General features: G+C 38.2%; 1 protein-coding gene across 2 annotated transcripts; it reads left to right on the top strand.

Annotated features, from left to right (window-relative positions):
• The first annotated feature begins 10,467 nt into the window (after nucleotides 1-10,467).
• Nucleotides 10,468-113,368, top strand: negr1 (neuronal growth regulator 1). 2 transcript variants are annotated; one of them, XR_013786948.1, is made up of 8 exons: nucleotides 10,468-10,839; nucleotides 28,665-28,903; nucleotides 46,946-47,071; nucleotides 54,255-54,386; nucleotides 67,955-68,075; nucleotides 72,102-72,250; nucleotides 108,687-109,638; nucleotides 109,700-113,368. XR_013786948.1 is itself a non-coding variant. In XM_079460932.1 (7 exons), the coding sequence occupies exons 1-7, from the start codon at nucleotides 10,670-10,672 to the stop codon at nucleotides 108,785-108,787; spliced, it is 1,038 nt and encodes a 345-aa protein (XP_079317058.1). In that variant the 5' UTR covers nucleotides 10,480-10,669; the 3' UTR covers nucleotides 108,788-110,463. The 2 variants fall into 2 exon arrangements, 1 of the variants encoding a protein (XP_079317058.1); XM_079460932.1 differs by having other exon boundaries at nucleotides 10,480-10,839; nucleotides 108,687-110,463.
• The last annotated feature ends 13,459 nt before the right edge of the window (nucleotides 113,369-126,827 follow it).

The raw sequence follows: 126,827 nt of genomic DNA, 5'->3' as shown, positions 1-126,827 counted from the left end.
GACGATGGAGACGATGGAGACGATGGAGACGATGGAGACGTAGATCAGGTAAGTGATGCGGTGGAGTCCTTAGGGCTTGTGCAATACAAACGAGATCGGACGGTGACTGGATGTTAGTGTGGGGTTTAAATGCTGATGGTGATGAGGTGATGATGATTTGCAGGTGTGGGTGATTAGTATTCAGGTGACGTTGCGCGTGGTGCTTGTGATTGGATGGAGTCTGGCGTGCTCGTGACACCACCAGTGTTGGGTGTCACAATGTAATAAGTTACTGTAATTTAATTACTTTTCCCTTGAAAAATAAAGTAAGGGATTACTTTTAGTTTTACTGTAATTGAATTACAGTTACTTTTGATGTAACTGAACTACAGTAAATACTATTTGTGTTCATGAACACGAAACAATAGATTCCAAATTTTGTGTAACGAACTGCCTTGAGATTGGGTTGAAACAAAACATGTTATTGTCAACGGAAACATTTAAATAGTCTAAATTTGAGTCTGCGTATTCAACTTCCCTCAGAAATCGGAAATGAATCTTGCATAATAATCAACCATTAAAACAGATTTTTCCATTTTCTATATTTCTGTATTGGGGATAACTAAATAGTGTTTATTTAAATAAAGTATAAATAACGAAAATTGAAATGCATTATTTGTTTTCTAAGTAAATTTGAAAATGAATAAATAACAATAATTATAATTTAGCGCTAGAACTACTTCCGTGACAAAGGTAATCGATCGCTATAGTTTAAGTTACGTGAAGCATCACACCAGATATCATTTAAACAAACCAATCCAAGAAGCCTTTCCTTTACACTGAAAACAATACTAATAACCTACAGTGACCCTGTACTGTCGCGGGGGATGAAAGGGAGAGAGAAAACGGGGAGAAAGAAATGAAGAAGATGGATTAATTACCACCGTGACTTTACACTGTCTGTCCAGGGGAATCTCTATAGGAATGTGGGTCCACCCAGACCCCTGCTGCTCTCTCCATCTGTTCTGCACAGCTCACTCCCTCAACAGTAGGCATATCAAAAGGTGCTTCGTTTCTGATGTTCCTTAATTTCTGGGAGAGTGTCAAGGATATAGAGAGGTTGTCTTCTGGCTGCAAGATCAATCTTTCACTGCATCAGATGCTTTACTGTCGTTCTTCCATAGTATTTTCATTTAATGTTAATTGTTATAGCATATACACATTTTTAAAGCAGTTAGTAAATTGATTGTCACCTTGACATCAGGAGATGGTGTCTTGACATATAATGGCTTCACATTTATTTTCGGACTACTCTGTGATCTGTACCAGCGAGCCCCGTAACGTGGTGTGAATTTGCTTTATAAAACCGCCTAAAAAATTTCAAAAGTAATTTTCAAGCATTTGCCGAATGTAATTTTAGATGAAAACGTGTAGGGACACCATGTTACAAATCTGCAGAATCTGAAAATGAGACATTAGAACTGCAGGTGGCCTCCAAAGATGACTGAATGTGGTGACACTACAAGGTGACATATTTCCAGGTCATTGCTTTGATGAAGTGGAAGGAGAAAATGAGAGTCTTGATCATAACTTCACCCAAAAAATGTCTGTTTTATGACTGGAAAGTTGTCTTCTGAGAGCATGCATGCGTAAAGGCAGAGATTTGCAAACTGGAGCAGGGAGACAAATGCAAGTCACATTCACAAATATGTGCGTGATTTACAGCTCTAAATCTAATACTCAATGATGTGTTTCACATCCGCGTTCCTATACAAATTATGTTATGGGCGCGTCGCTATTCATCTGCACTTGAAACGTAATGCTAGCTTGCCTAAAATAATTCAATGTGAATAAACTATTTGCAGTTCACCCTTGTAAATCCTCCGTGCTGGTTTTTTTCAGTATGTACATGATTGATGGAATGCTGTGTGCCAGTTGAACGAGAACTTTTGATCGTTTGAAACAGAAATAGGAACATTTGCAAACTTGAATGATCAAACCAAAGGGAGACCTCTTTCCTCCCAACATACGTACATCGAGACTGAAATGTTTTTCTACATCAATTTTACTTATATCAGAATGAGTTTTACAATTCACTGCCTTTCTCCTCAAGTTCTTAATACTTCCTATAAACACATGCTATCATTGACTGCCAAGACCCTAGAGTTTGAGTAATTGTTATAGGATAAGAATATAGTATGAACCAAGATTTATAGCATACAGCATCTAGCATTTTAATATTCATGACATTCACGACAACATTTTAAAATATTGATAATGTTTTGAATATCATCAGTATTCAAAGTAAGTCAGCTGGGCTCTAATTTAAATCGCAGTAATCACCTGGCTGAGAGGTTTAGGTTATGACTTTATGATAACAGAATGGGTTATTTCGCAGTTCTCTGTAAATCCCTACGGTCTTTATATGCTAAAAGGAGTCCCAACCGGAGGTGATTTGGGCTTGGCATGAACGTTTTTGAAAGAATGAATGTCATTGGAGAAGACATAAGCTGCTTGAAAGATAAATGATTTGATTCTGTCATAATAGGATACTGGAGAATTTGTTGTCTTGAAAGCAGAAAGTGGCCCGGGTTACACGGCACCTTTGTTGTGCGTTGTTATCTGCGACCGTATGAAAGAAAATGAATGGGATTACGCGGATTCACAGAGGAGAATGGTATTGTAAAAATGACATCACACCAGTCAATTCAATGGAGCGCTTGCTATCTATTGTGTGACAGTAGGGCCTTTATACACACACACCCTTTCTGGTGTAGCAAATATAGTTTGAGGATGAGAGTACTATATCCCATGTGTAAGTTCAACAGAGCTTGTTTTTCTAAAGAGCAAGGTGGTATCACAGGAACCATGTTGAATATGAAACATCCAAACCACCGCTCAGAGACCGTCCCACAGGGTACACGACTGTCTATGTCATATCCGCGGGAATCACAAAGGTAAGACGCTGCGGTTCCTCTGCGGAGGGAATCAAAACGTGGTAGAAATGCATCCGCCGCATGCAAATGAGGAAGTAAACTAAATTTACCACACAGAAACACTTTTCTTGAGATATATTCAAACTGCAGTAAATTTTGTGCTTCGCCTGAACTGCTTCGTAATAGATGAAAAGGACTCCTGCAGTTCCCTCAACTATACCGCTGTTTACTTAGTGTGTCCGCAGATATTGGACCCTTCCTACAAAGGCCCCGCTGGAATTGAATAGCATTTCTTCACACACAAACATGTTCACCACCACTGCTTCTGCTCCACAGTGACTTGCCGAAATTGTCAGACACTACAAATAAAAACCTGTGCTTATGTGGCGAGAGAAGCGACAAAAACAACATGCGTGGATAAAGAGTTTCTCCGAAAGTGAGGTGCGAATCTCAAAAGCGGCCACCTTTAAACGGCGTTCAGCATGCCTTGAGGCCTTTTCTCCGGCCTGTCTGCCTTGCCCCATCACTTCTCATTATCTTCTGCTGAATATCACAATCTAACCAATTCCAGGCTGAATAAGTTGTTTCCTGGCTTCTCCTAGGGTTTATTTGCCGTGCCGAAAAACGAGAACGGAGGAGACTGGATATGGACGGTCATTTCTTGAACTCCTCAAAGCTCTCAGATGCATTTTATTTCCGCTTTTAATGAGTCCCACGACAGCAACGCTTGCGGTGTGAGCTCTGGCTTGGTCACTGGCTAACGCTATTCACAGAGACAAGAGAGCTACTAATCAAGGATAAGACTTTGCCAAGACATCTTACTCATGTTTTATACAACAAAGTCAAATAAACGTATTATGCATGCATCAGTCTTGTATAATCACGCACATTATAGCATTATAGTTCACATTGAAACTTTTCTGGACACAAAAACCCCCAGAAAGTGAGAGTCTAAGTGACCAACAACAGTTTGTTTTGTTATGGTGGGAGGTTTGTCTATAACACTGAATTCTATTTCACCTTCGTATTATGTTCATGTTTTTATTACTCAAACAATAGTATAAACCTTCAAATTACGCAAATTGAAATTGCGCATTAAAAAATACTTCAATGGAAACACGCCAATTAAGCAAACTAGCAGACGTTTTTAGACATACACAAGGTGTTTATTTAGGCCCACAGACCCTCACACCATACAGGAGATAACATTTTGTGTGGAAGTCTCTACAAGTAATTACAAAAATAAAGATTAGGCTGAGCCTTTAAAGGGGACTATCCATCTCAAAGATGTTTTCTGAAATGATCAGACTATACCAAAGACGTCCTGAAGTATTTCTTTGAATCTGAGAAGGTCACCAGATCCATATGACTATTAATCTTTGCAAAACTTGTTTTTTGACAGGGCTTTCCACTGATTGAATACCAAAGTTGACAGAAACATTTGATTCTCTTTCTAGGAAATTCTAGGGCATGTAAACTAAAACCTTAAATTGTCTTGTTCTCAACAAAAATAAATGACGTATTGTTTCAGTAATATGGACATCCGGCTCAAGGGAATCCATTTAAATTGCATTTAGGGTGAGCCGTGATAAAGCTGTTCTGGGTCTAGGAGCACGGTGGGTTGTCTACCTCTCCATGCGAGAGGGTCAGTCAGATTAAAACCTGCTTTGAAAATCCCAGTCTTCCGCTGCACTATCTGCAGGGGAAACTCAGCCTCTCTGATCACTGGTTTTAAATGAGATGTACAATTAACTTCCAGTCTGGCGTATGAAGGTCAGTCTCTTGAAGAGGTGCTTTCAGTGAAACACTGTCTATTTTCATTGGAAAGATACCCCTGGGCATGTGTTGTAATTTAGAGCGGCGAACCTGATGCTGTAGCTTTTTTGCTCATATCGGTGCTTTTTGTTGTATTCAAAAAGGCTGAACAACATTCCTCTGGCTTTCAAAGAGTCAAAAGAGTTGCAAGTTAAATCTTTAGACACTAAGTACTGGGAGGATGCAATATATTGTACTAAAATCAAAGAAGGCATCCACTTTGTCACTGTCCTAGATGATGCCAACTGAGCATAATGTAGGATCTTTTAAGTCATTTTGTCACAACAAAAATTGTGATGGATGTTGCGAGGCATGAATAAATTAATCCCATTATCTTTATGTAGACTTTCACTGTTTAGAGAAGACCAGCGAAACGTCTTGAACATATTCTTAAAGGTACACACAGTATTTTTGTGCTTAGGTTGCATTAGGGCAACAGATTTATCGTCCTAGATATACACTATCCCAACACAGCATGACACATGAGTAATTCATGAAATATTCATTTGAAATATTTTATCTACTCATTTAAAACAAATACAAACCTTCTGTGAGGCAAAGTGTTTCCTATTATGTACAAATAAAAACACAACTTTTAGATGGCACAGTCAAACATGCAATTTGGTGAAATCATTTCTAATATAATTTTAGATTTGTTCTTTTGTTTTTCTATTTAGTTATTTTATGTATTTGATTTCAATGTATGCATTTCTCAGTTTTTTTAAATGCTTTGTTTATTGAAATGAAACTGTGCACGCGTTTCCATTAACAGTAAAGTTTGACATCATAATCATCAGATCAAGAGCAGGGTACTGGGTGAGGTGATGGCCTTTAGGCTATACGATAACCTTTCTGTGATTTAAGATCGCGTATTATATATCTCATATTAAAGGGGTCATATGGTGCAAATACATGTTTTCTGTCTAGTATTCACAGAAGAGATTTTTTGAAGGTTGTGAGAGATGTGGTTGACTGGACCGAGTTAGGAAGAATGTTCCACCAGGAAGGAGTTGGGAAGGAGAATGAGCGAGAAAGGGATTTACTGCCCTTATGAAAAGCAAAACAAGACACCGCTCTTTTGCAGAACGCAGGTTCTTGATGGTGTGTAGGAGGGTGTCAAAGTATGGCGGTGCAGATCCAGTGATAGTCCTGTAGGCAAGTATTAGCGACTTGAATCTGATCCGGGCTTCAACCAGACAGATGAAAAGGGGTGTCACATGAGCCATTTTGGTTTGATAGCCTTTGCAGGAAGACCAGCAAGGAGAGCATTGCAGTAGTCCAACTTTGAGGTTACCAGGGCCTGGACAAGGAGTTGTGCCGCATGCTCCGTGAGATAGGGTTTAACCTTTCGAATGTTGAATGAGGCATATCGGCATGATCGCGTTGTCTTTGTAATGTGATCACTGAAGGACAGCTGTTTATCAAACATGACTCTGAGGTTCCTGGCTCCTTTGGAAGGAGTGATTGTGGTAATGCCAAGTTGGATGGTGAGATCGTGTTGCACCATAACACAAGTTGTGCCATAACACGAGTAGTTCTGTTTTGGCCGGGTTTAGCTGGAGGTGATGCTCTTTCATCCAAGCTGAGATGTCTTCTAGGCTGGGTGTTACGCGAGCAGCTACAGTGGTATCGTCTGGGTGAAACGAGATGTAGATCTGGGTGTCATCAGCATTACAGTGCTACGAGAAGCCCGTATGATGGGTCCCAAGGATGTTGTGTATATGGAAAAAAGCAGCGGTCCAAGCACTGATCCCATAAAGGGGAACCCAGTGATCAGGAGGTGAGCAGTGGACAGCAAGCCTCTCCATGACACCCTGAAGGTTTTGCCGGAGAGGTAGGATTTGAACAAGCAGAGAGGGGAGCCTGAGACTCCAAGAGATGACAGGGTTGCTAGCAGTATCTGGTGATTGACAGCGTCAAACGCTGCAGATAGGTCTAGCAGAATCAGGACAGAGGATTTAGATTCCGCCTCTGTGACCGATAGCAGTGCTGTCTTAGTGGAGTGGTTTGTTTTGAAGCCAGACCAGTAAAATTGCTCTGGAACCTGATGTTCCAAATATGGTAATATGGTTACATTTCCGTCACACGTTTGTAGTATTTGACTACATTATTTGCTCTGGTTAACTGGCCAATCAAAGCACACCTGGCTTTTCAGAGCAATGAGCTTTGTAAAAAAATTCGCGTTTCAGAGAGACACGAGCTGCTAGAGGTGGGACTAATGGGGAGAGTGGGAGGGAACTACAGCACGAGCAAGCAACATATAATCACATTAACCCCTTTGTGATTTGCACATTATGCACATACACGCCGAACAAAAACTGCAACAAAACCGATCTTTAAACTTGGCGAAGTAATATGGAACTGTAATGCGCATGGCATACCTGGAACACATTTATAGGAGTACATTTACCGAAAGTTAATGCATACACATAGAACGCTAGTCAACCAATCAGATTGAAGCATCTGACAACCCTGTGGTATAATAACATATTTAGCTGTTCATGTGACCTCAATATATCGATAACACTTTACAATAAGGTGCTATGAGTTAACATTATGAAATGCATTAGCTAACAATGGACAATTTAGTTTTTCAGCATTTATTAATCCTTGTTAGTGTTAGTTACTGTCAATACAGTTGTTCATGTGGGTTCATGGTGCATTAACTAATTTTAACAGTCACAACGTTTGATTTTAATAATGTATTAGTAAATGCTGAAATTAACATAAATATTATTAATAAATGCTGAAGAAGTTTTGTTAATTGTTATTTCCTGTTAGCTAATGCATTAACTAATTGTTAATAATAAGAATAAAAAGCACCTCATTGTAAAGTGTTACCACTATATCTACTCGCATGATATTTAAATGAATGCAGCTTTAATGAACATACTGATCTGACTAATCTTTGACTAAGGTTACATGATTAAAAAATATATTTCTCGAATGTACTGTTTATTTTAAACACGTTAATGAGCTAAATTACTGAGTGCACATTCGGAACACATCTTAAACTTTTCTCGTAAAACATTACATGTAACTTACCTGCCCCCTGCTCCAGAACTACAAAAATGAAAATGTCATCAAAATACCACCATGGCAACACATACTAATCCATAATAACAATATTTCCTGTGAAGAATTAATTTCTCAGGTGTTTAATCAGTAGAAATCATTCCATCATTTTTATAATTTACTGTGGGTGGAATCCTTATGTATGTGAAACCTAATATCATTTGATATCACTAGTTTAAGTTTGGTTGTGACTGTTTGCGTTTGCCCTAACAGCATGTTTTAAGAAACCTCTCTGGAAGGTATTTTACCACCACATCAACCCTGTCAACATGCAATGTCTAAAAGAAGGTTATCTCTAATGACCCCATTTGTCACTGTTTGATGCATCTTAAAGGTCACTATTGAATCTTAAGATTAATTGAAGATATAAATCAAGTACTTCAAGGCTAGCATGACTTGATTTTCATCATGCACAATATATATTCATTGTTTTAACAAATATTTTTTTTTTGAATAAATTCGACAGCGTTAGAGGTTCTCAGTTACATTGAACACATTAATGCATTATAGCAATTACGCGGCAAGTTTAACATGTTGTGAAAGACATTGCAATTCAATGCCACAAATTAGATCTCCGTGCACACTTTAAGGAGGCAGCAACAATGGTTATTTGCAATACAATGCATGTCGTCTGAATATGCATTTCTTGTTGCTCTCCCTGACCCGTTGAGTTACTTCAGGGTATGCACATCATTCTCCAACCGCTCGTGTCAGGCATATAACCGATGTCAAGTTTGAGGAAAAATATTTCTGTGATATCAGCCTACAGCCAGACTTATTTTCGAGTGGCTAGCACATGAAAAGATCCTGACCGAGACTGCATTTTATTCTTTTAAAATTTAAATCACCAGAGCCAAAAACATTCTAGGGACACTTGCTTGTTTTATACCTAGGTGTTACATAGAAATAATGAGAAAATGTATCGACTGTAAACGTGCTTCTTCCTCATAAAGACTTTGGTGAGATTGAACAAAACAAAAGACACTGCCATTGTGGTGGAATCATTTTTCTTTTGCACATTATTTCAGGGGCTGCATTGTGTAAACGTGTGAAAAGCCCCCCTTTTCCCATCACATCTTCACAGAACAGTGTCGTGGATGGAGAGAAATAATAATCATAGCTTTCATGCATGAGCAGGTAGACTCAGTCCCGTGCGCATCAGAGGATTTCAAAAGTCCTTCCAGTTAATAAATGAAAGTTGTTCTGTTCTTTTTTTGTCTTGGGGTACTTTTGTACCAGTAAATGGACGTGTTTAAAACCTGTGGCCTTAGTACATTTGCAAACATTTTAGAATTAAATGTGCACTTTTTTAACCTCTGACTTTCTAATCCTCTCAAATTAACATCTTCTGCATCAAGAATTATCTATTAATTTTTAAGAAAAGCAATGCATTCTCGCCTTATACAAGCAGTCAAATTACCTAGTAATGAGTGTTTGGCTTTTGGCTGAGTAAATGATTAGCAAAGACCAACTATGCCGGTCCAATTTAGATACAGAATGGAATGAAGGGACTTTGGTTGCCATTAACTCTAATGAAATTCAGGCAATTATATCCAAACCACGTCTTTCCCAATTAAAAGAAAAATACTCAACAGGAGCAGCTTGGAAATGCTTATATCAGAGCCATTACACAAATAGGCCGACCGTGTCAGCGAGTCAACAGTAAATATATTTCTTATTAGACAAGTCCATTACATTGCACACTGCGTGATGTACAATCTACAGAACAGAAGCAAATGCAAAATGGCAGACCTGTGGCGAGCCTTACCTCAGATCCCCTTCTAAAATAAATGGCTCTTGATTGGAATCGTCATCGTGAGAGGACCGAAACGAAAACATTCACATGAAAACGATGACCACAATAAAGAACCAGCAGATCTGTGCACCAGATTCTTTACTATTAAAGGGAAATGTAAGAAACCAAAAAACATCATGCAGGGTTTTAAATTGCACAAAATAAAAGAAATGGTAGTACTTGCATGTTCTACAAACTTATTAGTCAAAATGCTCATCTGGTCCTCACTGAATGAAATGTTAAACTAATATCTACTTATTTGTAAAAGTATTTCTCGCTTGAGTATACCGGTTTTATCTCAAAGATGCCTTGAGCATCTTAAGGGCAAATAAATTGTGCATTATGAAATATTTTGGTGTATCGCTTGTGCTATAGTGGGGCGTATAACCCATTCTATGAATTATTTCCCACTTCCTTTGTTCTAAACAGTGCCATGAAATATTTGGGGCCACGAGTCTAAAATTGGATGGTGGTGACCAACTGTGAGGAAATGTGGCATTCTGTAACTTCTGAGAAATACAGTATTTGTTTGTTTCTCTGGGCTGCAGGGTCCACCGATGACCAAACAAGTTGTGACCCGTGTCATTTTTAATCGTACCTTAATACTGACTCATGTTTGAAACGTCACATGGAATAACAGACATGCTGTGAACGTTCGCATGAGAAAGTCTCGAGGTTCCGGGGTGGTAGAACCTCGGGTGGTACAAACTCACCGGGCGACGACATTTAAATAGTGTTGCTGTATCAAGAATACTCACCCGCTTAACTGCTCCATCACGAACTACAGGGAACGGGTTGCCTGGGAAACGGCCGCATGGCAACAGGATCAGAGCCGGGGGGTTGTCTGCTGCTAGCTCTGCTCCCGTTTCCCATTTCCTCACTAGATGGTGTGCGAGCCACTGGAGAGTCGTCTTCCTCCCGCGGTCGGGTTCCGATCAAAACAAATCTGGGAAACTACACGGAACGCCATTTCTCGGGCTTTTCGCGGAGGAAGAGTGGGGATTAATATATTTTCGTCCAGATATTTGTTTTTTTGATAACGGCGCGGATCATACTCCTTTCGGCGGCGATGGACATCATGATTGCGGTGCAGGATGCGTGCGTCTCCGGTCAGTGGCTCACCGCTATAATTCTCAGTCTTTGCTGCTTTTTACCATCGTGTTTGCCCGCCGGACAGACCGTGGACTATGCGTCCAGCGAGAATGTGGTCAGCAGACAGGGAGATACCGCGCTGCTCAGGTAGGAGACTCAAGTGTGTAACTGTTCAAACTAAACTTGGCTGGCAACTGCATCTCCCCTCGCATCGGTTTTGTAAACAACGCTCGGGCAGATTCCCCCAGTGTCGCTCCATCACTTTTATTTGGGTCAAAAATAGCCTGCCGTGTTAAACAACTAAAACCCGTTTTTTCTTTCGGAGATGTTTTGATTGCGATTGTACAATAACCGCTTATCAGCGTAGGGTTGCATAAGGAGCTGGGAAAGGGGGTCGATTTTGTAAACCCCGCCAAGCGGAACACTTTGTACAGTTACAATGAAGTCATTCATGCTTCCCGTCTGATAGATCGGCTCACGGATGTTTGCGTCCTGAAAAAGAGCGAAGTTGCACACGCGTAAGGGGATAAGCAGGGACGGTGCCAGAATCGGTGGTCGCATGATTTGAGTTAGAAGTTATGAGCTGTTCGTGTTAAACGTGTCGTAATAAAATGACCATTCCCCGGGCGCCTTTTAGTTTCAATCAGCTGGGTTAATTGAACTGTTTCATGGGTGTGTCTGAGGATTATGGGTATCAAGTTTTGTAATTTTATGTTTCACAAATCTTGCCATTTGCTGCTTGTTTTACAAACAGAAGGGCGTCACAATACAAGACATTGACTGATTTCCGAATTCAAAAGTCTATTTGTTTGCCTTAGGGTGGTTCATGAATGTGCTTCATAGGCTAGGCTATATTGGTTTTTGTGAAGGACGACTGACAAAACGAGATAAAACATTGTTTATGTGGCAGTTGAAGGTAAATATGATGCACTCAAATGTGTCAAAACCATTTTAGGAACGGTTATTTAAACCCTTTCATACATTCATACATTCATTCATTCATTCTAAACATCTCAGTTATTGAGTAAATCTGTTGTATGCAGGTTGTACTCCCTATCCCTTTCTTTTCATGCTATTGGGGTCTCCTGGTTGTGCTGTGGCATAAATAAAAAGGGGCCGTCAGCTCTCAAGTGTTCTCTCACCCAACGCCACAAAAAGTGTTTGCTTGGCTTAACTGAAGGGCAATCTACCATTGATTATGTTTAGCAGACTATTCAAACATCAATTTTGCTCTCGCTGAGTTTTTTTAAGAAGCGAGCCTTGATTGTTACCTTCGATTTTTCTCATTTTCCCTTTTTGACTAAAAGTAGCCTAGAATGATTCTTATATTGCCATTATTTTGAGAAGCCTTTGCCGAGTGATTTCGAAGTGGCTATTGTGTATTCTCAAATCCTGTCATGACTGTCCCACATGTCCAGAGAATGTCAGTTGGCGGTCTGTGAATGCTGAGTGCCTGAACTTTAAACATTTGCCTCAACGGAGTCGGCGCATCATCAAGACGTGGGTGGTAACCTGCTCCTTTTCTCCTCAGGCCACACCTCTTCCTGTCAGTGCTGATTAATCGAGGGAATGTTACTGTGAGCTTCTCGCCTCGCAGGGACAGTGCGATCCAAATGCCACTCCTCTGTTTTAACGTTAACTTAAACGGCAACACTGTAACAGATGTACTCTATAAGATTTCTTATATCAAACAGGATTTTTTTTTAATAAATCAAGCATGTGGTAGAATCATTTTGTAATCTTCTGATGCTGATGGATGCCTTTATATAAAGGTACAGGTTTGTTTTTGTACATTGCGGGGACATTCCATTTTTATTCTGTACAAACCGTATATCGTATCCCTTACGATAGCTATCATTATCTAGGTTTCATTAAAAAAGAAAAAAAAGAAATATATAAAGCGCATTATCCATACCTATTGCAATGTCTTGTGATTTTTTATGTTTAATTAATTCACTTTGCTTGCATCGGTGCTGTGCCTAAACTTCAGATATATCAACTTATATATAAAATGGATAGATTAACAATCACTGGTAATTTTCTATCAATTAGCTCCTCCAGTATGCCTCATTTTTAACATAGAAAAAGAATCGACACTTCAGATTTTTGTGTGCAAAACCTTGAACCAACAGCATGTGCTTTTAAAGAGGATTTCACATTTAAAATGTAAATGAGCGGACTTCTTAGAGTGTATCTAATCTGCCTTTATCCTCAGATGCAGCATCCATTACAGCAAATACACTGATCGCCATTAAACACAGTTCTACTGTCAAATATGCCAACATAATCATTTCAAATTGGCTGCAGTATTTATATATTTTTGAAGATAAGATGGCACAGCTTAACAACCTTACGTCCATTTTTTGCGAAGGAATGAGACACGATCAGGTTCCAAGTTCTAGCATTTGATGCATCACCAATGCATCAATCTAAGTTCTGGCTATAGTGTTGCGTAGTCCAGGAAATATAAAGATAGCTGTAGATATCAAAAGTGACACAGAAAGCTATTAGAGGAACATGAATTAACCAGCAACACTCACCAGCAGCAAAAACACATGGGAAAGATGAGATGTAGTGGTTTTACTTTTCATGTTGAAGCGGCTGTGGAAACATATTCACATTTTTCACATCAAATATGAATGTGCAATAGTTGTGTTTACCTTGCGACTGAGTAAAAGGTCAAAAATCCCACTCTTTTAGCTTACATTTTTATTTAGAGTGTTAATTTAGTCACCCACACAACAAAACAATAATACATTTACTTAAATTTAATATTTACATCAATCAATGTTAATAAAGTCTAGTCAGAAGACTTCCTCTATGGTTAGAACTGTTAGTTGTCAATAATTTAGCATTGGTCCCGCTTCCGACTGACTTCATTGAAACTGCAATACTTTAATGGAAGCTTCCCGAAGCAGCCCCCTTTTCCCAGTTCTAGGGAAGGCCATGAGTCCCAAGATAAAATATGGAGAAAAATAATCACGGCCAGCAGATAATGGTTATCTTCAAAGCAGTTATACCTGAAGCGCTTCTGAAAAAATAGTCGTGCCTTTCAAGTAGATTTAACATCCTTCTCCTCGACCGGTCACTGATTTTTAAGGCTTTTGATGAAGCAGGCTCACTAGATACCAGATAAGCTTCTTTGTCCCCCAGGTGCTAGAACCCACTCCATACACTCAAACTGGAGAGCATGGGAGCCTGTGCCTGTGTGCCATTTACACGTTCAATGTTAATATTGAAGACTCATTTGTCATTGGCACGTACAACATGGCTGAGTATTGAGCTTCAGTCCTCTCTGACAATATTAGAAGCATTTAGGCCATTTGTCAATATGCATATGAAGATAAAGTCAAAAAGCTTTGCAATAGCCTATTAGTTTATTGTTGATAAAGCTTTCCGGTGTAAGGAAAGGCTGTCTCAATTCATTTCTGCGTAGTGCATTGCCATGGCTGCAGGTTTTTAAATGGAGTCATGTAAGCAAGCCTTAAATTAGTCCCTGTCATTTGCATAATGAATCAATGTGTGTTGATTGCACGTGGCTGTAAATGTTAAGTAGAGCCGAGTAATTCGACCGAATGCATTGGTAATTATAAGCAAATGGAATACAAAGTAGAGAAGCAGATCAATAGCAGTTGGGCTTTTGTTTACCTTTTGAAACAGTGTCATAGTGTTGGCCCACAAAGAAATCAAGAATTGTCTGAAGTATGTCAATACTGATTGCCGTTTCACTCGGAAAAATGTGATATTCTGGAAGATTGGTCACTTTTAGGAGTATTGTTGATCAACTTCAAAATAGCGCTTTACATCTTTAATAACTGTCAACAGCTTCAATAGCCGTCCAATTTCAGAAATATATGAAAAGGCACTTTATTTACACGGCACTCCCTTCACGTGCACTCTGAACTCATCGGTTGAGAGAGATACTTGCGCTTATTCTGAAATTACAGTCTGAAAGACAAACATACTTATATGATCTACCTGTTTCTTAAGATGATATAGAGGTAATTGCTGCTGCTTCATGTGTGGACATTTGCCTACTGTAGATATTACGCTTTTTGTGCATCCTAAAATTGCACTGTGCAGAACCTACAGTAAGTCTGCACGACCGCCGACGCGCAGCCTCAGAAGGAACACTGCCTTCCATCAATTTGCAATCGCGTTCCTCCGTGCATTCGCGATCGAGGTCCAAAGGTCAGGGTTTCAGTGAAATGTTGCGCCCCCACTTGCAGTACCTCTGAATGGTCCTGTTTGGTCGTACAAACAGTATGGGACATTGACAACTAACGGTTAAGCTATTGAATATTTTCAAGTATTTACTTCGGATTTGGCAGAAAAAGGTCCCTGTTGTAGATTTCGCAAGAATTACATTAAAATGTTTTTTTTTCTAGGCAGATTTTATCTAATGGCGCTTTTCCACAGCATAGTACTGCACGGTATGGAACGGGAGAGTTCACTTTTGGGGGGGTTTCCACTGGGTACAGTACCGGAGTACCACCTCGGTTGAGATTCTAAGCGTTCTGTACCGGTACCAAAACATGACGTGTTTAAACACAGATCACTGATTGGGCAGAGATAAACATGCAGCGTCAATGGATTTGAAAAACATCAATATGCATTTTAATAAGTAATATTGGCATTTCGTTATATGCATCGTGAAAGTAAAATAGAGATTGAGACCCTTAACGCAATGCTAAATGCTGCATTAGCTTACCCTTGTGTGCCGTCGAACAAACCAAATGATCATGTCTGCTCTTTGCTGTAAGATTTCCCAATCTCTCTGGTATTTTTAGCAGCATTTTGTTCGAAGTAAAGTACACAATCTGTTTGTGTGTAGTTGAAGGACTCAAGTCATATATGTGTGCAATTTCTGAAAGAACATTCTTTTTGGCTTGGTCTCTCTGCTAAGAATGTTGGCAGTGTTTCACAGCGCTGGGTCTGGTAGTTCTCAAAATGTTCAATGGCCATTGACCACATTGAGGTTGCGTAACAGACCTAGATTTCCGGCTGGATGGTGATAACAATTTCACTGCCACTCTCTGTGCAAAGAACAGGGCAGATTAACAGTAAGATAAATACATAAAAACAGATAAACAGCAAGATGGATTTGGCTCAAACCAATCAAACAAGCAAAAGTAGATCATGTGATGCCCCATTTATGGCCGCTGCATGATTTTGTCACTCGGGACTTTGAGATTGTTTTGTACAAAAACAGTCGGCTGCATCTATTTTCACAGTTTCAAGCAAAGCTCTGCCTACCTAGACTTTAAATGAACTGTCAACCACAAGTTTAATCAAAACATCAAAATGGAAAACTAATGAGAAATACATGTCTGGAAAGTTCTACGCCTGACAGGTTTATTCAATAGCATCTACTGCCTGAGCGACACCTCGCTGGCGTGACAGCTCCGGACGTTCATAAATTGAACCAATTCTGGGCAGTTATCAGTGGCTAATTTAGTGGACCACAGTCTCAGAGAAGGAATTTGCAAGGTTGTCCAATTAGTGGTGAAAAGTGTTGGGTTGTGAGTGCATGTCAGCAGGGAAGAGAGGGCCAGTGGAGGCGTGTCATCAATCATCTCAACAGCTTTGCTTCTGCGTTCCTGGCAGAGTGAAGGCCTTGCTCATACGGGGAATGCCACAGCATCATCACAGACTGTCAGCTGTTAAGATGCCCATCATTTCTTTGAAACGTTTTCATGCTAATCCATGCTGGTTAGCACGTTACTTGGGTAATATATTGCATAAGATTGCATTTGTCAGAAGGAGAGAGGATTGACATTGATTTGACATAATATTGCAAACAGGTGAGGTGCTTTATAGCACATCTGGGAGACGTCTATTTCTTGATGTCTGCATTTACATCTGTAAGACGTTTGTTTATTGTTTGTTATCTGCAAAACGTCTCTGAGATGTTTCTTGTCAGATGTAACAGACATCTACAATATGATTGGAATATGTTTAGAATTTAGAATGTTTGTAAAACTGCTTAACGCAAAGGAAGATATTTGGAAGAATGTCAGTAACCTAACAGTTCTCATCCCCCATTTACTACCATTGTAGGGAAAATGGGAGTCAACGACAGAATTTAAATTCTTTGGTGCGCTCTCCCTTTAAATTGTGGAAAAGTTGTGAGATACCCAAATACCAATTATTTTAGCGCTATAGTAAGGTGAGAAATATGTTTTAGTCTTAAGAGCAGTCACACTCTTGCCATGGTTGGCACATTGTGTACAGTGGCAAATAGCTTGCGATATTGTGCCAGTTGGACAGCTTTTGGGCGCATGGCTATTACACGAATGCCTCTGTTAATATGTTGTTATGTAAAAACCCACCAAGGTGTTTGAGTCTTAGACAGCAGAGGCTATCTAGTGCATGTCCATAGGGTGTGTTGCCATGGTTACCTTAGTAGGGTGTCATTTTCTGTATCGGGAAAACAAGAGCCACGAAGAAAGCTCTGAGAGTTTCTTTAATATACATCATGTTCGCTTTCTTAAGGATGTCTTGACAAGTACATATTTTAAACACATCTTTAGCTAATTCATCCTTCCTACTCCGTAGCATTTCAATTTCCCCCTACCGCCACATCGCAGCACCTTTCATAGTTCCTTTAAAGAAAATAGGCCCCCCTGATGACTCTCATCTAGTATTGAAATGCTCTGCAATTGTTTCTCTATTTGACTACCAGCATGGTGGAACATATTCGGTGCTCGTCTTTGGCACAGTGCTTCTGCAGCGTAGCTGGTTTGTTGTTCAAACGCTTTTGTATGTGAATGCATTAATGTTTTAATCGCACTGATTACATTTTAGTGTTACTAATCCCTTCGCTCTGTAGACGCATCTGATTAAAGCATTCTCAAATGCACTAGTTACTCGCTGAATGTAAGTGCGCTTTCAAATCTCTGTTATGAATCAAAGACCTTTGTGGGACAGACGTTAAGCTGGGCGTAATCTCTGCCAAATGGTCTCAGAGAAAGCTTTCCCAATGAGCTTCTGTCCTCGCCAGAAATGGGAGAGTTTGTAAAGAAGAATCGGTTGTTAAATTCCTGTATTCATCCACCTTACGCATTCAAGTTTCTTAACTCACTCATTTCTGCTCCATATTTTCTTTATAACTGTAAACCTAGTTCATATTGGTTTGCCTTTTTTATATCGTAATCCAGCAGTGAGTTGATTTTAAGCGCTTTCAATACCGGCACAAAACCATAGTGAACGAGTTTGAAGCGGCGACGTGATATCTCTGCAAAGAACACAGCTGGGGTGAATTGTAGAGCATTCTCTATAGCCTAGTTCTTCCACTACATTAGATGGCAAAGGATGTGTTGGCTTATGAGAAATATGTCACTTAAGGAAGGCAGTGAGCAGAATTAGGTCATGCAAAATATGACAGGGTCCCACCGGAACCCCACAGACATAATTTATCCTGTATTTGTAGTAGGAATTAGCATTATAGTTGTTAGACACTTGCCTGTCTCTGTTGATTTATGCATGTACCTTCCACTTCGATGAGTATTTGAAGAATAGTTTCGTAGCCTTCAAATATCAGTAGGCTTAAGTTAGATCAAATTTATGAAAGACAGATACAGCTGTACGACTATTTCCGAAAACATACGGTGGGGGGGGAGAATAAAGCATGGGCATGCTTTTTCTGGAGAATTTCAAATAAGGGACTAAGAAAAGTTGTTTCGAAATGGATTTTCATGTTTGAAAAAAGTTTCCGAAACCTATTCGAACGTTGGGGAAGTGTTTCGAGCACAGAAATACAATTTCATACGTCCAACTCGTTTCTTAACAAGTTGACCATGTCCCCGCGGTCGCATTTTTTTACCTTTAGTTAGTGTGTTAATGTTGCTGTTAGAGCATAAACAATACCTGCAAAATTATAAAGCTCAAAGTTCAGTGCCAAGCTGATATTGTCTTTAACAGAATTGGCTTTTCAAGGACTACATAGAATGGCTGGAATCGGACTACAGCCCTCTACTTCCTGGGTACATGATGTCACTATTCCGAGTGCTTTTAATAATCTACCCCAAAGGAATACACCAAAAAAAGGGGCGAGGCCTTCCTTGGAGAAGAGGAAGAGCTAGTGGAGTAGTGTTTGGTTATCGGAGATTTTAAACATTTGACCTATAGCCGGTAATAAGAATTCAGATACACACATTCGAATAACAAATAGTCAAATAACAGATTCCATGACTTAAACATCGGCTGTGAAAGCTGTTCTGTGTATTACACTGATATTTGTGTGTATGTGTGTACATACCTCTAAACCACTTCTACAAAACGTCTTTTGAAGTCCTGCTTCCATATGTTTGCTGGTCAATCTGCTTGTTTTATTATCCAACTTAGGTCCAATATAAAAAGGCAAAGTGTTAATATATATAACCGGTCTGACACCATTTAGTCAGGCGTCATTTCCCTCACCATAGTAGGAAAAAATGTGCTATCTCTAACAAAGATTGACGTTTGCACTAGCACACCTCCGTTTCACTTCGATAGATGTTTTTAACTGATGAAGTGAAGTTGACGCCATTGTTACTGTTTATTGCTAAAAGCCAAACTTAATGAATGCACATGTACTGAGAGGGGGACCGACCAATCACAACAGCCTGAGAAGCAGAAGCTCGCTGATATGGATTGGGTGGGTCATCTTCAGACACACGCTCTAAGCGGGGAACCAATCACGACAGACTGGGTCAGCGTTACCAATCAGAGTGTTTCGGAAGGAGGAACTTTAAATAGACCGGAAGAAATCCAGTCGTTAAGTTAGAAAAGGCACAGCGGTGAACAATAGACTTGGAAATTCTGTCTTTATTTACTCACCCTCCTGTCATTGACTTACACTGCTTTTGTGTCCATGCAATAGAAGTAAATGGGCACCGCTGTTGTTTGGTTACTAACATTCTTCAAAATATCTTCTTTTGTGTTCTACAGAAGAACGAAAGTCTCACAGGTTTGAAATGACGAGGGTAAGTTAATGATGACAGAATTTTCATCTTTCATCCCATTATTGCTAAGTGGAAAAGTTTGCACATGCGGTTTCAATTCAATTCAATATTACTTGTGTATTGCACTTTGCATTACAATCTTTCTTAAGCGTCTTTAAAGAAAATGTAACTTCTCCGTATTTCATTGAAAAAATGAGGTGTTAATGTTGAGCACGTCAAAGCTGACAAGACAAGAATACTTGAACATATGATTATTGTAAAGATAGCTTTTATAACTGCACCTTATTATAATTATTTGTAAAGGTCAACACTCTAAAGCCGGATAAATGGAAGAGAATCTGGCATCTCTTTCATTCTGGCTGTATGGTGTTCCGCCAGCTCTAACCTGATATCTCCGAGATTGTCAAAAAACCTTAGATTACGGAAAAGCTGCACCATCTAGAAGCAGAAAATGCTGCCGCACTCAGCAATAACTGAATAGGCCTCTATCCGAGAATTGAGAATGGAAGGTACATCAAAATGACACAGAAAGCTAAACAGAGATGTTCACGCACACCAGTAGCTGGAAGATAAAGTGTGTGCAGTACAGAGAGATAGATTGAATCTCTTTATTTAGTGTGCAGATCATATAGATGACTGTTGTACTGTAAATAATGCAGGCGTGTCAGGCCTGTAGCATTATGGGATAGCAACACAGTTGACAGTGTCTGGCAGGACATGCTTTATGTAGTATAAGCACAATATTTTTCCGTTTTTTTTCCGTTTAGAGGAATGATTGTTTTCCTCACAGAGCATTTGTAGAACATAGTAAAAAACTCAGTCAGGTAAAAGTCAATTTCATGCTTTTAAGAGTCCTCTAAAATGATCTGCTACTGTCAGAACACCCATTGTATTACAGTAAAATAAAAAATTGGTTGAAAATGCTTTTTGTCCACTATAATGGTGTTCTTATTACGTCCACCAGCAAGTACCCAAAACTTCAACCCATTTAAACTAGCACTAAAATATAATATTCACTACTTATCTTGGCTTTCCTGCATTACATTAAACCTTTATTATTACACTTTTTTCTATGTGCGTGAAAGAGAGATAGAAAATTGCACCTCACCATGAAATTAGAAATAATTGGAAAGATAAATTTGTCGAACTAAAACTGTATTCAGTCTAAATGCCCACAGGCAAATAGCAACAACCATGATTTGTTGAGAAACTGCGACATATATAATTGATAATTGATGATAAATGATTTCTGCCAATTTTAGATTTAATGAAAATATGGCACACCATAATTTCCCCTCCATGACTGACGTGTAGAAACGAATGAAACAGAGTATACAACAAATCAAGGCATACTGTACAGCAAGACACATGCTTAAAAGAGTATTGTTACCATCCTAGAGAAGTGTCTTGGTGTAAATCAAAATGAAAACTTTGAATTTGTCCTTTGAGAGGTAACACTGTAATAACCATAACTATTTGCTGTCTGATGGTTCGGACTTGGAGCACAGATGGCTAGGGGAGGCTGAGATCCCCGGTGTATTATTTGATGTATTTTTGCTGGTTTGAATGGGTAATTGTGACACAGGAGATACAGTGTTCATTTGAAATAGCAGATGTTAAGATAATATTGTGCGTGAGATTTTGAGGTAAATGGTACTTAGCCGCTAAATTTGGTTAGGAGTTTTTAATAAATGAATTGAAAATGCATATTATATTGCGAAAAACTCTTTCAGAAAGCATATCGGAGCTTACGCGCTGTAAGGCAGAACATTTTAAAAGCTTTTCCTCGTTCAGTAATCTTTATTAGTTTTAGGCTATTGCTTGGTGTTTGGCAGCCACTGGCCTCAGTTTCCGTGTCCATGTATGTCCAGATGTAATTATCATCATTTCTCATCGCTAAGGACACTTATGGGAATATCGGCAGTTGGTATTCAGCACATTAGAGAGTCCACTTTATAGCATGGTTTTCTTATTTAATCTGTTGTTGAGAACTTGTGGCGCATTGTTAGACAAGATTTTGTTGGCCGGGATCATCTTTATCTTATTTTAATCCGAGGGTTTTACAAAAGAGTACCTATTTCACATTAGCGTTCTAGCAGCGTCAACAAACTGACCATTTCATGCATTCAGCATAAAACACGTGTGTCATGATGAAAGGAAAAGGGACTAAACAAAAAGACACAATATGAAGAATTCTATATGGAATTAGGCAGAGGTGGGTATTAACGCGCTATATTTACTTTGTTACATTTACTTGAGTAACATTTTGGAAAATATGTTCTTTAAAAGTAAAATTATAAGTGGATACTTTTACTGACTTGAATGTACTTTTACTTTGTTACATTGCATGACGTTCCTTCGTTCCATTATAAAATGCATTGTTTATTTCAAGGTTGTCATCTCTTTTTACGGCATTCTCGAGTGTTTGAGTCGATTCTTTTGTAAGCATTAATTGAACAATGGGGAAAACCGTCTGAACAGGTTCACGAATCAGTTCAAATGATTTGTTCAGTTCGCAGCACGATCTGAATCATCTGAAGTGGCGGATTACTCATTCCTCGTGGCACTTAAGAACATGCAGAACACAAAGAGCGGATATGAAGTGGATAAGAATCCATATCTATCCAATCATAACTGCAAATGTGTCATATTGTTTGCCAGCATTGATAAATGCCCGCCATATGCAAGTGATTCAGATCTGTTCATCAGACACATCAACATGCGCGCGACCGACACTTGCAGTAATATACATTTTGAAGAACAGAAGGAAGAAAACTTGCTGATGGTCGTGTGGTTCACGATTTACTGTATCTTTACAAGTAAGAGCTTTTCACAACACATGTGACACAACATGTGAAAACATTAATTTAGTCTAAAATCAGTTTGTATTTCATATAAGAGAGCAAATGCAGATGTTTTAGATCATCTCAGGAAATGCTCTGAGTTTAGTTAAATGCATTGTAAACGCAAAAGGTTCACTTTAGTTTGACATGGTCTGTTATTCTAAATAAGTGGTAGTTGTGTAGGCTACATTGATATTCGGACTATATTCCATTTGCAGAAATGCTTGTCTCTTCTGTGTTTGTCTATTCTTTAGTCTTTTTTAAAATATAATATTTTTTAAATATAATATTAAATGTTGGCGTTATTATTGATTTTTTATACAGTATAATCAGATACAACGTAACTAGCTACTTGGGTAGTTTTTTCATTGCATACTTTCTTACATTATTTTTAAAATCATGACTTTTACTTGAGTTACAATTTCTCTTGTTACTTGTACTTGTCCTGAAGTAAATATTTTGGCTACTCTACCCACCTCTGGAATTAGGTATTTGGATGTCCTCATTTCCAATGATTTCTTTGTGATGATGGCTTTAGATGTCAGAATACAGTTTAAGTTTGTGATTGAACTTACAGTGTGTGATGGGAGCTGCCATGAGCCTGCTCAGGTAGTAGCGTGAGTAGAATTCGTCACGTTAAAGTGATAGTTCACCCAAAAATGAAAATTCTGTCACCATTTACTTACCCTCAGATTGTTCCAAACCTGTATACATTTATTTTTTCTGCTGAACACAAAGGAAGATATTTTGAAGATCGTCAGTAACCGAGCAGATCTCATCCCCCATTGACTCCCATAGTATTTATTTTCGGTACCATGGCAGAAAATGGGGGACGAGATCTGCTTGGTTAAATCTTCCAAATATCTTTCTTTGTGTTAAGCAGAACAAAGAAATGTATACAGTACATTTGTACCGTAAACATCCAAAGAATCACAATAGGTTCTTTGTAGTGAAAAAAGGGTTCTTTAGATTATAAAAAATAGAAAATTTCTTAGAAAAACCTTTGAGTAAATGATTCTGTTTCCTGGTCTTATTATGAGTAAATTATCTGTGCACGCTGTTCCATAGAAATATTGTTTGCCCTTTTAATATCTATTTGATCATAATAATAATAATGGGAATAACATGCTCCCTCTCTAAAACAAGTTTACATTTCTGCTGACCATGACAGAACGGACAGGGAAAATAACTAAACATATTTCAACCATCTGCTTGCACTCTGCCACTAGAAACAAGCGCAGCAAACGCAGAGACTTCAAGGAGATGTGTTTTCAGCGATTTTCTTACTAAAACTCTGTTTTATCCTTCAAGTACCTTTGTTATGGGCCTGCTGGCTTGAATTTCTTGGACTTTGAAGAGAGATGAATATCGAAGAAGTTGTGGTTATGTTTGCTTGAAAGCTTAAAAAATTTGAGGTGGCACAAAAAGGAGCTTGTTGGCCGTTTTTGTGTTTTAAAATGTTTTTAGGTACTTTATATACTACAGCATTCTGCATTACTAGTGTGTTACATTTGTTGGTTCATATAAATAATACAATTTCATGCAAATATTTATTCATAGTGGGTTAATGATTTTTGTTATAGTGTACTTACAAGACAATTCTAGAATATAGTAAAAATGTGCTTTATTGCCCATGCAGCCCTAATAGACACGTAGTCAGATATTCTGCATGTATACGCAATTATGTGATCCAGTCTGTGAATAACAGATTAAAGTCTCAAAATCAATAATGAGAACGCACATCAAAGATTTCAACTATTCATTTGACCATTTATTTTTTTACTTGACTATGATAAGGTCTTTGACATGACCTTACTCAGTCAATATAAAAGATATCAAGGGGATTTAGCTTAGAAATATGTTAAAATATGAAGTGAAAATGGATTCAGAATGGCGTTAATATTCTTGCTGTATTAGAAAAAGCAGGAAATATGAGATATTCAAGACTGTATTGGTATGTTGAGCTCCTTTCACAAACACATAGCATTTCACCATCTCAATAGCCTTGCCAGTAAACGGTTACCTTTAAGTGAATCATTCATCTGTAAAGAGTGATCAAAAGACTAACGGAAATCTGGGTCAATGCAAAATGAAAAGAAACAACAGTTTAGATTACAGAATCAACATGTACATCTGGAGAAAATCAGGTATAATTGGCGAAGCTAACTGTGGTCGGCATTTTAAAGGATGTACAGGTTCAGTGTGTTTGACCTCCCTTGATCCCTCGAAAGTGAAATCAACGTGCTTATATATGAAGCCAAAACAAGTCAAAGGCCTCATGAATCTGCTTGAATCAGAAATCATGTTTTGAATCGGAAAACAGCGGATGAAGACCTAATCAGTGTTTCACATTTGGAAAGCCTCTGTGGTTTCGAAAAAGACCACGAGATGAAAAATCCCACCAAGGGTATGAAGAGGTTTGCCCTCATGAGCTTTACAGAGCAGTGCTTTGAAGTGATGAATAAAGATGATTAAGGGAAATTTCAGGGAAAGAGGAAGAACAAACATGACTTGATTACGGTCTCTTCTCTCGGCTGTTTCGAGACTTGGAGAGCAGATGCTTATTTAAATTGCTAACAAAGCGCAATGGTTGGGAAACACACATTTCGATGCAGAATGCATAGGGCTGTGGCGGTTTTGCGGTAGCATTATTTTACAGAGAGAAGTTATGGTCAGCATATGGTAATGTCACAAATATGATATAAAACATTTTGATGCGTGTTTATGTGTTGAATCAACACAGCTGAGAGTCTATTATGAGCAAATTAAATTGACCTTTCCACTATTCAGTTTATGGGAAAAGTGACACACATTAGTTGAATTGAATCCATTTGAATTCATGCCAAACTATTGTAAACTGATATCAAAATTCAATAGGCACAAATTGCATGCCAGACATAAGGGTATGATTATATATTTTATCCCTTGTGTTATTCAAACCTGACTCTTTCTTCTATGACTGTATTTTGAGAAATGTCTCAGTGGCGTTTTTGTGTAATTACAATGGAGGTCAATGGGGTACTATATTCTTTGGTTTCCAACGTTCTTGAAATTATATTTTGTGTTCTACAAAAGAAAGTAAGTCATACACGTTTGGAACGACAAGAGAGTGAGTAAATGATGAATGAATTTTGCATTTTGGGCGAACTATCCCTTTAATTGCAAAAGATACAAAGGAAACATTGCAACACTCTTTTATCTATTCTAAAGTAACACAGCAGCACAGTAAAGTTTTAAAGGGAGACATCTGTATTGCCTCTCCCGAGCCTAGCCCCTTGCTTAATAATAGTTCAGCTAACCCTAGGATTCTTTTCTGCGTCTTGAGCGAAGGTGAGCAAGCGTTTTCATTCAATCCTATGAATGTCGAGAGTCACGCCCTCTAAGTGGATTGTTGTATTGACAGCAGTCCGGAGAGAAAGTGTTGACGGTGGCCCAGGGTGCCAAAATTTAAAAAGGAACCTAAAAATGCTGGACTACAGCCAATCGCTAAAAGGTTTAGACAAGCCCGATTGTGACGTATGTTCCCTGCAGCGCAAGATTGACTTTAGGTTTCCACTGGCGCTCTGGCTCTCCAGTTGTGAGAGGCATTGAGAAATGAATGTGGCTTGAAAGTATGGAGGGATACACAGACACAGAGATTGATTTGACAGGCTAGTACAACAGAACATAACAAAAGTTAAAGTAAGGATTCATTTAAAAAGACTTTATGCACTGAAGGGTGTCAAACGATTAACCGTGATTAATTCCATTCAGAATAGTGTTGTTAAACGATTAATCACGATTAATTGCATCCAGAATAAAAGTTTGGATTTACATATATATAATAACATTTGTGTTCTTAGTACTGTACATGCTAATTTTGAATTTATAAAATCATACACATGCATGCATATATTTAAGAAAGATATAAAATACAAATGAATAAACATACAAATTATTGGTGAATATAAATAAATACATGTAAATATTTTCCAAATATGTAAACATGTATGTGTATGTGCCTATAAATACAAAATAAATATGCACAGTACACAGACAAATATGATGTAAACACAAACCTTTAATCTGGATGCAATTAATCGGTTGACAGCCCTAATCCAGAATAATAAGTCTAGGTACTGTGCACATTCATTTTGTATTTATAAACACAAGCTTAGTAATTTATTTATATTTACCTATAATTTAAATTGTATATAAATGTTTATTGTTTATATGTTTTCTTAAATACTATATATGCATGTATGTGTATGTTTTTTAAACAATATACTGTACGTCTGTGTACTGTGTATATTTATGTAAACACAAACTTTTATTCTGGAATCTGGATGCGATTAATCGTTTACCCCGCTAATATAGCTATTTAAAATATTTTTTTATACAGTTTCCTCCAAAACTTCCAGACAAACATAAGTCAGTAGTCCTAGAAAGTGCATGAGGTCAGCCTAACACTTTTTCTCACCTGTTCCTACCAGGTGCACACAAAGGAATTATTACACGCGTAGAGATCCAAACTCTTTCCTACACCCTAGAAGTAACCGCTTAGGCTTTGTAAAGTGTATCCGAGAAAATGTCTGAGGTGCTCTGGCACCAGCCGCCCTGCTGTTTTAGAGGTCACGGCTGAAGATGAAACCTTCAATATCAAAAATCTCACATGTAAAGCAGTCTGTCTGCTGAGCTGCCAAAAGTCCATCTACGAGATACTGTACTGGAGCATCAAAAGATGTTTTTTCCCCAAATTATTATAAATGTGTGTATTTGTGAAATACTAGCCATCTGTTCAGGGTGTTGGCGGATGTTTTTAAAAGGAATTTATTAGTAGTCTACAGTATTATTATAGCATTATGTAAATAAATCAATAGGTTTGTCCTTGTTCTCTATCAAAAGCATTTTTAAATATTTTCTTTACTTGCCAAAGATTTCAATATTTGCTTACATTTATTATTATAAATGCAATATGTAGCCATGATAATAAAAATGATAAAGCAATATTAATAGGGTAATGATTTAGCCGCTGGGGCAGGTTCAGATTTTAATAGTTAACATTATGTTAATTAAAACAGCCTGAATACATTTTAATGGTATGAATGTCTAAGATGATCATATAAAACATAAATTAATATTCTAATGGTTAATATTGTATGATTTACATTATTGTAAGCAGTGTGCAATTTGAGATTATGAAATCTATTTTGTAATTTAGGATGTTGTTTTCTTAATGCAGAGATAATTTTTTAATAACATCTGTTCTGAATCACGTCATTCTCCAGTGGGTTTTTTCCCATGCATAACCGTTAAACTTTTTACAAACACAAATAGTACTTTCTGCTGGCCACCCCTACAGAAATGTTTCCTCAACTGTACCATCATCTTCAATCTTGTCTCATAATTGTGTCTTTATTCTACTGTTATATAAATGATAAAATCCTGCATTGTAACATCAAATGCTTTCCCGTTTTTAGAGCGGCATAAGAACACGATGAAGTATTTTATGAAATCCAATAGACTGTGAGGAACCATGCCAAGACCTGCAAGTTACTGACTGATACGCTGACCTCAGGTTCACCTGTAACCTCAGGAGCATCCTGTGTAAATAACCCTCAGCATAGAGCTCACGCCACTTCTGACACGTAACAAATAGATGGTAGACGTGGCACCAGACAGAACTTCCCAAGTCGTCTTTTTTGTTTGTTTGATTTACTTTGGCTTCTGTATTTCAAAGTCTTAGTTTTGACAGCAGAATTGCCAAAGATCATGCGTGAGTCAAATTGAAAGCCTTGTGTCGAGACAGAAGATCTAGAAGAAAGGACGACCTTGAAACAAAATCAAAGGGGTGCGGAGTGAGGAGATGCTTTAAATTGTATTGTTTTTGACAGTATCTTGTGTGCACAGACACAGTGGAGTGACGTGGATTGTATGATGCCTGATATATTGGAGGAGTTGTAAAAACAATGTCAGTACAGCTGTCCCTTACATCTGACATAAAATGTAGATCCAAACAATTTTTTTCTTTATTCCCCAAAGACATATTTTTCTGAAAGGGGATGAATGCAGGCTTTTTCCATTGCACACTGCTAAAAGATGGCATTTTTGATGATCCGATTGCAAACTGAAATAAAACATCACAACACCAATGATTCTAAAATTGACTGAAGTCTTACACTGTTATCTTGTGGCTTGATTTCAGATGCTACCTGTTGGATGGAATCTCAAAAGGAGCATGGTTGAACCGTTCCAGTATCATTTATGCAGGAAACGACAAGTGGTCGGGAGACCCTCGCGTGTCCATTGTATCAAATGTGGGGGATAAACATGAATACAGCTTACAGATACAGAAAGTGGATGTAACGGACGAAGGCTTGTATACCTGCTCGATACAGAGCGAACGCAACCCACGCCCAAAACTCATTCAGTTAATTGTGAAAGGTAAGTGCTACTGCATTACAGTTACAATGGTCATATTGTAGACAGTGTATGTGAGAATATTGGTTAGGTAAGTGAACTAGAGTTTGTGGAGGCAGAAAATTGATGCTCAATTGTATATGTTGAAGTGTGCTAGATTGCAATTCATTTATATACAAATATTTTCTTCTAATCCACTCTGTTATGTAGACAAAATTCAGTTGTCGGATAATTTTCCCTAAAACCTATCATTAGAAATAAAAAAGCATATAAAAATTGTATTCTGTTTATTTTAACATCTGACATAATGTACTCTGTTACTAGTGTAACCTCGGTTCCCTGAGATACGGGAACTCGTACTGCGTTGCATGATGCTATAGGAAAACAACATTTTCTCCGATGACTGAAGCTATTTTCAATAGCGCAATGAAAGCTGCACGGCCATTGGTTTGTGAAAAGTAAACTTTAAACCAATGGCAGCAAGGCTGCACGGACCTATGGCAATTGCACCCGCCAAAAGGGGCGGAGCTTATGGCTATATAAGCAGACACATCGCCGTAGGGTCCTCAGGTTACTTCGACTGATGCGACGACCATATGTCAGCTTGTAAGCACGGCCAGGAACTCAGTACTCGTATCTCAGGGAACCGAGGTTACGTAAGTAACCGAGTACGTTCCCTATTGATACTTCACTCGTACTGCGTAGCAGGACGCTTTGGGCAACCAGTATAATCCCTCCGTGCTACTAGTAGAACGAAAAACACCACTTAGTCCTGGAGCCGCCACTATGGAGACACCGCTAGACGATGCCCAGGAAGAGGCAACAACTCTGGTAGAATGGGCTCTGATTGCAATGGCTCGAAGGAAGAACTCTTCAGAGCTCACAGGACCGTGGGCAGATCCCATGTGGGAAAGGTAAGGAGGCGAGGAGGGCGTAGCCGCCTGGAGCCATTCAAAAAACGAACGATCAAGTCATTCTTGCCCACTCCTTGGCCCGCAAAGGCCCGCATGTAAAGCTGAAATGGCTGCTACATAGGCCTTGAGCGTGGAAGGGGAATGGCCCTTATCCAGCAACTCTTGAAGTAGGACAGTATTAACGATATATCACAGGACCGTGCCGTGTGCTGTACACCATTTACATTTCCATTTCTTCATTTGGCAGACGCTTTTATCCAAAGCGACTTACAAGTAGTTTTTTTTTTACAGTGACACATTACTGCAGAGCAATCAGGGGTAAGGTGCCTTGCTCAAGGGCACTTCAGTCATGACCTGCTGGCACTGAGATTTGAACCAGAAACCTTCTGATCACAAGCCCAACGCTCTAACCCCCAGGCCACAACTGACCCCAGGTGGAGAAGATGGACCACTTGCCTGAGATATCGTGTTCAGCACACCCTCGGTGAGGACCGTAGGATCCCACCGAGAGGCCAAAGACTACAGTGCTGGCTGGGGTGCCAGTTTGTGTTGCCTGCCTCAGAGAGGAGGTCCCGTCTCAGGGGAATAGGCCACGGGGCTGCTACAAGCAGCTAAGACAGTTCCGAGACCCAAGGCTGGTTCTGCCACAGTGGGGCTACGTACAACACCTTGTGCGCGTGTTCTCTGATCCTCCTGATCGTCTACTGTATGAGAGTGATCGGGGGAAAAGCATAGAGGAGCCGGTTGGGCCAATTGTGGGCCAAGGCGTCCCTGCCCTTTGAAAAATAAGTTGGGCAATGAGTATTGTCTTCTGAAGCAAAAAGGTTGACATCTGCCTTGCCGAAGAATTCCCAGATTTGCTGAACCGACCTGGGGTGGAACGTCCATTCCTCTGAAGGGACATTGCTCCGAGATAACATATCAGCTCCCTGGTTCAGTCTGCCTGGAGCATGAGTTGCCCTCAGTGAGCGCAGATTGGACTGGGCCCATTCCAAGAGGCGTAGTACCAGGGAAAAAGGCGTCTTGAGGAGAAGACGTGGCGCTCCCATAAGACCGACAGGAAGTAGCGAAGGACCAGCCATACTGCCCGCATCTCCAGGCAGTTGATGTGCAGGCTTCTTTCCTGAATTGATCAGTGGCCAAGGCCGGCTCCCCATCGCACATAGCCCCCCAACCTGTGTTGGAGGCGTCTGTCGTGACCACCTTTTTCGCTCCATAGCTCTCTGACGGGCTCGAGGTCAGTACCGGACTCGTCCATTCCTTGGAGGAGTTTAGCCTGGAACACCTGCAACACTGCCATGGAGTGTAACGTGTTTTGTGCGAGCGGCGAGGTGGTTCTGCATGGCTTAGAGGGATGAGCCGCCTTCGCAGTCCATCCGATTGACGTGGGCGGACACAAGTTTGCGGCCACCGACTCATCTAGGGGAGGCAGCTTCTCGTAGCCTTTGTCATCAGCGCCGTCAACCGAGGTGAGAGCGGAGGAAGATGAGGGTCATAGACGGGCATAGTAAGGGGTGTGCCATGACCTCGTGAGTAGCGAAGATAGAGTCGTCGCTGAAGGAGATGGTACGCTGAAGATCTGAGGACCCTATGGTGATATAGCCTTAAGCCCCGCCCCTTTTGGCGGGTGCCATAGGTCCGTGCAGCTTCGCTGCCATTGGTTTAAAAGTTTTACTTTTCACAAACCAATGGCCGTGCAGTTTTCACTGCGCTATTGAAAAAAGCTTCAGTCATCTGAGAAAAAGGAGTTTTCCCATACGAGTGAAGTATCAATACGGAACATAGCAACTCTTGCTTCACCAATGGCGTGAATTTAGAGCGGAACTAGCTGTTTGTCCAACCAACAATACAGGGTGTTAAGGAAACCAGTTTAATACAAAATATTATTTTGGAATTCTGGTGGCACTACTAAATTTGTCATTTAATTCATTTTATGATTTCACAAATCCACAGCTGGAATAAAAAAAATATTTTTAAATGGTTTGTCTGTTAAAAAATTATTAGTAAGCATAAACATTTTTTATTGCATAAAACTGGAATATGCACATGATTTTATGTAGTTATTTTCTGATATAAATTCATACTGACATCCCTATTCGTGAAGCTGTATTTCGACTTCAAAGGCACCGACCACGCTGTCGAGATGTTTAGAATCTAAAGGGCTAGAATAGGCTTTCAAATGTATAGATGTCTGCAGTCTTCTTAAGAAGATGAAATCAATGTGTTACTAATGATTAAAATCATCAAACATCTAGTCATGTGCTCTATATCATCAAACATTGGTAAAAAAATTCTTCCCATGCAAACAGTGGTTGTAGCTCTTCTTATGCCCCGCTTTAACAGGATATTAACTTAAAACATTTAAGTCTGTGTAAATTGTGTAAATTTATGCAAATTGACGTATGTTTAAATTAAAGGCTATGGATAGCAGTGGAAAAGGCAGAAGGTATACTTAAACTCTCCATCTGGTTCAACTGCGACATATGCATTTAAGTTCATGATAAAGATTTGAATATAATATTTAGTGTATTATGTTTTTCATTTTATTAGTGTTTTGATGAATAACCTTTTTCGCTATGGTCAAAAATAACTTGCATTTTGAATAGTTTTTATTGCAAAATGTCCTTGAGTGGTTTTTGTTATTTGTTTACAATTTTGAACATTTAAAGATAGGTATGTTCAGCATTGTTTGGTCACAATGACATATTTCCTCTATCTTCTGTCAACAACATAACAACTCATCTTGTCCATGTGGAAAAAAGCTTACATAGTAATTGTCAGTGGGTTGTCAGCAAATATGTATTCTCTTTTTCCTTTGAGGGAAACCCCTAATCTTCCTATTTGTTAGCTTTGCCTGTTATTATTACATATCTTTCTACACAACTCCCTGACCGAATGTGACAGGAAAATATTCTACAAATGTTGTTCTTTGAAGAAATTAAAATTGTCAGGTACAAATATTGGCCTACGATAAATATTTTAGTGAGCTAAGCTCTTCTAAATTACTTGCATATGAGTGTGTGTACTGTATTTGTGTGAATTTGTATATGTGTTTTGTCTTACTGTTAAGTATTGTAAATAACCACTAGCAGTTTTCAATATTTCTCAGGTAATTATAATAAATGACAGCAGAGGTGATATGTTCTGTGTATTTGCCCGGTTTTACTGGAGAAAATCTGGACAAAAGTCACCCATTTCCTTAGAGTACAGCTATGAACATTAGGATTTCTCTCATACAAACTCATGAGGTGCCACCTGAAGCCCCTTTTGTAAACAGTAGGAGTTCCCTTATGGGCTCTTGTTGCCTGCTTTTCTCACTGATGTAGAAAAATGTATTTAACCAGTTTTGTGTCAGGCTGAAAAAAATCACTGAATAGTCCTTGATCATTTAGTCTTGCAAGAAGATCATGTGACATACAGTAGGCTCTGCAGTGAGAAGACAAAAGTGAAAACACTATATTTTTTCCTGCTCAGAGATAACATACCAAAAGCGAAGTCAATAAAATGATCTGAGATTCCCATCACAAGATGTAAATTCCCTATTCTATGCCCTATAATGGACAGCACAAGTATTACAGCATTTACATTTCAATTCAATTCAATTTTTATTTATATAGCGCTTTTCACAATTTGCATTGTTCCAAAGCAGCTTTACAGGGGAAAAACGAAAAACCCAAGAAAGGGTAAAACACACTACATGGTGTTTTATATAATAAATCAAATTATTCTAGTAAATAATATCTAATGTCAGCATCTCCTGGTGGTTTATTTTGCATATTTTGCATTAAGTGAATGCTTGGCTGAAAAGATGCGTTTTTAATCTAGATTTAAATTGGGCGAGTGTGTCTGATCCTCGAAGAATATCAGGAAGGCTATTCCAGAGTTTAGGTGCTACGTATGAGAAAGCTCGACCCCCTTTGGTGGATTTAGTTATTCTAGGTGTTATCAAAAGTCCTGCGTTTTGAGATCTTAGAGAGCGTGATCGGTTGTAGTGTGATAGAAGCTCTGTTAGGTAGGTAGGGGCTAATACACTAGACCTGATTATATCTCACGGAGCCGATCTAACCAATATAGATATTATGCCTCAAAGCGATGATGTCACCGATCACTATCTTATAACGGGTACTTTGCGCACGTCAGGAATCAGCCCTTTAACTCGTTATCGACAGGGTAGAACAATCACCTCCGCTACTAAAGATAGCTTCGCAAAGAGCTTGCCAGATCTGACTCCTTTAATAACCATACCAATAAATAAAGAATCGCTCGATGTCATGACCAGGAAATTGGGTACTATTTTCTCTAATACATTATAAGCTGTTGCACCTACGAAGTCAAAAAAGATTAATGAGAAAAATATTGCACCTTGGTACAATAGCACCACTCGCGCCCTTAAAAGAGAAACTCGCAAACTAGAGCGCAAATGGATAAAATCGCAATTAGAAGTCTTTAAAATGGCGTGGAAAGAGAGTGCAAATTGTTATAAAAAGGCACTAAAAGCAGCAAAGGCTGAGCACCTTCGTAACCTCATAGAAACCAACAAAAACAATCCAAGGTTTCTATTTAGCACAGTCGCTAAATTAACAAATAAACAGACACCACCTGACCTGGCTATTCCGCCGCACCTCGGTAGCAATGAATTCATGAATTTTTTTACAGAGAAAATCGAAAACATTCGTGACAAAATTGTAAAAACTCAACCTCCAAATCTGTCCTATGAATTAGCACCAACCATCGCTCCAAAACAAAGGCTCCAGCGTTTTTCACCTATAAAACAGGAAGATTTAATTCAACTTATCGCAAATTCTAAACCTACAACTTGCTTACTAGACCCCATACCAACAAAATTATTAAAATAGTTACTTCCTGTTGCAATTGAGCCCATTTATAACATTATCAACTCGTCAATTAATCCAGGCCATGTCCCAGGACCCTTTAAGATGGCCGTCATTAAGCCTCTAATCAAGAAACCAAACTTAGATCCAAATGAACTTGGAAACTATAGACCGATTTCAAATCTCCCATAACTGTCTAAAATACTAGAAAAAGTAGTGTGCACTCAGTTGTGCTCTTTCTTACAAAATAACAACATGCACGAAAAATTTCAGTCAGGCTTCAGACCGCATCATAGCACTGAGACTGCGCTCGTTAAAATTACAAACGACCTGCTTATAGCATCAGATAAAGGTAACATCTCACTCCTGGTCCTGCTTGACCTTAGTGCTGCGTTCGATACCGTAGACCATAACATACTTCTAGATCGCTTACACAATTATACCGGTATTGAGGGACAGGCACTACAATGGTTTAGATCTTACCTGTCAGACAGACATCAATTTGTCCATTTAAATGGGGAATCATCCAATCTAACGCAAGTAAATTATGGATTACCTCAGGGATCGGTTCTGGGACCCGTGCTGTTCTGGATATACATGCTTCCCCTCGGAAACATTATTAAAAAACATGGAATTAGCTTCCATTGCTATGCAGGTGATACTCAGCTATATATCTCATCAAGACCAGATGATTCCTCCCAGCTATCCAAATTGGCAGATTGCATTGAAGATATAAAACATTGGATGACCTGTAATTTCCTTCTTTTAAATTCTAATAAAACAGAAATATGACTTATCGGACCAAAGACACGCAAACCGAATATTTCTGATTATAAACTGCAAGTTGAAGGATGTACTGTTACTCCAACTTATACAGTAAGAGATCTAGGCGTTATATTAGACAGCAACCTGTCATTTCGAAATCACATCTCAAATGTCACAAAAACAGCCTTTTTCCACCCAAGAAATGTTGCCAAATTACGAAATATTCTGTGTGTTGCTGACGCAGAGAAGCTTATTCATGCATTTATGACCTCAAGACTTGACTACTGTAATACTACAGTTAGTTCAGAACGCAGCTGCCAGAGTTCTAACCAGGTCCAGAAAATACGATCACATAACCCCAATTTTATCAACCCTTCACTGGCTACCCATTAAGTATCGTATTGACTTTAAAGTTCTTTTAATCTCTTATGAAACATTAAAGGGTTAAGCCCCTACCTACCTAACATTTTACATTTACATTTAGCAGACGCTTTTATCCAAAGCGACTTACAAATAATTAAATATATAATATAATCTACAATACTTAGATTATAAGGTTGACATTCTGGTATTTTCTGATATAAATTCATACTGACATCCATATTCATGAAGCTGTATTTCGACTTCAAAGGCACCGACCACGCTGTCAACATGTTTAGAATCGAGAGGGCTAGAATAGGCTTTCAAATGTATAGATGTCTGCAGTCTTCTTAAGAAGATGAAATAAATGTGTTACTAATGAATAAAATCATCAAACATCTAGTCATGTGCTCTATATCATCAAACATTGGTAAAAAAGCCCTATAATGGACAGCACAAGTATTACAGCATTTACATTTTACATTTACATTTAGTCATTTAGCAGACACTTTTATCCAAAGCGACTTACAAATAATTCAATATATAATAGGCGGATTTTCAATCGCAATACTTAGATTATAAGGTTGACATTCTGTCAAATACAAGTATTTCCATTTCTGTGACTGCTGGAACCAAACTTTTAGCACGAACCATATGATCATCACTTAAAATTAATTTATATTAACAATTGATTTTCCTTAATATATGTATATAAGTTCATCTTTTCTGTGCAAAAAACATGTATCGAAACAATTAACCTCTGTTTATTTTTGTACTATGACTTGACTTGAAACTTATCAGGACTCGACTCGTCTTGCTTAGGGTGAACCTTTGACTTGACTTGATTTGTCTAAACTGTGATTTGAGATTTGACTAGAGACATGATGGTCAAGACTTGTGACTTGCTTGGACTTGTCCATATGTAGCTTGTCCCCACCTTTGCTATATACCGTGTACAGGTTTATGGTACACTATACATCCCTGACAGTATATTTAAATGAGCATTAAATTACTCTTTTGATCTGCTGTGTATATGTTTGTTTGTTGACTGGCTCTTTAGTCATTAGAAGATATTTTTACATTGAATGTTTATCGGAACCCTTCCTGACCGTGGCTCTCCAAACTATGGTCGCTTTGAACTGTGTTTTATTTTACAGTTTGAACTTGCTATAAGCGGTTGACACCACAGTGGGAGGTGCTGATTCTCAGCAGTGGTAAATGCCGTATATTAAGATACGAGCCGTTTTAAGATGTAGTTTTACCGTAACACATAACCTATAGCCTATCACAGAGTCACTTCTGTTTGTAATTATAATCAACAAATTGAATATCCGTCTATTTACCGTCATAGGCTGTTGAATGATCTTGAGGGAGCTTACGTCTTAAATTAAATCCATTACCTGCATGTATCTCTACATGATCTGGGACAGTTGATAAGCGCTTGTAAGAAAATATACAAGCGCCGGTGGTGTGATGACGACGGTAACAGATAGAGAGAATGGGAATGATTTGATGTGCAGCTGCTTTGTAATAAGAATCGGTCGGTGGCAAACTAGATCTCCTGCTGAATTTGATCAAAATATAAAATGGCTAGATTGACACTTATAATGGCAAAACCATGGAACTGCAGATCCAACATAATGCGATTAATTTCTCTTATTTGCCCTTTATGAAATTTGACTGTTCTTGAAGCCTTTTCAGGCTCGCTCGGTACATCGGGACATTGTGTGGACAAAACCGCTTCGCTGGGTCATTCCTCCAAGGCAACCGGTCAATATTAGGCCACATCAGACAATAAATGTGCTTGTTTGTTTTTCAGAGATCGAATAAGAATAGCCCACACGCATTTTTAAGAGAATAATCACCCATCTTCTCCACCACTTAAATCTTAGCCTTGTTTGCCAGACAGTACCATTTGTCATAGTCCTTGGTGAGTCACTATTAAATGGAGCAGTTTCAGACCGCCACGTTGTCCTTTATAGATGCGCTCGGTTAGTTGAATGACAGATCCGGCGTGTAACCATTCCGCACGTCATCTCTATATATCTAACGTATCGAAATGTTATGAGTGATGGTCTGGTAATCGTCAGCAACCAGTATTTTGTTTATCAAGCCTCTGCTAGATTAACCATAAGGCAGCCTGGAATCGAGTACTTGGATCAAAATCTAGATCTTAATCCTCCGGCAACTATAATAGTTTTGCTAAAACAAGGTTTACTTATCGCCAGGCAGCGAACCGACATTCAATTTCCCAATCCAACTAATATGTTCTGTAATCAGTCTTATTATCAATCTTACTTTGTATTCTAAAGCAATACGCGCAAGAATGTGTTATGGCCCTGTAGCTGCACTCTTGGAATGCTTTTTATCCAATCAGATTCAAGGACCGGAACTGATTGTTGTTTAAAATAAATAAACAGCACTCTTAAAATGCCACTTGGCCAATCAAATCAGAAAATAAGAACTAACTGTTGTGTCAATTTTTCACGTCAGCAAAGATAAAAAAAGTATGACGTCTTTTTGGACGAATGGAAGAATTCTTGAAGTTGAATACAAGATCAACATCCTTACACATGAAGGGTCTCTCTTGTTTAATGTTGAATTTCCTTTTAAAGTTTTCCAATCCCACGTTTTTTCATGAAACCAGCGTGGTTAAGATGTTTTGAACTTCCTCTAAAATGTCATAAAATATTAAGCCTCATTTTAGATTCTATACTTGTCCGTATGCACCTCACAGCAACTCCGAAGTCTTGAAGTTGATCCTTTAATGAATGTTTAATCCATTCATTCATGATATTTTTATGTACATGTATACAATAAGCACTCAGCATAACAGCCTATAGATTAAATTGAGACAACGAATGATGGTTGGATTGCCAAAGCAATGTGGTAATGGAAGAATGTCACTTCTATAATTTAATATAATACTGCCTTTTATTTTAATATTTAAAACGAGAGGTGACAAAATGATTAAAATGATACAGTATTCCCAAACAGCATCAGAACATTGTGTTATTTAAATGAAATATATTTGACTTTTTTAATCTGATGTATTACTTAGTGAATCAGGATGTTTGATGCCCAGAACAGGTGGAACTAGATTTTTTTCCACAAAGAATTAAGTGAATGTGAAAGTGACATAAAATGACTAAAATTACAAAGATAAACGTTTTATCTGAAATATCAGTATGCACAATGGGACCAAAAACATAAACAGCATTGATTTTGATATGACGTAGACTTCTATGCCAAGAACAATAAATCGCGTATTGATAGACTCGATGGTGCTACACTTATAACCAATACATTTCACTTAACTCCACAAATGTACACGATGTACCAGGAGAGCTTACAGTATGTCCTGTTGGGTAGTACTGTGCACATTCTCACCGGCATTACCAGCTGGAATCCCACTGGGTTAGGGAATCTGTCAGGTTTTGTGTTTTGTTCTTGTGTATGACACCTAATTAGGGATCTGCCTTGGTAGGTTTTTACATCCTTCAGCTTGAATGGGGAATTGGGAAACCTCATAAGAACGCATGTAGAATCTGCCAGTGTAGCATATTTCCACTTCCAGCCACACGGGTCCATTTAAATCTATGTACATATTTGTATCACAATATGGTAAGCGGTACGAAATATTTAGTACACATGGATGAAGCGTAAAGAGCAATGCAGACAAATGCTGTGTTACTCTTGCTAACTTGTTTAGATCGATTGTAACTACTGTACACTACATGGGCAGAAAGCCAACATCCAAAGTAAAATGGACATTAGAGTTTCGCTTCAGCATGACAAGACATAGCACACATAAATATCATTCCATAAATAAAATGATCAAGTCTTGATTATTGATAATAGTTTCTGATATTGAAAACATTAAATAATATTTCCCTCGCTTCGTCACTCAAAAGCATCTTAAAATGCACCCGGTGTTGAGGGCATAACTTGCTACATCGCTGCTTTTTGTAATATCGCGTCAAAAGATAATATTAAAATGCGCTCACATTATGTGTTAACTCTTATTAAGGATTTGGGACGTCTGATTCATAAAAGTGATGTGTTCTCATAAGTGTTTTTTATATGGTTAATTTTAAATGTTGTATTCAACATACAACACAATATTATTAAAAATTAAAATTCTGTCATCATTTACTCACACTCAGGTTGTTTCAAACCTGTACAAATTTGTTTGTTCTGATGAACACAAAGATATTTGGAAGAATGTCAGTGGCCAAACGGATCTTGTGCCCCATTGACTCCCATAGTGTTTATATTCCCAACTATGGCAGTAAATGGGGGATGAGATCTGTTTTGTTATTGACATTCTTCCGAATATCTTCCTTTGTGTTCATCAGAACAAAGACATTTACACAGGTTTGGATCAACGTGAGGGTGAGTAAATGATGATAGAATTTTCATTTTTGGTTGAACTGTCCATTTAAGTATTAATTATAATAATTGAACTTCTTCATCATTTCTATGTTGTTTAGTATTAATGGTGTAGTATAAATTAATATGTTCAAAATACTGTCAATAATTAAAATCCTCTGTGTAAATGATCTGAAATATTGCCTGCACGTTACCAGCTTACTTATGCCGCCTACGATTTGGAAAAGCATCAGTGCACCTGGAATACCTCAAAATGCTGCCTACGTATGCAGCTCACTAGGTTTTGGAAGAGAGCCACAGTGTATGTGGTATACACGCGCTGTTCAGAATACAGAATAGTTGAGCTCACTCAAAATTGTATTTAATTGGCTGATGTGCTTCATGTATTACTTTCCCATTGACCCCTGCCATCTATTTTAGTGCAAGCATTTCTCTTAGTATGAGCTTTATAAAATGTTATGGTACATATGTCTGTATATAAATGCTGTTTTTTAACCATGTGAAATGGCTTAATTTGTCTGTATAATTATATAAGGTTCTCGACAGGACCATTAGACAGAAGGCTGTTTTCACACTTAATTCAGATTGCTTTGTACGATCGTGAGTGTTGTCGAGAACAGACCTGTTTTTGGCACTTGAAGGGAGGCACGTTTGCGCCATTACTGGCATGACTAAATGTTTACCGCCATTGCAAGTTATCAGCTCTAGATTAGAATGTGTCAAAAATGCATCTTTTCACTTTTACTGTATATTTTCGTCTCTTTAGTTATATAACGTAACACGCGCAGGCAATGCGTCTGATTTGCAAGAGATGCGAAGAATGTGAGCCGCTTTCCAAAGGTAATTTCTGTTGAGAATAACTGCAATGAGAAATGCATTATTGTATAATAGGCAATTATACGTCATCATCAACAGTTCGCTTTCGCAAATTAGACCCGATTGCGTTCAAACAGTTGTAAACCCTATTGGAGTTCACACAACTGTATCAAGTGCATTCCGATGTGGTTCATTACTGTGCAGCCGAGTACACAATAAAACACCTTCATGTGGGCCAAATATACAACGTTCTGATGTCAAACGCTCTGATTTAAAAGCTCAAGTAAGCCTGTTGGCAGTTATATTGAACCACTTCAAGCCATGTTTTACCCTCTTTTTTGAATTAGTTAGCAGTGCTTATGGAAGAATTGTTGGCCGGTATTTCGTCCCAGGCTAAAATAACCCTTAAGAACAGTCTCTGTGTATTATTTGCTTGCTGTTCGATAGATATTAAAGGTTAATGAAGGGCTCAGCTGTGCAATAGAGTGCATCTTTTGTAGTATTGCCTAGTTTACCATGTATAGGTCATGGATACATTCAACATTTATATATTTACTTCTCTTTTGCCTTTAATATCAACAATATAGAGGCATTTATTGTATGTCAGCCTTATTTTTTTATTCAGTATCACAAAAAAAAACACAAATGTTTAATCCTGTATCTTAGGGCTGTGCAATTAATCGAAAATGAATCGTAATCGTCAATTTTGGCCTTCAACAATTACAAAAACAAAATAATCGTTGCATTTCCTTTGGCAAGGATCCTCTCTTTTTTGTAGCATAAATCCACAGCGAACCCTTTCCTTTACAGTGGTTCAGCAGTGCTATTTCTTTAAATAAATGTTTCTGTTAAATTATGACTTTAAAAGCCAAGTTCTGTTGTTTTAAAGGTTAAGGAGTAATCGTGTTAAATAATCGGGATCTCAGAATTGGCCAAAATAATTGCGATTATGATTTTTGTCATAATCAAGCAGCCTTACCGTATCTGATTTTTATTGCCTGTTTCTCTTCAACTCTTTGCTACTTCTAGTGTGCACCATGACAGGAATCCTATGTTTCCCTCAGCTCCATAATTGGAATGTGGGCTGGCAGGAGGTGTGAAGCAATGGGCTCTTGGAATTGGGGTGGCAGCAGTCAGCCCTGGAGATCCTGTCAGAATATAGAAATGCAAGGCATGTACTCCACTTTATTCAGAGGAAACCCTGCATTTTAATAGCTGTAAGCGCTTTTGTAATTCAAGGTGGCGTCATTAGAGGCCTATTTATTCACTCTGGGGCTGCAAGACAGATAATGCCTCCCCCGTCAGCCATGGCAGCTCCATCTCAGTGTCTCCTGCCGAGCAGAGGAGGGAAAATTAGAGTGGAATGGACAAACATGACAATCGGGCAGCAGTTAATGAATTAAATGGAAAACAAAGCATCAGGTTGTCTTGAATAGGGCCTTGGGGTAGGGCTTTAGTGTTGTCTTGTTTTTCTGTGGTCGTCATTACCTTACCAATTGAACGGTCTGTGTAGAAATAAACAGGTTAAAAATAACTTAGGCTTACGGCTTTGAAGTTGACGCTTGACGAGGATGAAATCAAGGGTGGTTTACGAGGGAGGCAGAAACTCCTCAAAAAATGTTCATAAATTTTTTTTTACAAAATATGACATCAAATTGTGTTGAAAGAAACTTTCCAAAAGCAAGACTATGTTTTTTTTATTGAGGTCTTATACGGTACATACTATGATGGTGACGCGCGGAATAGTGACAGCAGGCACAATCTCTACATTACATTGCTATGATTGGCTAATTACTTAATAATTTGTCAATAAAAGTACCTTTTAGGGAAGTTCATAGACATATATAATACCTAGACGGGCCATTGTCCACTGGTTCGTAAGTCAACACCGCCGCCATATTGGTCAGGGCAAAAGCAGACTATTAACACATACAAGTGAATGGTGTAGCTGCGGTTTAATTTCTCAGCTAATTCCAATATTTTATTATTTATACGTGGAGTGCAGAAACGTTATGGCTCCAGTTTAAGATGGTTAGACTTATAATAAAAATAATTATTGTTATACGGAACTGTTAAAACCCATTCATTTATGTGCACATCACTAATGTGATGTAATTTAAGGTAGATGAAATGCGCATGGTTCGATCTCAGCTTGTTCACTTGAAAACATGGTTATATATTAATCATACTATTTATAATGCACGCCAGTGTTATTCGTTTTACCATCTCACATGCATGTTTTACTGCTGTAATTGTTTACCAGATTTATAAAAGAAAAACTTGTATAAAATGATGACAGAAAAAGCCATTTCCTCAGATAAAAATCTTAATTATTTAGAAAATAAAAAAAAAAACAGTTTGGTTGAGTTGTTAGATGACTCAAATAAAACTCAGAACATGGTGCCATCTAGTGGATTCTCCTAAATAACAGGCTAAATTAATGTTTCACAATTTAAGATGGAGAGAAACCAGCATATGACCAGTTTAAACCAGCTAAGGACCAGCTTAAACCAGCACAAACCAGTAAACCAGCATCAAAACATACCTAAGCCAGCAATGAGCATACGCTGTTTTTTTCAACAGGGCGCTTGGCGGCCATATTTGGAATGTCTCTGGGCAGCTGTTTCAGTCATACATAACCAGGAACTATTTACTTGAATGTGAGAATACATATATACAGATATATCTCACAACACTCGGTAAGGTCACAATAAAACTAAATATTTATAAGCAACAATCAAACCTGAAGTCAACTGTACTGTAAAGTGTTTTAAAAGCTCAAACTGGTCAGGGAACTGTCAGTCTTTAACGATTAATGATTGGCTCTTTTAACTGTAAGGCGGGACTAAAGTGGCTGTATTGAGCATTGAATATTTTCCCCGTGTAGAGAGACCTTCGGATGAGCAATGTTCAGCTTACACCTGGCATGGATGACCATGGATTTGCCATCGGTCACACAAATACTTTCAATTCATTAAGCTCGGAGCATAGATTCAGCTAGCGTATCCAAGAAATGTACGTATTGTAGTATTTCTAACCCTTTTGTGAGTTCATTTATTAGAGATCCCTTGTGGTGAAAATCTATTTTTTATATGTTTGTGTTGTGTTTTTAATATGCTTCAATACAAACCATGTGCTAATTTATCATTTCAAACCAGTGTTTAGTATTTTCTCCATAAATCTGAAATTTCCATTAAAAATGCAGTTCGAAACTGCCCAGGTTTGTGATGTCATAAACCTGTAACCAATCACATCAAGTCATTTGACACAGTGGATCAGCAGTTCCAGCCATAGATATGCAAGGATGCCACATAGATTAGGCTCTGAAACGATCAGCTGTCAGTTTAATTGATGTCAGCTGGGGCTAATTTGCATATTCATCTATCTGCGTATACTTAATGAAGCTGGGGTGATGAGTTACATTCAAGCTATTTTAAGGCAGGAAAAAATGTTTACAAAAAATTCAAATGTGATGGTCAATGACTAGTTTTAATGAGTAAAATTATCAACCACTGTAAATACTTCGTTAATACACATAAATAAATAGTATTAGTTACATGGTTGGTGCTAATAATGTTCTACTACCTTTAACATGGAAACCAACAGGACATGGTGTTTTTTGTTCAATGTAACTATGTTACTCACTCTTGTCTGTTTATGGTGGCGTGTTATGTGGAATGCTGAGGCGTATTGGCCCTCTTAGCTTTTCATGCGAGTACTTGAAAACACTCTTATATTCCTGATAATACACTCCATATTCACAGGTGGTACGAAAAAAGAATCAGCAATGAAAGTCAAAGTATGATATTCCTTCAATTCAACTCTCAACACAACTCCACAAGAATCGCAGGTTAACACTAAAGGCGTATCTTAAAACGCAATATTCAAAGTCAAATCAAAAGGTGCATATTCACTCAAAAGGTTATGATGATATGTTTACATCAGTTCTGTGTCCCTAAAACATATTGAGCTCAAAGACTGCAGATCTCATTTTATGAGCCGGCGCCTGACTCTTCAACATTAACTAATAGGGTCTTGATCCTGCTGGAGGCAGATATGATCAGTAGGCGAATGCCATATTTTCCATTTGTACTATCAGTGATTGGGGACAGTTATTAACAATGGGACCAGGTTCGAGTAAACCTACAGTGGAGACTGTGTGTGTCTGAAGAGAGCTTTCAAACAAGGTCCACAGTGGAACATCAGAATTTCAATTGAACCGTTTACTCATAGAGATCTCCGGAAGCGTGATAAGAGAGATCTAAACTGGACATCAGGCTGAGTAGAAGTGAATGATGCTGATGTTTGCGTACAAAGCGTGAAATGGGGGAATGCGCAAAGAATAATGTATGGTGTCTGTTTAGTTAGAAAGAAACTTCAAGTCTTTAAAAACATAAAAGGATTATTCTGGTATGTTCAAATATATTATGCTTTAAAATAACTATTTCCTAATTTTCTATTTCAACTGGTTGTTAGGACATACTGAAGAGCCTAAGTTTGTGAGGCTTTAGTTATATATCATCACCGAACCTACGTGCTACGTGCTTGTTTGTGGTAGGTGGGATTAGGGGGAGGGACATTTATCATTCTGGAGAGGATTAGATTGGACAAAAATCTGTGTAGTGCAGGATGAGTCATCATGAATCTTTTTGGTCTTTTTTAAAGATTGCCAAATTTAACTGCTAAGTGTGTTTTTTTCTATTACATATACATACAGGCCACACAGCTAGCAAACATGCGCTACACAACTCCCACACTATTTCTTCATAGAGCTTTTATGTTTATTCTGTAATGTATTTTTCTCGAATTTACTTTTTTCCGGCGAGCATTCTTTGCTCTATAATATCCATCATTTATGATTACCGTATGTATCGCAGCTAGTTATGCATGCATGCTGCGGGTATCGTGTGTCATGATAACTAAGGATATTAATTAGAAGTTGAAACAAACGAGAAGATAATTAAAAGTGAGTTCATTGTCTTGAAAGTAGATCATTCTTCTGAATGTTTGCATCTCTGCCAACAAATGCAGAGTGTTGTATTATGAGAATGAAGTAAAAAAATCAAAGCTGGTCTAGTTAAATGCATTTCACTTCAAACAGATTGGCACCGAATCTGTGCCGGACCTCAAAAATGAACAAAGGGAATGGCTGATTTTGCAGTCTCCTGGTAATTTATAGCCTTTTCAAGCAGGAGAGCAAAATCAAGAGGTCAGAAATTTATTCTTAAAGCCACAAATGATTTAAATTGAGGTTTGAAGAGAGACCCGAAAGTCGCGTGTGATGACAGGTGAGGCACAGATTTGCAGGAAGATTTTTGTTGTTGTTGTTTGTAGTGATAAAAATACAATGACATTAAGTGTCATGCAACAATGGGTACATGGCAACTGTACCAGAATGCATTATAATCTTTTCCATCAGAATCTTAAATGACAGATCTCAGTTAAACCGAGATAAAAATGCTTAACGGTGCTATAGAGCAAGTTTATTTTCCATTAATGATGCATTATAGAGATGCATTTTTCCTTTTCTAAGAATCATTGGCTCGTGAAATCCTGACAGGAGGATTCTCTGAAGCCCCGTTGTCAATAATTGTCAAAAACATGTTGAACTGGAAATTCAGAATGTGCCCAAAGGCCAGTTTAGTAAATCGAGCATGGTCTAATTTACTCAATTCCAATTTATTCGATAGCTTGCTTTCAGCTAACATTAAGGAAGGTTAAGAATGGCTGGTTGTCATAAAACTTGTTGGACCCATGAAAGGGCTAAGCCTGAAAATCCTGCAGTTTGGTCGAAATGTGGTGCTAAAATAATAACGAACATTCAATACATTTAACATCGCATACAATGTTTTAAAAATGGCATTTGAACCCAGAAGACTGCAGCTTACAGCTAGTTGTTTGAACGGTTTGAATCCAGGAATTTGGCATACAGTAGAACGCACAGGATTTACAGCTTTGTGTTTCTGAATCTTTGTTTTGTTTTTTAGTTCCTCCCAAAATCTATGACATTTCATCGGACATCACGGTTAACGAAGGCAGCAACGTTTCGCTTATCTGCTCAGCCAGTGGGAAACCAGAGCCAAAAATATCTTGGAGACACATCACCCCATCAGGTAAGTTCCTTTAGATACATTACCGTACATGTAAAGCATAAGGAAGCGTTACTATTTTTAGTTTTTTACTGTATTTACTTTTATTGTTTTATCCCCATCCATGCATAATCGATCATTTCGATTTTGGAGTATTAGCTATTAAATGCAGAGTGAATGTGTGTCCATGTTGTTTTGTGTAAAATATTATATTAATGTTATAGTAAATTGACTATATGAAAAGGCTTTTAATCACTTATCACTTTAATTTGTTGTTCTTCTAAAAACAAACGTGTTATTTTACAATTTCTTTTAAGTTGACTCCGCTGCAGAGAGTGTAAACAACATGTGAGGAATGATCAAGCTCATTCTTACCTTTCAGTTTATATTCAGCTGTTAAAGCTAAATTTTTGGCACCTTTTCAAATAGGATTGAGAACTTGGTGCACAGCAATATTTTTGAGTGCTTGTGAATTTTTATTGAAGCCAGCTGCACTTATCTTTAGGCTGCCATATTTATTTCATTCTCTAGTGTATTTCTACAGTGTAATTGCTTTTAGAGATTCTGATCAAACAGCTCTGGTGACTCATAAAACCACTACCAAATTCTTAAGACTCTTCAAAATATATATAGTCTTAGTAACCAGAGGAAAAGTACATTGGTTATTACCAAAAGCCAGGTTCTCAGACAACCATCCTACATCTGGCGAACTTTCACTTTGTTTTGAACATCAGATTCGGTCTGGCCCAGAAGTGACTTCAACTCAGTTTGACTATGAGTGAGTGCCGATGGAAAAATGGAAACATTTACTTATGCCGCTCCAGACACCGATGTACAGTTTTCAAGACAATGTGTACAATGTGAAAATAAGTGCACAATATTTAAGTAGTCTCACTGATATGGTCAACTAAATAAAGGCCTCACGAAAAAACTTGCTGACGGAAAAGCAGTTATAGACCAGAATAAAATGAAACCCAAAGGGTGGATGTATGAGGCTATAAAATTACCTGTCGGACAGCTTACAGGCGCTTGAGCCAACCGGATATGAAACTCAGGCTTCAGACATTGTTCTAAATTGTGCTTTTTCTTTGGGCTAGTGAAATTTTTCTAGGGAGCAGTTAACTCACTTAACACTTTTCACACATAATTTGTCTACTAATTTATTCATGGGGGAAGTTGAAATGTCATAAACAAATGTCATTTTAATCACATCTTTAATTACCATTTATTTCGTGGGGCAAATGGTAAATTTTTGGAAAAATACTAATTCACACGAATTCATAGTTACAGAATTATGGATTCTAAATATAATTTCATATTTTCACAGTAGTTGGCAAATTAAATATTTTCTACATGTCTCTTCAAGGTTTGGTTTGTTTTCTTTAAACATGGGATGTGGCATATTTTAGCACAATCAAATGGCCGATACTTCCAATACAGATTTACTGTTTTTCAGGAAATGGAAAATAACACTGACTGTAAAAACAGTGTTTTTAAGTTGACAAATAAGGGAAATTTTATAACCAACATGCCCAATATAACCCCACCCGTCTCTCATTTTTTTTTAAATGTATTTTATCATGAAACAATCCTTTCCAAAACACAATTTACAAAATCTCTCGTTGGGAGACTAAAGTGCAGAACATAGTTAACGCAGTTAAGTAGAACAAATACAATAAAGAAAGTAAATACAAATAATATAAAATAAATTAAGCGAAGGCATTACAGTCCTTAAGGCATGTCAAAGTTGTCAAAGTCATATATTGTCCTCAGTCTTCAAAAATTCTTAAAATAAAGTTACATGGAAGCTTAACAAATTATAATCACATATATTTTAATAGATCTTCACATAGAGAGTTAATATTATCACTGGAATCTTTCAGGAGTTTCAACGAAGCAAAGTGATCCCTCAATTCAATTTTAAACACCACAAAGGAAGGATTTTTATTTTGCCATTTACATTTATGGATATGTTCGTCCATCCTCGGGATTCTGCTGTTGTTCTTCACACAACTTTTTTTATCCCCAAAACTACTTCGCAGGAAAACTCAACCCTGCAGCCGATTCTAAAGATTTTATTGGTCATGTGAATCACAGTACTGATTGCCTACACCAAACACTGATCCCTAAACCTACCCGTCATTGTAAGCCTAACCAATGAAATTAGCTGCAGGGCGGGGTTTCCGCTTAACTGTTTTGCGCCCGGTGTTTTTTTTATAGAAATATAAAAAATACGGGAGAAATACGGGGAAATATTTAAACGGTATGATAGCGGGATAGCAAGGTAGCCTAAACAGGATACTTGACAGGTATGGGCCTTTATGGTAATTAATTAATTAATGTTTATTTTGTCTTTTCTCTTTTTTTGGTTGTTGAACTGTATGAAGCACAGTATGAAGTCTACCATCACTCTTAAACACATTATTTTTTGTTATTTATTTAACACATTATGTGTTACTTTCAACACACATCATGTTGATTTCTAACACAAGTTACACAAGTAACACAAAACGTGTTGTCCCAAGAAATAGCATGGAGATGTGTTCAGTTGTCCTTAACTGAACTCAACATGTGTTATTTTTAACACAACTGTTTTTAGAGTGTACTATGTTGGGCTGAAATAATAGGATTAACATAATATCAATTATAGTCACTGTTTTAATATCACACTTATTGTCAATATTCTGGTATATTGTGGCACCCTGAACTATAGCCTAAATGGCATTTAAAAGTGAAAATCAATTATAAAGAATTGTTAATGGTTCCATTTTAAATTATACCTTCATATAGAGATGTTTAAAATTGGCCGCGCCACATTGCAGGTTTAATTGTTGGGTACCGTTATCATTGGAGAAATATATTCAATGCAGTTGATCTCCTACTGTATGTTTTTCTCTATGTCATGAAAGACCTTTGACTTCAGTGTGCTTCTTAAAATATATGTAGCATTTTCATCCACTTAAACCTATAAAGATAATTACTCTCAAAGACCTTTCAAGCACATAATGGTTTTAAGACCTTTAAAGACCTTTTAAATAAGATGGAAACCTGTACATCGCTTTAAAAGCATTTCCCCCTGAGCAATATTTGAATTGCACTATAGTCCATGTACTGTATTTATTTAAATAGTTTATTAAAATATTTAGCTAAATACTAGCTTCCTCATCTATAACCTTTAAATTGCACTTTCTGTTGTTATACTTCTCAAGCTGGGGGGAAATTGCTTTATAGACGCAATTTGTAATGCTGGGCCGTAATGTATATTGTGGGATTTATTGAGGGTATAGGGAGGCCGCACGCTCTCTGTACAGTCTGGCCCAGCATGTTTGATCCCAACATGCTTTCATAAGCTTTTTTCATTGTGATTTAAGGCCTGGGGATATATACAACTCTGACCTTTCGAACGGCTGACAAGTTCACACTTCAGATTTGATTTTTTTCACATATGATAACGCTACACTGAAGCGCTCATTTGTCCTTTGTCAATGCTTTGTTCGAGTCCCTACTTCCCCAAATTCTGTTTTATTGTTTCCTGAACAATAGCTTCTATGCTTCACACAGACAATTCGTGCCAAACGGTTTCAATTCAGTGACCGGCTTTTTTAAAAGTGCTTGGACGGATATTTTCAGCAATTGTTTTGTGGCACTCGGGGACAATAAGGAGGCTATCAGGGTTAAGGTGAGATACCGGGAATAGGAAAATGTAGTCGGGTCAGGTGTGTGTGTGTGTGTGTTTGGTGTGCATGTGTGTGTGTGATTGAATGATGGTTGATGGTTCATTGCTGACAACTCAATGAATGCCTCGGGGAAGCCTCGCATAATGCAACACTTGGACTGCCGCAGTATTGTCTCACGGTTTAGAGGCGAGATGTTCTGAGAACTCAACCCATAATGTATTCTTCACCACCGCTCATCATATCAGCTGCGAGCAGACCTGAAGGAAATGTACTTTGTGCTCTCCGCACAATGTAGGAAAGTGCTTACTGTGGCTGCACTTAACACGGAGTCAATGTGGAATCGTAGATTAACCTCGCTATGATTTGCCTAATTTGCTTGAGTGACATTTCCCAGAGGCCACGACGCGTCTCACTTGAGCTTTTCAAATAACTCCCAACATGCGCACCTTCATATAATTTAGGAAGCAGTTAAGATTATGCAACGATAAGGAGCGAGTTTACATTTGAATACGCTTTCGGTGGATAATCGCTGTCCCTAAAGCTTCATTTCACTTTACTGTGTTTCTTTTAAACATGTTGGCAGGTAGCTAAAAAGTGCTTTTGGTTGGCATATAGAGATTTAACAAAGGGTTCCATTCTTTGTTAAATGTCACTAAAACATGGCAATTTCCTCTTTTGGTTAAATTAGTTGGAAAAGTTATGGTTCACTAGAAGGTCTCTGTTAGGGGAAAAGAAAATAAATCACAGAGCTAAGGGAGTTATGGAGGAAGTTAATCACTGAGAAAGATCCCTCTGGTTCTTAGTTGGAGAAAGAAATATGGCAGGTTGTAGCTAATGTTTATTAATACGATAATTGCCATTGAGCCCTTAAAACGATTTTTAATGTATTACTTTGCCCGTGAAAGTATTAGGACATTTAAGCCACATTAAAAATGCATGTATTTTGTTGCATTCAATCGCCTAAAATGCAAACAAATGCTGTAGACCGTTTCTTAGACATAACTTTGAGATCTTTTCTTAGATGTTTTTGCAATTAATTCCAACCAACTGCTCTCAAGGCTTTTAGTGGATAAATAATGTCAGTTCTCTTTAAGTTCAAACTGGTAACAAAGTCATTTAAAGGGACGGGTTATTCAAAAGAGAAAATTCATCATCCTTTATTCTCCTCATGCTGCTCCAAATCCGACTTCAAATTTCCATTTACAGAAAAAAGCATATGTCAGTGGGAGAACTGGGTCCTCGAAAGTATTTTTAAGATAACAGAAATCAAATCATCTCCGCCCAACATCATTTTCTCACCTTCCAGTTGTTCTACATTCTGATGAACAGAGTGAAAGATATGGAAAAATGCTTGAAACCAAACAGTCCTTACACCCCATTGACTACCATAATAGGAAAAATTACTTTATTATTTTTTTGTTCTGTTGACCACAAAAGAAGATATTTTGAAGAATGTTGTAAATTGTCCTACTATGGTAGTCAATGTTGTCCAAGAACTGTTTGCAAGCATTCTTCCAAATATCCTTCTCTGTGTTCGACCAAACAACTGGAGATTAAAGGCAATTTTCATTTTTGGGTGAACTATCCCTTTAAAATATTTTTTGAATAATTTAAAATTTTGAAATCTATACATGTATGATAATTTTCTTTAAAATAAATGCCACTTGATTTAAAAACATGTATGTCATGCATGCAAGTTTTGATGTTGAAAGAAACAGTCCATTTCTTTAGCCTTGTTATGGGTTAACTGTCTCACATTATGATGTCTACATGCTTTCCTCTGATGTCCTGCTTCCCCTTTCATTCTTGTACGGCCCAGTGTTGGTGGTTTGCATGAATACATTTGATATAATTTATCCTACTTTACAGTCGTTGCTTCTATTCATTTGTAAAGTACTGGAGACAAAATAACACCTTGTCGGCTCAAATAAACATCTAAGTTAGGTCCCTGATAACCCCAAAGCAAACTATTTTCGTTCAATTGTTGAATTTGTTACCTACTATAAAGATGTAATTGTTTCATGCAAAACACAAATAGGTATGCAAATGACGTAGGGATATAAGAATTTGGGCTTGGAGAGCTTGTTTTTCCGCCTAGTTTCCTTGTAGATTTTGCAGTTCTTTACAGTATGTACTATGTACTGTATGTATCATTCTTTTTTGTCTATTATACAGTATATACTGTAGACACATATGTATAGGTATGTATAGAGACCACTAAAGTAGTTTACAGGTTATATACAGACCAGTGAATTTTAATGTATATTCCTAGAATGCCTTGAAGGTATAGTTCACCCAAATAATAAATAAACCTGTCATAATTTACTCACATTCGATTTGTTCCAAATCTGTATAAACTTCTTTGTTCTGATGAATACGGAGAACGATATTTGGAAGAATGCTACTAACCAAACAGTTCTTGGACCCCATTGACTACCATAGTAGGAAAAATGACCATAAAAGTTCCGGGGCACTTTTGGCTACCATTGTAGTCTAAACTTTCCATTAGATCAGTGGTTAGAGTGTAAATGCATTGTAATATTTCCTATTAGGGAGTCAATGGGGTCCAAGAAATGTTTGGTAGTAGTCCAAATATCTTTCTCTACGTTCAATTAATTTATTCAAATTATTATAAATTAATTCAAAAAATGTATACAGACATGGAACAACACGAGAGTGAGCAAATCGTGACAGAATTATCCTATTAAAGCATTGGGTCAAACCACAACAGGGACTCTGATTCACTGATGGGAGTATTAGTTTGAGTAGCTTAAAAATGATTACAAATAATGATTAATATATACTATAAAGGAGCATTGTGTTAAATTGAGTTTGAAGTTTTGGCAAAAATAGCTATTTATTACAGTATACTTTTGTCTGTGCCGAAGAGAATGTCTGAAAATCTGATTTCTGGGTCAGCAGAAATAAATGTTATTGTTCTTCCCTGCACAACCAGTCTTTTGGCCTCCCAGAACCTCTCCATTCTCTTTTTCCTTGCACTCTTGACTTTTTGCATTCTGTGGGGTTTCTGCTGAGTCAGAGGCTCCTTATTCGTATGTCAGTGCAGGATTTACCTCTCTGCGCCATGAGACAGATTTACCTCCCTGTAAAAAGTGTGATATAAATAGATTTCACTGAAGAATATTACAATAAGGATGAATCCTGGTCTGGAAAACCCGGGGAAGTTTTTTTGTCTAATGGAAGCGTGGCAGTTTCATGCTGTGTTATATTGCTTCTCATTACTCAAGTACCTCAAGTCATATTTGTTATATCGGCACCGTCCCGATTTCCTCGCGCTATTTGACAGCAATAATATTCCTCTCGGTTTGAATAAGCTCACAGGGGATATGCTTCCCACTGGATGTCTAGTCAACAAAGCAATTACATGCCTTAATAACCTTTTTTTTTGTCTTTGAGAATTGTTTTCAAGAGGCACAATTAGCATTCATACTTTGAAGCATTTTGTCATCAATTAGTAGAGGGTTGTGGGAAAAAATCTAAGATTTGTATGTTTTTTGTCACATTCACAGCCAGGAAGTATGAAAGTGGAGAGTATTTAAATATCACAAACATCACTCGGGATCAAGCAGGAGACTATGAGTGCGGTGCCGAAAACGACATTTCTTCTCCCGACACGAAGACCGTGAAAGTCACAGTCAACTGTGAGTACCATATACTTACATGTTTATTTCTATTTGTTCAGAGTTGGATGAAATGGCATGGCATGCACATGTTCAATAAGTCTGTTTTCTCTCCTTCACTGGATATTCAATTTCTGTTCCAAAACCTACAGTGGTGTACAAAGTAGTCCGCAGTCTGAATATGTGGCTGTATGTGTGATATTGCTTTTAAACAACAGTACTATAAACAAGAAGTTAGTGACTTGACTAGGTATTATGCCAAGCATAGAAATACATTAAATGCAGAATGGTCACAGTGCTATTATACTAAATACCGGCACGCCATGGAACATGGATTGTTCGATGAGATTGGAGGAAGTGTTTATTTACACTGTCTACACCGGACGCGACGAGAAACGACACACGGCATTATTAAAATTATTTTGGGTTCTGATGCGTTTAATCGTGTAATAATCAACATTTCGGTTGCACTTTATTTCATAGTATGTGAACTGTGCACAAAATACCAAAGATAATAAATATTAATAAGATATTATCGCCATTGCCATTACAACGAATGGGGAAGCAAACAGGGATATATCCCCCCCTAAAGGGCACATTGGAACGAAAACAATCATGGCTGCCATATTGAAGGGTAATTCTCATAACTAGTCACTTCGAAGGGCCCTTCAGAATGAAGGATTTGGAAGGGTACAACTGATGGAGACTTCGCGCCCATATGATTCTTTGCCCACATTCCTTATGGGCACAGGGTGATGACGCAGAAGGGCAATTCAAGAAACAGTTGTTTGGTCCCATACACCCTTCAAAGCTCTCACACTGGAGGGTAAACCCTTCGAATGGCTTAGGACATAGGGATGAGCCCTTCAGAATGGAATGTAGAGTGTAAATGCAACGCTCAATATGGCCGCTGTAGCGAGTCCCGCCTTTCAGTACAAAGAGCCGATTATCAATTGATAAAGTTCTCATGAACTAACATGTGACGCTGCTTCTCAAGGACGCAGGAGCAGCCTTCGCCACAGTCTTTCTTTTGTATCTCCAAGGCAGCGCCAGGGTTAAAATGAGAAAAGGATTCATGGTACTGGAGTTTCTTAATTTTTAACGAGAGAATTCCCTTTTTTTTCTGGAATGGAATGATACATTTTCACTGAGGAATGGTCTCGTGCTATATGGAGTCTTCTATTATGCAGGTAATGACTCTCTCAAAGTGCGAAAAGACAGTAATGAGCACTCCAAGCATTAATGAATTATACTGACTTTACCCATCATGCTCTTGGTAAGGATCTGCCCCCCACCAAATACAGTGAAAGAACACTTGACAATTTCTCTTCCTTTTCTTTTATCTTATAAGTCGTTTTGTCTCATCTGCGGTCACCGGGATCATTAATCTCGTTGTCTGCGTATATACCATATGCTGAATCACACCACAGCGGGAGCACATAAATCAGATACCCGACTCGCAAGCTGGAATAAATGTGGCGTTCAGACCATCAAACGCCGTCTCCCTTTACTATCGCAAAAACACAGACTAATGGGCAGATAACCACTTGGAAATGTCAAGATTTCAGTTGGGCTGGTTCCATGACAGGGATGAAGTCATAAGTCATATCACATCTCCTCCCCGTCGATTGTATTGACACTCTCTAATGAGAACTGAAGCTGGGAAGATAGAGGAACAGTCCAGCGCTGAGTTTGCTGTTCAAAGAGCAATTTATTCATTTCACGGGCACTGTTTTTACACTATTGTGCAAATCCGTCCCACAACATTAGTTTTTAAAATGGCAAAATGTTCAGTGGAAGATAAAGCACTCAAATGCTTTTATCTACCATTTTAATTTTATATATTTTTTACATATATTATTATTATTAATAATATAAATATATTATTGACAATAAATTGATTATTATATTATCACTTATTGGCATTATTAACAAAACCACCTTTACCTAAGACCATAACTTAATATGAAGAGTTTGGTTCCAAAATGAGATGTTATCTTAACAAGCTGTATTTTTTTAGTTATTATGGCTTAAATAAAATCCGACCAACTGTAATTTTAGAAAAATTTCTCATTAGTCCTAGACTAAAACAAATGAAAGGTCTTGCGCTAACATATCTTAAAATACATCAGTGGAATTTTTTTTGTCTCAAAATGCGCACAAGTAATGTTTATTCGTAAAGCATGTTTGTAAAAACTACCCAAATGTCCTTTTTTAACAAAAACATAGACTAACCTAATTCCTGTCCGGGAAACCCGCCTTTGAAGGTTAAACATACATTAAAGTTAAAATAAAAGAAACATATACAGTAGTTGCCAAAAGTGATGTCCAGATGGCATATTAACACTATATTTGTTTTCATTTTCCCCTCAGGTTATGAGGTGCATGGTACAAAATGGACAAAACGCAAAACCTATACGGTATTTATTAGACAGAAGTATTTGTCAATGACAAACTACAGCATAGTAGAATTAATTTTATTCTAATATATAAAAATGCATAGAAAAACACTCAAAAAAGTACAAATTAAGTCAACACTGGCTACAGTTTTATCAGTTATAATTTTTTTTTGACTTTTTGTTTTTGACTTTAGCAAACATTCTTATGGGTCTTGCCTCAATATGACATGTTTTTACTCATGCATATTCACTCACCCTCAAGTTGTTCCTATGTACAGTAAATGTCTTTGTTCTGGTGAACACACGAATATATTTGGAAGAGTGTTAGCAATTTTCATCATTGACTAATAGGAAAAATTTAAAGGTTACATGTTCGCTCTACTGTTTGAAATTCCTTTGAACACAAAATGAGTTATGGTAGTGAAAAATGTCCCAGAACTAAAAATTGCTAACACTCTTCCAAATATCTTTCTCGTTCCACAGAACAAAGAAATGTATACAGGTCAGAAACAACCTGATGGTGAGTAAATCATGACAGAATTATGATCTTTGGGTAAACTATCCCTTTGAGTTCTTCTCAAGCTGAGCTACACTTTATTCTTCAATCACAACTACACGGCATGTTTTTATTTTGAATAAGGAGCAGTTTTGCATAGCTGGAAATCACTTTTGGATTATTTTGGTTAAATTATGGGTCAAATGGGTTAAATGATGGGTCAAAAATGGAAGAAATTAACTTATGTTGGGTTGTTTTAACCTAATATGCTAGGTTATTTGAGCAAATATTTGATCAAATAGAAACATTTTCTCAGTTAATTTAACTCAAAGATTGGGTTTGTCTATTTTGACCTTATGTTGATTTGAAATAACCTAAAAAAAATGTTTTTAGTCACTACTTTATGCTGATTTTTAAATAAGTTTGTGCTGATTTCTTGACAAATAAAAATAAATCTCTCCAAGGCTTGTGGCAATAAAAGTCCGTCTTTACGTGTATTTCCATATTTTGCAACAGAAAAAATATATGGTGATATTATTTTATAGTTCTGAATAATTTAAGGTTATTTTGTTTCAATTTTTTTTCACAGCCCCGATATCACCAACCAAACCGATGATAGTGGTCGCAGAAACATCATGTCGCATTTTTTTCATCTTGTGAGGTGCACATATGTGGCAGTGCATGATTTACAGTGACAGCTAGCTCTTGCGGCCTGTGAAATTCTTACTGCAGAAAAGGGATCATCCGTGCCATATCCCCTGTATATCAATCACAGCACTTTCACCCACTACAGCTATGGGCTTCCAGCTCTGAAAAATTAGCTAGAATTGAAGTGCCAATGCTGGAATTAGAGAAGTGTTCTCTCACCATCACGTCCCAAAATAAAAGTGCGAAGAGGCCAGCGCCAGTTCCCTTGCTCAAAGAAATCCTCGATGGGAAATGTGCAGAGCTAATAGGATTTTATTCAGCCCCTCTTCAGTAAAAATCTTCTCTGTGGAGCATTGAGTTCCACTGTTTTGACAGTATCCGCCTCATGGCATAATACGCCATACTGTATTACATGATATCACTGTAATACGTTGGACGGTAGAACTCGTGGTTCCGTAAAGTGTGTAATTTCACGTTTGCCAATATGTTTCAAGCGGTACTGTGCTATGCACAAAACATTAATTTGAGATAAAATATTCGTGTGTGGGACTATTTATAATGTGACAGTGGTGAGACCTTTCTTTGTGTTGCGAGTTTTATTAGACTGCAGATAGTGTGACTTGGCTCTGGCATTTCAAGGGTAATCAGTGTAATTAAATACACGCTAAAATAATCCGGTTTGAAAATAATTACAGCTTTTAGGTAAGTGCTGAACTGACCTTCAGGTTAATTGCAGATTATGACCACTAATTGAAATAAGCCAATTCATTAGGTGAAAACGAATGCATTTTAATGCATTTAATGCATGTATTTGTTAGTCTTAACTTTGTTAAAGATACCCGGACTTCATTCAGCTGAATGTTACAGCGATACGTTTTGCTGCTGCATGCAGTTAGATATAAGAAAGTGATGAATAACATCTTTGTGTTTAAATCAAATGAGACCTGGGTATGTTTACAATACTAAAGAGCCAAGAAGACCTATGTGTGACCGGTGACTTTGAATCATTTTACTGCTTTTGTTGATGCTTGTTCCCTTGTGAGTCTTCAGATAATCTACTGTCAGCATTCTGCGAAGGTCATGTAGATCTTTCGGCTAACTGCAATTGTGTTGAAATATTCTTTAAATGACCTCCAATTCGTAGCCTTCAAATGGCAGGTCTATTCATTCAGAAATATTATATTTCTAGTTGTGCTGTTGTTGTGTTTTGCAAGAAATAGTTAATTAGTCTTCATTCATACTCGTCCTAATGCCATTCGTATTGGAGTAATTGATGACAAAATTTGTATGTAGAGTTGAAATCAAGCAGTTAGATTATAGCTATGGTCCTTAGAAATATATAAATACACGTTATAATTCTATACTATTAGTATAAGACCACTTATTATATTATATTATTAGTATAGACATCATTGCAAAATGTTAACACTGGTTCAGAAGGACTTATGGTTCCATTTTTCAAATTTTTTTAATCCTACATATATAATTAAATCAAAGATATTTGTTTAACATTTTGTTTTTGTTAATAACGTTCTGTTTGTTCTGTTTGTTTGTACAGTGGTAAAAAACTGAAACATGAAGTGCTTCTGGACCAACTTTGTTTACGTCTATCGAAGTGGTCTATAGTATTATTTATACCATAGTCTGTTTGAATACTCAATTCTGATTGGCTGGAAGGTGTGCATTAAAACCCTTTAACGCACGGGTAGCAGTCAGTTTGCGGAGGCAACCACCCTCCCGTTCACGTCGGGCGGTTCTTGGCCTCCACGTCCTGCATTAAAAACCTTTAACGCACGGCTAGCTGTGGATTATCCCTTACTTATACCATGGTCTGTTTGAATACTAGATTGTTCTGATTGGCTGGAGGGTGTGCATTAAAACCCTTTAACGCACGTCAATTCACCTGTTTGATCTAAAATTACACTGTAAACATCAATACAAGCTTTAACTTGGCAAATGACCATGGTATAAGCGGGATAATCCACAGCTAGCCGTCGAAATCGAATTTTCCATATGAAATATGGAGATACAAGGTTTCGGACGGACAGCAGCAATATACTACTGTATATAAATGTAATTGGTGTACCTTTTTAACAGCAAATACCGTATATCCACGTAAAAATGACAAGATACATGCTGGATTTATGAGCATGAGCTTTGATTTTGAGTAAACTATTCCTTTATATCCGGCCACTTGCAAACATTACCCAATCTCAACGGTTTATTTCACACATATCAACTAAGACAACCTTCCGCATACAACTCTAGGATCTTGCCATGACTTGTTATCATATGTTCTACAACAGCATTTGCATTTCAAATTGACTGTGACTGTTCTGATTTGAGAGTAAATGAAACACTATTTGTCTTTTGTGATGTGACTGTGTGCCCGGTTTTGCTTTATTTTCCTGCTGGAATTCGCACCAGATGTTTAATTTTAAGTTCCACTTTCATATAAGCGCCATTCAAGTGCTGCCACTAAAGACGAGGAAATAAATAAACAAATATGACGGATGAGGTGATGTCATGTCGCTCTGCAGATGTTAGAATGTTTATGCACAACAATACTGGTGGGGCTTTCGAGCAACATTGCGATGCCTTTATGTCATATGCCAGATTGTCAAGACATATTTCGAGCTAATATGTCCGGGAACAACCACTTTGTTTTGCAAATTATGATAAAGACACCTTCCTTAGCTTCCTTGAAACCCCCCGGGTGTTTTCTAAAGGAATTTACAGTCTGAGAGGGGTTTGGTTTTGCACTGTATGTAAAATGTTTATTTAAGGTTTGTAGAAGCATGACAGCAATTTCTAATGTATATTCATCCTTTATGGCTTCGTTATCTCGAGCCTGGCAAGTTAATGTACTTATATGCGCTATCAGGGTAAAATTAAGGTCTATATACAGATTGTTTTTTGCAGTGAGACTAAACAGTAATTTTCCATGGCTCATATTATTGTAATTATTCAAAAAGCTGTTTACGTGGCCGTTTCCTCTTCAGGTTTTTGTCCTAATAGGGCAGGCAGTCCAATATTGCTGTCTGTGTAAACATAGTCATTGACTGAGGGGTTACAGTGCAGCTTAAACTTCAGCTTTAATTTGAGGCTATTCACACAAACTGAACTATTATGCAATTACAGCCCTTTTTCATGCTCTGGTTCCATTTTAAATTGGCTTTTCAGGTGTTTTCTGGCAAACGTGTGCATTCGAGTTCTTCATCAGAAAGACCGTTTGCATTTCAAGTCTACTGCTGAGGTTTCTCAACACGAGAACCAAAGAATTGTCAGTTTCTATTAACCGCGTTGTCATTAGGCATCAGGACAAACTGATCAGAGACAAAGAGGGTATGTTTAACCAGTTTGAAACGGAAAAGAAAAGTGTCTGTGAAAAGTGTTTGTGATCCAATGCATATATGTGTTACGTCCCAAGGCATGGGTTGCTAATTTAAGATCTCTTGACGTTAGCAATGTGACTTCTGAATGTTATGTGAATTGAAATGAAGATGAAGGCTGCTAATGCAACAGAGAAGCTTTCGGGGCCAAACAGCAGAATGCTGTTTACCGACCGAGTCGGTGACCCGACCTGAATCCTATCGAGTAAGTCACTTACTCGGTCGATATAATTGATGCATGCTTTTCGCCTGCCGAAGACAATTGATTGTGCCGTTTTTACCTGCCCAAAACAAACAAAATCTGGCTGTGACATCACCAGGTATCCATAGGCTACAGATTTCAGGCAGTTTGCATTGAATGCAGAGGATTTGCGACTTAGTTTGGAAAAAGATGACCTCATTAAGTTTATCGATTTGCTCAGTTACTTTTTGTCTTCTAAATGGACAGCTTATGTTTAATAAGTGCTGTAATTTCTACAAGCTTCAGGGTTTAGAGATATATATATATAGCCTCAAATTAAAGCTGACAGTTGGCATTTATATCGATAAGTCATTGTTTCATTTACAAATGGAGTGTCAAAACACCAATGAAATGTGTCTGTCGGCGATTACAAGCCTCCCGGTTTTTATTTAAACCTGCTTCACATACAGTTTATAAAATGTCAGTTCTATTTGAATTTGCTGACAACATAATACAATTTCCCCATTCGCTTTACACATCATAACCACTCTTCCCATTTACAGGGCTTATTATTGGTCATTGAGGTGACTTTATTTGTTTATGATTATACACACGTCTTTTATTGGCTTGACATTTTACTCCCGGCATAGACAGATAGATTTGAAGCTCGGAAACAAAAGCTCAGGGGTTGTACAGCGGGCTTCACCGCAGCCAACCAGGCATATGCTTAACAAGGGTCGATTTCATTGAGATTTACCGGAGGAAAAAATGCACCGTTGCTGGACGAAGTTCACGAAGTGACTTTGAAATCGTGGCCGTTTTCCCAGTCAGGGAAGACAGCAATGTAGATTTGAGAAAATTCCTGGATGTTGTCATGAAATGAAAGAGCGCTTATGTCTGCAAAATTGGACAAGAAGGATGTGGGGGAGGTCTTTGGATGGCATTTAGTGTAATTGTAATACAGCTGAAACCTTGTAGGAGCCCAGCCAAAAACAGTCAATCTTGTCCATGGCTGTGTTCACAGTAGGCTTTTGAAATCAATTAAAGACATTATGTGTGACATAATTCTCAATAACCACAAAGTAATAGTCAAGGGGTTCAAGTTTTTTTTTTAGGTCTCGTATGCTCCGCGCACACACACTGCTTTGTTCCTCATTTTCTATGATGTAAATGTATGTTTCCGAACAAGACTGTTTATTTCCTAAAACGGCGTACTTTTTAACTCTGACGCAAATGCTAACAAAAGACTGTTATACGTTTTCATAAACGTCTCTGTGAATTGTGCCTCGGTGACATTATAAGATCTTATGGACAAGTAAGCCGATTGTATTGACTGTCCGTCTTCATTGCGCTTTACAGTATGGCCCCTATTCTTCAGTTTGACTTGCTAAAAGCCAATTTGTCTATTTACATAGATTTGTGACACCGTGGTTAATGGTTTCATTCAACGGAATACTTTCCCCCCACAGTGCGTATTCTCTGTGGGACACACAAAGCCTATGAGCATGAGTGTTATTTATAAGGATTGGATGTGTTCGAGAAAGAACATGATGTTATTCTTGAATTTTAAATGGAAAACTTAATGAATTAATAAATCTTGGCTGCTAAACCCAGAGCTGGCGAACAGAATTGGACAATGAGGTAGAGACAGCAATTGGAGCGGTCGCTCTGTTTGTAAGCTGATAAGTCATGGACTGATGAGTCCATTTCTTAATTGTGGAGAGAACTCATTTTAGACTCTGGCTGAAGAGGTGGATTATTAATTGATCTTTTAATTAAAATAACATGTTATACTTGTTTGGAGGGATGAAGGTGCAAGCCAATATAAATCATCCCTTCATTCAAAAGCTCTTTGTAATATGTGACAAATCAATTAGTTTTGACATGTTCCAGTTTTGTATTTCCACAAGGGACTCACACAACACTAAGATCGGTGAACTCAATGAGTCAATTGACGGCCATGCTGATTTGAAGAAATAATAAACAGGATTAGTATACATGCACATTTTTGATTTAGCCCAATTGCCTCTGACTTCAGATTCCTCTCACTCTTTGTATTCCAAGTCTTCCCTCTCATTGAATCCTCCGCCATAGCCTGTTAAAGACATACATACATCCAACATTAACTCAACTAGAATTTTTATAAACCACATCAAGTATGGCTTGATCGAACAAATACATTTATACATGTTTGGAACAACTAGAGGGCGAGTATTTCATGACAGAATTTTCTTTTTTTTCATTAACAAGCAACACACGAATGAAGCATACTGCTACTTGGATCAATTATGCACGGTTTAAAATAGTATGCAGTATGTATATTCCGTTTTGAACATTGGCAAGATCATACCCGTTCCTTGTATCCTTGACAGAATAAAGGGAACCCAAAAATAACACTTCTGTCATCATTTACTCACCCTTTTGTCATTTTAAACCTGTACGACTTTCTTTCTTCAGCAGAACACAAAACAATATATTTCGAAGAATGTTGGTAACAGAATCGTCCGTTGGTCCTCGTTGACTTCTGCTGTATGGATGCAAAACCAATGCAAGTCACCGGGGACCAACGATTTTCTGTTACCAACATTTTTCAAAATATCTTCCTTGTGTTCTGCAGAAGAATGAAAGCCAAACAGGTTTGATGAGAATGTCAAAAGGGTGAGTAAATATTGATAGAATTTTAATTTTTGGGGAACTATTCCTTTAAGTTATGCCATCGCATTTAACAGCGATCTATTTCGAATATCGTGTCAAATCTGTGTATAAAACAATGATCAAGACCAGGAGGAGAACCGTGTTTGCATGTGTTCACCGATTTATGAGGTACGGCCTTCACAGGTATTCTGAAACAAACTCTGCCTTGTCATTTTAATTTGCGTTCGTGATCAAACCGCAACTGGCAAATTTGTCAAACAGCAAGCCCCAGAGCATCTATTTTTCATGCCAACATTGCTATTTTCAGACCCTCCCATCTGGTGAGAGCTTAGAAGCTCACCAATGATTTACAGTTACACTCTTTTGTTATGAAGCCTGTAAATTACAAGGATTGTAGGGCTTCGTGGTTTCCACTTTTCTATTTTGCATGAGCCAATCCTGGCATATCATGTCTAGAATGGAAACTCCTTAAAAGACCAATGTAATTGAATCTTAGTAGCAATGAATATGGGTCTAATTAATTGTCATGATCACATAATACGCTCTGAATATCTTGCGCTCTCTTTTCATTGGAGCACTAAAATTGAATACCGTTTTTTTATTGACTGTTATTGAGTAGTGTCGATTTATTATTAAAGTTTATTACCCAAAAACATCATCATGTCATTTAATCCTCCTCTATTCATTTCAAACATCTATGACTTTTCTTTCATCAGGAAGTTAATTTGAGGAATGTTGGTAAACGAAAACTGTTGGTCACCATTGACTTGCATTGGTTTTGTGTACATACAATAAAAGTAAATTGGGGGCCAACGGTTTATGGTTACCAACATTCTTCTGAATATCATCTTTTGTGTTTTGCAGAAGTCATACAGGTTTGAAATGTTAAGAGGAATTTTTGTTTTAGAATTTTTTAACACGGCGTTCAATAGAGGTTTATCAGTCAGGTGACATTTCAGTCATTTTGTAAGTGTTGCGTTCATATGGTGCCGAAACGATTCGCTGATGCGTTCACTTTTCTCCTGCTTTAAAATATTTTGATGTTGGATGAAACAACTTATCCCCCCGGCTCCGCTATCGCTGCAGTATATGTACTTAATTAATGTGAAGAATTGTGGTTGCAGTTGTGGCTAATGCTTTGTTTTCCTCCCTGGATGCTTTCTGCTAATGCAGTTTTATAATGAACTGGATCATCCCTCAGTGAGGACAGATGCAGTGGTTTGTTAGATACCAGAAGTTAGCTGTGTGGATATATATCAGAGCCAGCTTCTCTTGTGCTATTAGGCAGGCTGCCAACGCCTGCCAATAGCTTACAATAGAGCGCAAATCTCAGTGATGAATGACACGGAGACGCACGCAGCGTATCTCACCCACAACAGATTTCAGTTTGTCGCAAATCTCGGTTTTTCCGCGCAAAACCGAGTTAATGTGAAATCCACTTGTATAACTTCCAACATGGAGGTGTTCTTGAGATATTAAACAGGCGCAGACTTGTAAAAAAAAACACAAACTTGAATTTGCTCGCTTTGGCTCTATATGCGGAGAATGTTTTGCGTCTGCCTCCGAATGGCATATTATAGCATCCAAATCCATTTAAGCTAACACTGATTAAAAGGCCAGAGAAGATATTAAATATTTTGACTACCTCACAGCCCAAATGTCAAGCAGTATGGCAAAATGTGTGAAGCGAATGGGGCCAGACATTCCGTTTTCCATTAAAGACCGAACTTTAGCAACATCACAAATCTTGACACTTTCATATCACCCAACACCTGATTTGAATCGCACGCTGCACAGACTGACGCTTCTAAATATGCATTTCCATGTATTGTAAATTGCTTTTGACGCCTGAAGTCATGTTATATAATATGATTGGAAATGGTGAAGAACATATTGAACTATTTTAATGCAAACCGTCGCATGGGAATTCCGTGTTAATGTTTAATTGAATCACTTATTGTTGTCATCTTGCCCCGGATACTGTAGGGTACATTTTGTGATATGTTTGAGACGTCCTTTAAATTCTCTGCCCTGTCCTCTCTTTATACATACATTATGGGCTCGGCATCCGTGTGTCCTCGACGTTGTCTCCAGCAACGTGTTCCTTTAATCTCCAATTTTATCCTTAAATCTTATGCTTTTGCGCGTCACTGAAGCTCAGCTTATGTAATGTTCCCTAGGCATATTTGCATGGGCTGATGTCTGTACTGTAAATGCAGGATCCAGGCAAAGCATTAGAGTCATCCGTTGCTACTTTTTGGACGACAGACTTCTTTTCAGCGAAGGCAGATAGTCTTCCAACATATGCCAAAACTCTGCATTCAAGCTGTGTTGATGTGTCACACTGCTATTTTCATACCTTCCCAAGAGATTGTGCGGTGAAGAAATGATGAACAACACAGCATCACAGAACAAAACATCTTAACACGGTGATTATAGTGATTGATTGCTAAATACTTTATAAATCTTGCACGTTTTTTTTCTCATTTTCAAAGAATAATGTTTTAGCCTCATTTAATTGCTGCTAATGCATTTCATAGAAGAGAAAAATCACAAATTAGATCTTTTCAATATCTCCTAGAGATAAGACAGCAGTAGGAATGAAATGAAGAGATTATGCTTATGTCTCATGCTTTTTGTTCATGTTTTATATCTATTTGTTATGCATTGGGCATATAGACTCTGTGAACATCGTTTTCAGGAATCAGGAAATGTTACTGTTCTCACCGCAATAGTGGAAATTTCTTTTAAGCCTTTGGATAACGTGAAACATATTACAAGTGAAGGCCTTAGGAACTTCATACCTTCAACTGTGAGGTTATGGAAGAGAATGTCAGAAATTCAATCAGGAAAAAATTGTCTGAACACAGACCTCAATAACTTGCAGGTGATTTTCAAAGACCGAGTTGTCTGGAATATAAATGTCCTCCACTCAAATTCAGACATTGCAAGTAATTTAACGCTAGCTAGAAAGACATAAGTGGATCACCTGCTTGAGAGGAGTTATTTTCTGTTTTTATAGTGTGTATATATGCTTGCTTTTTTTGAGTTGTGTTTGTAAGTATTAAAACTTTTTTAGTTGTGTCTATAATTAAAGGGATAGTTTACCCAAAAAATGTACTTACTTACTTTTGAACTTTCGTCGAACACAAAAGAAGATATTTTTGAATAAAGTTGGTAACCAAACAGTGTCGGCACCCATTCACATCTATTGTAGGGACACAAACCCAGTTCAAGTGAATGGGTGCCAGTTAACGACATTCGTCAAGCTATCATCATTTGTGTTCTATGGAAGAAAAGGTCATACAGGTTTGGGTGAGTAAATGAAGACTGAATTTTCATTTTTGGGTGAACTATCACTTTAAATATTGTGTTGGTTTATTCAGTGTTTTTTTTCTGTGTTCTTGTGTATTTATGCTTTGGATTTTCTGCAAACTACAAATGGCTTGTATTTAAAGCGTACTCATTGGCGGCAGAGAGATTTTCAATGCATTTGTGAACATGAAAGACTCGTCAATTTACATGCACATATTCAGAAAACCTGCTTGAGCTCCACAGCCTTTGAACATCCATTAAACAATTTATCACTGAGCAGTTCATTTCTCCAACCCATGGGCTGAATGGAATTTCTTAGCATTGCAACCATACAGTAAGATTGACACGTGTTGACCACTCTACTTGCTAATTCGTTTTTTATCTCTTTCAAGCAATGCAAAATGAAAACAGAAATTTACAAGTTTCTGCGCAGGCTCAAAAAATAAGTTTGAGTTTCCTCTTACGTGCTTCCCATCGGTCACGTTTTTCTTAAATTTTTGCAGTTCCTCCAGCAATCCACGAGATGAAGAGTCACGGGGTCCGACCCGGTCAGATGGCCCTGCTGAGATGTGAGGCAGCAGCTGTCCCCTCTCCAGTCTTCGAGTGGTACAAGGGAGAGAAAAGGTACAGGCAAGAGTGATCGATGCCAAAAGTCTTTATTTCATTTGTTTACTGTACAGGGATTATTTATCATACATTATGCATTTTTGGTGATTTAAAATGCTCAACGTACTGAACATTAAAATTCAGTTATTTTCCAAATAAATCCTTTTTAACAAATCCTTGTTTCTTTAAGGTGAAATTTGTGTTTTTTTAGAATAACATGCGTTCAGTTTCCCTCCTACTTGACAGATATCACTGAAATGGCTGTCCTGAGAAATCAAGCCTGTATCTGTGACAGCCCTAGGCTATGGAATAACAACAACAAAAAGGGAGAAGCCTGCTTCTTTTTTTTCAAAAACGAAACTGGCCAGTCAGAAATGCCAGTTTCTGAATTATTATGCAAGTTGATTCGAAGGTTTAATTGTTGAAAGTTAATCTAAAGCTGCATTACAGCTTTGGGTAGTATTAGTGAAGCTATGGATCTGTAGCTTATCAAAAATGTCAAAATGTCTTATTAAAGAGTCTTCATTTCCAAAGATAGTGACTTCTTCCACAGCAAATCACCAGCCTTTTTTTAGACCTTTAATTAAAGTTGTACAATTCTGACAAAAATATTGTAACTTCTAAAGGGGATCGCTCACCGAACGAAAACACAGGTCTCTTATGGAATACTCAATTCTGATTGGTCAATCAACCAGTGATTTAATATTCCGCAAGCATTACACTTGCGACAATATGTTAAGTATTTCAAACCTTCCGTACAGAATATTTTATCAATGCTATTAAATGTTTCAAGAAAACATATTTCAAACCAATACACATTGTGTCCAAATACAGTGAGATGGCTATTATTGCAAAAGACACCTTTTTAGTGTCACATTTTTAACATTCTTGATAATAATAGTATTTCATTAACTTTTTTTATTCACATTGTGATAAATTGATGTGTTATTAAAGCAAGGATATAAATAGCAGTGTTGGAAAGGTGGCAAAAGTATAGTATTAAATCTTAATATATGTTAAATACAATCACAATGGATACCACACCTAAGGCTGAATTATCAACAAAACACATTCTGAATGAAGATCTGTTGAGCAGTTCAAGCTGAACAAATGAGAAAATATGATCCAAAAAATAAAATGGCTGAGCAATAACAATAGAGAGCTGAGATCTAATGCCTACAGCAACAAACCTCATACATATTGTTTTAAACTACACATTAATTAAACTGTTAATTATGCATTGCTGCTCTTTAAAGATGAGGTAACACACGCAGTCTTAGAAGAGAATTCAGTTTGATCAAATTTACAAAAGACAGAGACAGCTGTACGATTATTTCTGGAAAAAGACGTACGCCTGGAGGCGTGCAGGGGGGCGGAACTACAGCACGAGCTCACAATACATCATCGCATTGAATCACTATAAGTTTGTGTTGTTTACATTATGCACGCACACGCCAATTGCCAACAAAACACAGACATGTGAATTTGTTTGTTTCATGTCCGGCATCTTTTAGCGCTGAGACCGCACCATCTATCAGTTTCAAACGATCTTCAAATCCAGCATCACATCCACAGTTTACATAACATTCATCACCGAAATGCTGTGAGCAAACACACTCAGCTAACTTCTGTCAGCCGAGTTAAGAAATGGGAATCCATATTCGAAAAAAACTTTCCGAAACCTTTACGAACCCGGACGGAGTGAATCGAGCCCAGAAATACTACGTCATACGTTCAACTCGTTTTTTAACAGTGTAAAGAAGTCAGAATGCATGAAATTGTATGTTACCTCCGCTTTAAAAACATTTACTAAATGAATGAAAAAGAGACATTCATAGGTAATAATAGTCCATGTCTGAACACACAATATTTATACAGTCACTTTAAAGTGGAAATAGGTACAAACCGGTGTTAAGGAGATCCATTAGATCATCTTAACCCTGCATTTTAATTGTATGTTTGTATAACCTCATCACCAGTAAAGAGCATTCTAAGTCTCTGCACCAATCAGTGTTGACTCAAGTGGTGGTTCTTGAATTTAAATACCAAATTACCCCATTACCCGTCATTTACCCACTCTTGCCGAGTACGATCTGAATCAGCAGTTCACACTGTGCTAATTGTAATTATAGGCTTCTCTCAATTTATTCAAATTGCAAAGGAGGCTTATTGGCATTGGGTCTGTAGTCTGCTTAATCTGCCTTTACATTCAACATTGTTGATAAACTGTTTTTACTGTATTTTGCTGAAAAGTGCCGTGTCTGTGCAAAACTAATGGCAGTGGAGATCGAGGAAACGAGTAATAAAGGAAAACCAGAATAATAAACAGAAGCCGAGAGGAATGACGCACAGCCCTAGATTATTTTTGTTTTCGATCTCCATGAGATAGTCTTGAATAATATGATAAGAATATTTTTTTATGAGCTCATCTGAGATATATAAGAAATATCTTTTGTCAAAAGTAATGGTAGCTAAGTAGTTCGGTTCCAAAATGATTTTCGTTTTTGTAAACGTGAGTGCACAAGTGAAGTCGCAGCGCTCTAAAACACTGCTATTTTCAAGATGCCCTATCTAATTGCAGAATCGAATAGCAAAGATTGAACGGAATGATGTATCATCGTGGCAAAAGATCTGAATAGGTTTTATAATGGTTTTTTGTGGATAATGGCCTATAACTGAGATACTGAGTGGTAACGGTGGCATTTTTCTTTTTAAGAAAGTTTTTTTTTTCTCATATGTAAGTAAGTGTCAGCAGGAGGGCAAACAACCTTTTAGAAAGTTGGGAGGCTGAAGGTCAGCACATCTACCTGTGAGAGGAACATAGTTGACCCAGAGTCAGTGCTCTTCTGAGCTCATGTAGCTGAACCTAAGACCTTGTGCATATTTCTAATTTCTTTAAGATGCAACACTAGGGGCTGTTTTTTACAAGTTACAGTCTACTACATATTTCACCGAAATCTTTGGTGTATGGAATGTGTGCAAAATGTAGCTGCACCTTTAGGAACTATATCTATATAAAATGCCTGATTGAATACAAATAAGTGTGAAAGATCTTAACAGTGTTTAATGGCAATTGTAATAGGCACCTCTGACGATATTCATGTTATGTATATTACAGTGTATTGTATTTTTGTCAATAGATCATCCTAACAATTACACATCAGACCTTTCATGTACTCATTATTTTAGCTGTCAGAAACCTACATCATAAGTATTTAAAATGTTCTATAAAAAAAAGTAATTTTTTTACTACAATATACTCACCATTAGCTGATGCTACAACCTAAAGATGAAATATACACATGCGGAAAAATATTAAGAGACGATTTCAGAGACTGTTTTTCTGAATTTACTAATTATAGGTATGTGGTTTGGTAAAATGTCATTCTGTGAACTACTAACAATTTTATCCGAAATATCAAATACAAATATTGTTTATACCTCTAAGCAACAGTTATGAATAGAGGATGAAGAAAAGAGGATGCTTATGGCACGTTTCCAAGTCATTGTTTGTCATTTTGAATATTGCGATAAATATTGTACCCCGTGGACCTTATACCGAGGTATTATTATAGCACAGTGAGATTTTTTATGTAGTTACATCCCTACACCCCTGTTGTGCTAATACATAGATTTGAATGTTTGTTAAGCACACTTGGTAAATCCCACGACAGCAGTTTGGGCTCAGTACAGTGCATGAATTAAAATTCTTAGATTACAATATCATTTTGCTGTTTTCAATGTCAAGACCACGCATGCGTTCGCCGTTTACACACCTAATTCACTAATGGAATTATGTACATAAGTAAACAGCATATTTGTGTAAAACCAACAATGACATAGTTTTCTTGTATTTTACATATACCTAGTTAGCGTGGTGTGAAAAAAGTATGTTTAATACTGTATATGCCATAAAGTATTTCATGGCAATTCATGACTATGAGCAAAAGCATCTATAACAAAAAAATACACTGCATGTTAACATAGCACAACAATATGGTGTCCTTAACTAGACATTCATTAAAATAACACTCTTGTTTTCAGGATTAACATGGGCCAAGGTATAGACATCAAGAACCTCAGCTCCAGATCAATTCTCACAGTGAAAAATATGACACAGGATCGCTATGGCAACTACACCTGTGTGGCTGTCAACAGGTTGGGAACAGCCAACGCCAGCGTGCCTCTAATTCGTAAGTAACAAGCATTATTGTCCCCTGACTAACTCTTGTTGTGTTGGGAATTGTTTTCAACATATGCTATCGCCGTTGGAAGGAAAGGAAACCATTTGAAGGAAACCCCAGCATTTTTAATGCATGTGATGCAGCGGAAGCGAGAAAAGATGCTACACAAATAGGTCAATGTTTTTGGAGTGTGAAGTTTTCAACAAAGCGTTTTCAAACAAACGCCGCACTTAAAGCGAGATGCGATTTCTTTGAGCAGTCTGTTTGAAATGCCTAATGTTGTTTTGATTTTGAGGTCCCACAGTCAATAATAAAGAGCTGGTGGGCTAACAAGATAAACAACGGAAAAAATAGGAAAGGCGATAGTCGTAAAAGTGCCAGATGGAAAAGTTGAGTCCCTCACTTTTAAATGAAGCATCAAAGGACCAGCTGAGATAAAAATTCTCCTCTTTCACATTCTGCTGAAAACCGGAGATCTGTGATGCAAGAAAACTAACAATATACCAGAAAACTGCATCTGCTGCTCTCACCAGAGCTACTCTGTACCTCTTATTTTCTCCCTCGGTAATAAAAAGGAAACCTACCCTACTGTCCTCCTAATGAGAAATGGCAAGCAATTCCTGCACGACGGGCACATCCACATCTATACGGATTGCAAATGTGGGACTTGACTGTCGTTGCCGGTGACTAAATTACTATTATAATATCGGTCAATAAGTATTGATGAACCAAAGGTGGATTCAGGGACACATTAATATTTAATGGAGCACCTCAACCTCAGAGACAAGGTGTGGCGTACTAATCAAAGTGCGGCGTTTGGTATTCTCCCCGGCATAAAGAAACCTATCACACGGCTCTATTTTTAGCCCAGTGTATGATTTCTTGCTTCTTATTGTGCTCCACGTATTGAAAGTTTTCTTAGCGGTACCGTCTAGATGAAACCCTCAGATTTGTTCCTCTCTGCATGCCATAGAATTAACTAGTTTTATGGCGCTTCCTGGGTTGCCAGATTCAAGGTGATTGAGCGCTTTTCTTGCGTACGCGAAGGATATTTAACATAGTGAAATATCATGATGAGGTTTCCTGTGTCTGTGAAGGGATTTATTCCATTTTACCAGAAAGATCAGGTGAAATGTGTAGCATTCGATGTTTATGGACAAAAGGCGAGATTTGGTTAGGAAGCTGTGCGATGCATGTGATAGCGATCATCTACAGTACATCGGCCCAACATTATACCATAACTATAACTATATACCAGAGCTGGCATACCTTTCTCAACGACTCCATTACGTCCACACTGGTCTGAATATTTCACCCCTCATTATAAGTGCTTGTAATGTAATGCACAAATGTAATTCTCAAGAGGAGAATTAGTAAGTTAACTGACATTATGCTTAAGAGATTAAAATTTCATTAAGGAGAAAAGTGCACTTTCGTGAAATGTTGGTGTTGGCACACTCTAATGACGCTAGTCTGATGCACTCATAGATCAAACCGCATGTTTAAAACTGCTTTGCTTAAGCTTTGCCAATTGCCAATGAACCCAATGTAGCTAATGGCTTTTGTAATTGTCACACACATTCTTTTCTGTATATATAAAAAAAATGCATGTCAATGCACTCTACTTAATCGGTCTTTGTTTTGACAAGGTACCACGCTTTCAATAAGAATTCATTAGTATTCATTTGCATCTAGCAGTATATAAGGAATTAACTTAGCTTTAGCACACGTCTTAAATAAATCCCTATTAATTACTATTGCATAGTATAATAGACTCATCTTTTTTTAGCATATATGCATATCATGAATATTGCTGCTGTCCTTCTGAAACCTCAGATCTCCATAATAAAAATTCTTCCATGAATCATTATCATAGGTCACCGTTGATGTTTGTCACTGGGTTTTGCAAATATCTAACCAATTAAAATGATTAAAAACTGCTTGTCTACTGTCATACCACGGTATAGTATATTCATTTTTAGAAAAACAGTGAATTAGGACATCCAAGGTTTCAGAAGGACAGCCACGATATGTATATAATATAAAAATCTATAATCGTCAATGTGCACATATTTCCCGTGAAAAAGCGACAATGGGGCTTGCGAGGGAACGAATGTCTGCCAGTCGGTGCTTTTGTCCTTTTGTACCATTCTAAACTATTGTCTACAAACGCAAGTTCACTGAATACACAATGTTCGTTTGGGAGACAAAATGTGCAGACAGTGTGTAAAGGTGATAAACTCTTTAAAATCTTTTGTATTGTAAAATAAAAATGGATGATGCAATGCCCATGTGATAGACTTGACATTTACACAAATCTCTCTGTATTACTCACTGTCATCACGTTTGATTGGACTTAATGTCATTTGCTTTAGATCTATGAATCTTTTTGGTCAATGTAGTTGGACAACTGTATAAACGACTTTGAATTTGCATTTTGAATTTTGTTTGTGTAGATTACTGGCATGGAATGCTAATATCTGTGTTTTTCATAATTGATCTGTATATGTTGTACGTGTGAGAATGAGTTCGTGTAATCTTTACTGCTGAAGGCAATAACAGCATATTTATACACATACACCTCGCCCATCTTTATCTTGTTGGGTGTTGCATAACATTTTCTGTGCGCAAAGCAAACGTGCATCTCAAACACATTGTCACATCGCCAGCCTGCTGTTTTACCGTGCCTGATGTGCTTTCCTGTTTCTGAGCTTTCCTGAAACTTAAAATCTCACTTCTGCATTTCGCTGTCCCGCTTGAGGAGCAAAGACTTAGTTGTCCTTAATTGGCAGATTTCATCTGCTTTGTAATCCAAGCTATCTCGGTTTTGCTTATAGCACAGTGTAGGCTTTGCTGAATAATCTCCTCCAACCTCTTATTACAATAAGCCCAAAACTGAGTAGAAGCACTTATAGCCTGCAGAAACTACCAGTCTCTATGATAAAGCCTCTACGTCTTCAACCGGCACCGGCTAATGGAAGCCTTGTTCATTTGCCATGCCTATCAATCACGAACTCATCTTTTCAAAGCTCTGCGTTTCTTGTCCTCATTCGCTTACTTGAGTTGTGGTGAATGTTGTTGTCGTGGTTACCACACCCTGACCCCGTGTGAAAAGAATGCGCGAAATAGAAGGTGAAGTTGGACAGAAGATATGATCAGATCAGTTTATTCTCATGAATATCGTTTTTCTCCAGCGTCTGGGAGACGCACGCATTCATCTTGCTGTTCAGCCAACCTTTCTGATCCTGGTCTTATTTCTCCATCAATCATATACCGGGTTGCTTTCCCCTCTGAGCGTCGCGGCATGCACTGTAAAGAACTGCCAAATACAGACTGTGCACAATTTATGCTGATACGTTTAAGTGCTTTGTTAAGTGCTCGTGGATTAAGAATTTAATTGGACGGTACTGTATATGCATCATACGATAACGATCTGGCTTTATCGAACTGATGCTTACTGATACAGTGTAGACAGATCTTTAACTTCATGAGGTCTGGTCCACACTGCAGCTTATTCTGGCCACCAACCACCTACTTGGACATTGAAAACAACACAGATAAACGGTGTGCTGGCTATGCGATCAGAACATGTGCTCGTTTGAAAGTGATTGTAATCGATTATTTTCTTAAGTGGAAGATACAGTTCTGTTTTTAGATGTGTAGCTAACTTGCAACTAGGTGTTAAGTGTATATATTACATTGGTGTTATATATTGTAATCGCAACTCTACCTTGTGTTTCCAGTAACTGCTCAGCCATCCAATCAGATTAGAGTTTGTTAGATTGAGTAAATGCTCAATTTACTAAATGCTACTGGTGTTGTACTTCTTTAAGTGCTCTTATTTGGAGTTTCTGCGCAAGAGCACCCTCTAGCTGTTAGACGCTGCGGCTGAAGAACTGCGCAGAAACAATCGTAGTCAATTGGCTAATCGTGTGCTGTTAATAAACGATTTTTCGTGCAGCCCTCGCCCAATCAGAGGATAAGATTACGAATATGTTGCCAGGTTGTGATATTTACAGCATTAGCAGTATCATTGAGTATCTTGTTACAGTAGCCCGTTCTCTTGATACCATTATCTTGATAAAAAATGGCATTTTATGGTGGTTTGAAGCAGTTTTGTAAGCCTAATCAAATTCAATACAGTGCTGAAATGGACAGCTGAACAGATGGACTGACATTTATCGTTCTCATTGACTTTTAGTATTACAACAGTCATCATTTTGGCACGGCTCAGTCTTAAAGGATGCTGCCTTGCTGTTTTTACACTGCTGTGCGCAGAGCATGCAGGCCCTTGAAAAATAACATGTTTGGGATGCAGCGCGTCCGTTTTGGCTATAAAGCACCTCCCGACAGAGACAGAGACAGAAGCGACTGGAGAAATAGGTGTATGCAATGAGTCTGACCATGCATGAAAGATAGAAGGTGCAGCCATTCAAGGATGCGGCCAATGAATTGTGCCTCTGAAGATTACACAAAATTAGACTCTTGAAATAATTCATTTTAACCTTTAAGTTTTAAAATCTACAGTTTAAGGCCAAGGTAAAATAAGTCCATATTTGACATCTTGGCTCGTTCTTAAAGCGTTAAGTGGTCAATGCACACCAGATTGCACTTCTCTCAAATCGTTGCAATTTATGTTTCTGAAAATTATATATAGTAGCAGCGTCAAGTTTCTCTGGTTGCGCCTTGTGAAGGTAAAAATGAGACGTTATTATAGAATGTAATGCAATTCCTCCCGCCGAGATGATGTGTTTTTCTTGCAAGTGAGAACAGAGGTCGTTCAGTGTACACATCAAACAGTTCTTATGTGAATGCAGTGATGGGTACTCCATTGCTGTATAGCTGTAGATTACATGAGATGCAATACTGTAATGTATAGGCTAAGAGAGCGTCACAATGCAGTGTGATTTATGAAGAACAAATTGCCTTTCTGTGATAACCAGATAGTAACCGGGGAATGGAAGTATTTTCGTGGCTGCATGAAGATCATCAATGTCTTAGACTACACTGAGTAACATTATCTTGGTTCCAGAAACACCTTACAGTAGATTTGGCAAAAAGTAGAATGGAGACTGGAAATATATACCTTTGTCGCATTTTTATTGACAAGAAAACAGATTTTTTAAATCATGACTTTAGATGGATTTATCTTGGGGCATCGATTTTTATTAAAGATATTTTCACCCTTTTCTTTTTTATTATATGATAGGCACAGTAACGTTTATGTAAGCATATACAAACCTTATACTCTACCTCTATCATTCATTTAGCCCTTTTTTGAAATGCATTTTTCTAGTATTACACTCTATGTTATAATGTTTCATTTTATAAAATACTTAGATATCTTTATGTTTTTTAAAGTATTTTTAACATACATATTTCTCCAATACCTTTTAAAATATATTTTTTAAATATCGTTCCATCAGCATATTTAACAGCAAAGAATGAATGGAAATGATGTGGTGGGAATGACAGTGTTTCAGTTACAAAGCTTAACAACTGTATTAGACCACCCCCACCCAATGTAAGGTTTGTGCCACAGCTGTATAACAGTATTTTTTTGTTTCTGTAATGTTTAATCCAGCAGTATGTCTAAACTCTTTAGTCACAGTAGTATTTCTAATGCTAAATAATAATTATTGTAGTTTTCAAATGAACTGTTTTGCAAGAAAGGCAGATACCCAGTTATTTACTTGCAGTCGAAATACAAAACAAAAATATAACTGTCTATCAATTCAATTTATGAATTGATAGAAGAATGTGCAAAATGTGCAAAATGAAAATCGAGCTCATTCTCTGAGGGAATTTTTATTATGTTTAACTTTACAAAGCCACGTTTGTTCATATTCTGCCAATGGTTGGGTGCTTTTGCCTCTTTATCTTAATCTTGTTTTATATCCACTCATGAAGTCGATTCCCTATTCAGGACTGTCAATAGTGTGATTGTTTTAGGTTGACATTCTGTAGGCTTATCATGATGTCAACAAAGTCCTATCACACCACCTGTGCTTTTTTATTCTTACACACACACACACACACACACACACACACACACACACACACACACACACACACACACACACACACCCTGCCTGAACCTGTGAACAGTAATGATGTGAACTGTCTCTTGGCACTGTGATTTCAACTTCAGGGCTCTCAATTTAGCTTACCAGAGAGAAGCTTCTGTTGAGGTCATTACATCCCTTAATAACAAAGCCTCTGTTACTGTAAGGAGGCACTGCAATGTTGATCTGAACAATGAAAGAGGAAACACACATCCTGGATTATTTCCTTTGTTGGGTTTGGCTGTGTTACCACAAGAGAGACTGCATTAGTGGGATAATCATTTTGACAAACGTCCAGATGGTTGATTGTGTCCAGCTTTTTATCTCACAATTACTTGTATGTTATTGTTGCTCGACAAATTATTTTATGAGTGTCACATGAAGAATCCTTAGGAAAATTAACCGCAGTTTTATTATAGTAAAAGTGTAGTAACCAGAGGTGATCAAATGAATGAATAAATAGGGGATTCTAACGAAACACCTTCCAAATAGTGAGCAGGTTTAAGAATCTCACCATAACACCCTACAGTGTCAAATCTGACAGCCTATATTGTAAACAACATCAAGATAATTATGAATCTGCTATCGAGTCAAATAAATGATGAATATATACATTTATTAGGCATTTATAACATGTGAGTTAAACACGGCTCACCATTTGCCAGGTATTTCGTTAGAATCCCTCTTTTTATTCATCGGTTATAACTTCTTCATAATGCATTTGTAAATGACCTATTTATCAGTAATGAACACATTTATAAATGCTTTAAAATGGGTACCAAAATGTTAAATAACTGAAATAAAGTTCAAATTTACATATATAGAACATTTTATTTTATGTTTTAAAATGTTTAAAAATTACCATTTTATAGCTAAACCATGATTAAGTTAGTTTGTCACCACAGTTAATATAATTTTATGAATGACAAAGACAATATTAATTTGGAGACCTAGTGTATTTTGTCAGCAGATGCATTTGGGTTTGATATTTTGTAATGTAGTCGAATGACATTCATATATTTGAGTAAATTTTGAAGTTGAGGTTAGATACTGTATCATCAAATGAAAGACTTATAAATGTGAATACAGACTCATCACTGCATATCTAACCCAGATCTAAACATATCCCCACAAGTTAAGTTTTAATTACCATCAGTTAAGTAACTCGACGGAAAATATTGAGCCTATATGAGATTAAAAAATGAATTAACATTAAAGTCCTGCTTTTAACATTTCCCGAAAAGGGAGCTAGGGCAATTGAGAGAGTATGATATCTATTAATAAAATGAAAATCATATTACATCGTCATGATTAAACGACTGTCTGCTAGGTGCAAATTTAATTTCATGTGTTAATTGCGCCGAGCTTCATTCCGGACCGTTGAATTGAGTGATGCTCAAAAGATTCTAGTTTGGAGTATCAAAGATCAGCCATCATAATACGATTTGAAATCGACTCAGTCAGAAGCCCTCTGAACATAAAAACCTGACAAACCCCGATTGAACGTTACGTTTTGATCAAGACATCTCAGCGGGCATTGGTTATGTGTTTTAAAAAACCCACAGAGGTTTTCACTCCACCCTCTCCAGTCTTTGCCTGTGTTTGATCTCTCTTCCTATCTTTTTGGTCTTCATTATGTTAATAATATATAAATGTCTTCTTTTTCCTCTCCACTTCTTTTCCTGTAGCTATTATTGAACCCACCACAACTAGCGCTGTCTCAAGTCCAGGTCAGTATGTGTCTCGCGCTCCTCGCAGCTCAGTAAAGGATCCGAAACGCTGCACTAACCAAAATTGACCTCTTCCTCATTGCAATTTCTCCTATTATCGATTGGCCAGGATGCCTGCTGGCATACAGCTTTGTGTGTCGTCCCTTTAATTTCATTTTTTCTCTCTTGATTTGTTTGTGTTTACTTGTGTTTTATTTCTTTAACTTGTGGCATTGGCACAGTTCAGCACTGACAACCCCTCTGAGCGGGTACTGTGGCGTTATGGTGGGCACTGTCATGTGTGGGGCTGGAGCTCGAGTGGCTTTTCTAAACGCTGACTGCTTATCTCTGGCTTCCTCATTCTCTGCTTTAGCGCGGGCTGCATGAAGGGCGGGATATTGATAATACACCTCTTCGATTTCTCTCTTTTATTTGTTGTCTGCCATTTTTTCTTCTCCTGAGCAGCGACTGATTCCGCCGTCTCTGAACGTCTCTCACTATCTATAGCATCGCTGTGTTTTTGCTGTTGTGCTTCTTACTGAAATCACAGACCATGGGATTCATTTCTTTCTGGGGGGAGGGAGTGGAGTGTTTATGTGTGTGTGAGAGTTTGTGAATTAAAGGGACGGTTTACCCAAAAATCTAAACAATGACTTTGTTTACTCTACCTCATGCCGAGTCAAACCGGCATTGTGTTGACATTTTTCGTACAATGACTGGTAAGAGTGACCATAGCTCCAAATAGGACTTTTAAAGTGGTCTCTATGATTTCTGCGCCATTCCGAAGTCCTCTTTCTTTGTGTGAGGAACAGACTGAAGGTTTATTCATTTTTTCGCTGATAATCTTTTCCTCCAGTGAGCTGTAAACTCAGTAACAGGATCATTGTATTAGTTGAACTCGAGAAACCGATCAGTATGATCGTTTAACAGATCGTTCTTTCAAGCCTGTTCTTGTCAATAAAAGGGTTGATAGAGTTGGATTGATCTGGTTCACTGGTAAATCATCAAATCAATAATCTGCTCACAATTGTTTTCAAGTTAAGTTTAAAGAGTTGAAAAATGATAAACTTAAGGTAAAACACAGAGTAATTCTTTGAGAAGGGTCTGGCTGCAGAATTGCACTTGCACTCTCAGGCACATTTGCTTCCTGTGCAAGTGACGACACCTGCACTCTTCGCGCACTGAGAACGTCTTGCGGTCACTGCCGTAAGTTTAAATATATATGTTTTGTCTATGTATGACGGTATATTATTTCAGTAAAAAAAACAAGTGAGTGGTGTTTGGAGCAGTCAAGTGTGCTGCTTGGTTCTGTTCAGCTGCCCACTCTGCGGGGAGGACCAAGATGCTTTAGAAGCCATGGACACATTACAAAAGGCTGAATTTTCAAAATTGCAGCTCTGGGACCCTCCAGTTTTGACTTCACTGAAATCGAAGATATGCACGTATTATTTGAACACGTTGTTGACGTCATGACCCTGAAAGTGTTCTGTCAAGCTGAAACTAAAGAAACTGCGTTATGTGCCATTGTCTCTTTTGCATCGCTTCTTTTGCTTTTACTTATTTTACTAGTTTTGTAAGACTATATATTAAAGCTTACCCAGCAATGAAAATTAGTAGATTGTAAATTGAAGCATTTAAAATAAAACTCATATAATTTGCGTAAGCTTAAATTTATTTACATTTTATGGAAATGTCCTGTTTAGGAACAGTGTTGTCTCTCAAAAATTAGTTTTTTGTCTCAATGCATAGACTGATGTCTGGGCTCTATCATCAGGGGTTTAGTAAAATATAAACAGATTATTCAATATATTGATAATATAGACATTCTCTGAGAATTTACAAGTCAATAAAATCCACACATCCATAACATTGGAAATGCCCTCCTGGTAATAGACTTTGCTTCATAACTTATTTAAATACTAAATATAATAATACACTATGTATTTCTTGTGATAGTTGTAGAGTTATTATTCCTCTTTAAAGCATTTTGTCTCCTGGCAACATGACAAAAAGAATTTGGAAAGTAATTTCCGGTTTATTTGTGTCGATTGCAAATGACGAAGAGGGAGCGAAGAGTGCAGGTGTCGACTGTTAGTGACATCACTTGCACAGGAAGCAAAGGTGTGTGAGAATGCAAGTCTGAGAGTGCAAGTGCAGTTCTGCAGCCAGATGCTATTGCATTTTTTACTCAACTGCCCAATCACAGTGGTTATGTTTAAATGCACTCATTTTTGTCAATCCGAATGAAATATATCTGATTGCAGATCATTTCAGTGTTGTTTACATGTCGCCTGAATGTTACGATTCAAAAACTTGTTTACATATACATTAAATATATTCCGAACAAAACGCCTGTGCAAACGCACGGCTAGGGTTGCCAGATTCGCATAACAAATCCAGTCCAATGGCTATTCAAAACAATCCCAAAACTAGCTCAAATGACCTCTTATAGCCCAGATATCAACATCGAATGAACAACATTATTCCTCTTTTCACCCACGGGAAAGAATCAACCTTTAAAAGTGTACTTTAAATGTAGCGGGACCTGACGTCGAACATCTCATTTCAAACTTCGTCTTTTCACATTTTGAAGGAAAACGAAGATCTAAAATAATACTATGTACTCTCTTTGCTTTATGTAATGTTTTAAAAGAACACACACGAGCCCGGCAGAACATACAGCGCGTGTCCCCATTCATTTAATTATGCACGTGCCTCTGTATGGATTAAACAGGATCTTGTGGTTAGTTTCGTGTTTTTTTTATATTTGACGTAAACATAAGATGTATAGACATAAGCAGCACTGCATTGTGCATTTGCACAGGTATTTTTAAATCCGATTGAGAAAATAATCAGATTCAAGTGTGTACATGCATAATATTTTCCTCCAGTTTAGATAGCTTTTGGTCTACATCACACAAAAGCACATAAAAACATCTGCAAATTAAACAAAATGTAAATATAAAAATTAAAAAGAATAAATTCAAAAAAGTAAATTCTAAAGATGAATAAAACTGAAAAACACATTAATCTTAATTCGCCTTGAAACAATAAGGTTCTCTCTGACAGTTTTGTCCAAATTGAGTTATTCACATTCTTACAGTAGTCAAAAAGTATTCTGACAAAATAACATATGTGAATTTGTTTTACTTTTTTTTGAATACAAAAAGGTTCTATCTACAAAGTCAAATGGAATCCCAAACTTTTAAACATGTTCTCTCAAAACCGCTCAGAATGAAGATAGAACCTTGCAGGTGGTGATTTGTTAAGTAGAGAAACTATGTTTAAAAAGTAACAAAAATATTAAAATAAAATTATATAAATTGTAATTACACTGAAAACAAAACTATAATAACTTTTCCTTAAACTACAGAGAGTTACAAAGCCACTAAAGGCTAAGCCTGCTATCACACATAAAAAAGCAACACATGAGGGAGACCAGAGGCGTTTTTTTTAATGGATTTCGCTGGAGGAGACGCTTCACTTTGCTGAAAAAACAGCTTTTTTAAGGAAATAACATATAATGTAATGAATCCCTGTCTGCTAACACTTTTGCTGAGAACTGTATGCGCTGAAATCATTGCTATTATATGATTGGCTAAAGTGCATCATGCGATCCAGGTTAGCCGTTACGTTTTTTTCAAAGGTGGAACAGTGCAGTTTGCTATCTCAGTAATTAGAGGATCTCTGCTAGTAACACATTACTTCTGCGGATATTTAGTATCATAGCAACCCAAGAATCTCAGCTACAAAAACACTGTCAATAGCTGCTGTTTTCAGGAACTGCCGTTTAATCCACGGCGGACACAAAACCATATTTACCGGAATAATATTTTGTGTTCTACAGACTAAAATAACAGCATACGGATGTGAAACGACATGAAAGTGAATGAGTGAGAGGTGACTGATTTTTCATTTTTGGGTGAACTGTCCCTTTAAGAGTTCTGTTTTGTCGTCTGTGTGTAAATGTAATCTCTCAAATGGGATACATTACTTCATCTAATGCTTTCTCCTTAGCAAATAAACTCTGACATAACGGATGCAACGCACACATTAACAACGTGTGTGTATGTGTGTGATGTGATGTCGTACTGCATGACCGTTCTTAGTAATTAGTATAAACATTACAGAGCTGTATGCATTTCTCATACTCCATTTTACAGATATGCCACTGCATTAGTAGGTATAACCATTTGTATGGAATGAATATAATTAGCCATGGGTACTCTCACTGCCAGCGGAGTTTAGACCTTTGCCAGCGTGCAGCCTTTAACTTTCATTTGATGTGACGCTTGCAGAACAAATGACAATTTCATGGTCCAGTGCAGTACCGGCAGTATCAATCGCTGAGATAAACTGTCTCGACGTCCCACTGTTCTTGTTTTGTTCCAAGTTCCAAATTGTATTTATAGTTAATTTTGCGCACTAGACGAGAGCCTTGACATAGAGAGGATAGTTTGCGTTGCTCGCAGGAGGATCAACTACTTACCTGACAATGTTTATAAATTAATTGATAAATTCTAATTATCTTCTGACATCTCTTTGCAGGAGGGTTGGATTATGGGTATTCAGAGAGAAGCAATACATACGGTATGCACATGCAACGATTTATGGAATTAATATAGAAGGATGTATGTGTATGGTGGATGATGATATTATAGAGTATATTAAGTCTGTTCCATGTTTGAGATATTTTTGTTAGAATAGAAGTAGGAGGATGTTAGATCTTTACACAGAGCAGATGCTCGTCAATATTTATTCATGGTCCTTTCACGTGAGTTTCAAATGTTTCACGTTTTTTACACGTTTACAACTGCGCTACAAATGACTGTAAAATCAATACCTGCTTCACACACAGTATGCGCTTTCCTCCAAACACACCGATGGTGGATTTGTATTGCACTGCATGTTGGCTGAAAATGCAGCTACATTCAGATAAGCTTTTGATTTCGCTGAAAACCAACCTGTCTATTATTGCTAGCCTTTCTGACAAATAGTTCAGACAGCTCCCACGCAAAGTGAGATTTATGAAGCATTTGAACAGTTGGGATTCATGCAAGATTTATTTGGTGAAATAAAGTGCGTTTCATTTGAAAAAAGAAGTGAGGTTCAGACCACAGCGCTGTAATGATTTATGTTTCCCTTGATGTTTTGTCACATAGATTGTACTGAAGTGGTTCTTTGGAGAACGTATAAACTTAAATGATTGGAGTTCTCCGTACAGCGATAGCCATTTGAACAGTCCTGAACTGATTCTATTTGTATGTATATTCAGAGTTGTGAGCCACGAGAGGTCAGTTATATAGACCTGATTGGCTTTAACACTGTTAAAATGTTAAGAAAATAATTGAAAGTTAGATAAATAACATAAACTTTACTTATGGTTGATAGAAGATTTGATGCCAGCTGGCTTATATCCTTTATGAAGACAGTGTGATTAGAAAAGTTGGCACATTGCTTTTGAGGTTGGTTGGAAAATGAATATTTTGAAAATGAATTATTCATAACTGATATAATACAGATACCTTTAACTTGAACTGCAATAGATGGTATAGCTCTATGTAACGTTAACTGGTGTTCATTTGGTTTACATATTTACCTTTTTTCGAAAAACTTCTGTGGTACAGCGTTTTAGCACTGTGCCAACCTAATCCACAGTCTGTGCCAACATCCCAGAGTTAGAACTTGGCACAACTGCACGACATAACTTTACTCATTAAATAACTCATGAAATTTGTATTGAATGTGTGCGTTTTTTTATCCAAGCACCTACATTTTTATGTGCACCTCATTGGGTTATCTTATTTTGTTCCACCAGAGATATTTCCAAAGAATTGCCAACCAACCTCTTATAAGTTTGGTAAAATACATTTTAGGAATCATTCCCTTTTTGCTGAAAAAAATCCAGTGTGACCGCCCATGTGTTTCATAATGTGATTTGATTTATTCAAGAAAATATTAAAAGAAGTGGAATGTTTTCAAATACCATGTTTTCAAGAAGAGTTTTTGGGATCTCCACGTGTGACTTTTTATCTACATTCAATTGTCTTCCCTTGGTCCCATTCTTCATACTTTCCAATGAGCTTAGTTACAGGGCTTAATCATGTTGAATAGCAAAACTGTAGCTTTTATTTCCTGTTAAACTGTGTCTCATTCACCATATCAACAAACGTGGTTATTAGTTGGATGTCATCAGTTTGACATTGCTTTTTTCCCCACAAAAAAAAACTCCCAGCCTTCATTTTCAATTGTCTACCAAAACAAAGCGATTACCACTGTCAGCAGATCAAGATACGTTTGTCCTTTCAGTATCGTAAATGATATAAACTTTTGCTTTTTATCTCCGCTGTGAACTATTCTGGAAAAGTGGATAGAGTAGCGCTGTCCGTTGTTTCTTGTAAACAGTAACAACTCTCCCTACCAAATCCTTGCTGTAGATTTCAAGCATATGGGAGAGCATATGCCGAGCATGCATGGTGCATGAATACTGATTATTATTGCAAACACAGGGCCTTTTTGACCAAAATGAGCATCAGCGTGTGAGAGAGTTATTGCCCATGAACATGTGCTGCTTGGAATGGAAATGTGGTTATAATTAGGTTGTTTACCTCAGATATGGCCTGCAATAAAGAAGGTAGGATGTTTTACTGATCCATATTTACATTTCAATCTTCGTGTCAGGTCAGTGTCTGCAAGAGGAATTCATTTGTGCCATTTCCTTTATAGCTCGTATAACTGCGTTTCTGCCTTAAATGCAATTGCGCTGTTAAAGGTGCATGGACTTCTTGACATTTTTAATCAACCAAAACATACATTTTTAAGACCTAACTGAAGTGTCTAAAATCTAAAAAGCAGTTAAAGCTGTTATAATGATGTTGGTAAATGCGTGCAAGAATGTTAAAATGCTAAAAGTCTTATATACTCTTAATATTAATGTAATGTATCTTAATATAATGTAAATGTTATGGTTGAAAATAAGGTAAACTGATTGAAACCTAACCCATAGGAAAGTCAAATTTCTTTAGTATTTCATTTGGTTGTTGCTTAATTCAGATTTACTTCCCCCCCCAAAAAAAAAATCTTGAGAACCCTTTGTTGAGAGCATATCTCAAATTGTCTGTAATATGAGTCTAGTTAATGTCTAGAAGTAGGAAATCCACGTTAATGTTAAAGGGATAGTTCGCCCTAAAGTAAACGTTCTGTCATCATTTACTTACCCTCAGGTTGTTCCAAGCCTGTATACATTTCTTTGTTCTGCTGAACACAAAGGAAGACATTTTGAAGAATGTCAGTGACCAAACAGATCTCATCCCCCATTGACTCCCGCAGTATTTACTGTATTTTCCCTTCTATGGCAAGCGGGGAATGAGATCTGTTTGGTTACTATCTTTCTTCAAAATGTCTTCTTTTGTATTTAGCAGAACAAAGAAATGTATACAGGTGTGGAACAATCTGAGTGTGAGTAAATGATGACAGAAATATAATTTTTGGGTGAATTATCCCTTTAAAATGCTATATTGTTACTGGATTTCAACTAGTATTTCATTTATAGCATTATTAAGACATTGCTTTTGAAACATCTTGGACAAACCTGATAATTCAATAACTCTTAATAAAACTCCATTAAATCTTCGAGCTAAGACAGAACATTAGATTTTCCTCTAAGTATATCCCGCTGGCCGGCAAAGCCCCATATGAAGGGCACAATGTGTGCTCCAGGCCTGCGATTAAAGCAAGGCTTTTGGTATTCAAATTAACCTTGTTCCTCCAGAGTTCATTATTAATGAGTTAAGAGTTTTTTGTCTTACCTGGCTGTCTTTTAGGCACAATCCACGTGCCTGTAATCTTTCCTGCCTGCCGTCTCAGAATGGGCCATGTGGGGCAGCTATAGGAGAATAATCCTATTTAGCAATTCTTTCAGGTGCACTTATCAGATGTATGCTGTATCATGGAAGGGCAAGATCAACGGAGGAGAGATCCCTAGTAAAGAACAGCGATGTGGTTCCACCTGACCTTGCCCCGCATTATAAAAGAAATGCAACCATATCTGGTTGCGGATGATAAGCACATGGCAAGCCATAAATCATAGTTGACCTCTAGATTTTAAACAGGCATGGCTAGAGCAATGATGCTTGCATTCAGCATGGTTCATCTGGGGTCTCATGTGTGCTTTTGTGGAAGACATGCCCAGTCTAAATGATCTCATGTTTACATGAGCCCCTAGAATAGCTCAAAAATCAATAGTGCAACCCGTTCTGCATACAGATGCGCTCTGCTGTGATCTGGCATTCGGGGGCATACAGTGAATCGGTTTAATTGGACATTGCGAAAAAGGTTTCTGCTGTGTTTTACTAGGTTGCCGTCTTTTAAGTTAACTTCCTGATCAAATTTTGTGAGCAGTATAACTTGATGGATTTTGGGTTTGATTGGTTTACTTTACAATTTACATTTAAACTAGTGGATGTGTTTTAGTTCTGCTGTACTGGATGTTTGTTTTTTCAACTATGGGCACTTTAAATGACAGGCATTTAATGTTTTATTTTATGTATTTATTATTGATGAAAACGTTTTTTTATTTGTAATGTTCCATTAAAATCATACTTTCATTATCTGTTTTGTTACTTTTACATACTTTACAAGTTCCATTATACATTATTTCCTAATAAGAAATTATTTATTTCATTTCATTTTATTATAACAATATTTAAAATATCAAAAACATTATTTATTATCACTCACTTGTGACTTTTAAAAATGTATGTTAGAATATATAACATTTACAGCCGTGGAAAATATTAAGAGATCATTCCGAATTTTTATTTATTCAGCATTTATAGATGTATTGTGGCCATTCCAGTCCGGTGTCTGTTGAATTTTGACATGAAGTCATCCAACAGCAATGTGAAAGACTGAAAGCATTTCAAGAGACATGAAAACTGTGATAAAAAACGAGGTTATTCTTGTCCAAATATTATTGTTTGCTTAAAAGTGAATATGAAGTTGTTTTCATTACAGTATTTGAGGTCTGAAAAAAACTTTTGTAAGTTTCTCCAGTTTTCATTTTCTGCAAATAAATGCTAATAGAAACAATATTTTTACTATAAATTTGGAAGACATTTTGTAAGTACTTCACAGGTTTTTTTACCTAAACAATAAATAGTAAATTCAGAAAAACTGTTTTTTTACACTTTATTTACACTATATATTTATGCAAATTTTATTATTTCGACCACATATACTCTTGAACCATAAAACAAACAGTTTGAGATGGTGTGGACATATGCCATTTGTCATATGCCAAATTATTCATCCATAAGGTATCCATACACAGCTAGACATTGTAAGTAGACGAATTAAAAGTGTAAAATGTGATTTCAGAAGGTTTGAGTTCTTACAGTGACTATAGAAACACCTAAGCATCAGCAGTATATGTGTGCGTTTGTCACAGAAGTTCCACATGCATAAGCAAGAACCATACACAAAACTCAACAGTTCCAGAGTTCTTTGAACCATCGCTAGCTTTATTCTACCTACGCTAAACACAAACTAAAACATGCATTTTTCATGTACTAAAATCTCCTACCAGGGGCTAAAAAGCACTCTTCCCCTTGTGAAGATTAATCTTTAGCCTTAAACTCTGTACCCTCTTTGATATGTCATGTTCCGCCACAAATGGGCAATAGCAAAAGATCACTCGTACCCAGTCCATTTTCCAATACAGAATCAACCCCCCCCCATCTTTCTCTCTCTCTCTCTCTCTCTCTCTCTCACTCGCTCACCTACGCTCAATTATCTGTGCTTCTCCTACATGTACTCTCAGCCTGATTATCTCACCCACTCTGTGGCTCCTTCTCTGGTCTGTCCATTAAATGGTATCTGTAGCTTTCCTGCCCCTTCCCCCACACGCATCAGCAACAGCCCTGCAAAGCATCGCGGACTGAGCGTGTTAATGTCAGGTTTTAATGCAAAAGCTTTGCCAAAAGCTAACACAGAGGGGTAATTCTTCTGTAAAAGCTGACGAACACGCATTTAGTGCTACACCTGGACAACAAGTCCCAGTACAGCTGAGAAAGGGATTTTCACTGTTTAGTGAGATGTAAACTGTAGCTCTGCATTCACATTCAGAAATGATTGAACAGAATTTTTTAACTACTAGTGAAAAATAAAGTTACGAGGTTGTGAATCTAATGAGGTCGACCCAAAATTGGTTCACAGGCTGTAACTCGTCCAAACTTTGATCAATCGAAACGAAACTTGGTACACTTCATCAACACCATGATCTGAGGGCCCATGCCAAAGGTGGGAATTTCTGACCCATACCTCTCGCTCCCGCAACGTCTGCGTTTCACTCCCGCCCGCACCAGCAATTTGTGTGTTCGCTTCCACCCGCACCAACAAACAATTTAACTTTTTTTGAGGTATGCTTACGTTCATAGCCGACACGGAAAATTTGCTTTTGAAAGGTTACAGACATAACACCGGAACTCACAGATTCACATTTTGCATCTTTTAAGCACAAATAGGGAGCAACACGCATACGGTACTGCACACATTTTTCCAGGCGATATGGTGCTGTGTCGAGATGGAAATAGTTAAAATGTACACCGTGCATCCAGGTCATTTTACTAGAGAAAAGGGCGCGGCTTGCATTTTCCGTGTGGTTTTAGACACGAAATGTGAAGCCTTCAGCTGTGCCTATATCAGAACACAGTATTCAAACGTAGCAATGTGTAACACTGACAAATAACAAAGAAAAGAGGTATATAGCCAAACGATGCACAATATTTATATGAATTACTTTCATTTAAAACTTGATGATTAAACATTAAACCAATTAAATAAAACAAATATGAAATAAATCAATGTGTCTTCAGGAAAAGGAAGTAATAAATAGCCGGACACCTGGAGCTCTTCCGCACTCCCCTCGACATGCCAAGATATGGTGGTTGGGTGAGGCAGAATATCTTTACCATCAAATCTGCCATATTTAACAGTTACATTAATGAAATGTTGGACTATGTCAACAAAGCCTTTCCCGGCAACAAAGTCGTATGGCCAAATGTCTTTATAGCAAAGCTCAATGCATTTCTCTTTAGTATCTTGGATGCTGGGAGAGGTACTTTAGCTTTGAAGTAGAGCTTACTTTGACAAGGGGGAATGGAGCAGTTATGTCACCTTAACACAGAGGTGCCAAATTTGTGTCCATTGTAAATCAATACTTTTGCACATTTATTGCAACTTACGAAGTCTAATTCTTTACCACTTGTCTCCAAATGTTGGACTTGCCTTGCTTTTGTTTCGTGCTTTTGAACCCCGCTTTAATATTCTTCTCTACTTAATTTTCTAACCCCATCCTTGCTGGCGGATATAAATCGCGGGACCCGCAATTGTTTTTTATATGCCCAGTCCTGCCCGCTGCTCCCGCAAGATTTGAGTTGGGTCCCGCTGGATCACAATCCCAATGCAGTCCTCTACCTAGACGCATGCAAAAATGTGTGTTTATGTATGAATGGCTTTATGTTTAAAGAAGCAAAATGCTACATTCTGCTGTATGAGAGTCTTTCTTATCCAAATGTATGCAAACGTTTCTGTTTCACTTAAGATGCGCATGAGATGTTTAAATGATAATGTCTTAGGGAGTGTCATCAGAAAGTTGGTTTTCAGTGCTTTTTCACGTGGCTAAGCTGGAGGGGGGAATGGTGTTCCTTCAGCATGATTTCAAACCACAAACTAATGGGAGTCTTTCGCTCGGAGAGTTTTACATATTTTACATCATTGTCGTCAAAGTGCAGAAAGCACAGATGAGTCAACGACTGGCAATTTGTTTCTCGCTGACATGGTTTACAATACGCGCGGAAGGGTTTTTATGACATGACGATGATAGTGTCAGTGGATGACGCTTTGTTGATGATACTGTAGTTACGGCGTGAGGATGCATAATCACTCCTGTCATTCTTGCCAGAAAGAGATTCGTGTAACCGCAGCCCAGATTTAATGATCAGAGCCGCTTTTGAACTATAGCTAGAAACCAAAACTTTGTGTTTTTTGTCATTTAAGATCGTTTCTGCAGGCTGAACCACTCTTGGAAGGAAAATGCTTGTAGCTATTATGCAGTTTTGTGGGTGAAGATGTCACGTTGGTATGGTTTCTAAAAGACTTAACAGAGATTAATTCAGACTTTCATGTTGTCATGCCGGCAGAACTCTTGTTGTCGTTGTGTCTCAGATGGTTGAAGCTCAGGGCTTTTACTTATAAAAACGTGCTTCCTGTCTTGTTACTCGTTTATGGGATTGAATTGCTTTGCTTCAGAATGATGAAATGCCAAAGTTGCATCATAAAGCTATTGTCCTCACAGGGGCTTATTATAGGACGGTTTCAGTGCATGGAAAATGGCAGCTAAAGCGTTGAAGAATACTTTACTGAAATGAAAATCTAAAGTGACCTCAATGAAGTGAAATAAGTAAGTGGCACAGCTGTATACCAGCTGTTTTGGATGAACCAGAAACCACAGCAGTCTTCTGAAAATTAGAAAAGAATAAATAAATAGTTGACATGAAAAGAGAATGCAGGATTTTTTCAATTAAGCTGCTGTTCAGGCAAGCAGTGACATTTGCTTGTTTCTAATATTACTAATGAGCCATTTTTGTAAAACAAAGACGATTTATCAAGAAAGTGATAGTTGTACAACGCTAGCTACAGTAGATCTATTCACGGACATGAATTGCATTTGAAAAACATATGACGAAGAGAGCTGGAAACACGGTCAATAAGGAAGGATTGCAAACGCAAACTAATATTTATTAATCTAAACACAGTGGGAATGAAGAACAACAAAGACTTAAACGCAAACAGGACCGCAAATACAGACTCTGAAAAAATCAAGAGACCATTCCGGATTTATTCAGTATATCCGGATGTGTTGTGGTCATTCCAGTCCAGTGTCTGTTGAATTCCAACAAAAATCAAACCTCAGGAGTGACAAAGTCATCCAATAGCATTGTGAAAGACTGACAAGACACATGAAAACTGGTCAAGTTCAAGGATATCACAACAAAAAAAAATCTACTAACAATAAACAATTATAAACTGTATAAAAGTGAATATGTTCAAGTTGTTTGACCTGTTTCTCCAGTTTTCTTTCCTGCAAATAGAAACAATATTTTTATTTTAAATTTGGGAGTCATATTGTTATTAGTTCAAAGAACGAAACAAAAATTATAATTTTACCTAAATGCACACCTATAAATAGCAAATTAAAAAACTAAAAATAATTTTGAATTGTCTCCACACAATTGCCTTTTTAACGAAAATGACTTTTTTACTTTTTTCTTGTAAACTTTTCAATGTGGATTTTTTTTCTATAGTTTTGTACACGATTAACTGTATATAGTATTGCCTACTGGATAGGATAATGTATTTAAACATAGGTCACTTCCACACATTACATGGTAAATAGAAGCACATTTTATTACAGCATAATGTGGATTAATATGCTGTTTTACATTTCATTTGAATACATGTTTGAGATTTACACAATACAAAAATCTTTTTAAATTAGTATTGTAGTAAACTGCAACCATATGGACAACTGATGTTTAAGTACAAATTAATTATCAAATCATTTTCTGAGTTTGTATCTGTCTGGGCATGGATATCTGTACATCTGACCATTGGCCTCAAATAAATTAATTTACTTCGCAAATGCAAATGGATTAGGTAAACATTCTTTTCCAACATTTAAATGAATTTATGTAAAAATATTCAATTGTCCTCCATAAGTTAATTTTAAGGATTTAACGTGAACTTCTTTTGTGACTTTCCGTCAAACTTCTGTCCATTCATTACAGTACATGAGAGCCTCTCTCTCCAGTAGAATAATCTCTGGCTGGAGTTTGTCTTATTCTGGCCCCCAATTATCCCAGAAGCCCAGTGAATCGGGTTGTGCTCTCTCTCCGCTGAACATGTCATCCCCCTCTCTCCTCTCTTTCTTTCCGTCTCTCTCACCCGACTGCCCCACCCACCCTCGACCATCTCTGCTCACTCACCATTGCACAACAGAAATCCCGTCCACTTTGCCAGAACCATAAACAAGCCCTAATAAGAGATAGTTTACAGCCAACCTGTGCCCAGAATAGACTTAGTTACGACAGCAGTCAGCTCATAGTGTTGACAAATTAGACACTTCATTTTAGGCGTATAGTTTATAAAAGTCAAGGCACCTGCGAATCCTTTTATTTGTTTTATATGTAAGGGATTTTGCCTTGTGTCAAGGAAAGTGGAATGCGAAGAAAGAGAGCGAATGACATTTGTACATAATGCAGGCAAGATTCAATCCGAATCCCCCAAGTTTAAGAGCACAACGGCTCTTAAATGTCACGGGCATTGCTTCAACACTCCGCATGCCTTTTTTAACATGATTATGTGAAAGTTAATGTAATTGTGTCACAGAGCCACACTGTTCACAATAGCTCACCCCGAAATGAAAACTCAGTCAATGCACTCAACCACCCATATACTAATATATTTATATTAGTATTCCCATATATTTAATATAGTTTTGGAGTAATCGCTTGAGTAATGGACATTTAAAGATCTCTCTCTCTCTCTCTCTCCTCAGATGGAAATGGTACTTGCTTAATCAGATCCCTTTAATCACAGATATCATGCTCTCCATCAATATAAGCTCTAAACATATTTTTAATTTCTAATTAAGAAATATGCCTCGAGGCTATGACAATCCCGAGGGCTCGAGATTTTCATTTTCGAAACACCTCAGATAACATCAGGTATGCAAAACTCTCATAGGGACATGTCATTTTCGGTTCGGTGCGTGTGAGAGAGATTAAGGTCAGTCTGCAGTGTGATCCCTCTGACAAGAGATGTAAAGGTGCGAATACCCGTTTTGCCGTGGAAGTTCCAAAATGTTTTAAAGGATCCTGCCAGACTAAGTTTAGTTAAACAATCTACATTAATAAGTCCCATTTTACATCCTGTCCTCTCTGGCAACGCTCATTTGTATGCGAGAGATTGGCGGACACTTTTGTCTGAGCTGCTTTGAGAAAAGAGGATTACTTCGTTTGCTTTGCTTTCGTTTTTATAGTGTGTTTTTCTGTCACAGAACCTTTTAAGCATCACAACTTCACCCCGGCGGTTCTCTCGTGGGCGCCACGCTCAAAACGAACCGGAGGAATATTAAAACCTTGACTTCCCTCACCCACCTGTGTTTCGCGGCTCTTATGGGGGCTTTTGTTCCGTATTTCCCCGGGATGCATGTACTAACCTCAATTGTTTATTTCTAACGGCTGTACATGATTTCCATGAGATTAGTTTTTGATAGCGTGTCCTTTCTTTTCTTTGCTGGCATTTGGATGATTGAAGTGGGTTTGTTCTATAGATGAATAGCCGGTCTTTTGGAGCTCTCAGACGGAGGTGACGCTCGGCTACTGGGGAAAGAAGAGAGAAAACACTTTCAGTTAAGAGACGTTATTTTACAAGCGGATATCAAATACAGTTTGGTGCCAGTATGAACTGGCAATCTATTCATACAAAGAGCGTGGCATTTTGACTGCCAGTGAGCAAATCCATGTGGGTGTGCAGCCTAATGTAAACCTCAGTATCATAAATAGCTTTCGATGCGGTTTGGTTTATTTCTATAAAGTTTCAGTTTTAATGTTTCACCATCACGTTCCCCAACATCTGATTCCAAGATTTTGTGTGTCCTTTTTTATTGTTTTATTAATAATCAACAATAATTATCCAAGTATATATTAATTGGCACTGTAAATGGGAGCATTTTAATGATTTTATTATTTACAATTCTTCATTGTGTTCATATACAACAGTTTTCTAGATTTTGACTGTTTAAGATTTTATAAAAAACTTTTTCTGTTTGGGGAGTAACTAAATTGCCCACCCTTATAGTATAAGGGCCGCGATAGGTTATGAAATTAATCATTTTAATACTTAAGTTTTAGCTGAGTGAAGATAGAAGAGAGACTTTAAAAACAATTTATTATCATAAGCAGAATTATATTGATTATGATAATTGCACATAGCCTTTTTTCGCATATTGTCCTTTACTCAATACCATGCACTACTATACTCAGTTAACCATAAAGATTTGGGTCTTTTGCTCAGTCATAATTATTGAAATAATAGTGGAATATGTGCGATCAGCCCAGCAGAATAGCATGATTTGTCTCGGTCTCATTGCGTAGGTTTCTGTTGGTGTCTTTAATGAAGCCGTGGGTGTTCTGGTGGGTTTGTTTTGGTGTCACATTCCTGCACTCCCTTAGCAGCAGAGCAAAGCACGAAACTGTTTTCGGAGTTTTACTCCAAAGCCACAAATAAGACCCACAGGCAGCCTGATGTGTCTCACAATTACCAGAAGTTTTCCTGACCAGAACAAATACGCTAATAATGAAGACAAACATGTTAGTATTACTGATATCTTGAGTTAAAACCATGCATGCTGTGCAGCTGTTCTCGCCTGTGCTTAATTTCATTTCTTTTAACGTTTTTGAAAGTGTGAATTGATGTTAAGAAGATTAAACTTTTTTAACTTAACTCGATCAAAGGTTGGATGAAATATTTTCTGTTGTTGACTCAAATTACTTTAAGACCTTGGCCCACTAGAAGATTTCATCATTTCTAATTATTGTTTAGGACTCGTATGTCTGTAAGGCTTAACTGAATATAACGCCCTGAAATATCTTAAAATATATCAGTGCCCTTGTTTGTCTCAAGATGCACACCAGTAATGTATTCTTCCAAGGCATTTTTATAAAAGCGACATAAATATCTTAATTCAACTAAGGCAGGGGTCAGCAGCAAGTAAGTTTGGCTTGGGGCCATTATTCACGACTAGATGGCAGGCTAGAACATAGTCAAAGTATAATTTAAGAAATGTATTTTTTTGCCTGCTTGGGTTACACCATTACGTCTTGTGCAGAGTGATGTTAACATTTAAGCTAGCTTGATGGTGAGAGATGGCACCATCAAAGAGTCTAAAGAGGAAATTTGAGAGCGAAAATAGGGCATACAAAGAGCAATGGAAAGACAAATACGCCTTCATCCTATCTAGTTTTGTAAATGCAAAGCCGGTGTGTCTTATCTGCAACAAAGTTTTCGCTTTGAGAAAATAAAGAAAATAATATAAGACGGCACATCGAGACGAAGCATGGCACCTTAAAAAAAAAGCTGAATTTGCTTTGTTATTTTTCACGTGTTGGTGCTTAGGCCCCACGTTGTAAGCGTTTCATGCTTCACTGTTAGTTTTTCCATACCCTATATTTCATGACGGCTATTTTAGACGTGTGTCTAGCGATTGACAGACTCCTTTGAATATCTTTCAAAACTTTTCTAGATTAGAATTTCTAAATAAAACCTTTATTTTGAAGGCAAAATCGCTAAAGACGTGATTGTGACGGATCTATTTCAGAACCAGCTGCGGACAAAATAATCAAAATAATGCTGCTGGCGCGGGACTGTTGTCGACCCCTGAAATAAGGAAATAGTGCCGTCTTAAGCCGTGTCTGGGAAACGAGGCCTTACTGTTTTCTCTAATAAATTTTAATTTCTTATTATTTGTATTGTTACCGCCAACAGTTTTGACCTCATGTTAAAAACCAAACAAAAGAATGCCTGGAGTGAGTCCATTTTGAAGCAGTTACTTTCCTACATGAAAATAGGCAACATGTGTATTTTGTAGCGGCAGGATGACACTTCTTTTAATGCGAGCATTTACCTTCACACACCAGTCTGACGGTTGATACAAGAGGAAGGTTGAATACCTTGAAGGGTTTACCTCCCTCTGTTTTGGAAAGAGCATATTAATTGACAGCGAACCACCACAAAATTGGATTTTCATTATGATGGGAAAACTGGCACTTTCAAAAATGCTTGTGAACATTTTATCATTAGCTTCTTGGCAGAAGGCAATTTGGCTGCTCCCCGGAGATTAACAATACCTCAAACGCCACGAATCGTATTCATGAACATAACTTATTCAGAGGGCTTTGTCAGGTGGGGTGGGAGAAATAGGACAAGTGGAAAACACTGAACTACCTGACTTCACGAGGACCAATGCGCGAGGACCAGCAAAGGATATTCTGCATGTCAATGCCACTCGTTGAATATTTCTCGGACATGCGTGGGAGTTTCCTCTGAATGACTCGTGTGAGGTTAATTCACGGTTTGACGGATAAACTGTTACTTTTACCCTCAAAATTGGCAAGTTAAAAAAGCCACTGTTTTGTTTCTCCAACTCGGTCTTGATTTTTCCCAGTGGTGGATGTATTTCTGACAGGGCTGCAGTGTAATATGCACCACAGCTGCCGGAGGGGGTCGTATAAAGGTTCAATATCCCAGCCTAATTTGTCAGGAATCATCAAGTAAGGCTGATCAATACGTTTTGACCCCTTCCAGAAAGGCTCAGGCGCGAAGGTATAAAGCACTTCCTGGCCCGAAGCAACGGGAGTTTGACAGCACCCATATCAAGCTAAAGTGCACGTGTCACTGTGGGGAGTTTGGTATTTATGCAGTGCTGTAAGTTGCACAAATAGCGTCGAGGAGGAGAAGAAGGGATGGAGTGGATTTGATGATGATAACATTTGAAGGATGCTTTTTTGCGAGGAAGAGTCTGTTTTTGTGAGTCATTGTAGTTGTTGAGGAGACTGTCTGCTGCTAGCGGTTCGCTCAATCAATATTGCCCACTGGTTCAGCTTCATTTTAAATGGACGACCATTTAGATAACACTTGAGGTACAGCATTTCATCTTTTACGAGATAAAACACACCCGAGATCTTTACGATTCTCAGTCGAAGCACTTTAACCGTATTAGATTAGGAAACCCCTAGGCAAATACAGTGCAACGTGTAGCTTATCTTTAACATACAGTTTGCTCGCATGTGGTAATTGTTTGTTGCATTACGTAGCTACTGTTTAAAATCACACTTTCCTTTGTTCGGCCCTGCCGGAGTGAGAATTGTTTGCAAAAAAAACGATACCGAGTCGAGGACAAGAATATAAAGCAAACACACGTATATTCAGAAGATTTTTAGTATTCCGCTGGTGAACTTTGTGCTCTGAGAAGTGCATAACATAACCGGCACGCTGAATGAATATGGCTGACTTCTGGGCGCTGTGACTTTCATACCAGTTTCCCCAGGGCTGTGCACAACACAGGACCAGAGAGGATCCAGCGTCCAGGGTTTCATTGTCCTTGTGTAATGAAATGATATTTCCTGTGTTGGTGTTTGAAGCATATGGTGATTAGAAAGCAATGATCACAGATAGCCTGAAGAGAATAATGCTTTTTAAACATACTTTGTTGTGTAATATAATAATTAGCCCTTCCCGGCACAGCATATGTTAACTTCCTCATAACTTTAATCTTCATTTCGCATCACTATATTTATTAACCGTGCTTTGTTCACGACTGTGTTCTCTGTCATTTTATATTGCGTAATAAATTGTACGCCGTTGGTGGTATTATATTCCATACTCCATGCTGTGTTAAATGTTACACTTTTTTTATATTTAAGTAATAACTTATCTTTATGTAAATGAGCAGTTGACTTCAAAAACGCTGTTCTTTTAAAACGTACTTCACTTAAAATGAAACCAAACATCAAATTATAATTATTTTATAATTATCATACATGTCGTTTTTATAATCGTATGTTAATGAAGAGACTACAATAATTATTCCTGGAGAGTAAAAATGATCTGAAAGTGTGGGTAGGAGATTATGAACCGTATCAGCTTGGCTCATGAATATTAACTATGTTACGTAACGTTTGCCTGGTAGCTCTTGCTAAAAGGCAGGTATAAGTGGGCGTCGGCCAAAAAGATTTAGTACAAAGCCGACAGCAAACTCTTCCTCCATCTTTACACAATGGAGAGACGAACCCCATCGGTTGTTACATTTTCTGTTTCGCGGTGGCTTTGCCCCTGGAATATTTATTCTTTTGAATATCATTTACATTACATTTACATTTATGGATTTGTCAGACGCATTTATCCAAAGTGACTTACAGTGCATTTAAGCTATGCATTATTTATTGCTATGTGTGTTTCCCTGTTCAATTACACTACAAAAAGCTAAAAGGTCATAATGAATGGTGAACAATGCAATGATATGTTATTTTTCAACTAGCCGAATAGTACCATATCATTACAAATCTTATATTATAATTGAGTGATGGAAATGCAAAACTCACTTTCACTACAATTGCATGTAAGTGCAGGTTATTTCATTAGTCATCTCTAGTTGCATCTAAGGGGGGTGTTGAACAAATGGCCATATTATACCAGTAGGGGCTGACTCGGCAAAGAACTCTTGCGTTACTGCTCCGTAGTTCTCATTATTTACTCCACCCATGGGATGCCTGTTGATAAAAGAAGCAAAGAGACTGTGGGGGAAACACATGGGGTCGGGGTGATGAAACAAGCTTAAAAAGGCACAAATCTTTCGTGCGACTTAAAAGTGAACAGACAGCAGCTGAATATCACACAAAACACGTCTCTGTTCGAGAAAGTCGACTATATAATCGCCGGCAGTGCAGAAAAGTGCCTCAGAAGCGAAGTGAAATGTCTTTTTGTTGTTTCTCCGTCGCCTGCCGCAGTCTTGTATCAAAACGAGCCCCTGCTGTGTCGGTGTTCAGGTGAAGCTCAAGGCCGCCGAGACGCAGTCGAGTTTTATTCACTACCAGCATGTCAGGTGAACTCCTTCTGTGTACAATATTGAAAAGAGCTTTAACTCAGCGCTGAATCAGAAATTAGCTCATTTTTATCTCATCAGACCATCGCACATAGGCCCTATTTATGAAAATGCATTCCTAGGATTTCAAACCGATTATCATTATCGCAGCAGAAACATGATAAACATTTGTTGCAGAAAACACACACAGCCCCAAATATCTCAAGTTGCAGCAAGGCGGTTAACTCCAAATTGATCAGATGGTTACACAAACACTTGGCATTCCTCAAATGCTATTTAGTTTTAACTCGTAGTGGCTGCTTTTTTGCCATGTGTTTGTTTTGTCAACTGTAGCGCGTATTGTTATTGTATTTATGACCTATTATATGTACAAAAAAACATTCATTTAACTTATGGGTGCTTTTTAAAAATGTGCTTTATAGAAGTTACTAATATACATTATGAGCATTCTAAATTAGACATCAATTTTCTTTCTTTCTTTCAAATAACATTAAAGAGAAAATTCTACACAGAAACAGTGCCAGCCTACTCTGTGTTCGTCGGAAAACAAACTGAACCAAACGAAACGTTTTTCATGTTTGTTCCCTTATGAGGCAGAGAATTAGGTCGTTTATCATATGGAGAGCAGAAGCAGCGAATGAGGACTTATAGGGAATATTTGTCAAATCCACGATTGGATATATAAGATTTATGCTAGTTTACCAGGGACTCGGCAGAGGCTTAGGCCCGCTTGGTGAGCCTTCTCTGGAGGCAGAAGAGGGAACAATAGGCCACTGATTGATGGTCAAGGACGTTGAACCCTTCTCTGGAAGCCAGAAGAGAATGGCCTCCGGGGAGAAGGGATGCAGCCAGCCATCGTCTGTGCAGATTACCTGGAGATACAGCCACCCTCACATAACAGTTATTTAAAACAACGCTTTGTTGTAGAAGTTACACAACAGTACAGATCAGAATGATTTGTTTTGTTTGTATGACATTTGTGTTTTCTTAAATGAAAGCATTAATTAAGCAGTGAGGTAGAGAGGCTGTGACATAATATACTCCATGTTGCTTTCATAGCTGGATAATATAAAATATTAGATATTATTGTTATTATATATACATTTTGTTATATACACGTTTAAAACTTGAAATATAATCTAGAAAAAAAAATTCAACACACATTCATGTATATATATATTCAGGAAATATTTTGATGGATTTATTATATTTTCCAATAATAAAAATTATATCTATATGTTTATTCATTTTTACATATTTTTAAATATTTTCATGTATGTGTTTATAAATACAAAATTAACATGCACAGTACCGAACATGCCCGGGGAAGCCAGGCCAGGTTAGGGAAGCCTTTCCCCACGGGGTCCGGCCGGGCTCAGCCCGAAGGAGCGAAGTGGGGCCGCCTTCCCGTGGGCTCACCATGTGCGGGAGGGACCATAGGGGGTCGGTGCGTAGTGGATCGGGCGGCAGTCGGAGGAGAGTGCCTCGACAGCCCGATCCCTGGACACGGAAGCTAGCTCTAGGGACGTGGAACGTCACCTCACTGGCGGGGAAGGAGCCTGAGATGGTGCTTGAGGTTGAGAGGTTCCGCTAGTAAAATTCTGCTAGTCACAGTTTGTCTATAACGAACACCATGTTCAAGCATAAGGGTGTCCATCAGTGCACGTGGCACCAGGACACCCTAGGCCGCAGGTCGATGATCGTCTTTGTGGTCGTTTCATCTGACCTGCGACCATATGTTTTTGGACACTCGGGTTAAGAGAGGGGCGGAGCTGTCAACTGATCACCACCTGGTGTTGAGTTGGATCCGATGGCAGGAGAGGAAGCTGGACAGACTCGGCAGACCCAAACGTACTGTAAGGGTCTGCTGGGAACGCCTGGCCGAGTCTCCTGTCAGAGAGATCTTTAACTCCCACCTCCGGCAGAGCTTCAACCAGATCCCGAGGGAGGCTGGAGACATCGAGTCCGAGTGGACCATGATCTCCGCCTCCATTGTCGAAGCGGCCACTCGGAGCTGTGGCTGTAAAGTCTCCGGTGCCTGTCGAGGCGGGAATCCCCGAACCCGGTGGTGGACACCGGAAGTAAGGGAAACCGTCAAGCTGAAGAAGGAGTCTTATCGACCTGGTTGGCTTGTGGGACTCCTGAGGCAGCTGACAGGTACCGGCAGGCCAAGCGGACTGCTGCCCGGGTTGTTGTGGAGGCAAAAACTCGGGCCTGGGAGGAGTTTGGTGAGGCCATGGAGAAGGACTATCGACTGGCCTCGAAGAGATTCTGGCAAACCGTCCGGCGCCTCAGGAGAGGGAAACAATGCCCTACCAATGCCGTTTACAGTGGAGGTGGGAGGCTGTTGGCCTCAACTGGGGATGTCATCGGACGGTGGAAGGAGTACTTCGAGGATCTCCTCAATCCCACCGTCACGTCCTCCATTGAGGAAGCAAAAGCTGAGGGCTCAGAGGTGGACTCGTCCATCACCCAAGCCGAAGTCACTGAGGTAGTCAAGAAACTCCTCAGTGGCAAGGCACCGGGGGTGGATGAGATTCGCCCTGAGTACCTCAAGTCTCTGGATGTTGTGGGGCTGTCTTGGCTGACACGCCTCTGCAGCATCGCGTGGCGGTCGGGGACAGTGCCTCTGGGATGGCAGACCGGGGTGGTGGTCCCTCTTTTTAAAGAGGGGGACCGGAGGGTGTGTTCCGAAAAAAGGGGGATCACACTTCTCAGCCTTCCCGGGAAAGTCTATGCCAGGGTACTGGAGAGGAGAATACGGCCGATAGTAGAACCTCGGATTCAGGAGGAACAGTGTGGTTTTCGTCCAGGCCGTGGAACGCTGGACCAGCTCTACACCCTCTACAGGGTGATGGAGGGTTCATGGGAGTTTGCTCAACCAATCCACATGTGTTTTGTGGATTTGGAGAAGGCATTCGACTGTGTCCCTCGTGGCATCCTGTGGAGGGTGCTTCGGGAGTATGGGGTCTGTGGTCCTTTGCTAAGGGCTGTCAGGTCCCTGTACGGCCGAAGCAGGAGCTTGGTTTGCATTGCAGGCAGTAAGTCGGACTTGTTCCCAGCGCATGTCGGACTCCGGCAGGGCTGCCCTTTGTCACCGGTTCTGTTCGTAATTTTTATGGACAGAATTTCTAGGCGCAGCCAGGGGCCGTAGGGTGTCAGGTTTGGGAAGAGCTGAGCCGCAAGGCGAAGCTCTCAATTTACCGGTCAATCTACGTTCCTACTCTCACCTATGGTCATGACCGAAAGGACAAGATCCCGGATACAGGCGGCTGAAATGAGCTTCCTCCGCAGGGTGGCTGGGCGATCCCTTAGAGATAGGGTGAGAAGCTCGGTCACCTCGGAGGAGCTCGGAGTAGAGCCGCTGCTCCTCCACATCGAGAGGGGTCAGCTGAGGTGGCTTGGGCATCTGTTACGGATGCCTACTGGACGCCTTCCCCGGAAGGTGCTCCGGGCCCGTCCGACCGGGAGGAGACCCCGGGGAAGACCTAGGACACGCTGGTAAGACTATGTCTCCCGGCTGGCCTGGGAACGCCTCGGTGTCCCCCCGGAAGAGCTGGAGGAAGTGTCTAGGGTGAGAAATGTCTGGGCATCTCTGCTTAGACTGCTGCCCCCGCGACCCGCCCCCGGATAAGCGGTAGAAAATGGATGGATGGAGTACCGAACATATATTATGTAAACAAACTTTTATTCTGGATGCCATTATTGGTTATTACAGCCCTATTACCAATATATTGAATCATCCGGACTGCACATTTCACTACGACACTTTGATAGAGTCAAGAGATCACAAATTAGTCAATAAACATGTTTTCTATTTCAGTTGAGGGAAATATACATGCGTTATGCATGTGACAAAAAGGGTGCAAGTTATGATTTCTGTAAATAACTGTAGGATTTCTGTTCATTAAAATTCTCAAACCAGAAGCAATACAATTCTGAAAGCGGCGCCTACTATGAAAATCATGCTTTAAAAATAAGAAAGCTAAGGACATCACTAGGTATTTTAATCACCAAATATTGACATCTGAGCTTTAAGTATGGTGAAAACCATTGGTAAAAACGTTTGGTAACACTTCATGCATTAGCTTACAATTAACAATTTAGTTTTTCAGCATTATTAATCCTTGTTGATGTAAGCTCATGTCAATACAGTTCTTCATGTTAGTTCACGGTGCATTAACTAACGTTAACAGTAACAACGTTTGATTTGAATAATGTAAATGCGGAAATCTACATTAATGAATATTAATAAATGCTTCAGAACTATTGTTTGTTGTTATTTCATGTTAACTAATGCATAAACTAATTGTTAACAAATAGCACCTTATTGTAAAGTGTTACCAAACTTTTTTAAATGGTAAGGTTGACATTTGTATGAAATTGCCTTTATAAAGCGAATTCACACTTCCTCTAAAAGGCAGTCACTTACAAATTCTGCAAGAAAAACAGCTATCGGCAGGTCTTGATTTAAATATGAATCTAAATATTAACCTGTTAAAACTGAGCATACCGCACTCCTATGAGTAACTCAAAAGATGATCACATTACCCACATTCTGCATGAATGTGTATTTCCTGCCATATAGCTCCTACAACCGTATATGTTGCATCATTTAGCATCCAGGACTAAAACAACAATAACATCTGGTTTATAATACTACAATTATAATTAAAATATGTAAATAGCCTATTTGTAGCTGTAACGTAGTTGTTTCATCATAACGTGAGAACATCACAAAGCGAAATTCATTAAGCAGCTTAACGATGGGTCTTGTGTCAGTTAAAAGGGATGGTGGGTTTGAAACATGCTGCTGATTATAGGGTGGCAGCCCTTCTTTTTTGTACCGCGTTGTTTTTCAACGACAACCTTATGCCTAAAAAGACTTAAGCTGTTAACTAAATCATCCAAAACAAAAACACAGGGGAGGGAGAGCTCGAATTCATTTTAATTGGAGGACTTGTTTATGGGTACACACAAACTTCTCTACCAACACCTTAAAGGGATAGTTAACCCAAAACATTTTATTTTCTTTTATTTCAAACCCGTATTTCTTTATTTTTCATCTACAAAAGAAGATATTTTAAAGAATGCTGGTTAACAAACAACGGCGCTACTTATTCACTTATATCGTACCCACACAAAATGAATGCAAGTTAATGGGTTGCCAACATTCTTCAAAATATCTTATTTTGTGCACTTGCATAAGAAAGTCATACATTTTATTACTCAACGTTCACTGTGTAGAATTGTTATACGTGTACCCTTCACAGTCACATGACGGGGAGACATTTGCATACTTCAGATAGGTGAGCGCATAACCGTGATTTAGACATGCGTGACCGATTAGTCCCTGATCCAAACGTAATGAGGAAATTGGTGTTCTTGCAGATATACGGTCTGAAAAGCATCAATCCGGCAATTGCACGGGCGTAGCCGCCGCATAACTCTTCTTTCACTGTATTTCTACACTCACACAAGACAGGCACTGTCTGGGTGGGGGGTTTGAGTTAATTAAAATGGCGAGTGCGCTAACAACCTGCATCGTCACAACAACAGACTGATTTAGACGCGGTGGGATATTAAACAGGTCCCTAACTCACACAACTCAGCCATGCCGGTAATATTGGTGCTTTCCTTTATTACTTTAGAGCTGGTAGATGTGGCGTTTCTGCATCGGCCCTGAATCACTGCAACTTTTACTGTTGCTTTTAGTCTAGCGGGGACGCAGGTGGAAATGTACAATAGCACAATTGCTAAAAGGATAACCCGTTTTGTCCTTTCACCGGCCATATGGCGTTGTTTGTTACGTGACGAACGGCGCTTATAGCCTACTTAGATACTGCAGCCTATAGACCAAATGATTCTATTCCACTGGTAGCACTGTGCACACTCTGTGGCTCTGGCAGAGGGGCCAATGCAGGATGTGAGAGCTGTTTCCATGGTTACCGGCTCCACTCTCTCTGCCTAGCAAAAACTGTGTCATTATCCGGTGCTTTGGACGGAGGCAGAACGGAGCAGCAGTGCACAAGTCAGTTCGCCTGACCGTCTCGCGCGCATCAACGCAATTTGCATCATTTTCCGTCTCGCGCCCATTTCGTATTTTTGGGCTTCCCATTACGGCTGGTGTGGTCGTGCCTGAAATTTTTTGCCGTGAATTTTTTTAAGCAACACCGGTAATTTGGAGTCCTAAAAGCCGGAATGAAGGTGCAAATGGATGCACAGGTTTTTCATCTCAGTTAAGAGATCCAATTTTTGTCATCCGGTAGAGGACTTGTCACGTAGCAATTATTTGATCAACCACACATACAAAAACATAGTTATTACTGATAGACAGGGTATTTGATAGTGTGACTCGGTGGTATTGTGTCTTTTAGTACAGGAAAACTCTTCCCACAAATAAAGCCATACCTGAATGAGTCCATTAGATACTGTCATCTCATGTATTTAGAAACAAGAAAAAAGAGAAAATTCAATGGATATAAAAGAAAGCCTGTAGTACCAGTCTAGAACAGTTGTGTGTGTGTGTGTGTGCGTGCGTGCGTGCGTTGTATCTCTTTAGTAGGCCAGAGTCTGTTATTAACAGAGCTGTGAAACACAGGCTCATGAAGATAAATGCCTGTACACTTTCACACCTGTTCTGAAGCACCTCTCCTGAGCACTACACTCAAGTTGTTTTGCTTCAAGAATGGACCTTAGGCCTTTTGCCACTGAAATCTGCTTTGGCTAAAATAATATGAACACAGTCAATGTCAGCTCAGACTTATCGCTGTTGCTCATATTTACGGTTTGGGATTTATCCAAACTTTGTCTCTTTTGCTCACCATTTGTGCTATGGACATGAATGATACCTTAAAGGGATAGTTCACCCAAAAATTCTCAAGTCTTCATTTTCTTGCCCTTTGTCATTTCAAACCTGTATGACTTTTTGTTCTGCAGGCCAAAAAATAAGATATTTTGAAAAGTGTCGGTAACCGAACAATAAGGCTACCCGTTGACTTTCATTGGATTTTAGCCAATATAATAGAAGTGAATGGGTACCACCATTGTTCGGAAATAAAGTAATTCAGGTTTGAAATGACAAGTGGATGAGTCAATGATGAAAGAACTATCACTTAAAATCGTATGCCTTGTGTGCTGTTACTTTTTTTTCAAATCTGACAAACTTGTGAACAATAACAGAAAAAATGCATAAAATGATTAAACGGAGAACATTGGCCATATCAATGTGAAGTGAAGATGAAAGTGAAAGTGACCTATTTGTCAGTTATGGTGAACCATACCTGAAATGTGACCTCTGCATTTAACCCATCCAGAGAGTAGTGAACACACGCACAGCAAGTCGTGAACACACGTACACCCGGAGCAGTGGGCAGCTATCACTGCAGCGCACGGGGAGCAAGTAGGGGTAAGGTGCCTTGATCAAGGGCACCTCTGTCTTTACCTGCCGGCCCTGAGGATTGAACTGGCAAATTTCTGATCACGAGTCCGACTCTCTAACCATTAGGCCACGACTGCCCTAACAATCAATAACATAGAATCGCATAGCAACCACCCAAAAACCTTGCTCCGCTCCCAATAAATAAAGAAATACTGCAGTTCATACACCTCAATAGGTAGTTTATGACTCGGGACAGTTTTTAAACATCAAATGCAAAATTCACGGCTTCCAGCAGTTCGTAGAAGGGATCCATCAGAAGCCCTATGCAAACGCAAAGAAACGACAGCGAAAGCATTACTACGGCATCACCGAGATACGCCACCCTGACATTTAAAGCAGCTTTCACGGGGCGTCCGTCGAAAGGGTTCCGTTTCGAGAGAGTAAAGGCAGACAGCGTGAGCTCGGTTCAGATGAAAGGGAGGAGGTACTGCTTGAGTGAAAGAATAACTTGCTGCCAAGAGAGACAGAATCTGGTAATCAGCGTGTGTCTCTGCTCTGTTGTTTACAGCACCCAACACCGCTCCGTATGGAAGTACAGGAGGCGCCGACGTCCTGCTGGCCTGCCGGTACCTGATCCTGGCTCTCTCTTCTCTCATCAGCATCTACTAGCCCCGGGGACGGCCATACACAATGACTGTAAAGAACCCTTTGAGCATTTACAGATCCTTTGACATCGCAGATGGCTGGATCCAATTTGGTACAATTTGTCTGGAAAGCAGCGAGGGATTTTAAATCAGCATTATTTACGTTGGGATGGGAATTTGGTGGTGTTTGTCATCATGTAAATACTTTAGGCTTTAGGTTTTTTGTTTGGTTTCCCTTCTTTTCTGTTGTGTTATTTGATTCCCACTTTGTAAATCAGCATGCATTGTCTCCTTTCCAACGCTCTCAAATTAGCTAAAAGCGCGCTTCGGAAAAGCGAAGGTGCGTGACGTTAGTGTCTTTGTTATTGGTAACGGAAAGACACCTCGGTGTGCCACTTTGCTATCCATGCCGGTGCATCATTTACATACCCATAAAGGGGCAAAGTGTTTAAATCACATGCTTATTTAAACCCGGCGAGTCAAGATTGGAGAAGGGGACTAGATAAACAAAAAGACGGGTGATGGGTGAAGCGAACAATTGGAGAGCAGTTGAATAGTTTTGACAATGAAATATGAATAATCATTTCGTGGACCAAAATTACAGCCATACTTCAGCGGTTCAGGCCTCTGTGCTGTAGCCCCTTTAGAATTTAAAGGAAATATGCAGAGAAAGCTCATAACCCTTTCTAGCTGTTTAAGAGTTTAGCTATGATTGTCTTTGCGCAAGAGTTAATTTTGGGTGCAACCTAAAATTTCACCAGTATTGGAGTTTTTTTAACAGTTTGTAAACTGGTTTGTTTGTGTCTAATCCTAAAATTAGACACATACATTAGTCGAAACGGTATAACCCAACAAAGACTAATCTCTTTCCATTTTGCCCTGGGCATCTTTTTATTGAGAGGAAAAATATTCTAATAGAAATATTCATTGAATATAGGGTTGCATTGGATGTTAAATTAAATAAGACATCAAATAACAATAGCACATAAAAGACATTCTGCAGTCGGCAGATCGCAAAAAAAAATATCGGGCCATTCCAAAGTGGAGAGAGAAAGTAGGTCATATATTATGGTGTCTAATGGAACTTATCATTCAAGTCATTATTGCCTTTTTTAAACCGATAAATATTTTTGTCTACGTTCTTTATAGATTATGTTTTATGGTTGTAATCATTTGAACAGGATTTTTATAATGTATTAACATATATTACCCGCTTTGCTTTTGTCAGTGTGAAAAAGTTTCGAATAGGGAAGCTGAAAAAAGATTATGCACTTCCCTGTGTGGGGACGGTATGAGTTTTCAAGCGTGGATCCAAACATGTGAATGAATATTATTTCAAAATAAGTATGCAGTATGGCATAGTTTACAATGTCGTCTTTCAGTTTAGATGCCACAACTGTTGTTGATTCTCGTCAAACAAGTAGAAGTCGGAAAAAAGAACTGTTTGTAATCAAATAATCTACTCGGAGGGTGTAAACCAGTCATACGGTATCATAGAAAATGAGTCACGTGTGTGTATATTCGAAGAGAGTAGAATTCATTTTATCTTATTGGTAGAGCCAGTGTCTAGATTTAGTTTAACCTCTACCCTAGTTCCCACACACTTGTTGTATACTACGATTTGCAGAAATTATAAATGTGCTGCATGTCAAATGAATATGTATGTTGAGGTGGCCACGTACCATAAATCGAGAATTTGAGAACAAAACCAGGCTGCTTTGACTTCATGAAATGTGTTCCACACTACTGAACATCACTGGGGTTGTGTGTTGAGCTACTGTACCATGAAATGTTTCTTTTCACGTCAAAATCATCACAGGAATCTTCTGCTCGGTGTGAAATATTTGGTATATTTCCTCACGTTCAATCGTTTATTTGCAACAAAACCATGACAAGTTTGCATGCTTTCTATTACTTCCTGCACTTTTTATATAGTTTTCAATACCAGGGCAAAATGTATTACCAATGAAAACGTCTTAGTATCTTGCTTGCATTGGAAATCATTCTACACTTACAAAAGTTACAATGATCTCACTGTATTATAAAGTAAGAAGCTTAGAATTCTTATTTGAATTTTTTCAATGACTAATACTCAGTAGTGATGGTCTCTTGTTCATTTGTATTAGGGTTTAACTAAACTCTCCCTGTGCTTGTTGCAGACTTGAAAGCATCAGACATCATAAAGAGGATGTTTTAATATTCATATACGATTAAACCAATGCCTGGCTCTCATAGACACATATTATTTTTAATGTTTACAACGAATATCCATATTTGCAGATGAACGGCTTTGAGCGGTAAATACACTGCGTATTCATATCCATGTAAAATGCCATTCGAGTCCACTGTAGAAGCAAGTACTGTATAAAATGTGCCTTTAATAGTATTGATCAGATCTGTTGCCATTCCATGTCAAATGCCATATCTGAGCTTCATGCATTGGCCATTCATAACTAATATATCAGACGTCGCAGTATTTTATTATCTCTTCCTTTATTAGATCTTCTTTATTACTTCCTTTATTAATAGGCGCTAAAAGGGTCATTTTTTTAACATCTGCCGATTTTACGTTCTGTAAAGATAAAAAGGTGGCACGTGCTCTTTTAATAAATATTGTGAATGAAACATCAACAACGAGCTCATTAAACCATCATTAAAACTGCATAAGTGGATATCAAGATAAAAAGGGTGAAAAACGCAGGCAGGAGGCGTTCATGCATGCATAATACGCCTGAAAGTTACAGCCTTTCAAAAAGAGTCTGTAAATAACAGGCAAATGTGCTGCACATTTCCACTCTGAACATCTAATGACTTGATAATTACATTCCTGGACATGCATTAATATTCAAGGACGTTTTTTTTCCCAAATGGCTCAAGAGTTCTCGTTTCACGTGTGACTGAAACTCACACACTTCTCCGTCGTATCGATTCGGTCGCGGGCTAATGCTATTTTTAACCAAGTTCAAATGACTGCGGCCTGAGGAGACCCCTTGGGTTCCATTGCAACACCTTTTCAAAGTCCGCGGCTGGTGTGAACACGGGTACGACGTAAGGTGCGAGTTAGCATTTCTGCTGTCTTTTGCGAATCCTAACGGCTAGTGCCGTTGCCAGATGCACGCAGAAAAAAAACCTCCAAAATAACAAACGTGTAAGATCCTTCATCTCGTAGCACAAGCCGAGCTCCTGGCAAGACAGAATGAGGGTGGTAGGCGGTATTCCAATGATTAAAAACCTGTCAGCTCCATCTCTGTCTTGGCCAGACTCTTTTGAAAGTCGGTTTGAGAGTGCTGTGTGTGCGGTCAGGGGAGGCGATTCTTCTGACCTGGCAGTTAATAAAATTCTTCCTGTGCCTTTGTCAGTTTCTGGAGGAGGATTTCGTGGAGTGCTGGAGGGTGCTGCATTAACCAGCTGTGAGCGCACTCTCACCCAGCAGCGCTCTGGCAGGGCTGACAGTAATCTACATAAACCTCTGTCCTTTTCACGACGTGATTGCGGTTTTGCAGTATTCTAATTGACTCCGCGGAGCACTGTAAAAAACAAAAACCTATAATCCCTCTTGAAGCCCCGTTTGCTCTATGGCTATTGTGTTAAACCTTCAAACGATACGGGACGAATGAAGCGTGTGCGATGAATGCACTTAGCCTGTAGAACGTTCATCGGCAAAATATTTGTCCGGATAATAAAGTAGCTGCCACAAATGAGAATGAGTGAATTCTAAAGGTTTCTTCCTCCATCGAGTGTTTGTCAACTCCCTTGTTCGTTATTTTCACTGAGCTGGAAAATAAGTTAGTACTGATGCAGTGGTTTTGATAACGCTGAGGTTTTAACAGAGATTTCTTTTGCTGAGCACTGTCTCAATCTGATGACTGAGGCTCATCAGGAGAAGTGCTAATGTTAAAAAGAACTGGAAAGAGACACGCCAACAACACCGGTGTGTTATTCACTTGCTGTAATGTCTCATTAAATGTCGGTTGGCCTGGTAATTTGTTATTTGCTGTTTTGAATGGCATTGGCTATTTGTGTTGGCATTTTTTATATCTTTAGCGGTTATTTTGTAAAGTGAAACCAGTGACACAACCAGTCTGCTTTCGCCAGTAATTGAGAACAGGAGACAACCAACGGAAAGGGGCGAACTTACACGAATGCTTTTTACAAAAACATTCGGCAAGCTTTGGTTACTTTTGTATATACATGTTTGTTTCATTTTGGTACCTTCTTTTTGTTCGGTTTGGTGACTTAGTAAAATGGACATTGTAACCATATTGGGTTGGCTGTATTTTTTATTTTCCTTCCTCGAATCATGAAGCTGAAACGTCTGTGATGAGAAATTTGAAATGGTCATCTTTACTTACATGTGTATGGAGATAATTTAGCCACCAGGAATATAGTTGTATATTTTAGGCTCTAGATCATTGGAATGACATATATGGCTTTAAGTGGCATTGATATATATTGATATTTGTCAAGAAAAAAAGAATCATATACTTTAATTACTTTAAAGCTTACATTGTGTATAGCACGTATGCAAGTTCATTTTCATCATGTTTGATGTAATTTTGTAGCAGTGGTTTGATACTAATAAAGTTGGAAGTTGGTGATGGAACTGTAAAATGTGGTTTACATGATCATTGATTTGATACACTTGAAAGAGTAATACATACTTTGTGGTATATTTCAGGGATTTTCAAACTGGGGTCCGGGGACCAACAGGGGCCCTGCTGAAGGTTCGAAGGGGTCCCCAAAAAACTTCAGAGAAAAAAGCTACAATTTTGAAAGTCTTGTGAACATTATTACGGTTTCATTTATGAGTGTACACAATTATTTATAAATAAGTGTTTGTTTATGCATACTTTACAGAATTGTTTACATTAGTTTTTTCTCTACAGTTCTCTTTATCTCACTCACTTGAGGCAGTATTTTTTGTAAAGCACAAGATTTATTGTGAATGTTGCTGAAGTACAAATAAATTTAAATTGAAAATGTTTCTCCTCAGGTTTACAGATACAATATTACTGTAATTATAGGCAATCACACTTTTAATTTATCTAACAGAGTTTAAATGTTTTTACACAAAATATTTAAATACATTGATGTGTATTTTAGAAAGAGGTCCTTACAAAATCTTTATGATATTTGGGGGTCCCCGGCATTCTAAAGTTTGAAAACCCCTGGTATATTCAACCCGATCTCACGTGAATTCGTAACTATTTTACAAAGTGCCTAATTTGTATAAATTTGAGTGATGATAATTGTTGTAAAACGAACAATTATTAGATCAAAGCAATACTGAAGTCCCTCCCCTAAACCTAACATCGCTGGCATGAAAGCACAAAGTAGCCTACGTAAATGTACCATTAACATTCGCTACATTTAAAAAAAAGGTAAATGTTGGTAATATAAAATGGTGTATGAACTTTTCTAGACATAAACAGACCCATCGCAGTTTCATATATTGCATGTACACCAGGATGATGGTTAAATGTGTACCATACATTTTTTTAATATCACATACTATAGAATAGTTGAAAGAATTCATAGTGCATACTGTGAGTATATGGTATAGTGTATGTGTAAGACATAAGATATTAATGTTTTTTCCCAGACAAGGACGGATGACGTCAAAGCATAACACAAAGCGAGTCAACGAAAATCTACTTTTCAAACCGTACATTGCACTTTTTTTGCATGACATGACGTCTGACGTCAGTCGCTGCCACACTAAAGCATAAATTTGGTCTCCACAGCTGGTTTTGCAAAAAAAAAGTTTGATACCCACTCCTCTCTTCCGCTACGTAAACCTCGGAGTGCCTCAAGTTTACAGCGTTTTTCAATGTGCACATACTACTCACCATTTATACTGCAAAATGCCATAGAATACATCGCAGTATGCCATTTGGGATGCACCTATAGCATTCCTCATGCCAACACCATTTTTCTCCTTCTGTCATGCTAACATCCCTCCTTTGGTTTCTCATCAGGAATGTAATGTAGTGGGGGCCTGTTGAAGCTTAAACAGTTAATCCGTGTCTATTTGAATTTCCATGTCAGTGGTGCATAACCTGCTACACCGGGATCCAAGCAGTGCCTGATGGGATACAGCTTTTTATGTGTGTGTGCTGGGAACAAGTTGACCTCCTGCTGCACTAAATGAAAAAAAAAAAACGTCCACGCGTCTTGGTCCGTGTATGCATGTTTGCTTCCAAGCTATTCATGTTTATAAAACACATTCCATAAGAAAATTCTTTGATGAAAAACGAACCACTGTGTAAGCTCACTCCGTTTGCTGTGGCCTGATTTAGTACACTGAGCCTGACAGCCTCCTCCCACTTCCCCATGACAGATGTCCACACTGCAGCATATTTATTTTTCATTTGGAGATCAGGCCAGGTCATTTTCAATAGCCCCTTTAAAGCCTCAGTTAATGGCCGCATCATGGTTTTCTTCAGCCTCTGGAAAATGCTGGATTGAATAAGGAATACGAATTTCCTTAGCATACAGTACAGAGTCAAGCCTTGTTGATAGATCAGGGATTATGCGATGTATATAATTAGTACAAAACTGGGTGTTTTTTGAAGTGCGAATATGCGGTTATATATAACTCACTGCCCGTATTCGTTTTTCTTTTTTGGATTATACTAAGTTATTTCCTCTTTTTAATAGTTTAACAATTTGCATTTGCAAAATGAACCTGCACATTATACACAGTATGTTTTCTTCTGAATAGTGTATTGAGTATATGAAGGGCCAGGGTTTAATTTTGTCCTTCAGGAAAATAATTAGATCGTTGGAAGCCTGGACATTGGACAGTCCCACCCCCTAGGATGCAAATGAGAAATGTCGTCTGGAAGGTGAGAGAAAATGAATGTTTTGATTGAAATTATGAGGGCAGATGAATAATAACATAAAATACTAATAATGACCTCCTCATATATAAGAAAGATCTGCCCTCTGCATGTTGAGGTTTTCCCATGCATGTGTCAGTGAGTGCAACTTTTGTCTTGACACTCAGCATGACTTTCAATAGGGGATGTTCATTGACATCATTTTTCCACGTGAACACCATGTAAAGACCAGCACGCCTCCTTGAGTGGCAAAACACTCAGTAAAAAGGCTGCTTTCAATAGGAGAAACAAGGAAATCGGAACTAAAACACTCAAAGAAGTTGAACTAAACAGTGCTCCTTACGACTTACATAGGAACCCGGTGTCCTTGTACACCAAAGTGTAGTGCGGAAATGCATTTCCTGATATACATTTTGTACCGGATTTCAACACCGGGGGGAAATACACAAACACTCAAGTAAACATGTTCTACTCTAGCAAAATGCGTTTAGTGGTTTAATAAACCAAATCAAGATTTACATTGCTCTTCTAAACGTTTGCGGTATTGACAATACTTTAATATTTAAGTCTGCTTGGAATGTGAAAGGAATAGATTTACATTAACGCAACATATAAAGATGTGGATAGCATGTAGGTAACACTATGGTATGGTTCAACAAAAACAACTTACCTGAGCTTAGTCTGAATAGTCTGCTAATAAACACAGCTTGAATTCACGTGACGTGTGCAGTGAAGACACATGCATACCCTCTGTCCACAGACACGTGTGTATATAAATGTATTCCCTGATATCAAAGTAACTCGTACATATTTTAGGAGGTGGCTTACCAACACCTTACCATCACAGCCGCAAAGGGAACTTTTGCTAAAATCACAGGTTTTACAAGGTGGCAAAGCAACGATAAAAGCCCCCCCTAACCCCGCTCCTTAACCTAACGTCACATGGGCAAAGTCAAATTATAACAAAACATACAAATGAGATTGTAGGAATGAGCCACCTCGTAAAAAAGGTATGATTTCCCATTAAATTGAGTTGATATATATTTAAGAACGATACTGCCTATCACAGGAGTAACTGGGATATAAAACCATCAGGGGCTGAGCCTAAAGAATTAGGGGCTAGTGTAGGGAATCTGGTTTAGGTTGTAAGGGGTATTCTTTTCAAGAAAGATATGCATTGCATGAACCTTTCTATGCAATATAGTTTATTGTAAACAAAATAATCACATACATTTCAATGGAAATCTCAGGGAAATAAGCTTTGCATGAACATATTTATGCAATATATTATCAAACACAAAATATTCATATGTAACTTTATACATCTGACCCCTCGTCTATCTATGTCTATTCTATTGTAATAATTATGTGTTTATTTGACCATTCAAGCAATAAGCCTGAAAGACAAGATTTGTGCACTGACGGGATGCATTTGCTCAAGGATGATGCTTTTTTACAAGGAATACGAAACAGTATTGCTCCACTAAGCTATCATATATTAGGATGTTATTGCTTCACCCGGTCCTTGGCACTTATGTGAGGCAGCAGCCAGGTAAGAAAAGGTTCACACAGACCACTCACTGACCTCACATGCGCGACATCTGTGCATTACCCTCATAAAACATAATGTAGGTGCACATTTTCTTCTACGTGTATGTTCTCGCACACCAAATTTACCTTTCTTTGTCTTCTGCCAAAATGTGAAAAGATTTGTTTTTTCGCACACGCCGTTCTGTTGTCTTCTCTGCCCTCACGCTGTTATATTTTATTTTGTCGAGCAGCTCAACTGCATGGTGATGTTCTAGGATAGGTTGAAATCAGTCACGTAGTGTAGTTCGCATGAGCGTGCGTGCCTGTGTGTGCGTCAGACTCGGCACGTGTGGGAGAGAGGCTGCAGTCAGCATCGTGAATAGTCAATAGGTGCCAGTTAACATTCTTCATATATCGTGTTCTGTGAAAGAAAGAAAGTCGTATAGGCATGTAACAAATAGGGAAAAAAATTATTAAATTTTTCAGTGAGAGTGTTTAGTTGCAGAAAGTCGCGACGCGTCAGACCACTATGTTGCGCAGTAAAAAAGCTGGTTTTCAAAAAAGAGAGACAATTGAGAGAGGAGAGACAAAAGAAAGGCTGTCAATCTGTAACCCAGTTTTTCACCAAGAAAGGTGTGTAGCCTTCCGTCTGAGTGGTATTAACCTGTTGTCCATAGTGAAATAAACTAGCTAGCTGCATTTAATCAGTACAGGGAAACGTTTAGCAAGATATTCATATTAAATAATTTTCCATGCCCATCTTGGCAGACTTAACAACAGATGAGTCAGCAGAAAGTGGAATATTTATGAATGACAGAAATCAAACACAAATTATTTTGTCACATAATGACCATTAGGACATAAAAAAGAACCTCTCGTCTGTATTAGATGCATTTAGAAACAATCAACCTGCATGCAAGTTACAGATAATATTAAAATAATCCAGTTTGATGCATTCATTTACACTGAATTTTGGCCCTTAAATGACATCTATAGACACAGGCCTTATTACTCCCACCATGAAGGGCAGTGTATTTGAGAAGCTTGCACACACACAAATCTATCATATCTAATGTATGTAATCAAGTGATGATAATACAGAACTATAGGTAATTTGGATCAATGTTCTGTAATGTTAGTGTCATTTATTGGTATATATTTCATATATATTAATATATATTATTGGTATATATTAACATTTACATGTTAACTTACCTTTTAATTAGATGTCACTAGTACTGTTAGTTTTGTTATGACCATATTCCAAACCTAAAAAACCTATTGATTTAGTGATCACTTGATCTGTTTTGTAGCACTATAATAACCCTGATGTGGAAATGAGTTGTTGGCATATATGTGCAGTTAAGTAAAAAAATCATCTGTTTTCATTGTTTTGAAATGATGATGTTAATTTATTTTTATTAAAAGTTAATATATATTTAGGTTTTTTCTTTTTTTAAATCTGTCAATATTTCTACAATAAAAATACATTGAGAATGGACATTGTATGGTGGCATCAATAGTGAACTGCATAGTATGCAGACTTGCATTTACAGATCACCAGCAGTAAATATTTTGCTAGTACTAGTATTGAACTACAAGAAGCAAGACAGTTGCAAGCCTTTGATTAGAGTTATTTAAAACTATAAAAAACGATTTTGTTCAAAATGACATCACCACCACATTGAAACCTTTAAAGGAAACAGAGATCTTCATCAAGCCTGCAAAGCTGGCACAACCGGTTAAGCAATAACATTTTCAACTCGTCTAAGCTGGTCTTTTGTGCAGGCCTGAAACCACTCAGAGGTCTCTTAGCATATAAACTCTAAACCATCCGCCCAAAAAACGTCTCCCGGGCAGCGTGATTTCCTCATTTCTAGTGTTGAGGAGTCTCGTGGTGGTCTTATCTACAGCTGTCCTCCACTGGAGGTTCTTACAGGGATGTGATTTCTGCTGAGGGCTAATAAGATTGAAATGGTGCGGGCTAGCTTCTCGTCGATCCCCGTCCGTGTGCAGATGGAGGGGAGAGAGTGGCAGGAGAACACCTGCAAGCGGATTAATGAGGGAGACAGCCATCCGAGCTGCCCATCCTACTCACCCTAATTAATCCTGCTGGTCATTAGCACTAACCGCTACCTTCCTTCAAATACCGAGCGTCTTATGCGAGCAGGGTAGTGGAACTTGCGTTCGGGTTGAAAGCGCAGTAACTCTTCCCGATTTACATCCCGGCTGAAAAGATAAGGGCAGGGGTATGCCTGGTTGCTCTCAATTTAGAAGGGGATTTGTGAAATTTGTATGAAACACGGCTATTTCCGTGTGCGCGTGTGTGTGTGTGTGCTATGATTTAAATAGATCTCTTAACACCCACCCCCACCCCATACGTCCATTCTGTCTTTCTCTATATGCCTAGCTCATGAGACAAGCCCCACAAGAAGAAAACAAAGGACGTGCGAGGGAGAGACGGACTCAGTGAGAGAGGGAGCCGTCACACAGTGTGTGTGCTAAAATCATGTTAGTGTGTCATTATCCCACCTCTGCTCTCTTCCCAGCAATCATATTTGGAGAACATCTTTCAGGACCTCTCAGTGCCTCAACAACTGGTAAGCGTGGCTAATGGAAATTTAATCAGTGATAAGAGTGAAGAATCACTCATAATGCATGTCAAACCAAAGACCACCCGATAAGAACTAAAGGAGAGATGCAAACAGTTGAGGAAGGTTCATGGCTAAGGAGATTTAGCTACTGGAGTTTCATTTAAGCATCAAAAGATGTTTCTCCTAAAATTGCTTAGGAAAAATACAAATGAGACAATTGTTGAAATACATTAAGTGTGGAGTGGAATTAATGTAGGTTGTATATTGTTTCTGTCCTTCTATTTTAGTCACCTTTTATGTTTGTCACGACTGTAAATCAAAAGATAATAAAACAAAATGTTACTGTTTTTTTAAAGACTTGCAAATAACAGGAAATGTCTGACCATTTCCAAGAAAACCAGGAAAAACATGTTGTTTTAGAGTATATTTCTGGTGCCCCAGCTGCCAGAAAATCTCTTCTTTTTACGAGACCCTGTGTGGGTTTTGCAAATATCTAACAATAAAAACATATTTTAAAAGTGCTTGTCAGCTTTGTACTTTTGAAAGGAACATTTCCTGAAAAACAGCTAAACTGGACATATGAGGTTTTAGAAGAACAGGAACAACAATGTAAAATACTCTTGAGTTTGAATACATTTAATAATACATTTTTAAGTATATATTAAAATACTCAATAATATATGGAATAGTTCACCCAAAATATCATGAATTACTCAATTAAGTTGTTCCAAACCTGTATACATTTATTTGGTTAACACAAAGAAATATATTTGGAAGTATGTTAGCAACTGATATTTCTGGGGCACCATTGACCACTAGGGGTGTGACGATGCGTCTCGCAAGAACACAATTTCCTCACGCAATTGCCATGATGGAGTGCTGGGCTCGAAATTGTGGTCAATCTCTTACATACTGTATGTGCAATGTAAGCATAAAACATAATGTGTTTATGTAGTTTTCAATGTTTCTCTGAAGGTTATGAGGGTTCAGTCAGTGGAGGAAGGAGGATTGACAGTCTGAAATGATCGCCACCTCTGCTAACATGAGCACTATGCAAAATCATATAGAGAATACAACCACAGATCTTAACTAAAAGCTGGGCTTGTTAAGAAAACAAAGCATAGTGTTTCGTGTCTACATATTGTTTACTACTGCATAATGTACTTTATGAAACACATTAAACTTCTATTTTAATGAATTATAAGTTGATTTTATGACTACAGTTTTTAAGTGTTTGGTGTTAAGGTGAAAACTATTTTTCCCCCCTATATATTTAATCATTGAGGATTTCTTTAAAAACGTCCCGTTCTCGTGGGATAAGCGTCTTGTCACATTCCTATAAAATGTGCGCCAGAACTGTTTGTTTTCCTAAATTCTTGATTATATTTTCTTTTGTGTTGGACAGAACTTATATACAATAATTTTTCTATGGTAGTCAATGGTGCCCCAGAAATCTCAGTTGCTGACATTCTTCCAAATATCTTTGAGCTGTACTAAGTTTGTGACATTGTTGAGATCTCCATTAGATCTGAAACCCTGATGGAGACATTTTGTGAGATTTCTGGGTCTTTTTCTCGGGAATGTCGCAAAAGACTGCTCTGCTTTTAATCATATTGATGTCTCAGAGAAATAATTGAGATATTACAGAGATCTTTCTTTTGGGAGGTTTCACCCACAGACAAAGTTATTTTCCTGCCCATTTCGTGCTTCATGCAGTTTGTGTTGATCATGGGTTATGAATATTTGTTATTCCAGAGTTCTAGATTTCAAATATATGAACACTCCGCCAAACTACAAGTATGCAAATCTATGTTGTTTGTTTTCCCTTGAAGTAATAAGAGCCAATCAAATTATAACGTTGAGATATCAAGCAGTTATTTCCGGTGGTCTCTGTTTGTTTGGCTGGTTGGTTGGTTTTCATTTCATACATTTTCTCAAGGCAGCACCTTGTAAGTTTAAACCAATAAATGAGATGCACAAGTTGGGCTTAAATTGAATACACATGACAAAACCTACATAAATCCCTCTTATCCAATTTCAACTTCCCCACTGGTGAACAGAGCGCTATCTTGTTCCACCAAAGAATTGCCACGAGCAAGACTGTGTACAAAACCGCAATCTACAAAGGAGCAAAACTGCGATGCTCCACCAGCTCACCACGCAGCCTCCGTGTTTAACCATTCCCATTAAACGGCTTTCTTAAGGCTAGAATCACGGTTCTAGACAGGTTTCAAGTCTAGGAAGTTAAGGGTTGCGTCAACCCCGTACATCGTTTAACCCTCACAGTGTGAAACATGTAGAGAGAATACTGTGCAAGTTGCTTCCCAGCTGTGGAAATAATTCTGAAAAATGTCAACACATTTACACATCAAGAAAGGTTTCTTTCTAATTGAAACGTTTAATGTATGAGTGATTAAATATTTCAAAGAATTTTTATGAAATCAAACATAAGAAAAAATACAACCCTCTGTGTCTTGTGTGTCTAAATGCCTCTGCGTCTTTAGCAAATTTAGCCTTTTATTTAAAGCTCCAGTCGAATCAACGTTTAATGTTTCACTTGACAATCTATTTGTCAAAATAGACTTACAGGGACTCACCGCTCACATATAATGCATTAGGCCAGACTATTTGTAGACTAAGCTATAGATCTTTATTATTATTATTAGATGCACAGCTCTTAGGCTTGGCAGCAGGTGAAGAAAGAGCATAAAAATATATTTCATAGTGCTTACTGTGGTGCTGTGCATTTTCACACTCACATCATCTGAAGCTGAATACACAGAATGGAAGCTCTCCTCCAGAATCCACAGTGCAGAGGAGGATGCCCATTTTGGATGAGATCCAGGTGCATCTTCTGATGTGGTGTGGCTTTTCCAAACAAAGCTACTGTAGGATTGTGTCTATTTATTGGACACATGGAACTGTGTGCTGGTTATCTACAGTTCAGGAAATTATGATATTGTTGGTGCCAGTCCACATATGGATTCCCACACAGAGGTCAGTAGTCATCAGACACAGTGCACAGTTGGTGAATCATAATCCATTATTGGCAGTGTGTTATGTGCATGGCCGTATTTGGTTATTGGGGTGAGAAACATGATGAGGAATTGATATTTAAATGTACTGCAAGCACACTCACAGCGCAATTTGTTTTGTTTTAACTCATGATAGGGTCAAATATTATCATATAGAAAATGTCAATATTTGACTCAACCATGGGTTGAAACTACCAGCATTTTGTAGAGTGCGATAGATGACATCGTGTTAGTATCTCAATCGGTCTCGTAGACAATATGTTTTATTAAAGAGCAAATGTAAACTTTTGCTTAATTCACAAGCATCTTTTTTGCTGAAAAGACCCAGTAATCGCATGTTTTCAACGCTGTTATTGAAGAAATCTCCACAATGTCACAAACTGTGATCAGATTTGCATAAATCAAACATATCGAACATTTATTTAAAAAACGGATTATTGTAACAATACAATGTATAATATCATTAATATTATAGTAATGTATTAAAGCTGTTTCAAATGCTAGTGCTTTGGGTTTTAGAAAAGCGCATTATAAATAAAATGTAATATTTTAAACACTCTACAATAAGGCTGTATTTGTTTACTAATATTTTTTTTATGTAAAAAATCGGTTAACACAAATGTAATTATTGCTAATGCACAATGAACTAACATGATACTAAACTCAAATGTCCATCAGTTGTACATCAGTAAAATATTCCTCTAAGACATTGCAAGTAACCGCCCTATTCATTCCTACTGTACTGTATGTCTATTTTTAATAGGATTAGTCACCAGCTCCCCCTCAACCTAAAATCTTATACTGCAATGTTCAAAGAACACAGAAATGCATCAATCCCTGCACAAACATTACAGCACGCTCCTGTGGTTCAACAAGCTACAGTAATGTAACTTTTATGTGATTCTCTAGCCTACAATATAATTCCTAGTGTAACCTAGTGTGCGATTTCTTCAGGTGAAAACAGACCTTGTTGGACTTATGCTTTTCTGGTAAAAGGATATAGATATGCGGCATGTGTACTATTGCCCCAATGACTTTCCATCATGTATCAAGCTATATGTCAAGCTATTGACATAGGGGGCGTTCATCATTAGGGGGTATTTTATAGAAACCCTGTACAGTAAATATAGTACATTAAATAACCAGGAAACACAAAGAGAATGAATATACATGTGAAAGTTAACTTAAAGACAGCTTTGTATTTTTGCTGAAGTTCCTACTGAAGTATAGTGCTGAAGTATGGGACATTTCCAAAGATTTACAAAGTAGCAATACATTTTTGTCTCAAAATCTCTCAAGTGGAAAAACCATGGCAGAACCCTGGGCATTTTTGCTGATCTCTAAAATTCTTTCCCACACAGGCACACTTTTTACCATTTAGAGTGAGACCAAAGTATTGATTTTATTTCGTGACGTTCCTCACAGCTGATGCGTCCAATTAGGTCTCTAAATCTGTATCCTTTGAGATACCAAAAATGGGGTAAAGCTCAACTAAACTCAGGTATCTACTTTCAGTAAACTAGCTTCATGATACAGGCCTCTGGGAGAGAAAATAGCATTTTCATCAAGTCACGAAAATGCCGCTACACGTTTGAAAGTACGAGAGAGTTTCGCCCTGCTCACAAACTAAAATGAGTCTCTATTTTGGCTAGATTGTGTCTCTAATCCTGATATTGGCAAAATCTTCTCATGTAATAACCGTATGGCCATTGAGCAGGGACGCCCTCCACATTAGAAGTAATTCACACTTCAACCTCAGTCAAGCACCATCAGCAAGTAAAATCCTGGATTGCCTGTGAATAAAATCACCGTCATAACAACCGAGCGAAGTGTTGCCTCACAAGCGGTAAGTGGCATTCATAATTATTCTAAGCAAGTGCAAGGCTTGCAGGTTTGATGAATATGTTCTAAAAATGCCAGTGGTGGGCATGCCCAGGGACGGACTGTGACTAAAAAACGGCCCTGGACTTTGACTAGGCCTGGCCCAAAGCAAAGGGCGTGCGGAAACTCGACAACAACAACAAAGCCTTGCATGAGTGTCACAAGACTTTAATTGTTGCTCATGATACCAAACCATCCAAATTATAGCAATAGCACTGATGTTGACTAGATGTTGTGTTAAAAGCATATTCTTCTAGATTAACTTGAATTCTCACATAGAAATGGAGGTCTCAACACATTGCAGTCCCTCTTGCTGAACCAATACAAAACAGGTATCTGTAACACACAACACATAGGCCTGAACCCAGAGTACTCCCCGGTAGTGGTTAGAGTAGTAGATGGAACTAGAAGTGAGGAGATGGGGTGGAGGAGGGATGCTGATAAACTGTCAATGAACAGAGGTAGGTCTGCTGTGTATCTATACCTGGTCATTGAGTTGATTACTGATTGATCTCCACTTATGCAAATTGGGTTAATTATCTGAACCTGCTCCTCCCAAACTTTGTTAAATAAAACGTCATGTAATATGCTGTTATAATAGCATATTATACAATCTATTCCATGCTGTTTTAAAATGAATTTATTAATAATCCTAATTTATGCAGTAATTAATCTTACTGCACAAATAATACCACATCTAAATGAAAATACACCATTACAAATGTAACTTCTGTATTGAAAATCTTCAAAGTTTGTAAGCATAAACTGTAACGTTACCAACATTTTCAAAAGTAAAAGCAAAACATATTTGTTATTATTAGCTACTGCATGTGGCATTTTACAGCTAAAATTTTGAAGTTTAGCTGTTTTAACTACTGCAATCATTAAAAATGTAGCAACCTGAATATAACTTCTTAACATCATCCCTAGCAAGTAACTCTCTTTCTCCTCTCATGTTCCATACTTACTTGCCCTGTATCTGCCTGTGAGACCAGAAGATCTTTCTGTCCCTCATCACTGGTGGCATGTTGCTGCGTAGCTGTCTGGCTCACTTCTTCACTGCTAATAGTTTTAAACTGCGAGGTGCTGCTGCTGGCTGTGCTGCTAAATATTTCTGTTAGTTTGCGACATTTAGTGGCTTCAGCATCTAAATTTCGCAATTTTTTCTCTCTCGCTTTCTCAGCCTGACCCTTTTCTTTCAGTTTTTTACCCGCGGCCGCGTTATGCATAATGTTTATTTGTTTCTAGCCTCTAACGTCTTTGCTGTTAGTTTCTTCCTCCCGCTTCCTCCTCTTCTTCTTCTTCTCCTTAAGTTGGATGCCAAGCAATGCGGCATCCAACTTAAAGGTGCATTGCTGCCACCTACAGTACTGGAGTGTGAAACAGATTAGTGGGTGGAAAAAAACAGGTGATGACTGCGTGCGTGGCGGGCGGGCCCACCGGCCGTCCTGGAGTACCGGCCATTCTGTGATTCTCCAGATCACACAGATGGCCAGTCCGCCCCTGGGCATGCCAAAGCTCCAAAAAGGTCGGTCACAGTGTTTACAGCAAAAATTGCACAGTGTGAAACAAGATATACATTTTGATGTAACTTGGTGTTGTTTAACTGGTAACATGAAGCTGACATTGTGACTTAGATTTACTCATTTAAAAGAGGGCACCATGATATATGTCTGTTCGCCTGTATGTAATTATCCATGTGATATTTTATGCAATATTATATGAGATGTGATGTGACGTGACAGGCTACATGACGTGTTATATGATACGTGACATGATATATAATATGGGACATGACATGTGACAAAACAAAATGTTTTATTAACAAAGTTCGGGTGGAGCCGGAGCATAAATGAAGCCCGGCTGATTCGCATAAGCAATGACGGCTTACACCCTATCAGCTCAAGCGAGTTATCCAATGAATAAAGCGGGTGTCTTTCCCGCATCATCTCTAAGTCTTCAACATCCCTCCTCTCCCCGCTTCTCTCACAGGACACCAGGGTGTGCGCGCCGGGTTCGATAGGAACCGGCAAGCTCGGGGGGCCCGCTCCCCGGACAGCACCCCAAATAAGCATAGCTTTTACACTCCTGATACCATTATTATCTGCATAGGTGCAACTCGTGAAATGAAATATAATATATGACATGATATGATATATGACATGATATAATACTGTAAATGA

This window comes from Barbatula barbatula (assembly GCF_947034865.1).
Source record: "Barbatula barbatula genome assembly, chromosome: 7".
NCBI lineage: Eukaryota > Metazoa > Chordata > Actinopteri > Cypriniformes > Nemacheilidae > Barbatula > Barbatula barbatula.
Note: the sequence above shows the minus strand (reverse complement) of the source record. Positions and strands in the feature narration are given on the sequence as shown.

Bases quoted from the DNA above. Each gene is read 5' to 3' on its own strand.
- negr1 (XM_079460932.1), top strand. From the start codon at position 10,670: ATGGACATCATGATTGCGGTGCAGGATGCGTGCGTCTCCGGTCAGTGG. The intron at 28,904-46,945 runs GTAAGTGCTACT...TTTGTTTTTTAG, and splicing joins CATTCAGTTAATTGTGAAAG to TTCCTCCCAAAATCTATGAC. The intron at 47,072-54,254 runs GTAAGTTCCTTT...TCACATTCACAG, and splicing joins GAGACACATCACCCCATCAG to CCAGGAAGTATGAAAGTGGA.